The 134,148-nt window shown below is 51.8% G+C and overlaps 1 protein-coding gene across 1 annotated transcript; it reads left to right on the forward strand.

Annotated features, from left to right (window-relative positions):
* Window positions 1–24,052: 24,052 nt before the first annotated feature.
* On the forward strand, window positions 24,053–118,967 carry CALN1 (calneuron 1; the record flags this gene model as incomplete). The annotated part of the gene is made up of 5 exons (XM_083875519.1): window positions 24,053–24,170; window positions 62,667–62,810; window positions 77,237–77,349; window positions 112,181–112,334; window positions 118,840–118,967. The coding sequence occupies 5 exons, from the start codon at window positions 24,053–24,055 to the stop codon at window positions 118,965–118,967; spliced, it is 657 nt and encodes a 218-aa protein (XP_083731645.1).
* Between the last annotated feature and the right edge of the window lie 15,181 nt (window positions 118,968–134,148).

Consider the following 134,148-nt stretch of genomic DNA (forward strand, 5'->3'; position numbering starts at 1 on the left):
ATTTCTGCCCAGTTCCCCTTCCCTTGTCCTTCAGGAGCAGTTGACAGCCGTGCACTCGGTGTTATTCACTGCTCACCACTGATTAATGGGCTGCTAATGGCATTACTTATTTCATTATCCAATCTGCAAGATCAGTCATTATCTAGGGAAAAGGAAAGTCCATTTCTTACTGGCATTAAGTGGTTGGCTGGCAGGGTAAAGTGCAGGGTTCACATTTAGGAAGAGGAGCAAGAAGAAAATTTCTTTTCAGGAAGAAAATTTCCACTGAAAATCACCTCCAGGTTTGTATTACCCAAAGAATGGAGCTCAGATATCAGAGGGTATTGCAAATCACAGAGATAAAAGAGGTATCCCAAAGCATAAGGACTGTATCAAGAAGGTGTCCTCAGAGGGCTGGGATAACAGTGCTGGTAGTAATAATAATAATAATAATAGTAATAATAATAATTATTAATTAATAATAATACACCTTGGAGGTCTGGGTCAGAGCTCAGGTGCTTGAGGTGTTGTGCAATTGCAGGCAAAGAAATTATTGCTTCCAATTCTCCTTCCACAGAAAGGGAGAGCGAGGCCAGCTGGCGAGTGACAGATGGGCAGGGGACAGCAGGGAGGGGACAGCAGGGAGGGGACAGCAGGGAGGGGACAGGCAGGACCGGAGCCGGTGTCAGGAAGGAGAACGACGGGCATGAATGGGGCACCTGGGGGCACCGGAGCCAGCAAAGAGCAAGGAATAGAGTCTGTCAGATCATAGTGAGAGCCTGGCTGGAGGGTCAGAGATTTATGGAATATCCCGAGTGGCGAGGAACCTCAAGGATGGTGGGAGTCCAACTCCTGGCCCTGCACAGGACAGTCCCTAAACCACACCACGTACCCACGAGCGTTGTTCAAGCCCTCATTGCCTGCCGGGTGATGTCCCAAAAGGAATGGCCCCAGCCACGAGGGCCCGTTCTGGCCGCAGAGGGGACTCCAGCCCTGGGCTGGGAGTGGCCGCAGAGCCCCTGGGGACACGGCACAGAGGGGACGGGTGTTGTAATTCTCTAGGGAAATGGTTTCTCCCTCCTGACCCCCTGGAGTCCCTGACCACTTAGAGTGACCCTTACTTCCTTCTCTGACCCCACTGGCCGTGGTCCAGCTATCTCTCCTCTGAGCTGGGGGGCTATAAATTGTCTCCCCTTCCTTTGCTCACTCTCTTTCCCCCCTGGAAACTCGGAAGAATAAACACTTGGGATGAAGGTCCCGGAGAAAGGGCCTCTTCTGAGATATCTCACCTCGTCCTTGATATAATTCTCTCCAAATCCTCCTAATAACTGAGCTAGTTAAAAGCCCCCAGGAGGAGGGCAGGAGAGGGAATATACCAGACGGTCAGGCTTGGAGGCTTTGTGTGTCACACCTGGAGAGGTGACACTCGCTGAGGGGACACCCTGTGGTGCCCTGCAGGGACACTTGGCAATGAGAGGTGCAGGGGTGGCCGCGGTGCCTCCTCTTGTCCCGGCACATCCCCTGGCACAGAGCTGGGGCCGCTGCAGGGACCCGAGCAAGGTGCTCCAGGCTGCCATGGCTGGCAGTGGCCTCCTGGCCAGGGACCTCACGAAAACCCGTGTGGAGCTTTTCCAGCATCTGCCCAGCGCTTCTGTCATGGTTTGAAAGCAAAATGAGTGAGAGGCTCCAAGTCAGAAATATAATTTATTAAGAAAAAAGGTAAAAAGGTAAAAATAAAATCAAATGAATGCGATAACACAAAGGATCACTGACAGAGTCAGAATACAACCTGAGCAGGGTGGTGGGAGCAGTCCAGGTGAGGGGCTCTTCCTGAAGCAGTGATCCCACAGAAAGGTCTGGGAGCTCTGCTCCTCTGGGAATCCAGTGGCTCAGGGCTGCTTGTCCTGTCCCAAATCCCAGATTCTCTCCAGGTGGGAATGCTTGGCTCCTCCCCCTGGGCGGAGCATCTCCCAATGGGATGAGGAGTGTGAAGTGGGTCCTTGATGGCCCATTACACAGAGAGAGCTCCTGGAGGGAGTTCCCTGTGAGTCCTGGGCAAGGCATTGATGGGCCATGAGCAGAAGACAGCCCAACACTGGAGTACTGCCCCACTTGGTTTCAACAGTTCATGAAGATGGTGATAGAATAAATACTTTGTGCACATCCCACACTACAACCCAGGACAGCTTCTAAGGAATGCCTGTGGAAGCTGCGGGTCTGAGCTCCCCCAGCCCCAGCCCTGGCCCTTCCCTGTGCCCGGTGCCAGCCCGGCCCTGCCAACACACGGCTGGTGCCCCGGGAGGAGCGGGGCCGTGTCCCAGAGCGCACATTCCCAGGCATCGCGCATTCCCCGCTTTTATTGGGGAACTGAACATCCGTTCCAGATGCGGCCGCTCGGTGCCGCCTCGCTGTCCCGCTCCCCGGCATGAATTACTGAGAGCCGGGATTTAAATAAATGATGGAGCCCGGCCGTGCGTGCGCGCGCTGAAGTTTGTGTCGCTCCTCGCCCGCAGAGTCGCGCTCCGGGCTCGCCCGGCCCCATGATGAGCTCGCCCAGCGCCCGGGCCCCGCAGAGCCGCCTGCCCGATGGGGCTGATCCAGGAGCCGGCACAGGGGCAGCCCAAGCGTGAAGGCGCCCGCGGGGATGGGTCTCCCGGCGAGAAGGAGGAGCCGCCGCAGCGGAGCCGGCAACCAGAGTTCCCCTCCTGGCAAGTGCTTTTCTCCTCTCCGATCCTTCCCGAGGGCGAGGGAGGGAGGGAGGGACGCTGCTGCTCCCCAGGGTGGGCGTGGGGACACCGCGTGGGGACACGGCTGTGCGGGGAATGGGGAGGGACCCCGCTCCAAAGGCTGGGGCGCTGCTGAACGCACACAAACCCTCCGCATCCCCCGAGAGGCCAAAGGGACTCTGCGCTGCAGCCAAAGGTGGCTCCAAACCCCTCCTTTCCTGCTGCCTCGTGCCTGGGAAGTCCGAGTGGAGTTTTGGAAGCCTGGTAGCCTTGGAAATTGATTTTTTTTTTTTTTTTTTTAAATATTACTTTTCTTTCTTCACCATTTTGAAAAATGGCTTGACTCACAGTTGCATGAGGCTGTGGGGACTCACAGCAGACCATCTGTTTCAGCTGTTAACAGTCATTAATTCTTTCGTATTTTTTGCTACTTTCGAGACACTTTTGGGAAAAAAAATATGTTCTGGATGGCATTGAAGGAGTTCAAAGTCACTAACATATTTTTCTCAGCGAAACAATGTGCCATGAATGCAGTTGTTCTAAAAAAAATATGTTTTTATTGGCTTTCTAAATGGAGAATTTGTCTCCTGTGGCCATGCAGGAGGACACGGTGTTTATCTCCTTTTCACCATGTATTTGGCTCATACCTGCACTGCAATCCATGGACTGAGCAGGGTTTTTCTGGGCTGAATCAATTGCAGAAAGGCTTTCATTTAAAAAAATACAGTGAGATTTTTTTTTTTCTTAAGGCACGGCATTTATGGGCCTCAGCACTCAGTGATTAACTCAGCCAGATTGTGTCCAGTCCTGCTCAGGCCCTGGAAAATGCCTCTCTCCTGGGACAGGTGCTCCCAGCTGATGGTTCAGGGTGGTAGATGGAGAGCTGAGACATCTGGCCAGTAAAAAATGGAATAAACCCATCCTATTGTCACTGTCCCCTGTGGCCTGGGCACACGGACCCTCCTGCCTCCTGTTCCCTGAGCCAGCTCCTCCCCAGGGGCTGTTCCTAAGGCCCTGGCCAGGGAGTCCAGCTCTGCTGTGCTTCAGCCCAGGTGTGCTCCCCGCCTGCTCCATCAGAGCCTCCAGCCAGGGCTTGGGATGCCTTTCTGGGCTTCACCCTGGAGCCCCCCTGGAGCTTTCCCTGTGCTTCACAGAAAGTTTTAGATGCAACAACAACAAAAATCCATCCTTGAGTTTAGGAGTGCCAGGACAAGGGGAATGGGTTTAACAGCCAGAGGGCAGGGATGGATGGGATATTGGGCAGGAATTGTTCCTTGGGAGGGTGGGCAGGCCCTGGCACAGGGTGCCCAGAGCAGCTGTGGCTGCCCCTGGATCCCTGGCAGTGCCCAAGGCCAGGCTGGACACTGGGGCTTGGAGCAGCCTGGGACAGTGAAAGGTGTCCCTGCCCATGGAGGGGTGGCATTGAATGGGATTTAAGGTCCTTCCTACCCAGCCTATTCCAGGATTCTCTGATTCCATGATTTAAGGCAATGGAAAGAGGGGGAACATGAGGTTGGGAGGTGGCTGCAGCTCCTCCAGGGCAGCCCTTTGTGCCACCATCAGCCCCTGGGGTGGGGATGGCAGAGCACAGAGCTCTGGGCTCAGGCTTGAGCAGCTTTGGTCCTGTGTCTGTGTCAGGAGGTAAAACACAGCCAGGGCTGCTGCTGGGGCTGCTGCTGGGGAATGCAGAGCAGAAGGGCCCTGCCCTGCCGGTGACACCTGGGAGGGGACAGCCAGGAGCCCTGGAGCACTTCCAGCCCTCCATTAGGACTGCAGCTCTCAGCAGAATTACAAACGTGGCCTGGAAAGGCTCCCTGGAACTGCCCAAGGAGCCCTGCCCGGGGCTGGCTGGGGGAGCAGGTCCTGGCACTGCCTCTGGGGCCGTGCTGAGGCTGAGCCCCGTGTGCAGCACCGAGAGACACACGGGGACATGGGTGGCACAGGATGGCAAAACCCAAATACTTCCATGGGGCAAAGCAGAGTCTGCAGAGTCTGAGCTCAGCTCAGGTCCAGATGATCCCGCATTCCAGGGATGGACTGGAGCCACCTCCTGATTTTTCCAGGACATCCCCGGGTCTCTGCTCTCCTTCCTGAGCAGGGGCTGTGCCCTGAGTGCTGGAGGACAGCCAGGCCATGCTTGCCAGCAGAAGGTGCAGGAATTCACATCTGGAGCCTTGGAGACGTTTGGGGCCAGTGTGGTTTTCATTTGAGGCCTTTCCGTTCTCCATTGACTTAATTAAATTAAAAAAAAAAAAAAAAAAAAAAAAAAAAAAAAAAAAAAAAAAAGAAGCAGGCAGGATTGGGCGCTTTTTTTTTCTGATCAGATGCCTGGCTCAGAGTGCTACAGAGCCAATTTTCATTTTGAAATTTCCTTTCATTTTAAAGCTCCCCACAAGAATTTGCTGCAAACCGAAATGAGGAGGTGTCAGACTTCACAAACCAGCCCAACCCCAAACCTATTCATTAACTCAAAAAGCATCTTCTGTTTTGTCAATTTTCTGGGGAAAAAACCAAATTTCTTCTTTTTCAAATAAAAACATTGCTTTTTAAAAATAAGTAACTGAATTAAGCAGAAATACTCATGATTTGCTGCAGTGGAGAGAAATGGGGGTTGGCTCTTGGCTGAGGGCTGCTCTCCCCCTTTGCCCTTCCTGCTCCCAGCCTGTGCCATGGGACAGAGAATTTCTGGGCCATGGATGGAGATTTGCAGGTTTTATAAGGATGACTTGAGGTCCTGGGGCCAACATTTGTTAGTTTTCCTTGCATCCATTCATCTCCTCCTCCCTCCAGGAGCTCAGAGCTTGGTGTACCCTGAGAGACCTCACAGGGCACAGCCTGAATATCCCTGCCTGCTCCAGCTCACTGAGGAAAGGAGATCTCTCCTCAGCAGGAAATTTGCCCATTAACACCCCAGACACCAAAGTCTCAATGGAGCTCTTCCCTCAGAACCAGCTCAGATGCCTCTCCCTGATGGGAAGTCTAAAAATAAGCATATTCTCCACAAACAGCTTAAAGATGTTGAAAATGAAAAGCAACAAAGGCTGGAGAATGGATGAGTCACTAAATTACAGGGCTATCTTTCGAAGAGCAAAACAAAACACACAGTCCCCCAGCCCTGGCTGCTGAGATTCATTGTGGGTTTGGGGCTGGGCTGGGGCTCTTTGCCCTGTGCAGGCACTTGGCTGAGTCCTGTGGGCTCTGAAGGGTGAAACCTTATCCAGTTCTGCTCCACTGTGCCAGAGCTGCTCTGAGTAACGAGAGGAAAGGCAGCCTGGCCAGCAGCACGAGCAGGAGGTGCTGTTCTCTCCCACATGGGCGTTGCTGGGAGGTTTTTGGGATAACCCTCCTCACACGAGCTCCCAGGATGAGGAGCCTTCCTGCAAGGGGTGTAAGTGAAAATTCCTGTCCCCAGAATGTTCCCTGGCTCCAAGGAAGCCACAAGTGTTTGGAGTCTCAGTTGGGGAAAGATCTCTCTGGGTGTCACTGCATGTCTGTACCTTTGGCTGGGTGAGATAACACAATTAAAGGAACTCTTGGTTTGGGATTTTTCCCCTCCCTCAAGGTCTCTTTTCAATGAGCTCTACCAGGGTGGACTCTGTTGCAAGCTGCAGCTTTTTTAGCATTTGCAGATGAGCTTGAATCAAAATGCTGGCATTTGAGGCAGGAGGAAAGGGGCTGGCCTGGTGCCAAACCTGTGCCTACATCTGATGTTTGCAGCCAGCCCCAGGCTCTGGGAGAGGCTGGAATGAGCCCTTGGATCCCAGCAGATGGTGGGGCTGGAGGTGCTGATGTGCCAGCCCTGCTGCTGGGCTGTGGGGTGTCCTCCTGCAGGGTGCCTCTTTCTGCCCAGGATGAATCCCAGGCTGGGAAGGGGCCTCCAAGGGATGCAGCACCACCCGTGCCATGAGAACACTTTCCACTATGCCAGGCTGCTCCAAGCCCCATCCAGCCTGGCCTTGGGCACTGCCAGGGCTCAGACAGCCACAGCTGCTCTGTGTCAGGGCCTCATCACGCTCACATGGACCCCAGCACCCTCATCCATCCTTTTTGTGGCTGCAGGAGGGGACAAAGGGTGGCAGCCTGGCCTGTGTCCCCAGCCCACTGTGGCACCGCTGGCTCGCCCCCGGCCCAAAGAACACTTTGCTCCATAAATCCATAGCCTGAGCTGGCAGCTCCAATAAAAGCTGTGCCCAAGGATCATCAATCCTGGAGCAGAGCTTGCCCAGCAGTGATTTAATCTCAATATTCCCTTCTGAAATGTGCTAATTAAACTCCAGGAGAAAGCATCGAGTACAGAAGCGAGGTGGAGGAAAAGGAAAAATAAAAGTTTCTCCTGGAATAATTAAGCACCATTAAGACATGAAAATCCAGGCTAGGGAGCAATTGTACTCCTTCCACCAAGTGTTCCATCAGAAATAAAGGGGTGGAATGAAGCAATACCGAAAATGTGGGCTGTGAGTTGGAAAACCTCTCCCACTCGTGGGAACCATCAGGCTGGGAAAGGCTCCTGAGCCCTCCCCGGGGAGGGGGACAGTGGGTGTTGCCCAGGACATTCCAAAGTGGAGTGGGCAGAGCCCCCTCCCAGCACTGTGGGGAAGGAAGGATTGCAGACCTCCCCCCTCCAAGGGCCTGCCCGATTTTCTGGAGTTTTCATTCCAGAGGGTCATCCCTAACAGAGCAAAGCTCTTTAATCCCATCAAGGACTTTCTTCTCTGAGGGGCCTCCAAGTTTGGCCCTCCAGGCTTCACATTTGGCTAAGAGGGATCTTTTGGAGCCATGCAGCTCTCCTGGAGCTGTATCTTGGCTCCCCTGCCTCCCCTTGGACACCCAAGTGATGCTGCTGGATCCACAATGCTCTCAGCCCACTCTGGGCTCCAGATCCCGAACACAGACTCTGTCCTGCCCCGGTGGCTTTGCTGGGCAGGTCCCCAGGAGCTGGCTGGGCCCCAGGGAAGGAGCCTGCCTGCAGGGGAATTACAGCCAGTGCTGTGTAATTCTCCATGGGGAATTACAGCCAGTGCTGGTGGCTGGTTGTTGGAGTGACAGCCCCACCAGCGTCCCCAGGCAGGGCTGACAGGAGCCTGCCCTGCTGCCATCATTCACCTTGTCACATCAGGATTTGATTGTCTCTGGCTGTATCATTTCCAGGAGTGTATTCCAAACATCATCCCGGGGCTGATTCCCGAGGAAGCCCCATCCTTCTGGAGAGCTCCATCCCAGCTCACCCCCTCAGCCCCAGGAGATGCTGCCCAGGACACCTGAAAACCAGAGGGTTTGGAGTGATCAGCTCTGTACTTTAACTAAGAAAAAAGGGAGAAGAGCCATGGGCTGCTCTTATTCATGTGGACACAATCTGGAGATATTTTGGATCTATTTAGGGATTAATGAGGACTTGGTCTTTTCGCAATTTTTAATAATAAATATATTGGCCTAATGGATTTTCCAGCTACTGTTTTCAGCCATGAAGGTTGGAACCTCTTTGGTTAATGTTTTCCAGAGCTGAAGGAAAGGAAATTAGCTAAAGGCAGGGAACAACTTGCCAAATGAGGAGGTTTGCCCCCATTTACTCACATAGGCAGCCCAGACAGAGATGAGGGAGCTGCAGGTGAAAGTTTTCTCATGAATCAAGGGAAAAAAACCAGGAATTAAAAGTAAAAGGATGAGGAGATTCATCTGCATCTCATTCTGATGGAACAACATTTTGTGCCATCACTCAGCTCGCACTGCAGGTGCTGAGGACCTTGCTCCTGGAGCAGGGATTATCTTCTCACTGAACACAGGAATGCCAATAACTTCATAAAAATGGTAAAACTGTGGGACGTAGCCCACCCCTGATGGTTTATAAGGGACTTGGAGCATGGCTAAATTCCTGAGTCTCTGTGCAGGCAATGTCCAGGCAGTGGGAGAGGGGCAGTGGGATGCAGAAATCTCCCCCTGGGGCAGGACAGCTGAGCTGGTGGAGCAGAAAGAATTGAATGTCAGTGGGGTTTATATGGGGTTTATCTGCACACAGAGCAGAGAGAGCCAAAATCCCTCTGCCCCCAGGTCCTGAGCTGCAGATCATGTTCCCTCTGATCCCAGGAAAATCCCGGCGTGGGGAACACAGTGACCCACAACGCTGAAGGGAAGGAGACAGGAAGGATTTTACATCAGAAAAGTACAAGGGAGACAAGATGTGAATTAAACACCTTTGAGCCCTAAAATCGACACTCTGCGGACTTTGTTTGATGCACACACGGCTGTGGGAGTGTTGCTGGAGATGACAGGTGTCTCTCCAGGCTGTTTTCCAGATCCTATTGAGGCAGTTGAGCTGTGTTGGGCTCCCGTCAGAGCCTCTCCTGCAGTCAGCTGCTGTCACCAGCACAACATCTCTGCTTGCTTTCAGCCCAAATTGGTTTCAGTCAAACTTCCCCTGCTGGAAGCGTCCTGGCCCAGCTGTCCCCGAGGGGTCAGGGGCTGTGCTGGTGCCAGGCACTGATCCAAGGACTGTGTGCCTTAGGAGCATTCCAACAGGGAGCTGGGGAGCCAAGCAAGCTCCACCGAGTGCTGCTTCCAGCTGAAGGTGACTGCAGCAGGGAAAGGGGGAGATTTGGCTGGGAGAAGGGCACTCCTGCAGGCACTTCCTCCTTCCCTGTGCAGAAATCCAGGGTTCCTGGATCAGGGGTGTGGATCTCCCTGCTCTTCCCTTCTGCCTCCAGCACCTGCTGGGGAGGCTGGGGGCCCTGGCTGCAGGGACAGGCACAGTTTGTGCACACAGAGTGCAGGACACACCTGCAGATGTGGATTCCTCTCCTCCATCACTGCCGGCCAAAAAGTCCAAGCCCATTCTGGCCAATATCAGCAATGGTGTGGCCCAGCAGGACCAGGACAGTGAGGGCAGTGATTGTCCCCTGTGCTGGCACTGCTGGGGCACCTCCAATCCTGGGAGCACTTTTGGGCCTCTCACAAGGCAGACCCTGAGGGGCTGGAGTGTGTCCAGGGAAGGGAACAGAGCTGGGAAGGGGCTGGAACCCCAGGAGAGGCTGAGGGAGCTGGGAAAGGGGCTCAGCCTGGAGAAAAGGAGGCTCAGGGGGGACCTTGTGGCTCTGCACAACTCCCTGACAGGAGGGGACAGCCGGGGGGTTGGGCTCTGCTCCCAGGGAACAGGGACAGGAGGAGAGGGAACGGCCTCAGGCTGGGCCAGGGGAGGCTCAGGGTGGGTTTTGGGGAAATTTCTCCCTGGAAAGGGCGGTCAGGAACTGGAAGGAGCTGCCCAAGGAGGTGGTGGAGTCCCCGTCCCTGGAGGGATGGACATGGCACTTGGGGACAGGGGTCACTGGTGGGCTTGGCAGTGCCGGGCAATGGCTGGACTTCATCCTGGAGGTCTTTTCCAACCATCGATTCTGCGCTTCTAAAAATGGATCTGGCAGCTTAACCCCTCTCCCTGCCAAGAGGAGACCTGGAGACACAACTTGCCGAGGGGCTCGGCCCCCCCGGAGCGGCTCCCTCCCGGCGCTGGATTTCTGGGGGCTGTGCCCTTCCCGGGGCCCGGGGCGGCGGGGCCGGAGCCGCTCCCTGCTGGGCTGGCGGATGGGGAGGAGGGGGCGGAGGGGAGGCCCGGCGAGGAAGGGGTTAGCGGGGGCCGCGGCGGGGCTGCCGGCGGAGGGTGGTCCCTGGCCGGGCCGGGGGAGCGGCGCGGCGCGGCGGGGCTCGGGCTGCGCTCGGGGCTGCGCTCGGGGGGCCATGGGGCTCTGAGCCGGGGCTGCCGCGCCGCGCCGCTCTCCTCCTGCTCCTCCAGCATCGCCCTGCAGTCCGCTTCTCCGCTTGTTTCATTTGATTTCATCCCTTTGCTTGGGTTTTTTTTTCTATTATTTTTTCTCTCTCTCCTCGCCATCCCCACCGCCCAGATGTCTCTGTGCCTCCTCCCTCCATCCTCCTTTGAATAACTCGTCTGGGAGCGATCTGGAGGGGCTGGGGGGGGGACGGTGGAGCCGAGCAAACCTGTGGCGGAGGAGCCGGCTGGTGGAGAGGTGAGTGAGGAGGTGGGGAAGGACGGGGAGCTCGGGCTGGGACGGAGGCAGCGCCCTCCCCTCCCCTCCCCTCCCGCCTCGGAGGCACCGCAGCTCCACAGGGAACCTGTTGGGGCTCCAGCAGGCTCAGACGGGCCGGGGGGAGCCGCGGGTGGCCGTGGGGATGCGCGGGGGGCTCGCTCAGGATGCTCACCCCCTCCCCTGGGGATGCTCACCCCGTCCCCTGGGGATGCTCACCCCGTCCCCTGGGGATGCTCACCCCGTCCCCTCGGGATGCTCACCCCGTCCCCTCGGGATGCTCATCCCTCCCCTGGTACCCAGCCCCGCGGCCCCAGGCCGGCCGGCGCTGTGCGGCTCTGGGAGCTCAAACGGGTGTTTGTGGAGTTGCCATGGAGCGGCACGACAGCACTTTGGGCTGCCCAGAAAACCTTTTTTTATTCGTTTCCTGGCCCCCTGCTCGCCCGTGGCGGGTGATGTAATGAGAGCCCGGTGTCTATGCGGTGTGCCGGACACGGGTGGAGATCCCAGATCCCATCCGCCATCTGTTTGAATGGATGGCTCCTAATGAATCTGTCAAACCCAACAAACGCGCTTGACGGAGGAATTCGGCCCCGAACACCTCCCGAAGCCGCTGTCGGCCACCAAAACGCTCCCGAGCGGAGAGAGCGATGCCCGTCCCCCGCTGCCCGTCCGAGCCGTGCTGAGCCCAGCCCCGGCTGGTGTCGGCTCATTCAATCATCACCTTCAACACCTGGTTTGCAGCGCTGGCTTTCCCCTGGAGCAGCCCCAGGCTGCGGTGGGGAGGGCTGAGCTGCCGGCTCCTGCCTGAGCGGTTACTCAGCAGCTCCTCAGACCTTTCCCACCCACCAAGTTTTGCTGTTTTCCTTGGAGCGGCTGCCTCCCCCTTTAGCGCCGTGCTCCGCGGGCTCCTGCCAGCCGGGTCCCCTCCCGGTGCCTTGGGGAGTGCCGGAGTCCTCGGGATACGGATGGGCAGCGCCGGGAGATGAGAGCGGGACGGGCTCTGGGTACCGCTGTGTGATCCCGGCTGGCTCCGAGGGCTCGCTGGACTACAGGAGGAGCTCCCCGCAGCCTGGGAAATGGATTTCCCCCGTTGTGGAGCCGTAGAATAGCCGCACAAGGCCGGCGCTGGCTCAGGACTGGAGCGCCCAGGGTGCTGGCATCACGTAGGCAGCTGCCACCGAAATGACACACTTGATTGAAGGCCAAAAGAACCCAATACGTAACTGCTGTGATTAAGCTCCATATGATGCCTCAGAGCAAGTAAAAACCCCTCCTTCATCTCATCTTGCTTGTAACGAGACAGCCGTTGCAGGGCTCTCATTTGGGTCATGTTGTGGCTTTTGGGGGATTTTGGGGGGGTCGTTTTGGGTCGGTTTTTTTTTGCTTCTGGCTGTACACACCCATGACGTGCAGCAATCCGCACCCCCGCGATGCCCCCTGAGAGCCTGGGGCTGTAGGTGTGCTGCTAGCTGGGAATACAAAGCCGAGCAGGTAAGAGCTCCCGATGCCATTTCTCTAGCAGGGAATTTTCCAGCTGCCTTCCCGCGGGTCTCTGCATGCTCCCTGCCCTCCGGAATGCATGTGTGGGACTCCGTTCCCGGGAAAGCTCCATCCTTTCAGTGCGGGGAGTGTCGGTGGATGCTCAGCTGTTCGCTCAGAGGATGCGCTGGACCTGTAGGCAAATCCTCTCTGCACTGCACCTGTGGATAAAGGCTCTGCCCGGAGGGGGCTGCACGGCTCGGGACAGAAGTGAGGGGCTGCAGCCGGGTCCTGCTCGGGGGGAAGCTCCCAGGGGGTGCCAGGGCTCTCTCGCCAGGGGGAGGGTTTGTCTTTGTCCTGCAGGAGCTGCCTTCTGCTCCTCGATTCCTCGGGAGTGTGCAGAGCTCGCCTGGTTCTCTCGGCCTTCCCTTAAGTTCTCGGTGGGGCAGGGGCTTGGTCCTGGCAACAGAGGGATTTCAGCAGGTAACAAAAGCACTTGGCAAGCAGCTCTCTGCCTTTGAGCCCCAGGGCAGAACTTGGCTTGGGAAAAGAAAAAACCTAAACCAAAACAGAGCAAAAGGCACGAAGGGTAATTTAACCCAAATCTCTTTCCTTGCCTGCCTCAGCCGTGTGGGGAGCAGGGCTGAGCCTCCTTGTTCCCCACTCCCCCTCCCTGGCTTCATTTCCACACAGGTTCTGTCCAATGGCCATGGGCTGGAGGGTTCTGCTGATGCAGGTCTGTAACTGGAGATGGATTTAGGAACAGCATTTTGGTGCTGCTTGTCCGGGCTTTCCTGTTCCAGCCCAGGTGCATTTCCATGGCTGGTCCTGTGCAGCTCCCTCTGCCCCCAGGAACGCTGCTGCCCCTGGAAGTTCAAAGCAATGCAACTTTCTTGTAGTATTTCTCTTGAAATGTCCTAATTTCTAAGCAAAATCATGGCTTGACCCATGCAATGATGGTGCTGTGCATGTTCTCTCTTCCAGAGTTGTGGTAAACTGAGCAAAATGCACATTGAGAAACTTCTTGGACTAGAAATACCCTCCACCATAATTTTAGATTTATGCTCGTAGAGCTTTTATTGATTTGGCATGAAATATGGCAGGCAATCTATGAGGAGATGCAAATTCAAACAGGCAGAGCCTTTTCAGAAAATTCTGGGAGTGTCAGAAGGGTCTGAGAGCATTCATTGTAGCCGGGTGCCTTCCTGAGGTGAACTGAGAGGGTTTTTTAACGTTGTGTAAAAAGACCAAGTCAGTTTTATTCATTCCTACAGTCCCCAGCTAATGATGTACTGGGAATTGATCATATGGAGGAGCTTTGCAAGGCTGGGGAAGCATTCATTGTGTTTTTAACCTGTGAATGTGGTTAGTGTTAAAAGTGTGAGGCAGAAAGTCAAGTAAATCTGCGTATTATGCAATAGTTCTTGGGCTATCATGAAAAGAGGGCAACAGAACCAAACTGGTTTATAGGTCTGCTTTTAATTAACTGTAGCCTCCTTTGATAAAAGCACTAACATGTGAAAATGGTTCTCAGAATAAAGACATTAAGCAGTGGTAATAAAAGCCACAGTCTGAATTTAGTCTGTTGAACGTGGAGTCCATGGGCAGGACCTGGAAAACGTAAAGAAATTCAGTGTGTCGTTCTAAAAGTGCCCTCTCATTCCTTGGACTTAACACCAGCTTGTGGAGGCTTGCTGGGCATCCTTGCATTTGCATTTTTACAGCAGGAGAATAGCAAACCTGAAATATCTGCACTGAATTCTGTCCTTAGGTCTGTCCCTCAAACATCTGCACTGCTGCCCTCGGGTCTGTCCCTCAAACATCTGCACTTCTGCCCTCAGCTCTGCCCTGGCTGGGGCTTCCAGGCCCCTTTTTGGACCTGGGCCTTTCCTGGACCTCCCTTTCCCAGGTATTATCCAGCCATTTCACCTGGCTGGAGGGGTTGGATCCATGTTGTTCCATGCCTGAGCCATTCCCTGCTGTGCTGGCACCTCTGCAGGTTTGGTGGCTGTCCCTGGGCTGGGGACAGTGCACAGTGGGATGACAGGGCACCCACTGGGTTCACCTCTGAACCCCAGCAGTGAGTGATGCCTGGGGGAGCTCGGTGGAGGTGCTGCTTTGGGGCTCTCTGGTCCATCCCTTTTCCTCACCTCCTGTATTTCCATGCCTTTGCCTGAAGTTCTTCCCTGCAGCAGGGGTTTGGATACTCAGGAATGCAGGAAGGTTAAAATGAGGCTGCTTTGCCCTTGAACAGGGCCCGGGCAGTGGGGTTGGCTTGTGGTCACTGGGTGTCCTGGTGTGGCTGGCACAGGTGACAGCACGTGCAGACACACAGGTGACAGCAGGGAGAACGTCTGTGTGCATCTCATTTCCTTGGGATCTCTTTCTCCTGGTTGCTGGAATGTTAAACCAGAACGTGAGCCAGCCCGAGGAGCTGGGATTTGTTCCGTGGCGGGAAGGGCTCTGCTGATGTCCTGCACAAATCCTGTTTGGCTCCATCCCCTCCCAGCCTCGATTCCTGGGCTTTGTGCTCTATTCCTGCCCAGCCTGGTCCCACAGGGCTCAGAGGCTCCCGGAGTTTGGAGTTCAGGGAACTGCAGGTGCTGCTGGCTCCAGGGACACTGTGACCCCCAGGGAGGTGTCCCATGGGCAGCGCTGGAATTCCTGCACAAGTTTGTGCTGCTAATTAGCCAATGACCCCCAGGGTTTGAGGACGTGTCTAAAGGCTCCCAAGGATGTCACAGTAAAGTGTTCCTTGGGGTCTATTTATTCATTCAGCCTCTGAGACTCTGCTCTGACCCCTTTTAAAAGCAGCATTTGAGGAGAAATGGCCTCTCTCCTTTTCCCCTGAATATCCCTGACCTCTCCAGGGCAGCCATTTCTCCAGGAGAGCTCTCAGCACATCAACCCTTATGCAAATGAGATTCCAAGGAGAGTCAACCCTGACATCATGACATCAACACTGCCAGGTATTAAAGTTGGGAAGAGCCAGCCCGAGAGCAAATCCCAGAAAAAACGAGAAAATGAAGTCTCCATAACTGTTTCCAATTATCCCATGCCACTGGTTCTCCTGGTGTTTCAGGAAGAAACATGGAAATCTCTCAGGGTCGAGCTTGTTTACAGAGTGCTTGTGGGTTTAAGGCCCAGCCACCATCAGATTCCTCTTGTACGTTCCCTTCAAATAAAGGCTGAAATAAAAATAAGGACGCTGTAATTTGTGCCACCCTGAGAGCTCAACACTGCTCCAGCAGGAAATGATCACTGGGCTTCCTGGAACAGCTCCACTGAAATCTTGCAAGGAGCAGGAGCTTGCAGGGAAAGCAGCACACTGACCCTGCTCTCCCGATAGGATCTGCTGTCTGGGGAATTAAGGATGATGAGGTGCTCCAGCATGGGGCCAGGGAGTGCTCCAGAGCTTTGCAGCCTCACAGCTCGGGGCTTTGGCCCTTGGGAAAGGCCCATTCCCAGTGACTGCTGTGTGTGGGGTCACTGAGATCCTGATGCCACAGGCAGGGGGTGATGTTCAGCAGCTGCTCCGAGGGGATGGAGGGACGGATGGATGGATGGACACACAGACCAGCTCGGGCAGCAGTGCTGCAGGTCCTGTGTGTCCAAGGCAGCTGCCATCCCTGGTTTGTGCAGAGTGGAGCCATTGGCACAAACTCCCTGTACCTTTTGTCACCACAGCCCATTCCTGGGTTAGTGACACGCAGCCTGGTGGCCCTGGGCACCTCTGGTCTCCCTTTGGGTGTGTTCATCTCTCCCAGCAGCCTGGGATCCTCTGTGGATCCCCTTGAGTCTGAATTGTGTCTGAGGACACTTTTCCAAGGAAGCTGCTGGCCCTGGGCGCTTGCAGGGGAAGTGCTGGGAGTGGATCTTGGTTAGAATCTTACACCACAATCCACCCCAGTTTATATAAAATTACTCCAGTGTTGGGGTTGCCCTTGTCTCTAATTCCCTTCTGCTCAGTTCTGTGTTGGTGGCTCCAGTCCTCCCAGCTCCCAGGAAATTTTCTGTAGGAATCATCAGCCATTGCTTTAAGAAATAACCCTCACCAGATGTCCCAAACCCTCCTTTAAAGACGAGGTCTGTCAGAAGTCAGATTTATTGGGAGCAATTAATTGTCCTGCTAAGAGCCCTCAATGTTTTGGCATTTCATTAATAAGACGTAATCAACCACCAGGCTATTTGGAGTGTGTTACTCTGTCAAATCCGCTGTTAATTGTCATTATTTGATAGATTTCATGTTTATAATTACTGGTGTGTGACGCAGGGTGTGCTGTGAATAATCCATTGTGTATTGTTTTGTGAACCAGGGTGCTGGGGGTGCCAGGAATCGCTGCTGCTTGTGTCTCCAGGGCTGATTTATGCCTGGCCAGGGGAGGGAACTGGACAGGAGGGAATGAACAGAAGCTCAGAAAAGTCCCCTGCAGCCAGGCTCAATGAGCAAACACTCAGCAGCTGTGAGTGGAGGAGAAAAGGGTTCAGCAGAGCAGGGAAATAACTGTGTTAGGGCCGGGTTATGGGGAGTGGGAGTGCACCAGTGACATTTCCTCCCTGCTTTGATGTGCTCCTCAGCTCAAAGCTCTGGGATATTTTTTTCTTGCTGTCAACAAGGACCTCGTTCCCATCTTTTAGTTCTGAGTGATATCATGTTGTACTCAGGAAAAAAAAAATAATGAGCTGAGTATTCCAGAGAAGGAGAATTAGGATCTTCTTGTGTGTGAGCAGCCAGGACAGTGGGGTGGGGTCAGTGTGAGGGGCTGGGCAGGGCTGGGTGATGCTCCAAAGCCTCTCTGGCACCCCTGACCTGCTGTGGGTGCTCAGCTGAACCTACTCCCTGCTGCCTTTGTCCATCCCGACTGCTGGAGATGATTTCTAGGAAGGGGGCCAGGAGGAGCCCCCTCTCTATGCTGGCAGGGATCCCTGCTGGGCACGGAGTGGTCCTGGCTCCCCTTGCAGCACAAACAGGATGGTCTGGGCTGGAAAAATGAGGTGCAGGTGGGCTGGAAGTGCTGCAGGACCTGGCAGCTCCAGCATCCTCCCCCAGGGCTGCTCCTCTTGGGTTTTAAGGTCCAGGAAGAGTTCAGAGCCTCCAACGTGGGAAACAATCCATCAACAGCCCCGAGTTTTCACCCTTTAACTCCACCAGAGCCTTCCAGTGAGGCAGCAGGGCTGGGGACAGGCTGGACGTGTCCCTCCTGGTCACACAGGCTGTGTCACATGCCTGGCCAGGCAGGACATGTCCCTCCTGGGATGTTTGTTCCAGAAGTTGATCACCTTTGCCATAAAACTCGGCCTCAATTCCCATTGTGCAGGTTCCTCCAGCTCCCCTTCTGCCTGGAGATTTGAGAACTTTTTGTAGCCTGTGTGGGTTTCCTCTCCTAAATCCTTGTCACCTGAAAAAGGCTTTTTTTAGGACCCCCTGTGTGATGGATACCGTGGTTGTCCCTGGTGTCCTGTAGAGATGCTCGGCCCACAGGAGGGAATGGGAGGCTGGACCTCCCCAGGGATAAAACTAATTCTTCCATGTTTCCAGGTGAATTATTAGAGGGGAGAAGAGATTAAAGATTTTTGTTGTGTTGCTGGCTTTTTTTTTTTTTTTTCTTTTTTTCTTTTTTTCTTCATTACATCAACTCAGAGGCTTTCCAAACCTGGAAGATAGAAAATTTTTACTAATCTTGGTTAAACACAACTGAGGGCAGCAGCAGTGACAGAAAGTGGAAGAGGGCAGCAAAAATCTGGGATTTCTGTCTGCAGACGGTGAGGATGAGTTTGGGAGCTGAGAGGAGCTTGGGTGGGAGGAAATAGTGGTGAGTCAGCGGTGCTGGTTCTTTAATCGGGCACTTTAAGCCTGTTTGGAGTGGAAAGGGTCTTTATCCCCTTGAGAGTGCTGCTCTTGCCCTGGGGACAGACACGGAGTTATCAGGTCCTTGCAGTCCTCTCCTCCCGGCGCTTCGAGCTGGGGATCAGCCCCAGCCACGGTTCAAAAATAACAAACCACAACTCTGATTTCTCTGTCCCCCTGTGTTCTCACATGCAGCTCCCAGACAGAAATGTTGGATTTTATACCTGACCCGGCACCCTCAGCTCTCCCTTCCTGCTGGAATTCAAAGCAGCAGCAGTTGTTTAGAGATGTGGTGTCTTTTCAAGTGCCCTTCCTCTGCTTTTTCATTTCGAATTTACTGCAGAAGGTGGGAAAAAAACCCAGCACAAAACCTTCTGAAGCTCCAAGTGCTTTGTAGTTCTTGAACGTGGAAGTTTGTGGCTCCTGAGGTGCTGTGCATTACATGAGGTTGTCACTCAGATCTTTTTTTCTGCCTTGCAGAGGATTTTTCTTCTCCCCAGTTACATCTTTGAATGTTGAGAATGATCTGTTTGTAAAGGCTTTTTTACCCAGTGATCACCATGAGGAGCTTTATTGTTGGTATCCCAGCCCAGTGTGTGCCAGATCTGCATTTCCTGCCTGAAGAAGAGAAACATTTTCTTAGGCTGATGCCAATAAATGACCAGATAGAGCCCAAATGCCATGGAGGTGGTCTGAGGGCACGTGGGGCTGTGGCGGGTCAGCACTGGGAAAGGTCCCTGGAGGCCAATTTGGATTTTACCTGGATCCCCACCAGCAGATGTTCAGTGACTCTCACGTGTGTGGGTTTCAATCTTGTGTTTGCAATCCATAAATCCTTGTGAAAGGTGGAATTTGTCTGGATGGATTAATTTGCCGGGTCTAAGTTCTGATAACCACCCAGGAAAGTGAGAGCCCTCCTGTGTCCAAGGAAAGCTCTCAGAGGGAGCTTTAGGGCTCACTGCACTCTCAGCCCAGTCTGGCTCTCCAAACCTGCCCAGAGTGCTCAGTGCCCTGTGCAGGCTCAGCAGGAGCCTCTGCTCTCTTTTCTTTATAAATATCCCAAATGTGCTTCCTGGGGGTTTGGGGCTCTGAGATCAATAAACATTGGGATCAGTAGTCAGCAAACACAGATTTTCTCCAGGACTGGCCTCCCTGGGAGGATCTATTTTAGGGCCTTCTTTTAAAAGAACCAGATTTCGTTTTTCCCCATCCCAAGGCCACTTCTCCTGGTCTGTAGTGCAGAATGAGCCTGAGCCTGCTCTCAGTCCTGGCTCTCTTCACAGCCCTGAGCTGAGCCTGATTAAACCAGACCTGGGCACTTCATATCTGCAGCTTCAACCTTCCCACCTTGCCCAGCTCTGCATCCCCCGAGCTCCACCTGAGCCAAGAGGAGCCCTTGGAGCCCTGCAGGCTCTGCCACAGCTCGGGCTCAGATTGCGCTCCAGGTGCCAAGTTTGTGCACAAAGTAAATTAAAAATGAAAAAATCTTTAAAGCTATTGTTAGCAGCAGGCAATGCAGGTGACAAGGGACAAAGTGACTCTTCCCAGCACAAGGATTTTGTCTTCCCTGAACTGTGCTGGCTTCAGAGCAGCCATAGGGATTTAGTCCAGCTCAGCCTTTCCCATGCCAGAGGTTAAGCCAGGCCTAACCACGACCTTCAGCTGTCACAGGAGAGGGGGAAGCATGGACAGCACCATGGAAAAGGACCAGAAATAGCAGTGGAGCCTCTTTGGGAAGCTGGTGGTGTCCCCTGGCTGGTGCCTCATGGAGGATCAGATCACCCAGGTGACAGCAAGGCTCTGCTGTCCCCTTTGGATCCAGCTGGAGATCACACAGCCTCCCTCTGGGGACAATGGCAGTGGCTCAGCCCTGGGGAAAACAGGATCATTTCCTTCAAAGTCCTGGCTCTTCTTTGCTTTAGATCTTCAAATATTGCTGTGCCCAGGGAGAAGCATCTTTACACCATCACTTCATTTGATGAATTTTTAAAGGATTTAAAAGTGACCTCAGGGACTTCCCAGCTCCTGTTCCAGTTTCCCGACCATCTGGCTGCTTCCTGGATTTTCAACATATTCCTGTGTTCCTTTCAGCCCTGAGAAGGGACTAAGGGAACAAAGCCTGTGCTGGGGCTCCAATCCTGTGTCCTTGGCCATCCATGGAGGTGTGCTTTCCATTCTTCCAGCTCAGACTCCCTCAGCCCGGTCTGTAGCGGGGCTGGGAATTTCCATTTTATCCTCATCCCACTTTTTCTCATTTCTGCCTGCTCTGTTTGACACCACAGGGCTCAACATCCAGCTTGGGATCCTGCCAGGGTGCACCCCTGGGATCCCCAGAATTCCAGCACACACAGGATTCTGGCTGGGTGGGACACCCAGGCAGTGCCAACGATGTGATGTGTTCCACCCCTCAGGCTGGAAAACCAGGATGGGTTCTCCAGGGATGGATTCCTGGGCATCCTTTGGGCTGCACATGGGAGAGAGGGGAACAAGGAACCTCTTGTGAAGTGGTGACAAGCCAGGGAGATCCAGAATCAGCAGAAATTGATCCCAGTTCCATCTCAGAGATGGATCCTGGAGCTGAATTTTGGGCTGAATGGCGTGTGGGGTTTCATGGGCTCTGAAAGCCATTTTGGGAAGAGCAGCACAGGGGCTGGTGAGGAATGGGAACCACAGACATGAGCAGTGTGGAGATGGCTTTTTTTAATCCTGATGGAATATTGCTTATGAAAATCTTTTATATTCCACCAGTGTGGCTGTGCTGGGGGCAGGAGCGAGGCTGGCACAGGGACTGGGGGCTGCCAGGGGACCATGGGGACATGTCCACACACTTGCTGGGGGGTTCTTTGAGGACCTTCTGGTTCAATGTCAGTGTTTTCATGGTATTTTCATGATATTATTCAAGGAGATCACTGCTCCCAAATCCTCACACTGAGTTTGGTTTGCAAGTTGCCCGGTGGAAAACGTGTCTGTGGTGGGAAGCAAAGCCCCCAGCCCAGCTCCTTGCCCAGGGAAGCTCTGGGGAAGGGGCAGGAGCCCCAGTGCCACCCCGAGGAGGGGCCACAGTGCTCAGATGGAACAATTGAAGGAGTAAAACCCTGCCAGTGCAGCTACAGGTGTCCCAGGGATGGAGCCAGCAGCAGCACCCCAGTCATGGTTTGAGCTCCCCAGGGTCTCCCTGGGCACAGGGAGCAGCAGCCACAGGGAAGCTGCAGGATTCTGACATGGACATTTGGGCTGCATTCAAAGTGAGCCTGTGCCAGAAGCCCAGAATGGTTTGGGTGGGAAGGACCCATCCAGTGCCACCCCTGCCAGGGGTAGGGACACCTCCCAGTGTCCCAGGCTGCTCCAATCTGGTCCTGAACACGTCCAGGGATGGCAATTCCAGCCTGGACCAGTCTGGCTTTGCCAGGACAGCCCTTTTATCCCAGACAGGCATTGAGCACCTGCATATTCCCATGAAGCTTTTATGGATTCCAGCCTCAAGGGCTTTCCCACCCCGGTGCTTTGGAGCTCTCCCACTGCCTGCCCCTCTTGGGCCCCTCTTTGCTGTTTTCTCCCCCTTTCAGGCTTGGGTTTGGCTGCAGGTTCCTGTCTGAGGGTGCTGAGTGTTCCTGAGGCACAGCTACACCTCCCTGGGGGCCTGTGCTGCTGGGCCCCTTTGGAGCATCCCTTGTTAGAGCTGAGAGGTGCTGGATTCCAGGGGCTCTGCAGGGTTTCTGCTGAATGATATTACAGCTTTAAAAAACCTAATATATCTGGGCAGCAGAATTTAATCCAGGATTTCTCACTCCAGGGTATCATGGCTCTCTTCCAGCACGAAAACACACCACAGGATCCAGGTAGGAGCTGATTTTCAGCTCTTCAGCCCTCAGGGGAGAGGCATTGTCATTTTTTTAATGGTTGTAGAAGCCAAGGCTGTGAAAATGATTTCAGGAATGCTTTAAATCCATTCGCTGCTATCCATTCCATCTGTGGGTGAGCTCAGGGAGTGCAGGGCTGGAGTTCCCTTCATTCAGGGGCTGGGGCAGGGGGTGCCAGACCCCAGCCCTGTGGACTCACCAAACACTGAGTCTGCAGGGGGAGGCTTAAACCCCTTTCAAGTGATTTGAAAAATCAGTGTAATTGCTTTTAGTGATTCTTGGGGTTGTCCAAGAGTTGGACTTGTTGACCCTTGTGGGTCCTTTCCAGCTCTGAGGGGGGGGCGGTGATTATCCAGAGAAAACAGGAACTGGTCGCTGCCTGAATGGTTTGTGGTGGGCCTGGGAACAAATGAAGGTGGTGCAAAGGGCTGGAAATGTCTCTCCATGGGTACCAGAGCTGGCATTGCCTCTGAGTGTCCCTCGGCCAGGTAAAATTCCCATTTTAGTGCTGAGCAGGTGTCAGAGGGAGCAACGTCTCAGAGTGAAACTCATGAATTGGCAAGGGCTGGGAAATTACAGATGTGCTTAATGAAACAGAACCCCTTGTTTATGTTTCTGATGTGCTGCTGGAGCAAACTGGCTCCCAAATAAAAAATACTTAAAGTTACGATTAGGATTTATTTACATAATTACTGCCAGAGAAATTCCTGGAACGTGCTGAGCAGAGCAAGAGGAACCTCCTGGCTCTCCCTCTGTGCTCGCCCATGTCTCCAGGTTGGTTTGCTCCTGGGGGGGTCTGTCAAAGCTGTTCCCAGCCCAGGGAGGCAGGAAGGCTTTTGTTCCCCAATGACTCCATCTATATTGTCTATATGTTTGCTTTATTTGAGAACACATGGCTGAGGCAGAGCCAGCTCATCCTGGAGATTGTGCTCTTGGCTGGAGCAGCATTCCAGAGATGGCACCTCTGTCCTGGGGCAAGGAACCTGCCAGCACTGAGGTGCCCTTGGGCCCTGCTCCCTGAGGTGGGGGTGCCTGCCCTGTGCACTGAGAGCAGTGGTGGCTTTCAGAGGCACTCCCTGGCCACCTCCAGCCCTGGGGAGCCCCTGGCCAGTTCTGGGTGGCTCTGGGGACTCTGCTGATTTATTTCTGCTGGAAATGTGCAGCCCAAAGCACAATAGGCCTGGGACAGGCTTGTGCTGATTGAATCCAGCCCTGGGCATGACAAATCTTCCTCTTAATATTTCAATTGACTTTGGCAAACTCGCCTCCTCCTCATGTCTCCTAAATCACAGGGTGAGTGCTGCTGACAGCAATTCCCACTCCTGGCTGGGCAGTGCCTGCCCTTCCCTGGGATTGGGACCTGTGGGGCTTGCAAGCACCTCCCCGCTCCGGCCTCCCATGGAGAAGGACTTTTCCTCATCTGTCAGATTTGGGAAATGAGAATTTCCTTTATGGAGCCCTGCTCGAACGTGGATGTTCTCCTGTCAGTGGAGTCTGGAGCTGGGGCCCTGCAGTGGCAAACACCTCTCTCAGGGTGGTTGGCTGAACCCCCTGAGGGGGCTCTGTGCTCCTGGTGGGGTCTCAGGGATGTCCAGACCCTTCCATGCCTTTGGGAGTTGTGCTGCTGGACAGCACTTGGAGCTGCCCCTGGATCCCTGGCAGTGTCCAAGGCCAGACTGGATGGGGCTTGGAGCACCCTGGGATTGTGGAAGGTGTCCCTGCCCATGCAGGGTGGTTCAGGATGGGCTTTGAGGTCCTCTCCAACTCAAACACTCTACAATGCTATAACTTTTTGTCTGCAGGTCAGTGCAGACCTCTGTGCTCTCTGTAATTATTACCAAGGCTGAAATCTGCAGTCTGAGTGTTGGGAAATCTTGTTTTCCTAAGGCTTCACTGCTCTGGCTCCCCTCCCTCCTCTCCAGCACCCAGAGGCAGCAGGTGCTTTGCTGTTTGTTCCTTCAGCTCCTGCCTCGGGCACTGGGTCCGAGCTCAGCCCACCCCTCTCACACCCAACTGCAGGTCCAGCCTGGTCCAGCCGCTTCTCCAGGCCAGGTTTTGCTCCATTCCCATGGAACAAAGGCAGATAACCACAATGACCCTCTCTTTTCCCGTTCTGGTGGCAGGGAGAAGATGCCATTCCACCATGTGACAGCTGGCTTGTTGTACAAGGGCAATTACCTGAACCGCTCGCTCTCGGCCGGCAGCGACAGCGAGCAGCTGGCCAACATCTCTGTGGAGGAGCTGGATGGTGAGTGCTGCCCGGGGCTGTGGGGCTGGGGAGGGCTCCTCTGCACCCCTTCCCTGCTGTCCCATGCGTGGAAGGCAGGTGGGAAGTGGGATGGCTCAGCAGAGCAGGGACACAGAGAACGTCCCTGACCAAAGTTGTGTTGGGAGCTGTGGAGTGATTTCAGTCACAGTTTTTGTCCTTCTGCAGCTTTTTGAAACATTAAGCCTGCATTTTATGGGCAAAATGAAAAATTTAGGCTCATGCTGTCCCAAAGATGTCTTTAGCCTTCCCTGGGACCCTGCAGAGCTGAGTCTGTTCTTCCCACCAAGTCTCATTTGCTTTGAGGCCTTCCCAAAGGGAGGTTCCTCTCCATGTCTCAAGGTAAGAAGATGCATGGATGTCGCTTGTGGCTTAAGAAGATGGGAAGAGCTTTAAAATTCCATTTTCCAGATCAGTGGTAGGGAGCACAGAGCAGCCTTACTCTGGCACAGGCCATCAGGAAGGTTTTCCACGTGTGCTGCCTGGAGGATCCCATCATTTTTCCCCTGGAAGCTGTTGTAGTTAATCCCCTCTGCCCTGGCCCAGGATGTGTGGCCAGGTACTCCCCATCTGGTTTGGGGGGGAAGGTCTCTTTTGCAGAGGATTTGTGGCTCACCAGGGTAATTTCTGAGTTATAGATAACAATTAGAGTTAATGTTGTTGACAGCTGGTCTTTGAGTATTGTGGAATGAATTGGAGCTCTTGGTTTGCTCTTCAGTAGACACTTGGTACAAGCCATGGTCAGAATCAGGGGCCTTGATGGAGAACTTTTTGAGGGAAGGATCAAGGGAAGGGTGCAAGGTGGAACTGGAGGCATTTTGGAGAAACAGGAGGCCAACATTTCTGCCCACCCTGCCCCTCTTCTGTGTGCTTTGGTAAATCAGACCTTCATTTCCCAGCCTTTCCAGCTCAGAGCCTTTGGATTTGGGTTTGTCAGCTTTACATGAATTTAGCTCAGGTACCGACAGTGTTTTCCTCTTCCCAGTGAAGGTGTGAGGATACAGCTCATGCAAGGGACAACCAGAGAAACCACTCCAGTGCAGCTTAGCTCAGACCCAGGAACGCCAGGACTGCCAAGGTCACATTCTGGGCTCTTCTGGAGTTTGGCTTGAGGGTTTGAGTTCAGCTGAACTGAGCTGGCTCAGCTTCTCCTCACCCCAAAGATGCCAACAGTATGGGCAGGCCTAGCCCTGCCTTGTCCCTGTGCAGGGTCAGGGGCTGTGGGCACACACCAGGGGGAGGAGGTCCTGCAGCTCACTCCAAGCACAAACAAGGATTTGCTGTTATTCCTGTCCTGATTAAAGCACGGCTGCTGTAATTGCCTGTGAGATTCACAGAGGCACATCAGGAGCTGCTTCAAGGGCCGTGCAGGGCACGGGGGATGCTCATCCCTCTTTGCTCCCCTGCCTTCCCTGGCATGGAAACGGGCTGTGCTGGGTGAGGAAAGGGAATGGGGCTGTGCTGGGTGAGGGAATGGGGCTGTGCTGGGTGAAGAAAAGGAATCCAGCCTCAATTCCTCCCTTCCCCTGCTGTCCCCGATCCCTGTGCGGATCTGGAGCGCTCGGGCACCGCTCTGCCCCGGGAGAACCTGGAGCTCCAGAACCGCGGATCGTCGCCGTTAATTAACGACAAATACGGGAAATTAAGTGTGGAGGGGCTGCCTTTGGAGAAGGAGCAGCCAAGTGCTGCTAATTGGAGTGGCACTGAGGTGGCCGTGCCGGGCAGTGGGAGAGCAGGAGGATTCGTGTCCTCTCACGAAGAGCCCCCGGCAGTTCGGACACAGCTCTTCACCTCGTCATCCATTTATTCCCTGCCTGTTGGGCACAGGCTCGTGTTCCAATTAAGATCTGTTCTTTTCCTGGCAGCCTTTGCTCTACACCCCTCCTGGTGAGGGCTTTGTCGCTTTGCCGTGAGGAGTCCCCAGCTCTGGGACAGCCCACGGGAGCTCCAGCTCAGGTTATCTTCCTCCACCTGCAAACACAGGAGTGGCACCAAATCCATGCATGTCTGAAAAGCCAAAGCAGCAGAAGAAGCTGGAGATGCTTTTCCATGTGCCAGCAGCGTTCAGCCTCTGGAATTTATATTTAAAATGAAGTCAGCAGTCTCCATCTCCCTGTGTTTTGTCTCTAATACCAGATCAGTGCTTGACTGTGCTGGTAATTGGGGAAGGTTCACTGCCCAAACCCCAAACAGAATTAGTCTTTCTGCCTTTAAGCATAAACTGTCTGAGGATGAGTAACAAAATGTTCTTCCTTGAGAAGTTAATGTCAGGCTATTGGAGCTCTGTGGATGGATCAAGCTGTGAGAGCTCAATGCCAATAACAGATTTGCATTTCATCTTCCAGGCTGGGGAAGAGATGCCAAAATTCTCCTTGGTTTCTTTTTCAATGAGATTTCGGTCCTGAGGGAGTTCCAGCCTATTGAGAAATTCCAGTCACACAGATTAAATTATGATAGGTTTGGAGCTGGAGGAGTCACTGGGAATTTTCTATAATGTTCCTCTGCACTCAAGGCTCCAACAAGTGCCTGATCTGTTGGGTTCTTTCCAGCAGATTTCCTTTTTTTCTGTGTCTGGCACTGCGTGTGTCAGCACTGTTCACTTGGGAGGGGTTTCTGGGATGCTGCAGGCCTGACCCTGCTCCCAGATCATCCTACAGGGAATACCCAGGAGTTCTCCCTGTTTCAGCTGCAGGTGGGGGCTGGAGGAGAACAGGGAGATCAGGAGATGGAAAAGAGCTCTGACTTCAACTAATATAAGGGGGAAGGAGCCCAGGGCTTGGGGTGAACACTCAAAGTGCTTCTCTGCCTCTTCTCTGAGAGGTTATTTTCCAAGTGAATATTCAGAATCAGAGAATTCCAGAATGGTTTGAGTTGGAAGGGAATTTAAAGCCCATCCAGCCCCACCCCTGCCATGGCAGGGACACTTTCCCCTGTCCCAGGCTGCTCCAAGCCCCAGTGTCCAACCTGGCCTTGGACACTCACAGGGATCCAGGGGCAGCCACAGCTGCTCTGGGCACCCTGTGCCAGGGCCTGCCCACCCTCCCAGGGAACAATTCCTGCCCAATATCCCATCCAGCCCTGCCCTCTGGCAGTGGGAAGCCATTCCCTGTGTCCTGTCCCTCCATCCCTTGTCCCCAGTCCCTCTCCAGCTCTCCTCGAGCCCCTTTAGGCCCTGGAGGAGGCTCTGAGGTTTCCCTGGAGACTTCTCCAAGTGAACAATCCCAAATTTCTCAGCCTCTCTCCATAGGGGAGGTGCTCCAGTCCCTTTATCAACCTCACAGTCTCCTCCAGCCTTGCTCCAACAATTCCATGTCCTCCCATGTTGGGACACCAGACCCGTGTCCAGTTTCCCAGGTGAGGCCTCAGGAGAGCACAGGAAGTTTTTCCTTGTAAAAGTTTCCTGCCTTGCAGCAGCCATCTGTCATCCCTAACTCCAGTCTGGTTTTTTCCATGCTGCTGGCAGCAGGGGGAGGCTGGGAGAGGAGAGGTCACTCTGCTGATGGGTGTCTATTCCCAGCAGCAGCGTTTGCTATTTGTGGGGCTGGAGTAGTGTGAGGGTGTTTGGGAGCTGTCACAAAGGGAATTAACTTGCCCAGAGCTAAATCAGGAGATCCTTAACTTTGTAACTCCGGGGAAATAGCAGAGCTGGAAGTGGCAGCTCATCCATAACCTGGCTCTGAGGGACTGGAAGCATGGAAAAGCTTCAGGTGGATGTTACTGCCATGTGCTTGGAGGTTTCTATGCATGAAATGATAAATTCAGGCTGGGAGGGGCTGTTTTACATAGATTTTCTGGCTCTTGTTGGTTGACATAAAATCATGCCACAGTTTGTGCAGACTCTGAGCTTTCCATGTCCCTTTCAAGGCAGCTCCTGTCCTCACGTTCTGAACCACCAGGAGTATTTTTAATAAAAAAAATGCTAGATGGAAATAATCATGTCAAGCTTGAGTCATCCACCTCCACAGGCACTATCTAAAGGGTATTGTCAGGAGGGAAAAACATTTCCAGAGTGGGAATGTGACAAATCTCACCTGAAGGGAGATGCATGATAAGCAGGCTTGGGGGAGATGCAAGTGGGGCCTTGCAGAGAAACCCAAATGTGAACCACAGCAGCAGCATTTGTCCAGGCAGACATCCCAATAAATCCTTATCTGAGCCAGGTGCCTTTGGAATCAGCAGGAGGAAATGTTTCTGCAGGGCAGTGTTGGCATCTGGTGTCTCACCCATGGAGCTCCTGCCTCAGGTGGGGCTGGGGTGTCTGTGGGGCTTTTCCAGACTGAGAGAGATTTTGGGCTCCTTGCAGCTCCTAAGGTGGAGCTCCAGGGTGGCAATGCCAGGGTTTTGAACAGGAGGTGTGAGCAGAGCAGCCCAGGAAAAGAGGCTGCAGGAGCTTGGGATGCAGGGGAGTACAGGACAGGAATGTGGGGGCTTCCCTCACCAGGAGGCTTTCCCATCGTTATGGATTATAAACCACAGCAGATGCCTGATTCCTGCTTCTTCTTCCCAGCCCCTCCCTTCTGTCATCAGCTCTCACCTGGCTCTCTTTCCTGGGTGTAGAAGACATCCCTGAGTAGCTCCAGAGTCCACTGAAAGCAGCTCCTGAGGGAATTTAAGGCTCCTGGTAAAGTGCTGCTCCACATGGAGCTGGGATTAGCAACTGTCTCCTACTGGCCAGTAATGCAGGCAGGGCCAAGGGGCTCCAGGGCTGAGGGCAGGGTGGCACTCGTGGGGCTGGGGACACTCTGGGCTCACACACTGTGGTGTGTGGCCCAACATCACAAACACAGCTGTGCCATCCTAAAGCTGCCTCTGAAAATCAGCCCAGGTCAGTCAGGGCTGTTCACCCTCTTCTGCACATCTGGTGACAAGCCTCGGGTGTTGGGGATCCTGGGAAGGGGCCATGTCCTGCAGGGCTCTGTTCCCAGGCTCCTTTAGGGGCTGTCATTTAGCAAAAACCCTCTGAGCCAGGAGGTTGTGGCCGGTCCAGAGCTGCTTCTCTGTGCTGTTATCAGGAAGGCTTGGTAAGATTCCCTGGCTGCAGAGTCAGAGCTGTGTGCCACAGCTCCTGTCTCTCTCCAGAGGCTGAGTTTTCCCTGGCACTTCAATCCTGCCCTGGGCATGGCACAGAAGGGAAAGGACAGGGAGAGAGTCCCTCCAGCCTCCCCAGCTGGGGACTGGTTATCTTCAGTGATCCAGGTGGGATCCAGGGAACAGGAGCAGGAATGTGCTCCAGGAGGGAGACCCAGGGGAGACAGGCATTAGTCAGTGGGCTGAGTCATGGAGCAGCAACAGGCTAAGCCAGGGAGAGGGAAAAACACCTGGAGGGAAAGGAAAGGAAAGGAAAGGAAAGGAAAGGAAAGGAAAGGAAAGGAAAGGAAAGGAAAGGAAAGGAAAGGAAAGGAAAGGAAAGGAAAGGAAAGGAAAGGAAAGGAAAGGAAAGGAAAGGAAAGGAAAGGAAAGGAAAGGAAAGGAAAGGAAAGGAAAGGAAAAATTCTCCTGGGGTAGGAGATGCTCTGGACATGGATCCCTTCACAGCTCCTCAAGTTCACACTCAGTGCAAGCCCTGCAAGCATTAATACACTGGCTGGGACTGTATAAAGCTCATTTGCTGTTTCTCAGAGCTCTTTTCCAAGGGAGGTTCATCCCCAGTGGCCACAGCTGGAAATGGAATTATTCCTGTCTGCTATTGAGCTGTGATGGGGTTTCATGTCCCTGAATATCAAACTGTGCCAGCACCATGCTCAGGCTGCTGGGGACAGGAGCAGCTCTGTCTCTCCCTTCTGCAGAGCTCCTTCTGCCAATTTTCCAGCTACAGCTTAGAATTCCAGTGTGGATTTCCTTGGGACTGCCAGGTATGGAGCCGCCTCCCTAAAGAAATTATAAAACCTGGTGCAGTGTTGATGTTCTGAGGATCACAGAATCCGAGGAGGGTTTGGGGTTTGAAGGGACCTCAAAGCCATCCAGTGCCACCCCTGCCACGGGCAGGGACACTTTCCACTGTCCCAGGCTGCTCCAAGTCCCAATGTCCAACCTGGCCTTGGGCACTGCCAGGGATCCAGGGGCAGCCACAGCTGCTCTGGGCACCCTGTGCCAGGGCCTGCCCAATGAGCTCTGCAGGAATTCCTGAGTTGCAGGTTCCCATTTGCTCCAGACAGTTCCTGGATGGGACAGGGTGGGTCCCTGACCCTGCAGCTCTGACGCCTGAGGCCTGAGGAGGCTGCAGGGATCCCCCAAGGCAGAGGTTTGCGGGTGTCATTCCCTGTGCTCTGTCCCATCAGGAGTCTCCATGTGCTGCATTCCTGGGAGCACTGGCTGAGTCCTGCCCAGCACAGCTCCGTTCTCCTGAGCTCCCTCTGGGAATCCTTCCCTGTGGCAGCAGGGTCCTGTGTGCCACACATCCAGTATCACCAACCTTCCCCCCTCAGACTCCAGGAAAGCTTTTTCCCTGGAATCAGCATCACTTCCCTGCCCAGACAGGCAGTGCAGTGTGTGGGCACCCAGAGGATGGGAGCGCAGGGAGGTCTGCAGAGGAATTCCAGGTTCCGAGGGTTTGAGCTGTGAGATTCTCCAGCACTGGAGCTCCTCGGCAGGAAGGTGGCAGAAAGCTTTGGATGGGGGGAAACTCCAGAACAGGAAGTGTTTCAATTCTCCTTTACACCCCAAACCCTGCACAAGGAGCCTGGATTTTGGCAGGTTGATTTTCCAGGGGGACAAACCCAGCCTTGGGAAGGGCTCCAGGGGCTCTGCTCCCTCTGTCCCACACCCCCTCCCAAGGGAGAATGTGTCACCTGGACTGCCCCACCCCCAAAATCCAGGAACAGGCAGCAGCAGCATCTCCAAGGAAAGAGTCCTTGCAGCAAGAGAGTACAAATAAAATGGGATTGGCTGCCAACAAATTAAAATGACAGGGACACCATCTGGACAACAATTAAAGGGATGGTTTGAGCTCCAGCTATGCTGACACAGTTTGGGAACGGGCTGGTGAGACAGGGCGTTACTGGGGGGGATATTCAGATATCCTTGGGCAGGGCTGAAGGATTCCTGGACTATTGTAGTGGAGATGGAGCCTGTTTGAGCTGGAAAAAGATGGATTTTGAGATGGAAAAAGATGTGGAGAGGGATCCAAACCATGCCTTGGTGCAGCTCCTTTCAGATCTGCTGTGGGTGTCTCTCTCACCAGAGGTGCTGCTGAGGCTTTGGTGCTCCCTGGCATTCCATGGATCCTGCCAGGGTGATTCTTCTGTGGCTAGGAATTCATTGCCTGTGTCCCCTCCAGCCACAGGAATGGAGAAAATCCACATCAGGAGCTAAACCTTCTATAAAAAGCATTTAAATCTGTCTGTGACACGTTTATCCAATTTTTAATAGGGATTTTTAATTTTTGATGCAAGCTCCTAGGCTGGATCATTAATTTTACAAGCTTCAATCCCTGGTGTTAAACCCGGGTTTAGCAAGTCCCTGCTATTCCATGAAGCATTCCTGGATGCACCCAGGGGTCCCATCATCACCTGCTGCCTCACTGCTCTGCTGAGCTGCTCCCCAGGCAGTGGCACTCCCTGGGACAGGGTTTCTGCAGCCCAAAGCTGTGACATTCCCTGGACATTCCCTGCAGGCTGATTGCCTCCATGTGCCCCATTTTCCAGGATGGGAAGAGCTGTGGATTCAGAGAGGTGTTGGTGTGTTGTGCACACCCAGCCAGGTCCCAAAGCTCCCAGGGATCCTTTGGGATGGGGCCAGTCTGTCCACAGCATCTTTCCTTGGCAATGGGAGGCATCAATTCCTGCCTGAGGCTTTTGGGGCTGGGCAGGGCTGGCAGTGCTGCAGGAACAGACTTTGTACATCCCTCCAACCCCATAAAGGGCCACGATGGTGCCTCTCCATTGGATCAGGTGGGAATTGTCCATCCAGCTCCTTCCTCAGCCACAGGAGTGAGGCCCTGAAGAAACCTCAGTGCTGCAGAAGCCACAGCAGCTCTGGGGATTCAAACAGTTGGTCCCCAGCTGAAAATCCCTCTGAAAAGCCATTTCTTCCCATTTAAATGCACAGGCAGAGGCAAAAACCTGGCCTTTTCCCTGGATTTAAGCTGCCTTAGGCATCCCTCGGTGGCATTGAGGGATTTTTTATTTCAGTTCCTCTCTCAGTGCTGGGCTCAGGAGCTCAGGGAGGGCTGGGAGAAGGGCTGGCCAAGCTGCCTGGAGGAGCTGGGACAGCTCTGGGGAATCCCAGCAGGGCAGCCCTGGATGCAGAGCCCAGGAGCAGGATGGACACAAGGGGCCTGTGGGGCTGCCAGGGCTCTGCTCACTCAGACAGGCTCTCAGGGTTGGCCTTTGCAGATCCATCCTTTAATTGCCCTGATTCAGAGTCTTGCAGGGTCTGGAGATGATCCTGGTGCTCTGCCTGCTGGGCTGGTGGGGCAGTGCAGTGCCAGGTGTCCCTGGGGGCTGTGGGGACAGGGATTTCAGCCAGGAGGGATGTTCCCTTCAGCACATCAGCTGTAATCAAGGCCCAGCCCAGCAGAATCGATGCCTTGGCTCCTCAGAGCAGCCGCCTCTCCAAGGCACCAACACCTGCAAAACCCCACTGAATCTATACAGGGGAACACTCAGAAATAGGTTTGCCCCTAAATGAGGTTTAGGGGTTAGGTGTACCCTGGAGAAGCAGAAGGACAGATCGCTGTTCCTTGTCCTTCACTGGGATGGTTTGGCTGTTGCTGATTCCTCTGTGCCTCAGTTCCTGGGCAGCAGAGAGATTTGGGGAGGGGGAGAAGCCACCACAGCCTTGGGAGCTGCCAGAGTCTCCTCTGTGTCTCTGCTCCCCTTGAGCAGTTGCTTTGCCTGGACTGCCCAGTGCCATGTCCCTGTGGTCCCTGCTGGTGACACGGGGGTGGCACAGCACTGCTGCAGCAGTGGCAGGGACAGAAACCAGAAGACTGAGGGGGTCTCACCTGGCGCCTTTGAAGGGCCTTTTTCAGATGTCACTCGAGCAGAGCCTTTGGAATGATCACTAGATGCCAAGGTCGGTGCTCCTGGTTTGGGGTGGGGACACTTCCCATGGCACTGTCAGGATCCCAGTCCTGCTGCTCCAGGGAACATCCATCACCCACAGGACTCTGCTGAGGGACACTGTGTTCCTGTCCCCATGTCCCTGTGTGCCAGAAAGTGCCTTTCCTGTCCTGAGGCCAAGGCCAGGGCCCTGGCACAGCGAGCAGGGTGTGAGGCCAGCAGAGGGATGTCAGCAGTACCGGGAATTAAACCTGGTTGTCCTCTCTCTCTGGCTGGAATTCTCTGTTTGCCAGTTCCCCTTGCCCAGACGTGGCTCCAGAGACATCACAGCCTCAGCTCAGATGAGAACGAGGTGCCAAGGGTTCATTAAATGGACTGTGCAAAGATGCTCCCTCAGGACCTGCACTGCATGTTCCCAAAATGCCAGAGCTGGGGGAAAGCAGGAGAGGAGGAGCAGGGGGGGCTGTGCCCCAAGGGGAAGGGGCAGGATGGGTGGGAGGCAGCAGAGGGCAGAGGGTTTGGAGCTGGGGAGGAGCTGAGAGGAGCAGCTGCCTCCAGTCTTGGACTTGCTGTTGCTGGAGCCAAAGGCCAGAGCCATGTGCAGCCGTGTCTAGCTGTCCCTGGAGCCTGCAGGGACAGCCAGGTGGCTCCGGGGGACCTGGGCATGGAGCAGGAGCCTAGTGGGAGGTGCTGCTCTTCCAGCTCTGGCTTTGGTGACATCAAAGCAGATCTGTAGGAGCCCGTGAAAGTCCACCCTTGGACACCCATCATAGGGTGCCCCTCTGCCAGGGACCGTGGTGCTCCCAGGCCCTGGGGCAGTGCAAGGACGCCCAGGCAGGGCTGTGAGGGACAGGGATGCCCCAGGAACAGCAGAGAGGAACAGGAGAGCTCAGCCCCCTTTGCTTCCTGATCTGACCCTGGATGCCAGGAGTGTCCAGGGACACAGGGAGTGCCCAGGAGCACAGTGAGTGTCCAGGGGCACAGGGAATGTCTGTAAGCACAGTGAGTGTCCAGGGACACAGGGAATGTCTGGGAGCACAGTGAGTGTCCAGGGGCACAGGGAATGTCCAGGGGCACAGGGAATGTCTGGGAGCACAGTGGGTGTCCAGGGGCACAGGGAATGTCCAGGGGCACAGGGAATGTCTGGGAGCACAGTGGGTGTCCAGGGGCACAGGGAATGTCCAGGGGCACAGGGAATGTCCAGGGGCACAGGGAATGTCTGTAAGCACAGTGAGTGTCCAGGGACACAGGGAATGTCTGGGAGCACAGGGAATGTCTGTAAGCACAGTGAGTGTCCAGGGACACAGGGAATGTCTGGGAGCACAGTGGGTGTCCAGGGACACAGGGAATGTCTGGGAGCACAGGGAATGTCTGGGAGCACAGTGGGTGTCCAGGGGCACAGGGAATGTCTGGGAGCACAGTGGGTGTCCAGGGGCACAGGGAATGTCTGGGAGCACAGTGAGTGTCCAGGGGCACAGGGAATGTCTGTGAGCACAGTGGGTGTCCAGGGACACAGGGAATGTCTGGGAGCACAGGGAATGTCTGGGAGCACAGGGAATGTCCAGGGACACAGGGAATATCCAAGGGCACAGGGAATGTCTGGGAGCACCAGGAGAGCAGCAGAGCTCCTGGGGCCAGGCAGGAGCTGCAGTTTTGGAATGCTCTGGGAGCCCTTGGTGCCAGCACAGCCACTGCAGGGTGAGAGCACTGCAGCTCCCAGGGCTGGTGCCAGCCTGGCTCAGGTTGTTCACTCCTCAAATGAGATGAAGTAAAGCTGAGCCATGGTTTTGGCAGGCTGAGCTCAGCCCAAGGTGATGCTGGGCAGAGAGGGCTTGGCCAGGGGCTCTCTGGGCCCTGCATCAGGTGGGGTTTGGGGCATGAGCCGAGCCAGGACCTCTCTGTCTGCCCTGGTCCTCTGTTCACCCTCACTCCAAAGGCTCCTGTGGCCTGGTCCCAGCTGAGAGGGACAAAAGGGAGGGACAGTGGCAGTGCTGGGACAACAGCAGGACCCACATAAGCATCACATGAAGCAACACTCTGAACGACAGGACAGGAGATCATGGAGCTCAGTGCCCAGGTATGCAGAGTCCTGGCACCATTTCACCAGGGGAAAGCAGCTGGGATCAAATCTGGCTGGAATTGGGATAGGTTGGACAAGCAGGGAGCTGCTCAGTCCCAGCCTGGAGCTGAGGGGTCACAGGCAACACGAGCCGAGTAGGAGCAAGGAAAAGAACTCCCAGAAGCTTTGACATTTGGAATTTTCAGTCTTTAGTAGTGCAGAACAGCATCAAGGCTTTCTGAAAATGTCTCCTTTATTTTGATAACAATTCGGGGGGAAGGGGGAAAGCAACAAAAGAAAGCAAACACCCAAGCTTTGGTAGTGAATTATATTTGTGCCTCGTGGTCCTGAATGCACATCATTAAGATGTCATTTAGGAAAAGTCCCTCTAAATAAGCCATTAGAACACAAGCCTATTAGAAACATCTGGGATGAGGCAGTATTTTGTATTTTAGGATTATTCTTTTGGGCAATTTCTTTTTAATTTCCGAGGAAACACAAATCCCATTACTTTCCTTTCAACGAAATCTAATCCAGGGCGTGAGATTGTGTGAACAGCTCTGGGTGGGGAGGGGCCAATTGGAATTGCTGCTACTTCCCGGAGCTACAAAAGACTTGGAGCAGTTTTGTGCTCTCGATTCCTCACGTTTGCCCATAAGGAGGTAGTTTGTGCCTTTGAAATGGGAGCAGTGTTTGCCGGCGTGTCACTCAGTGGAGCTCGTCACTGCCTTGTAAAATTGATTCCAGTGCTGCTGGAGAGAAAATGAGAAAATAGAGAGAGTTGGATGTTCTGTCCTGCTTTGCTCCTGGGGGAAGTGGAAGTGAGATGGGCTGAGGTTCCCTCTCTAAAGCACAGGAGTAACAAGGTCCCTGATGGTACAAATGTCTTCCTCAGGGGCTGCAGGGAGGGTTAACAGCCCTGGGACAGGCACTGCCTCCCAGTGCAGCTCTGCAAATAGGGGATTGTTCAGTTTATTGGAGTTTAAAAATAAATGGATGCCCCTACTTTTTTCTATTTTTTTTTTTAATCTGAGCCAAATCAGCACATTTGAATTTTTGCATTTTTGAATCGGAAGCTATGGAAGAAAAAAGAACTCTCATCCGTTCCAAAACAAAGTGTTTCATTTTGAGTCTGAGCTTTTTCACTCAGTTCTGCCCTGAAGGTGTGGCAAACGTGCAGATTTTGGCTGGCCAGGTCCCAGCATCCACAGAAAGATCAAATCCAAACTTTTCCTTCCAGCCCGGCCCTGGGGTGGGGGCAGCTGCTGGGAGCTGATGAGGTGTCTCGGAGAGGCTGGGTCTGCTTTGGGGAAAGCTCTGCAGGAGACACATTGCCTCGGGATGGTTCTTTAGCAGCCAGGCCAAGGGCACAGGAGCAGAGGCAGGATTTGGGCAGGGATGTGCAGGGATCCCTCCTGTCCTGGCAGAGGAGCCCCAGGAGTGGGGTCACCCCTGAGCTCCCCCTGTGCCCTCAGTGCTTTCATTGCTCCCCTGAGGAGCTCCCAGGAGCCAAGGCCGGGCCCTGGCACAGCCCAGGAATGGCCATTCCAGCCCAGCAGTAAAAATATCCCTGGTTTGGGTTGGCTGGGATGCAGGAGGGACACTTCCCACCCCATTCTGGGAAGGGGTTTAGGGAGCTGATGGCTCCTTCAGGGTTCAGTCCAGCAGCCTTCCAGGCTCGTTTCTGCACAGCTTTCCTTTGCTGGATTCCCCATCCTCCCTTTTGTCTGGCTCTCACTTTTCACAAGAAAAGGCTGGAATGTATGAGCTGAGGAAATGGCAGCAAAGCAAATCCGGAGTCTGGTTAAATCCTGGGCTCTGGAGGGGGAGTCTGGCTTCTCCTCAGGTTCCCTGCTGTCCTGCACTGGCTCTGGCATTTCCAATCTGCTTTTTTTTTCCTCCTTGGATAAGCAGATGTGCTTTGATTTCTGCAGCTCCCATCAATGAGAGTAAGGCTGAGGTGTTCCCTTCAGGCCTGGCAGAAGGAGATGGGATCAGACAGCAGCTCACACTTCAGGAGCTGTTGCTCAGCAGCTCTTGAGCATTTGGAGAGGAGTTTTTAGGTGATTGAAGGGTTCAGTTTATTTCCCCTGTAAGAGCAGCAGGCCAGGGCTCTTGGCTGGGTGTCACCTGGTGCCACCTGAGCCCGAGGGACACCTGGTGTGCATTGCTGTGGGGTTTGCTGTGGGCTTTGCTGCGGGGTTTGCTGTGGGGAAGGGCTGACTCCTGGACTCTGGGGATGTCTCTGCTGAGGTTTATCCGCAATAACAGAGACCTGGAGCTGCTGCTTTCAGGTGTTTAGTGTGTTTATGTCACCTTCTGACCCACAACTTGGGGCTGGGATTGCAGTGTGGAGGCCTGGCAGATAACAGCTCTCCTGATGACGTGTGGAGAGCTCCTGTTTTCCCATCCCAGCAATGTTTGAAGCCAAACATGGCACATCCCTGGAGTTCCTCTGCATGGAGAGGCTGCCCATGGAATGTTTCTCAGGAGGAGCAGGGCTGGTGTCTTTGCTCAGCCAATGGAAGAGCTGACCTTGGGGAGGGACTCGGTGTCTCCCAAGGAAAACATGCTGATTTCACAAATGTGAAATTCTGATCCCAGTGATGGAGGCAGGAAAATTCCCATGGATAGAGCTGGGCTGTCAGTGAAGGAATCAGATAACTGGTGATGTCCTTAGAGTCTATTTCTCATTCTAATAGAAACCTTTTAGGGATCAGCTCCTAGAGAAAGCCTCACCCTCCTGAGTTTCAGTTCCTGAGTGCTGGAAGATTGGATGTCACATCCCATCCTGGGGGGTTTCTGGGATGCAGCAGCCCATGGGCACAGCTCATTCCACCACCCTTCATCTGCTGCCTGGGAAGGAAGTCTCAGCTCTGAGGGGGCACAGAGCCAGTCCCACCCCAGTTTGTGTGCACTGGAGTGAGCCTGGCTGGGAGGGAGGGCTGGCCCCAGGCTGGGCTGGATGTTTGGGCTGGGAATCGCTGCTGGAACAGAGAGAGGCTCTTTTGAACCTCGCTCCTTTGGGTAATTACCAGTATGGTAATTTATGTGCTTCATTAATAATCAACTGTCTGCATTCCCTTACCTCTCCCAGCTCCTGCTCCTGAGGCCTCCAAGGCTTTGATGGGATGAGAGCAGCACAAATTAAGAAAATGGGCTGAAAAGGGACGCTCTGAGACAGAGGGCCACAGACCCATCTGGTTTAGCTCTAAAACAGATCAGACAAAGGGGTTTGGTGCTGCTTGGGCATTTCCTTCCCATGCTTTTGAGGAGGCACCTCCTCCACCTCCATCAGCCCCAGCTCTGCTTTGGCTGGTGGCTGTTCAGGAGCAGCTGGGATAATCCTTATCCCCAGGGAGGGGACAAACCCTCCTGTGGCACTGGCCAGAGCTCCTCACCCAGAGAGCTCCTTGAGACTTCCCTGACTGCTGCTGGCCATGGGCACAGCTGGGCATCTCAAAGGATGGCTTTGGGAACAACCAGTGCCTGAGCAGCCTCTTCACAGCAGCTACTGAGGAGCCTGGGCTCCAGCTGGAGTTTGGAGTTCCGTGGGATAGCCCTGGATAACTCTGGACAGCTGTGAGAAGCATTCTGGATGTCAGCTCAGGGATGTGTGTAGGAATCTTCAAGCCATAAATACTTGGTGAGGGTTGCAGTGACTTTTTTAATTTGAGTGGGGAGAGCAGAATGTGGCAGCCAGAAAAACCCATGATACAAAAATAGTAATGGCCCTTTTGGGAAGAGGAAATGATATTCCACTAAAAACAGCAACCCCAATTAAAGGGGAGCATTTAAAGCAGGGAATTGCTAATTATCTGGATATGGATGAGGCAGACATGGCAAACAGATTTATTGGGGAACTTTTAGCTCTGTACATATGTCCACGATGATTTATTTTCTTGCCACGAGCTCGGAATTGTCTGGGCCATGTAAATATTGTGGTTGATGGCTGTAAAGATTTCCAATGGATCAGGCTGGAAAGAGTCATTTGGTCAACCACAGTTACCAGAGCTGAGGAGTTTCATTAATGGGGATTTGGGGGCATGGCCAGGCCAATCCTCACCCTTCTTTTAATTAACCTTTGTTTTAATTAACCTTTGTTTTAAATAACCCCTGGCACGTGAAGGGAACCTCTGCCAACCCGTCCTTGGGCGTGGTGACCTCGTGTGACTCTGGTGGAACAAAATGCTTTTCCAAGCAGGTTTGTGTTTGTTAGAATGGTGCAAGAGGGGCACCATATTAAATTTTAATAAGAAAATATTAATTTTCCAGCTGGAATGTGGGAAGTGGCTCCTGCCTCATGTGGAAGGTGAGGGGGATGTCTCTGTGCTCACCCTGCATGGGGTGGGCACAGACCGTGGTGTCCTCCCCTGCTGTCTCCTCACCAAACGTGGATTTCCAACACTTCTCCACACCTTCACATCTCTTCTGTTTTGACATTAATAAGAATAGCAAAGAGTTCAGAGAAAGTAGTTTTGGCATCTACTGTATTTAATTTGCTCCAACTTTCATGTGGAGTTTAATTTAGACTGATGAGAGAGGCAGTTTTATGAGTATAAAACTCTATTAATTACAGATCCTGTCTTAATTATAAATGGCTCTGTTTTAAAGGAAGTTTTACAACCAAAATTAAGACTTGGAGGAGTTCAATCAATACAAACATCAATTAGACCTAACTTTGTACTCCAATTAATTTGTAAAGCTTCCCAATGAAGTGTAGAAAGTGTGGCACTAGGTGCTCCTGGCTCTGCCCTCCCCAGGCACCAGGAGCTCCCTGTGATTCCCCTTCCCCAGGGGCTGGATCTGCCCAAAGAAACCAGCAGAGTTAATGGTTAAAATGGCCCGGCCTGGCTCAAAGGGGAACCAGATTGTTCACTTGGCTGTGGCCCAGCAAAGTCTGGGATTCCCAGGTAGAAAACTGTCCCAGCAGGTCCTGGCTGTCCTGAGGAGCTCTGGGACACCCCAGAGGTGTGTGTGTCACTCGTCACAGAGATCACACAATTCCAGGATGGTTTGGGCTGGGAGGACTTTAAAACTCATCCACTCCACCCCTGCCATGGCAGGGACACCTTCCACTGTCCCAGGTGCTCCAAGCCCCGATGTCCAACCTGGCCTTGGACATTCCAGAGATCCAGAGGCAGCCACAGCTTCCCAGTAACACTCCCCCAGGTGTGGATGCCAAGGGCAAGGGCTTGGGAAGAGTTCAGCCTTCAGTGCAGGATTTAGGAAGGGCCAGAACTCCCTGTGGGCTTCGGGCTGGTCCCAGTTCCCTTCTCCTCTCACTGCTCCTCAGGGCAGGGACTCTCTGCCCATCCTGCCACTCCCAGTGCGAGCCCAGCCCAGGAAAACTCAGGAAAACCCACAGGAAACTGTAACCTGACCGTGCAGGAGGCCCTGGAGGAAGGGGGAAAGGGATGGAGGGAGGTGTCAGCCCAGCTTTTATTTCAGTTTTTGGTGGAACTGGGGGTTTTAGTGACGCCAGGCTCAGGGCTCTGGAGCTGTTTGAAGTTGGGAAAAGGGCAGGAAAACCAAGCCAGACCCTGCTCCGAATTCCCAGCAGATGTTTGATGTTGGAAACCCTTTCAAGCAGAGCAAATTCTCCTGAGATATTTTTAGGTGAGAGGAGCAGCAAAATCTTACCCCAGAGCAAGATGCTGACAAAGGGGCTGCCCTGGTTGGTGTTGGGAGACCTCTGGGCTCAGGGGCTGCCAGGAATCAGGGATTGGGGCCTTTCCAAAGGGATACAGCTAACAGGAATCAGGGAATGAGGCCTTTCCAAAGGAACACAACTAGCAGGAATCAGGGAATGAGGGATTTTCAGAGGGATAAAACTAACAGGGATCAGGAATGAGGAATTTCCAAGGGGATACAACTGCCAGGAATCAGGTAATGAGGGATTTCCAAAAGCATTACCTGCCAGGAATCAGGGAATGAGGCCTTTCCAAAGGGATACAATTGACAGGAATCAGGGAATGAGGCCTCTCCAAAAGGAAAGAACTGACAGGAATCAGGGAATGAGGGCTTTCTGAAGGGAGAGAACTGCCCTAGCCCTGCAGCTGGGCCTGTGTGCAGCAAGTTCTGTGATTAAGTGTGAATGTTGCTGCAGCTTTTCCATGAGAACAGGGAGAGTGAGAGGAGAAGGAGGCTGATCCTGCCAGTTACAGCTTCTCTCCGTGTTTCTGAGATGGGGCCATTCAGGGAATGGCCAGTCTAGCCCTCACCAGCTCACCTGAGAGCTGGGGGTGCCCGAGGGGGTGGCACTGGAGGTGCCCAAGCTGCTCCTTCCACATCCAGGGAGCGTGGTGGGAATAATTCCTGCTGGAGATGGCCGGGCTGGAGGCTCCTGACTTGGGCTAAGGGGCCGGTTTGGGACTCCCGATGATCCCCACATCCCTGAGCCTTTGCTGGCCATGGAGGGGAGGTCAGAGCCCTTCCCACCCCCCTGGGATCCATGAGCACCAGAGCAGGGGGTGCTGGCAGGATGAGGTCACTGATGTTGGCTCCTATGGAATGGAGATTCTGGCCTGTCCCACTAAAGCTGTCCCTTCTCAGGGCTGGGCATGAGGATGTGACCCAGCTTCTGGCCTGTGGGACCTGCTCATGGTGAGCTGGGGGAGCTCCTGTTTCCATGGGGAGCTCTGCCAACAGTGAAGTCTGCAGTGTAGGATTTCTAGCTTGGATGTTTCAGGGATTGGTCTGGGGGCCTGGAGGTTTCTTTATTTTCTCCTCCTGCCAATGGCTCAGCAGCAGAGAGGTTCTTGTGCGGGTGGCAGCTCAGTGTTTCTGGTGGCCAGAGGGCCCAGCAGAGGCTGGAAGGGCCACGTTGGAGGGACAGGTGACAAGAATTTGTGACAGCTCAACAAAGGCTTCCAGGCTGAGCAGAGCCCAGGATGCAGTGAATCCAGGCTCCAGAGTGGGAGAAGGGTGTGGAGAAGGAGAACATGGAGCAGTTGTTGGCTGTCTGCTCCAAAGCAGAGCTGCAAATGTCAGATGGAGCTGGAGGAGGTGTTGGGGAGAGGAGAAAGTGGAGCAGCACTGCTGGCGTGGGTAATCCATGGGATTCTTCCTGTGGGATAAACAGAAGTAAATGTGATCCTGTAATGGAATGGGAATATTTGTGGAGGTCTTGGGACAGTTTGGAGAAGGGCCCTTGAGGGAGGATCAGATCCACCCTGACCTGGAGGATCAGATCCACCCTGATCTGGTGTTGCCCTTCCCAGGACCCAGAACTGCTCTGGAGCTGCAGACCTGCATCAGGTCAGGCTGAGCATTCCAGGTCTCCTCACTGCCCTTCCTTGGGAATGGATGAACCAAGCTGGACTTCCCAGTGCCCAAGGGCAGGTTTGGATGGGATATTGGGAAGGAATTGTTCCCTGGGAGTGTGGGCAGGCCCTGGCACAGGGTGCCCAGAGCAGCTGTGGCTGCCCCTGGATCCCTGGCAGTGCCCAAGGCCAGACTGGACACTGGGGCTTGGAGCAGCCTGAGACAGGGGAAGCTGTCCCTGCCCATGGGACAGCCCACTGGATGATCCCTGATTCCATGAACACTGTCCTAGTGAGCTTCATCCAGGCACAGGGAATGTGTGACCTTTGAGGGCACTCCCAGTCCCTTGCTGGGATCTGGGATGGAGTGGATGGGAAGGGATGGAGGAGGAAAAGCAGCTGATGTGCTGCAGCAATAAACTCCTGCTGGAATTCTTGTGCCTGTCCTGTGCAGGGCCAGGAACCAGACTAGGAGGATCTTTGTGGATTCCTTCCAGCTCAGGGTATTCCCTGTTTCCATGAAACTGGCAGAGTTTGGGATTTTTCCTCCTTTTGCTCTTCTGTGCTGTTGCTAAAATACCCTTGGAGAGAATATCAGATGGAGACGAGGAACAAGGAGCTGCTTTTGTCCTTCCCCCATATCCTGGATGGCCTGGAGAGGTCCTGGATGGCCTGGAAAGGTCCTGGAGTAGATTCTCCATGTCCAGGATCCTCTGATGTGCCTGTGCTGGGCTGCAGTCCCTCTCCATGGGCAGCTGGCACAGGGATACAGCCTGTGGAAGGAGCACAGCTGGGATTTCCCTGCTCCTTGTTATTCCTTGGCTACTGTGGAATCCCCTGGGGCTCTTGGCAACCTGCAGAACTCACAGCAGCTTTTCCTGAGTGCTCTGGAGGTGTTTTGGTGTCTCCAGGATAACAGGCAGGTTTTGTCCAGCACAGCGGGATCAGCTGCAGAGGGATGTGGGAGCCTCTGGAAGCAGAAACGGCTTCCCAGCTTGGGACAAACCAGCAGCAATTTGTGCTTTGAGGGAGAAGCTGCTTCCATGGAGAGGAGAGGGAAAGTACCAGAAACTTTGGGTTTTCCCCCTGAACTGACTTAGGAACTTTGCTCCCTTCTCACTGCTTCCTTAGGGAGACAATTCCCCCTCTCTCCTGAGATGTTTTCACAGCAAACTTCTGAATTCAGGTGTTTGGCCAAGATCAGGCCCTCAGGGGAGGGCAGTTGTGCACCCCTGGAGGAGCCCCAGCAGGCACCACTTCTGTGAGAAAGGGACTGGGGCTGGATTCTTTCCCTTCCTGCAGTCGCCTCCTTTGTGCTGGAAATCCCGACCAGAGCTGGGTTTCCTTGGAATTGAATTATGTATTTAATGGCCAAGCTGCCAAGAGCAGTCAGGTGGGTTTGTTTCTTGATTCTACTTCTTATCAATCTAAATCGATTCATATTTGCAAGAAATATTTCCAGAGTCAGTTTATCAACCAACTTCATCATTGCCTGGGGAAATTCAATGGGATTTCAAGCTGGGACCAGATCCACTTTGTATTCCAGGCAGTCCAGGAGGTTTAGGGTGCTGTGTCTGTGCTCATACTGTGCATGGATATTGTGGGGATATGTTGATATACTGAATATCTGTATTGAGGCTATACTGACCCTGCTGCTGGGACACTGCAGTGTGTCCCTGGCAGTGCCACAGCTCCCTGTCACACTGACTGCTCCCAGTGCCCCTGCCAGTGTCACACTCCCTGTCACACTGCTCCCAGTGTCCCTGGCAGTGCCACACTCCCTGTCACACTGACTGCTCCCAGTGCCTCTGGAATCAGGTGCTGCACACTCATCCCAAGATCATTTCCCCAGCATTTTTCGTGTGCCAGGAAGCAAAACCACCCTAAGCAATCCAGCTGGTGGGGAACCTGCTCTGCCTTGTAAATCTAAAGGCACTCAGCCTCTCTTCCCTGTGCCCTGGAGTGCAGAGCAATCCCCACATCATAAACAACAATCCCAGGCAATAACAGAATTATTCGTGGGATGCTTTGGAAATAGGGTTGGAAGTACTTAGAGAGATTGGATTGGAGCTGGAGCAGAGGAGAGGTGGAATTGATTTCCTTTTCTTCTTATCTGTTGGGAGATAAGGAACAGAGAGGTCCCAAAGCTCTGGGAGCTGTGGCTCTTGGCTTGGTGGAGGAGGGCTCCGTGCCTGCTCCAGGGCTGCTTCCCAGGATCCTGCTCCTGTCCAAGGCTGTGTGGTACTCCAGGAGGTTCACCTGGAGCTCTGGCTCACCTGTGACAGTCACACCTGTGAGCACTGGGATGTGTTTTTGGCCACCCCTGCCCAGGGCTGGGGCTGTGGGGTGGCTGCAGGGCAGCAGGAAGGGCATGGCCCAGCTCAGAGCTGCTCCCGCTCCTCTAAGTCCAGGGCTCCAAATCCAATGGCTCCAGGAGCAGGAAACGTCTCCTTGCCCTTCCTCTTGGCCACAGCAGCCACCAGGATGAGTGTGATCCATGTGCAGGCTGTGGGAGGCAGCCATGGATGCCAAAAATCCCCAAATGCAGCTGAGTTCTGATCCTCAGGTGCAGAGAACGGCCCTGGCCCTGCTCCCACTGCTGAGGGAGGGTGGGGACAGCCCAGCCAAACCCCCAGGCTGATCCTGGGCACACAGGGACAGGGCATGGTCCCCTCACAGAGCCTGCAGGGATGCAAGGAGATAAGGAGCCATCTCTACAGAGATAAGGAAGCATCTTTGGGCCATCTCTACTGAAATAGTGACTCAGGAGTTTTGCTGCTGTGTTTTTGTTTTTTTTTTTTCCTGAAGGTGTTTTTACATTTGTGAAAAAAAAATAGCCAGAATTGGTGGGTAGGCAGGACAAGAGCTGCACAGGGACAGGACAGAGAGGTGGCTTTGTGTCACCCCTTGTCCATCCAAAACAGCTTTCTGCAGAGCACCTGGAGGTGTTACCCAAGGGAAGCTTCCAGGAGTCAGAGCTTTGTGCTGGGCTGGAGAAGCAGATGTGGATGTGGGAGGCAAAAGCCCTTTCCAGAACTCTGGTAGGCTTGGAGAAAGGGAGGCATCAAATGGCTCAAAACCCTGGGCTGGAAGCAGAGAGCTTTTCTTTTCTCTCACCCTTTCCCACCACCCAAAGGCCACCACTTGAACTGTACCCAGCTGGAAGAAGTCCTTCCCATGATTTTATGTTGTTCTTCTTATCACTCTTGCTGCACCTTTTTTCTCCTACATTCTCATTTCTTATCCAGACCCTTGCATGAATAAGAGATGCCACATCCTTCCCTGACATGTCTCCCTGCTATAAATATCCCTCTGAGCAGAGAGAACATGGACTCGATGTGTTTAGATGTATCCTGGATCCTAAGTGACGTTTCTCCAATATTGTGTCTTTAATGGGAATTTGCTGATTAGGTGCAGAAAAGGCTCCAGGAGACGCCTGGGCTCAGTTTAATACAAAGAGTACTACGGTTGCTAAGAGACTGATACTTCAACTTTGGAAATCTTCATCCCCACTCGATAGATTATCTTGGCAAATTGGACTTTCTGAGTTGGCAGCGAATGGGAAAGAGTAACTTTTAAAAATAGAGATAATTTAGGTGACGTCAAAGGCATCTGGTGTCCTTTTCCAGCAACGTGAGACTGATCTATTTTGCTTTGTGTATAAATCACTCTGCATCTAGCGTGAGGCTCTGCTTACGCCTGCGCTCAGGGCTGATTTATTAATAACCCCTTTTCTGTTTGGGATATTCAGCCAGGTTTATTGTAATGGAAGGGGCTCTGTGTTTACAGCACACAGCACCTGTCCAGCCCATTTGGGAGCAGCTCAACCCTGTGCTTGGAGCAGAGCAGCATCTCCTTTACCCCCAGGCCTGGTAATTCCTCACAGGGACAGTCCCTGCCTCACCTTCCTGAAAATCGGCTCCTCATGCCCACAGGGACCCTGCCAGGCCCACCCAGCATGGCTCAAGTCTTCATTCTACCCTGTCAGGGGGCCTGATCCTCAGCCTGATCCCCACACCCTGCATGGGGCTGGATCCTCAGCCTGATCCCCACACCCTGCATGGGGCTGGATCCTCAGCCTGATCCCCACACCCTGCCAGGGGCTGGATCCTCAGCCTGATCCCCACACCCTGCCAGGGGCTGGATCCTCAGCCTGATCCCCACACCCTGCCAGGGGCTGGATCCTCAGTCTGATCCCCACGGGGGAGCAGAGAAAAGGAGAGGCGTGTCTGGGCTTCATGAGCCCTCAGCATCCCTGCTGCCTGGGGCTCTGCAGGAGCCTCAGACTGACAAGGGAGGCTCTGCCTACCAGCCAGGAACCAGGCCGGGATTGAGGCTGGGAATCAGGCAGGGATTTGGGAATCCAGTAGGTATGGGGGCTGAGAATCAGGCAGGGACTGGGGAATCAGGCAGGGATTGGGGAATCAGGCAGGGATAAGGCTGGGAATCAGGCAGAGACTCTTGTGATTGGAATCAGACAGGGACTCAGGCTGTGCATGAGATGCAATAGAGAAGGAACGAGGGAATAGGAGAAGGGGATGGAATGGGCAGCACGAGGCTGGTGTAAGAGGAAGGGAAAAAATGGAATGTCAGGAATGACTCAGAGCTGGGGTGTGGGAGGAGATGGTCCTCCTGGGGGAGTCCCTGGGGGATGAAGATCTCATTGCGTGGTGGGGCAGGAGAGGAAGGAACGATGGAACCCATGGAGAAAAGGCAGTCCAGGAGTACATCTGTTGGGAGGATGATCTGGAAGAGGCTCAAACACCTGCTGGAGGATTTTCCAGCCATCACCTATATCCTGGCAGCACCTTTCCCAGGAATTTCCTGTTGGCCAGCACCTGAAGTCACACAGATAAGTCGTGGCTGCCTCTGTCACCTCGGCACTCTGGGAATGACTGTCCCCACCTCAGGTGTGGCTCTGCCTCCCAGACAGAGATGGATGGCCCAGCATAAATTACCTCCTCCAAAGCAGAGCTTAAGGTGGACTTCTCCAGAGTTCAGGGCAGCACACTGGAATTTTAATGTCAGCTCTGAAATGCAGTTGCAGCCTCTCTGCTTGGTTGTGTGCTCAGGTTCTGAGATTTTCTGATATTTTTAGAAACATTCATTTGTTCCAAGAAGCAGCAGATACAGAAGTGGCCACTGAAATGTGACCATGGGATGTATTTTGGAGGTATCGAGTGAACAGGAGTGAGATGATGATAAAGGCAAGGGTTACACGGCTTTTTCCAGCTCAGACAATGCCCTGTAATTGTGTGTCAGGAGTCCTTCAGCTTTGATATCACACCAGTTAATTAAACCAGCCCTCTGAAGAGCCTGACTGTGCTGGCAGCTTTGCTGCCTCCTTCTCAAGCACAAAACAGCCTCCGAAGGCAGCACTGGTGTTCAGTGCATCCATCTGGATGGGAACAAACACTTGGGAAATGAGAGCTGTGAAGGAATCCATCTCTGGTTTTGCTGGGGTGAACAGGTTGGTTTCCACCCCAGTGCTGGAAGGAGGAGCAGGCTCCGTGCTGTGCTCTGAGAGTTCCCTGACACTCACTTTTGGTGGCCTTATCTCCATCTCAAAGTCTGTGATCTGTGACACACTGACATGGGAATCCTGATGCAGTTCCTGTTCCTCCTGAGCATCCCAGAACCCCAGGCTAAGCCAGGTGTGAAGGAACCACAGAGGGTGACTGATGTCACCTCCCTGCTGAGGCAGGGCCATCCCAGAGCACAGGGCACAGGATTGTGTCCAGAGGGCTCTGGAATATCCCCGCTGAGGAGACTCCAGCCCCTCCCTGGGCAGCCTGTTGAGGGCCGGGCACTGCCCAGGGCAGAAGTTGTGCCTCCTGTGCAGGGGGAATTGCTGGGCTCAGTCCCTGCCCGTGGCTCTGGTGCCACTGCTGGGCCCTGGAGCAGAGCCTGGGCCATGCTCTGCCCTCCCTGCACACAGGGACACCCAGGGCTGAGGGCCCCTCTCAGCTGGGGCTCCTCTCCAGGCTGAACAGCCCCAGCTCCCTCAGCCTTTTCTGGCCATAGAGATGCTCCAGTCCCTCCTCATCCTCACAGGCTGTGCTGGCCCTGCTCCAGGAGCTCCTGTCCCTGCTGTGCTGAGGATTCAGAGCTGAGCCTCCCCTGGGCCAGCCTGAGGCCGTTCCCTCTCCTCCTGTCCCTGTTCCCTGGGAGCAGAGCTCGACCCCCCCGGCTGTCCCCTCCTGTCAGGGAGTTGTGCAGAGCCACAGGGTCCCCCCTGAGCCTCCTTTTCTCCAGGCTCAGCCCCTTTCCAGCTCCCTCAGCCTCTCCTGGGGTTCAAGCCCTTTCCCAGCTCTGTTCCCTTTCCTGGACACGCTCCAGCCCCTCCAGGGCTCACTCATCCTGAGGGGCTCAGGACTGGACACAGCCCTGAAGGACCTCAGCAGGGCCAGCCCAGGAGACAAAAGGGAACAATCCCCGCCCTGGCCACACCATTTTTGATACAGCCCACGATGCTTTTGGCCACCTGGGCACCTGCTGGGGTCATCTTGAACCAGAGCCAGAAATGTTCAGGTTCCCCTTCTCTGATAATTTGGTGCACCCTGAGGGGCTCTGGGGGCTGCTCCCAGGATCTGGGAATGTAACCTGGGGAGGATTTAAAATCCATCTACTCCACAGTGGCTTCAGAGTGTGTTAAACCTTGGAGAAGCACCCCAAGGGGATTCTGCCAACTGCTGCCTCACCCAGATGGATCTGATCATCTGTAGGGAGTAAAATAACAAGGCTGGTTTTTGGTGTCCCAGTCCAAGCAGTCAGCACCAGCAGAGAGCCCAAATCTCATTTCTCTTCCTCATTCCAGCAATGTTTGTTTCCATTCCACCAGAGGAAGAGCTGCCAAGCTTCTTCTTTTGGGATAAGAAAAAAAAAAAAAAAAAAAAAAAAAAAAAAAAAAAAAAAAAAAAAAAAAAAAAAAGTGTTACTGAAAGGTAGGAAATGAAAAGAAATGAGTTCTTCAGCATTATTTAAAATGTCATTAAAGCTTGCAAGGAAAGCAATCCCTTTCAAGCTGGATTGTCTGTGCTTGCCTCCAACACATTTTTTCCAGTGGAATTCTCAAGGACTGCTTTCAGGTACACAGCAAACAGAGAGAGAACAGAGATTTATTCTCAGGAAGGCTTTATCCTTATGGGCCTTTGATGTGCAGAAACTGCAGTTTCATTCAAACAACCAAACAGGAGAGAAATGCAAATATTTCAATCACTCTCCTGGAACATTTGGAAGATTCAGTGTTTAGTACAACAAATTTTCCTGTTTTCTGTAAAAGATAAACAGAGGAAAAAGAAACCCAGGAAAGCTTCTCCTACACCTGCTATTAAGTATTTTAGAAGTAGAAACTCCCTCTGGATTTGCAGATTTGGGAGGGTCCTTGCAGGTCTCCCCATATCCCCAGGACCTGGCAGGTTCCACTGAGTCTCCTTCAGGAATGAAGTCCCCAAATGACGAGACTGAATTTGTTGCCATCAGTGAGCAGCTCCCAATTATCCCTTTACATTTCCAGAGGTGGATGTTTGAAACTGCCATTTCAGCTCCTCTCCCTGATTTCTTTGGTTGGAAATGGGGCTGGCAAGGCTTGGCTCAGGAAAACCGCAGGGCTGGGTGACCTTTAGCGATCACATCCCAGTGGAGAGGGCTCGTGGCTGCACATGAGACTTTGGGGGGTTCATCTGCAATAATTATGGCTAAAATCCCTTCCCTTTTCCTTCCAGTTGCAGCCACACCCCACCCCAGTAGAGCAGGGGCTGAGGGAGCCCCGCTGGGATTTGGGGCTGGATTTAGGACGGGGATTTGTGGCATTGTCACCCTGACCCTGCAGCAGCTCTCTGGCCTTGCCCAGCATTCCAGCCTGTTGTGGTTTGAAAGCAAAATGAGTGAGAGGCTCCAAGTCAGAGACACAATTTAATAAGAAGAAAGGTAAAGAGGTAAAAATGAAATAAAATAAATCCAATAACACAAAGGACCACTGACAGAGTCAGAATACAACCTGAGCAGGGTGGTGGGAGCAGTCCAGGTGAGGGGCTCTCCCTGAAGCAGTGATCCCACAGAAAGGTCTGGGAGCTCTGCTCCTCTGGGAATCCAGTGGCTCAGGGCTGCTTGTCCTGTCCCAAATCCCAGATTATATCCAGGTGGGAATGCTTGGCTTCTCCCCCTGGGCAGAGCATCTCCCAATGGGATGAGGAGTGTGAAGTGGGTCCTTGATGGCCCATTAAACAGAGAGAGCTCCTGGAGGGAGTTACCTGTGAGTCCTGGGCAAGGCATTGATGGGCCATGAGCAGAAGACAGCCCAACACTGGAGTACTGCCCCACTTGGTTTTAACAGTTCATGAAGATGGTGATAGAATACTCTGTGTAAAGCCTACACTACAACCCAGGACACAGCCCTGCCCAGGAGCACATTCCCAGCTGCTGGAGGAGGGTGCACTGGGCAGAGCTTCCCATGGGGAACGTGGTTGATGGTTGCACTTGATGGTCTTGAGACCTTTTCCAGCCTTATTAATTCTGGGATTCTCTGGGTGTGACAGCCTGGGCCACACCAGGTCAGCAGGACAGCAAATACAGAACAGAACCTGCCTGGAGAACAAATCCGCAGCAATTCCATCCCCCTCCTTGATGCAGTCCCCGCATCTCTCCTGGTGTTATGGATGGACTTTCAGCCAGAGTGAATGAGCACTCACAGTGCAGCTCCAGGGCAAAATTCAGATTTTTGGAGGGATTTGCAATGAGTTTGCTGCTCTCTGCACAGGGAAATCCTTGGGAATTGCTGACAAAGCTGCTGGAACCATGTCGGTTTTCCAGAAGGGATGAAGTGTTGCTGTGGGGCTTTTTGGGGCTCCCTGTCCCTTAAGGGAAACCCTCCAGTGACACTTTGGGAAAAGCTTTCCCAAATTGCTTCAGACTTTACCAAGCTGATTGGAATTCTTCCATGGAAACCTTTTCCAGCCCCCAAAGGCAGATTTGATTCCATTCCCTGTTGACAACGGCCCTTTCAGCCAGAAATAATGGAAGGGCTTAGTTTTGGGAATGCTGCAATATTTCCTTTGAAATTGATGATTTCAGTGTTTAAAATTTTAAATAATGGGGCCATGAAATACTGGGACTTCAGTGGGGTGAAGCCTTTTCTGGAAACCATTCCCAACAGGAATGATGGATGAGCTTTGGTTCTGTTCCACTGCAAAGCCACGGCAAGGAAATCAAACCAAGGAGTGGATTAGTTCCCAATTTTCCTCACCTTTCTTTTGGCCAGAATATTTGGAATTAACCCTTTTGCTGCATTGTGGTCTGATCCCAGCTGCCAGAATGCTGAGGAGAGGCAGCCAGGCTGCCCAAAAGTCCTTTTCCTTTTCCTTTTCCTTTTCCTTTTTCTTTTCCTTTTCCTTTTCCTTTTCCTTTTCCTTTTCCTTTTCCTTTTCCTTTTCCTTTTCCTTTCCCTTTCCCTTTCCCTTTCCCTTTCCCTTTCTTCTTCTTCTTCTTCTTCTTCTTCTTCTTCTTCTTCTTCTTCTTCTTCTTCTTCTTCTTCTTCTTCTTCTTCTTCTTCTTCTTCTTCTTCTTCTTCCTCCACTTCTTCTTCTTCTTCTTCCTCCACTTCTTCTTCTTCTTCTTCCTCTTCTTCTTCTTTCCCTTTCTTTTTTTCTTTTTTTTCTTCTTTTCCTTTTTTATTTTTCTTTCCCTGTCTTATTTTTCCTTCCTTTTTTGTTTTCATTTTTTTTCTTTCTCTTTTTTTCTTTTTTCTTCATTTCCTTTTTCTTCATATTATTTTTGGGGTTTTATTATTTTTTAATTATCTTTACCTTTTTCTCTTTCTCTTCTTTTTTCTTTTTATCTCTTTTCCCTCTTTCTTTTTCTTTCTCATTTTCTTCTCCTTTCTCTTCTTCTTTTTCTGAGCTTTCCTCACCTTTCTTTCAGCTGGATTGTTTGGAATTAACCCTTTTTGCTCCATCCCAGCTGCCAGGAGGCTGAGGATGAGGCAGCCAGACTGCCCAAAATCCAATGGAACATGGAATTGTGATTTCTCTCCCCAGCTCTGGGCAGTTCCCAGCCCATCCCTCTGCTGCAGTGGGGATTGCTCCCACACCCGTCTGCACTGGGAGAGCTCCCTTGGTGCCTTCTGCTCTTTATCTAATCCTGGGTTCGTTTGGGAATTTCCAGGGGTATTGAGGGGCCTTGGGGCTGCAGGTTCAGGTGCTGAGGACTGAGGTTACAGTCCCTCACCTGCTGGGCTGTTCTGGCTCCTCAGGGATTTGAGGATGTACAAAGATCCCTTGGAAAGTGAAAGTTCTGGGTGGAATTTGGAGATTGCAGAGATTGGCAGACGCAGAAGATGAGGAGGTGCCCAATTTAGGGAAATGGAAAACAATGGGAAAAACTATCCCAAAATAATGGCAAAAAATCTGAGCTTAATTCTGCATTCAAGTTTGGGGTTCTGTGCACAAAGTGCAGAGTTTGTGTCTGAGGCTTGGGGCAGGAGGGGAATTCTGGCACTGCCAAGTCCTTCCCAGAAAGTTTCCTTTGTAAGCAGAGCTGGAGCTGCCTCTTTCCTCCTCTGGAGCCCAGGCTGTGGCTGGAGCTCCCAGCAGTGAGGAGACAGGGAGGATGTGTGAAGTGGGATTTGTTTGCTGGGCTCCTGATCACCAGCTGTGCTCTCAGGGTAGCATTTCTGTGTTAGAACCACTCAGGCTTTTATGGAGAAAAGCTTTTCCCAGGATAGAGCAGAAAATGCACAGGAACGGGGAATTCTGGATGAAAAGCATGAAACCAGAAGCACACTGTGCCTTCCCAGGGGCAGTCACCCACCTTGGTGGGGATATTGGAGAAACAAGCAGTGGGAATGAATCCAAGGGATGCAGAGGGTGACTGCCCCTGGATCCCTGGCAGTGCCCAAGGCCAGGCTGGACAGGGCTTGGAGCAGCCTGGGGCAGTGGAAAGTGTGGCACTGGATGGGCTTTGAGGACCCTTCCAACCCAAACTATTCCAGGATTCTGCTGAGAGGAAAGGGATGAGAGGGATGCTGGAGGCGCTGTGCCTGTCCCACCTGGAGGGATTGAGAGAAGAAGAGAGAGTATTTCACTGTGGGCTCAACTCTTAAGTCCTGAGCAGACTCAGCAGGGTCCAAGGTCCTTCTGTGGTCCTGAGTAAAACCACAGTAAGGCCTTATTAACCTGAGCTTAATGGGAAGTTAAAGGCAGAGGGATTGGGAGAGCAATGGAAGGCCAGAGAAACCTGCTGCAGGCACTGCCTGTCCTGCTGGAGGGCGAGTTTGGGTTGGGGAGGAGGACTCCAACTCATCACCTTTGTCAGAGCCAGGTCTCAGGGTTTCCTTGTAACAAATTATCCCTGTAGGTTGTTCCAAGGACATTATTCCAAATGGCCCGGAAATACTGGGCAGGAAATTTCTAACAGAGAGAGCTCAAAGCCCAGTTTAAACTCTGGGAAGTCGAGGGAAGGAACTGCACATGAAGGGAGAGGTTCTGCTTCCTACTGGGCACAGACTGAGGGGTTCTGTTGGGACAGCTACAGAACTTGTTCCAGTAAATGGGGACAGGATGCAAATTCTATCCATCAAACCTGGAAGCAATCCCAGGTGGCTGCTGGGAGAGTGAGGGGGTGAAAGGGGATGTGCAGGGATATGAGGGATGTGAGAGATGTGAGGGATGTGAGGGATGTGAGGGATGTGCAGGGATGTGCAGGGATGTGAGGGATGAGCAGGGATGTGAGGGATGAGCAGGGATGTGCAGGGATGTGAGGGATGTGAGGGATGTGAGGGATGTGCAGGGATGTGCAGGGATGTGAGGGATGTGAGGGATGTGAGGGATGTGCAGGGATGTGCAGGGATGTGAGGGATGAGCAGGGATGTGAGGGATGAGCAGGGATGTGCAGGGATGTGAGGGATATGAGGGATGTGAGGGATGAGCAGGGATGTGCAGGGATGTGAGGGATGTGCAGGAATGTGAGGGATGTGCAGGGATATGAGGGATGAGCAGGGATGTGAGGGATATGAGGGATATGAGGGATGTGCAGGGATGTGAGGGATGTGCAGGGATGTGCAGGGATGTGAGGGATGTGAGGGATGTGAGGGATGTGCAGGGATGTGCAGGGATGTGAGGGATGAGCAGGGATGTGAGGGATGAGCAGGGATGTGCAGGGATGTGAGGGATGTGAGGGATGTGAGGGATGTGCAGGGATGTGCAGGGATGTGAGGGATGTGAGGGATGTGAGGGATGTGCAGGGATGTGCAGGGATGTGAGGGATGAGCAGGGATGTGAGGGATGAGCAGGGATGTGCAGGGATGTGAGGGATGTGAGGGATGTGAGGGATGAGCAGGGATGTGCAGGGATGTGCAGGGATGTGAGGGATGTGAGGGATGTGCAGGGATGTGCAGGGATTAGAGGAATGTGCGGGATGTCCAGGATGAGCAGGAGCTGGAGTTGGGCAGACTCAGGGAGACAATTTCTCTTCCCTGTGCTGCTCTGTGGAAGGAGGACAGAGGAGAAGGTTGTTTGCTGATAGAGAGAGCTGTGAAAGGGAGATGGAGCTTTCTTTGGAAAACACTGGAAATTTATTCCCTCCTCATTCAGCCTTTTAGCACCGGGTTCTGGAGTTGTAAACAAAAGTCATAGCATGAATCTGAAATTTATCTGCCTTGTAGTGCTGATCTCCTTTCAGTGTGGGCTGTTACTGCTTCTCCTTCTCCTTCTCCTTCTCCTTCTCCTTCTCCTTCTCCTTCTCCTTCTCCTTCTCCTTCTCCTTCTCCTTCTCCTTCTCCTTCTCCTTCTCCTTCTTCTTCTTCTTCTTCTTCTTCTTCTTCTTCTTCTTCTTCTTCTTCATCTTTTGTTTTTCTCCTTTTCTTTCCTTTTCTCTTTTCCCCTTTGTCCTGGGTTGACAGTGCTTCCTATCCCATATTATTGGGGGATTCCTTGGAGGTTCTCCCCTAATTCAACCCAAACCAGAACACCCTTTTTTCTTCATTTTTTTTTTCTTTTTATTATTTTTCTTCTTTCCATCTCATATTCTAAACTTTCCCTTTATTTCCCTTTTCCTTTTCCATCGAGGCTGGGTAACACCTTTCCCCCTGACTTTGCACATCCTGGGTAACAGAATTGCAGGAAGCCTCACAGAATTCCTGGCTCTGGCTGCCCACCTTGGGAGAGCAGAGCAGCGGAGCTCTGGGGCTGCTCCCAGGGCATTTCCATGGTCAAAAATCCATGGTAGGGAAGGCCAGGAGGAGCCTGTGCCGCGCTGTGGAATTCCCTGGATTTGTCTGGGTGTTTGGAGCCCCTCTCCTCTCTCACAGAGGTTTTGTGTTGGACAAGTCACAGGAAGGGTCTCTGTGGTGGAGCCTCAGCCAGTGTCCCTCAGGGTCACACAGTTTGTGCCAGGGGACCAAAAACCCACCTGGAATGGGCATGAGGTGCTGTCCCCACACCCATCCCTGCAGGGTGACAGGGATTTGCACTGGATGTGGCACAAAAAGCTGATTTTTATTCAGAGAGCTGAACTGGGCCATTGGCTTGGGAAGTCCCAACCTCCATCCTGGTGCTGCTGGTTATTCCAGGGCTGGGGGTGGGTGCCCAAAAAAACCCTCGGGAGTCTCCTGGTGGAGATCCACAGAGCCAGGGATGCAGCAGGAGGGGAGGGCAGGGATTAAGGAAGGGTTTCAGGCAGTGACTGACAGATGATGAAGATCAGAACATGTAAAAATTCATATGGAATCATCGGTAGGAACAGGAAATTATCTGTAAGAATTAACATGGAATTGTCTGTAGGAATGAACATGGAATCATCTTTAGGAATTACCATGGACTCACCTGTAAGAACAGGAAATTATCTGTAAGAATTTACATAGAATCATTTGTAAGAATTAACATTAAATCACTTGTAGGAATTAACATTAAATCATTTGTAGGAATTAACAAGAAATCAACTGTAGGGACATGAAATCACCTGTAGGAATTACCATGGAATCACCTGTAGGAATCACCATGAAATCCCTGTGTGTTTTATGACTGTTGCAGCATGCACTGAAATATTTGGTAAAGGATACCAAGACTGAACTATTTGGAATAAAAATGTTCCCAGCAGGCTGGATGAGCTCCCTGGAGGCTGAGGTTGCTGCTGCTGGAGGTGACTTGGTCACCAAAGCTGCCTGGGGCAGACAGAGCCCCATTCCCCAATGCTGCAGTCACTCTTCACCTCCAGAACCTCAGCCTGCCCTCGAGGATTTCCAATCCTTAAAAATCTTCTCTTTGAGGGCGGATCCGAGAGCAGCACCCCCTGTTCTGTCCTGCATTTCCGTGGGAACGGGGGTTCCCAAAGGTCACCTGGAAACCTTCAATGTGTTTGGGAGCAGAAGCACCGAAAATGTCTTTTCCACAAATAATTTTTTTTTTTTTTTTTTCCCCAAGGAAGGGAGAGACAAATAAAAATCTGCCAAATTCCGTGTCAAACAACCCCTCTGAGGACAGAGCAGTGATTTATTAAAAAACTATGGATATTGATCTAACACTAATATCCAACTATGACGGATAAAGACTCTCTAAAATTAGAAAGTGTATGTTTATTACGAGGCCGGGCAGCGTGCGGGATCACTCCCAAATACACAGGGCTTTTATGTCCAGGAGTATTGAATACCCAAAACACAAATGCACATTCATAACTCTGGTACGTCCCATTCCCCGCTTCGTATGGTAATTAGCCCAAAAAGCCATTAAGCATGGGGAGTTTGTTCTTTGAAATGGGTCAGTGGTCTTTTTTATGGGGTGGGGTCCCAAAATGATGAAGTAAGATGGATCTTCCTCTCTTTGACTTTTTAACCTTTGACAGCTGAATCCTGTTTTTCCAGGACTGTTTGATTTATGATTGTATTGGGTTCATGGGGTCTATTGATCATTCAGGATGCAAAAGCCTAGTTTGACAGCTTCCATGATTTATCAGTTCCTTCCATGAGTTATCAGTTCCTTCCATGATTTATCAGTTCCTTATGTTCTGGCTTCTGTTAACAAAAGGGAAGTTTTAGCTCCGTTACTTCAGCGATATTTATTTTAACTAAAGTCTTTAATTCTTCTAAATCAGTGCTTCACCAGGGCGCGGGGAGAGCTCCATCCGCGGGTTCTCGGATCCCAAGAACCAGGGGAAATATTTTGACACTTCCCATTGGAATACTCTGGGGTGGGGGGGGGGGGCGTTGCCATTAGATAAAAACGGGGTTATTTTGACACTGCGTTGCAATTTGCAGCAGGGAAAAAAAAAAAAAAAAAAAAAAAAAAAAAAAAAAAAAAAAAAAAAAAACCCACCCAGAAAAAAAACACCCAAGAGTGAGAATAGCAGATGGAGGGCTGGAAATTTCCATTTTTTTAAGCCGTAGTAGTTCCAAGCCTCACTCCCCGGTTCACTCAAGGACGAGCTGTTTGCAGCTTTCAGATGGTGCTGGGGGGCCCAAAGGTGCTCTGAAGGACCGCGATGGTTTGGGGCGGTGTTATCTTGGCTCTTATCGCTGAGGCTGGGCCGGGCTGGCTGCGGGGAAATCACACCTTTAGGGTGGGATTTACACCCCGAACCACCCCAGGGCGGCCAGGGGATGGGATGGAACGAATTCTCCAGGGAATCGTTGTTTCCTCCTTCCCCAGGAGACACAACAAAATCCTGATGGTTGCCCAGGGAAATCGCTGGAATAAACCTGAGCAGGGGAAGGTGGTCGCTGGAATAAACCCATTCCAGTGGGGCAGGAACAGGGAGAGGGTTGGGGAGGGAAGGGCTGGAGCAGGAGCAGCGGGAGGGGCGGATGAGGATGGATTTTGGGGAGTGAAGCACTTGCCGGGCTGAGGGTCAGGGCGGTGCTGTTCGTGCCCTTCAGAAAGGTAATGAAGAATCCTTTTCCCTGGTCCTCCCCTCCTTCTCTCTTCTCCATTGGACGTGTGCTCGGTAATCGGGGACCTGTAAAGTGCAGCTGTTCAATGGGAGGACAGAGGGAATGAATTAAAAGCAACCACATCTCCCCCCTTTCCCTACACAGCCCTGGAATGCTCAAATAACTCCGGGAAGGGAGTGCTGTGCTCGGGGCTCCTGTGGAACAGGAATCTTCACACCCAGGGAAAAACATCAGGATAAACTTTTGTGGGAAACCTTTTAGACCTGGCTCTGCTCCTTCTGCCTCAGCCCCTTCTGCCCCCAAACCCTGACTGATTGTTCCCTTCTCCTCGCTGGACTTTCACCCTTCCAGTTCTTTCCAGTCTTAGATCATTTGGGAATTGAAGTCGTGTTGTGGGCACTGCCTCTCTGAGGTCATTGACAAAGGTGTTAATCAGGATGATGGGGTGGCCAGGGTTGGATGGGGCTTGGAGCAGTCCAGGATAGTGGAACAAGAGGAGCCTTGGTCCCTTCCAACCCAAATCATTCCAGGACCCTGTGATCCCATGGGGAAAGATGAACCTCCTGTTCTATGGTTTTTCCTGGGACCTCTTCTTTGATCCTTTTTACCCTCTAATACAGTTCTGTGCCAGCTGCCCACATTGGGGAGTAAATGAAGACACCACTTAGGGAAAGATGAACAAATATTGGGATTTCTGACCCCCCTGGGAGGGGAAATCCATGTGCTTGGTTTTCCCTGCTGCCCTCCAGGCTGGGCAGGGGGAGAGGGCATCTCCTGGGGCAGCAGCACCTCAACACCCTCCTCCTTGTGACCCTTACAGACAGAACAGGGCTCTGCTTTTTTGGATCAGGGCAAAGTATCCCTGTGGAGATACTGGAATGGGAAAGATCCCAAAGCTTCTCCCAAGCCCCGGCAGTGTCTGTGGAGAGATTGACTCCATGGACCACATCCCCCCACAGCTCTGAGCCGGGAGCATCTGTTGCCATGGTGACTTGGTGGGGAAAGTCATCTGGGGAAAGTGCTGCTGTATTTTTAGCTTTGGGTAATGAAATGTAACAGCTGGAGAGGAAGGTGAGGGGCAGCCAGGGGCCAGAGGGCCCTGGGGCTGGGTTTGGGAGCAGGGCTGGGTTTGGGGAGGGTGCCCAGCATGGGCAGCACCTGCAGGAGCCTGGGAATAACCCCTGGGAAGAGAAGGGGATGAGGAGGAGCTGTTCTATGGCGAGATAAAGAGGAGGTCACACTGCTCCCTGTACAGTATGTTCAGCCTATAAATAGCTCACATCTACCTCTGCACAAGTGGTATTTATAGAGTGGGGAGGGGAAAAGGCTCCGTTTGGTGATGGGAGGGGATTTGGGAAGGATGAGCCAGGCTTGGTCAAAAGTTCAGGTCTTTGAGAGGAGCAGAGAGCCCCAAATGTGTGTGTGTGTGTGGGGGGGGGGGGTTCTGCTCTGCTCAAGGCTCAAAGGTTGAGTGCTGTTAATGCAGCTTTTGGGATGGGTGTGCCTGGAGAGGGCCCTCAGCTGTGTGGATATTCCACAGCAGAGCCCTGGACACGGGTCCTTTATCCCTGGCATTTACCCCTGGCATTTGGATCAGTCTCACAGGCATGTAAACTTCTCCAGATTCATGTTTTACTTCCTAAAATCCTCTCCCAGCTCCCTGCAATCAATCTTACTCTTCTGCCTTCAGCTGTCAGAAGTTTGTTTTTTTCCCATTAATTGATTTGGGTGTAATATTTACTGCACTGAGCTCTCAGGACCGCACATGAAAGGACATTTCCCTGCTGCTGGCAGAGTCTGATGGGATTCAGGGATTCATTCCTGCTCCAAAGGCTCCTGGAATTATGAGCCAAAGCTTTGAGCAGCCTCCCCACCTTTCCCTCCCAGCAGCCTGGGCTGGCAGGGACACAAAGGGAATTCAGCTTCAGGAAGTCACAGCTGATGGAAACCCGAGCCCAGAGCGTGGAGACGGGGCCCAATATTCTCTGGAATGAATGGGCCCTTCCCTCTCTGCATCCCTGGGCTCTTGGGCTGGATTAAAACTGATCCCATCTCTTGGAGAGAAACACAGCTGAGGGTTATCAGAACCGTTCCTTGGTGGGCTCTGAAGCTCCTGCCTTTCTCCCAGGAACATCCAAAGGTTTCCTGCAGCCCCTGACTCCTGGGGACAGGACAGGGGGTGACTCTGGCAGCCCATGGAGGACAGGGAATATTTTCCTTAAAGCCTGAACTACTCCAGGTAGGCCAGTTCCTGATGGAGAATGGAGAAGTTTTTAATTAGTTTGGGTTTCTTTTCCTATAAAACCTGCTCAGTTTTCCCTCCCGCTTTTTCAGTGAAATGATTTAAATGCAGGTGAAACTCCTCTGAGCAGTTGCAGGGGCCCCTGGGGTGTTCCCTACATCTCCATTCCTAGAGGGAGATGATGGAGCATCCCCTGATTCCCTCTCCAAGCATGAGGCAAAGACTGCTTCACCAAAACTGAGGAACTGGCACCCTTTTCCTCCCCTCACCTCCAGCCTTTCATGTAAAACAGCTCCCAGCTGCTGGAAGGTTAAAATTTCTCTGGCATTTGCAACAGGCACATCTGGAGAATTTGGGGCTGGGAGTTTGAGAGGTCTGTGAGCAGAGACCTTGAGGTTGCAGATTATGGAATCATGGAATTTCTGACTGGAAGGGACTCCCAGGCGTCATCAGTCCAGCCCCTGGCCCTGCACAGACACCCAACAATCCCACCCTGGGCTTCCCTGGGAGCTCCTGGAGCCTCAGGCCGTGCCCATTCCCTGGGGAGCCTGCTCATTGCCTAGCACTCTCTAGGGGAAGAACCTTTCCTAAAATCCAACCTAAAGCTGCCCTTGCCCATCTCCAGTCATTCCCTGGGTCCTGTCCCTGTCACACAGAGCAGAGATCAGAGCTGCCCCCCGGTGTCTCCCCTTTCACAAGTGGAGAGGGGCTGCCATGGGCTGGAGCAGTTAAAAGTTAAAAAACAAACCAAAGTCAAATATCAGGAGCTGAGCCAGGGTGAGGACGATTGATGGAAGTGATTCCTTATGTTCCATCAGTATTTTTATTGATCTGAGGCTGTTTAGTGCTGTAAAAACATTGTAAATTAGAGAAGAGCTGTGAGAAGGATCTAGAGACAGAAATCACCCAGGGTGACAGCAACAGGACGAGAGGAAACAGCCTCAAGTTGTGCCAGCAGAAGTTCAGGTTGGATGTTGGGAATTATTTCTTCACTGAAAGGGTGGCACAGGGTGGAGTCCCTGGAGGGGTTTACAGCCCTGGGGATGTGGCAGCTGGGGATATGGGTCAGTGGTGGCCTTGGCAGTGCTGGGTTAATTCTTGGACTCAGAGGGCTTTCCCAGCCTTCCTAGTGGTTGTGTCTGATCCTGGGATATCCCGTGTGCAATGGAACTGTGGGACTGCACGGAGGTTTATGGCTGTGCATTTACATATCCTGACCACCCTGCCCCAGCATGATCAAATATTCACAATTCATGTTGGAAAAGGCAACAGCTGCTGCTTCTGTGCTCAGCACCCATGGAGTCCTCCACCATAAAAGCTCCTCTGGCAAGTTTCTGGGGTGTCTGCATTGAAGACTATGGGCATGGGGAGTTATAAATCAAGTCCTTTATTGTATGGCTAAATCAGTGCCATGAAGACAGAGTTGTTACAGTCCAAGGCAGTGTGCAGAAAGCCTCTAACATGAAGTCTCTAAGTCCCAAGCAGAAGCAGCCACAGCAGCAGAGGCATCAGTAGTCTGTGTCCCGTGAGCTCTTATCAGTAGCAACAACAGCAGCATCGGTGGTTTTGTGAGTCCTCTGTGTGTGTGTATTTTTATTCTATTTTTAGCCAATTAGGTACTTACACGAATTTTCTTACAATACTGTTGGACTTATGCTAAGCCAAACTTGATGTACAAAGGAAACCACAAATTCTTACACAAATTCTATGTGTACAGATCTATCTGTTCTATCTGACAGGGCTACATTATTTGTGTTATGACTAGAGTTTAACTAACTTTGCAAAAGGCAATGTTACTGAACTATAAACTAGGCCTTAGGCTTCTCTTACTAACTAATACAGGCACTTAAAATCCTCTATCTATTTAAAACTAAACTTGCATTTCTACCCCACGTCTGTGTCGATTTACATATTTTAGATTTTCTGAAGGTTCTAATTCAATCTTCGCATTTCTGGGCACTCCTGGGCCTGCGTGGCTTTGGCCCAGGGGGACTCATACTCCAACACTCCTCCTTTCTGCCTTCCCTCCACAGAGATCCGTGAGGCTTTCCGGGTGCTGGACCGGGACGGGAATGGCTTCATCTCCAAGCAGGAGCTGGGCATGGCCATGCGCTCCCTGGGCTACATGCCCAGCGAGGTGGAGCTGGCCATCATCATGCAGCGCCTGGACATGGACGGTGAGTCTCCTGGGGGATCCACGAGGGCTTTCCCAGGGCTTGGAAGCCCTTGGATCCGGATCCAGCAATTCCTGGTCACCAAGGGAAGGGTGGAGAGGGAGCTGGGGAGCTTTGCTGTCCCCACACGAAAGGAAAAGGGAGGGTGAGATGTGAACCTGCTGTGGGTAATCCTGGGGATCAGGCCATCCATGGAAGGGGGATGGACCATCCCTTGTGGGATACAGCTGGGTGAAGACAGAACAGCTCTTCCAAAGTTCACAAATCCCAACAATCCCAGCCTGGGATCCCAGGAGTATCCCCAAGAGCTCCTGGAGCTGTGGCAGCCTCAGGCTGTGCCCATTCCCTGGGAAGCCTGGGCAGTGCCCAGCACCCTCTGGGGGAAGAACCTTTCCCTGATCTCCAGCCTGACCCTGCCCTGGCCCAGCTCCAGCCATTCCTGTTCCTGTCCCTGTCACACAGAGCAGAAGTGGGAGCTGTCCCTCAGGAGGGGCTGAGTGTCCCCTCACACAAGTGGAGAGGGGCTGTCCCAGCCTGGAGGGGGACATTCCACAGCTGAAAAACCAAATTCAGGCGTCAGAAGCTGAGCCAGGCTGAAGGTGATGGAAGCAATTCCTTTGATGCCATCACCATCATGGAATATCCTGCATTGGAAGGGACCCCCAGGATCATCCAGTCCAGCTCCTGGACCGGCCCATACACCCCAAAAATCCCACCCTGCAGAGATAATCTTTACCAGGCTCTCTGAACCTTTCCCTCTGCACTCCTGGGCAGCCCCTGGCCGGTGACACTTCCTGGGAGAGGAGCAGCATTCCCACCCAGTCCTGGCTGCTCCCCGCAGGCCGAGCTGCTGTGCTGGGAGCTCTTCTAATTGAGGTGTTGATTGCTCTGCAAGGAGAAGTTTGGAGGGGTGGAATCATTCCGAGCCAAGTCCTGCTGGGAGATCTCATCAAACAATTACTGAGGGAATAAAAGCAACAGAACCCCCATTAGTGGGGAGAGGGAAATGCAGGATCAGGATGCTGGAGCCAGGGGAGGAATTTCAGCCGCTGCAGAGCTCGCTCAGAGCTGAGCACAAGGAGCAATTCCCTTAAAATGTCCTTGGCAAGGCGGGAGGGGAGACCTGCCTGCTGCCAGGAGCGTGCAGGGAAGCTGGGTGCAGACACAGCCTTGTCCCGGGGTCGTGGCAGGGTGGAAACACCCAAATCCTGCCAGAGCAAGGTCTGGGGCTGGAGGGATCCAGGACAGCCAGGGAGATGCCAGAATCCTTGAGGAGACTGGGGAGCAGAGCCTGGGGAGATGGAACAGGGAAACTTTCCTGCCCCGCGGGGGGATCCCAATGTCCCTGGGAATAGGACAATTGTCGCAAGGCAGGGCTGTCACCCTGCTGAGGGTGTCCAGCAGGGAAAGGGCTGCAAAACCTGGCAGGGAGAGGAGATCCATCGTGGGAATGATCTCATTCCATAAAGAAAAGGGGAAAAAAAAGAATCTATCACTTTTAAAAGTGTTTTGTCCAAAAGTCGTTGTTTGCCCCTTGCCCTGCTGTGCTGGCCTTTCCTGGCAGAGAGGGACTTGGGCTCAGGTTTGGCAAAGCCAGGCTTGGTGTGCTGCCAGCTCCTGGGGTCTTTTCCCGAAATTCTGAGCTTTTTTGGAAAAAGAGTGCTGGGACTTGGCTCCTAGTTCTGATTCATCTCCAGTCCTTCCCTGACTCTGGCAGACTTTGGCACCATTCTGTGCAGACTGCTGGTGTGGAGGGACCTGAAGTGGGGAGTGGAGTTAAACCTGGAATGATGGAAGTGGTAAATTCCTGCTGAGGCTTTCCAGGGAGCTTGGAGTGCTTTCTGCAGCGAGGGGAGCTGATGCTCCTGTTCCACATCCCACCAGCTCCAAACTGGTTGTGCTGGTGCAGGGTTGGGGCTGGAGGGAGGCTGTGCCAGGGGAAGGTCTGGTGGGCCATGGATTTAAAAAAAGTCAGGAAAGGGAAATTCCTGAGGCACTGAGCAAAGAGGGGAATGTTCTGTGAACGATTTACCTTGCCTGCAAATTGAATTAGTGCTGTACAGCTTGAATTTATATTATTGTGGCTTCTTTCTCTCCAATGGATTCTGCACCTTTTCCTGGGATTTCTACTATGGAGTGAGAACCAGCAACAGCTCTTGCTTCCTCTCCCACTGGGAAAGGGCATCACTGAGGAGCAGGGCAGGAATGCTGGTGTGCCCAGTGCTCCCAGGAACAGCCTGACCACCTTCCCACAGATTCCTGGGGAGAGTTGCTGAGTTTTTCCAGGTTTTTGCTCAGCATTAGATGGGTTGGAAGCTGAGATGGATGGATGAAAGTCACACTCAGGAGGAGTCTCTCCAGTGGTCAGGAGAGATGGGGGGAGGTGAAATCCTCTGCACATCTCTGGCCCATGCCATGAGTTATGATGTGCTGGCAGGTGAAGCAGCCAGACATCCATTCCTTCCTTCCCATCAAAACTGCTGCCAGGGCCTGAAGATGAGGTAAGAAAATTGGCAGGGCTTGGGATTTAACCTGAGCCAGCGTGAGCAGCCCCAACATCCAGTTTTCATCAGCAAACTCCAGTGCGGCAGAGGGGCTGGCAAAACCAGCAGCTGGAGCTGGGCTGGTTTCCCTGTTCTCCGTAGGGATGGGGATGGAGGGAGCAGGACTGCCAGGCTGGATGGGGATCTCAGAGGAGCACCTGCAGTGTGCTGGGGCTGGGCATAAAGTGACCTGACAGCTGGTGTCACCTCCTGCCACCGGGCCAGGGAGGGACACAGGGGGTGACACAGGGAATGGCACAGAGGGTGACACAGGGAATGGCACAGGGACAGCTGCTCCCAGGGCCACCGTGTGGAGCTGCTCAGGGATACTCTCAGAGCTCCCATCAGAGCAGGAAGGAAGGGATGCTCCATGATTCATTCCTAATCCATCACTTTTGGCGTTAGGGAGAGAACACTGCTGGAAGTTGAGCAAAACCAGCCCTGGCACAGCTGGATCTGGGCCAGGAGCCCTTCACAGGTGTCACCTCTGCTGCCTCCATGGCTGCTGAGGGCTGCCTGCACAGGACATGTCACCAGCCTTCCTGCAGAGGGGACAGGCCAGCACAGGGACATGTCACCAGCCACCAGCCTGGCACTGCCAGGGTGCCCAGGAGTGCAGGAGTGGCTCTGCCCTCACCCCTCTGCATACCCTGACTTCCTGGGAATATCCCATTGCTGCCACTCTTCCCTGGGGGCAGGAGCACAGCAGGGCTGGAGATCCCCTGGATCCCTACAAATCCCTCCTCCAGCTGTCCTTCCAAAGCTTTGCTGAGAGCTTGGACGGCACTGCCAGGCCCGGGATGGAGCTGTTGGGGTGTCTGTGCAGGAGTTGGATTCCCTTATCCCTGTGGATCCCTCCCAACTCCAGGTATTCCATGATTCTGGGATTCTGCCAGGGGTGCTTCACCCAGGTGAAGAAATGCAGCTGCCACGGGGGAAATTGTATATTTGGCATAAAACTCCCTCAGTGATGGAGAAAAATGGGAATCTCCTTGGAATATTTCAAGGTCTCTAGAGAAATCCTAGTAAATCCTCAGAACCCTCCCTGTGTGAACTCCAGGAGAAGTTGTGGCACTGCTGGGATGGGAAGTGCCAGGACAGGACAGAAAGAAAAGAGATTTGCAAAAATGTTTCTCTTTAGGAAGGGAGGTGAGGGCTGGGGTTTCTCAGAGTCCCATTATCCCAAAGCTTGCTTTGGAAGTGTTTGGGACTGTTCCCACAGATGTTGTTGGTGGACCTGGGCACCCCTCTGGGGACTATGCTTCATAGAGAGCCAATATTTTGGTCTGGAAATACTCCCAGAGGTCAAATCTGACCTTTGTCCTGTGGATTTCCCTAATTTTCAGCCATAATTCTGCATTTCATGGACACAAACTGTGAGAGGGGCCCGTGCTTCTCTCTGCAATCTGGGGAATGACCTGGAATGTTCTGCCAGCACAGGGAAAGGGAAATATTTCATACATTTCTGTGCTGGTAAAGCAATTATTTGTAAATTCTTCCAATTGGCAGCAATGCTGATAAAAACGCTGGGAAATGGCACATGGGATGTGTGGCCTTATCTGGGATTCCTCCTCTTTAAGCAGGAGTTGCCATAAAAGAGATAAATGTGTGACTTAAGTGTCACAAATTGTTTCGTTGGGATTTTTATCTGAGGAATAAAATGAGCACTTGGTGCACTAATTAGAGGAGCAGCTGGAAAAATAACTCCAGGCTACCACAAGAGGGGGGAAAATCCACCCCTGAATGTCAAATTATTTATTGGGATGAGAATAGGGAGTATTTTGATAAAGTAGAAGTTGAGCTGGTGTCACCAGGGATGTGCCTGGTACCTCTGGGACATTCTGAGATGGTGGCATCCTTGGGAGAAATGCAAAATGGGGGAATCTCAACTTTAAATTCTGGAAGAGTCATGGAATCCTTAAGGTTGGAAAAGCTCTCTAAGACCATTGAGTCCAACCACCCCCACCACTGCCAAGGCCACCACTGCCCCATGTCCCCAAGTGCCACATCCACAGGGCTGTTAAACCTCTCCAGGAAGAGGGACTCCACTCCTGCCCTGGGCAGTGTCAATGCCTGACTTGGGAGGAATTTTCCAATATCCAACCTGAACTTTCCCTGATTGTTTCCCTGAACAACGTGAGGCTGCTCTGGATGTCCAAACCCAGGCAGAAGTGACACTTGGTGCTGTGGTTTGGTGGCCAATGTTGGACTGATGACCTTAGAGGTCTTTCCAACCTCAGTGATTCCAGGACTCTTCCAGAACTTCAAACTGAGATTCCCTCCCAGTTTTTCATTGCTGCTGAGGATGTCACCTCTCCAATTTTGCCACTAGAGGTGACACATCCCAGAATGTCCCAGATTCCCTCTGGAAAGGGAAGGAGTGCCAGTGCCAGGCCGTGTGGTGTCCCAGGTCACCATGTCCCTCCTGCCACCCCTCCAGGCCCATGTCCTGCTGTCCATGACTTCCCCAGGGACACTGGTTTGGTCTGCCTGCCCTGGCTCCTGGGGAGGGAAGGGACACCAGAGCTGGGCACAGGGATAGGAATGGTCAAAGGACACGGGCTGGGACACCCGGAGACAAAGCAAATCTCTCCTTCAAAAATTGACTGTTCAGCTTTCCCCTGGGGCAGGCAGAAGGCAAATTCCTTGTCCTTAGGCATGGACAAATCCCAGGATCCCAGGGTCATTAAGGCTGGACAAATCCCAGGATCATTAAGGTTGGAAAAGGCTTCCAAGGTCATCCTGTCCAACCTTTGATCAATGAAATGTTGGCTTCTGTTCACAAGCTCAGCCTGAGCTGCCCTGGTGGGACAATGGTGACATTCCCAAGGTGGAAACATTTTCTCTCCGTCTTTTGTCTCTCTCACTTTTCTTTCTTGGATTTTCCTGAGTTTTTTTATGGCTGTGGATGTTCCTTGTGTTTCAGCATGAAAAGAGCTGGATGAAGTATTTCATTTTATATCTCAATATAAAATGTGTATCAGTACAAAACATCCCAGGCTGCTGGAGGGGGATCAGGAACCATTTCTGGATTAAAATCAGAGTTCATAGGAGTCAGAGAATCCCAGGTCTAGATTGGAAATAATCTTAAAAATCATCTCACTCCATCCCCTGCCATGGGCAAGGACCTTCCAGTATCCCAGGCTGCTCCAAGCCCCATCCAGCCTGGCCTTGGACACTGCCAGGGATGGGGCAGATGGGTTTGGATGGATTTGGGGTTTGTCCTTTGATCTCAAAGTGATTTTTCAGTGTGAGAATTGATCCAGCCACATTCCAGCCTGGCTGTCCTTTAAAATTTGTTGCTGAGCTGGAAATTTTGGGCAGTGGGATGGATTTGATGAGACTTGTCTGGATTTATTTGGGCCACTCTCTCCATGTCTGCTCTCATTTGGACAATGAGGATTATCACATTTTATCCCATTCTGTGTTCTCACTGCAGAAATGAGGAGTAATTACAGTTGCTGCTGCAGCCTGACAGATCTGCAGCTCAGGAGCAGCAAGAGGTTCATCAAATTACACCAAATTATATCAAATTATACCACATAATATCCAACCCAGCCTTTGCTGAAGTGCAGCCCTGCTGAAGGGCAGCACAAAGGAAGCCCTGAGTTGCAGCCCCCCTCGGGAACCCACCCCTGCTGTGGGCTGGGGTGCACCTCATGCCCTGAGCTTTGCATTCTTGCTGAATTTTATTTCTTCCTGAAATGCAGCACCCCGGGATCGTTTTGGCTTCCCAGGGTGTGTGAGCTGCAGCCAGAGCTCTGCCCTTCCCAGGGCAGGGAGCAGAGCTGTTGGAAGTGCTGGGGAGTCTGGGGGTGATCCTGCTGCTCCTGATCCACAGCACCCAGGTCAGGGTTAGGGTTAGGGTCAGGGTTAGGTCAGGGTTAGGGTTAGATTTAGGGGTAACCATAGTCCCTGCTCACAGCTGGGGAGGGATCAGAGTCTGCACAGACCTGCAGGATGGCGTTGGGTGCCCAGAGAGAGGGGTTCATAGAGGGTTGGTGTCTCTGGGGACTTGGGCGACCAGGCTGGTGGCACATCTCCCTCAGCAGACCCTGCAGGGCCCTCCCCTGGGGACATCTGGTGACAGGGCTGGTCCCTGGGCCTCCTACAGCTCCCTGTGTTCAGTGGGGAGCTGGCAGGTGTCTGATGGGGATTGATTTCTTACTGCAGTCCCTGTTTTCTTTGGACTTTTCCTTCTTGTTTGAGTGCTTGTGCTGGTGCAGGGACAGATTCACTGTCCTCCTCAGTCCCTGTCAGTCTCCTGGTCAGACACTGGGAATTCACAGATTTATTTTGAATGGAAGCAACAACCAGCCCTGTGGAGCTGCTCCTTCCCCTGCAGGACAAGACAAGGTGTGACTTCCAGCTCCTCTGCTCCGTATGGGATGCACAACCTCCCCCTGCTTCACCCTCCTGGGCTCTGCTGGAGCCTTCCAGCCCCCATGGAAATCCTGTCCTCCAGGGACGTGTCTGTACAATCCATGGATCTTTTCTGCCTGGTTGTCATGGAACCAGAGCAGCCAGATCCTCACAACTGCGCTGAAAACTGCAGGAGTTGAGGGACTTAAGGGACTGAGGGGCTCCATGGAGATCTTTGATCCTTTCCTCAGATCCAGAGAAGCTTTTCATGGAATCCCAGAATGGTTTGGGTGGGAAGGGATCCTAAAGCTCCTCTCATTCCATGGGCAGGGACACCTTCCCCTGTCCCAGGCTGCTCCAAGCCCCAGTGTCCAGCCTGGCCTTGGGCACTGCCAGGGATCCAGGGGCAGCCACAGCTGCTCTGGGCACCCTGTGCCAGGGCCTGCCCACCCTCCCAGGGAACAATTCCTGCCCAATATCCCATCCAGCCCTGCCCTCTGGCAGTGGGAAGCCATTCCCTGTGTCCTGTCCCTCCATCCCTTGTCCCCAGTCCCTCTCCAGCTCTCCTGGAGCCCCTTTAGGCCCTGGCAGGAGCTCTGAGCTCTCCCTGGAGTTTCTCTTCTCCAGGTGAGCACCCCCAGCTCTCCCAGCCTGGCTCCAGCCCTGGGAGCAGCTCCGTGGTCTCTTCTGGATTCATCCCTACAGCTCCAGGTCCTTCCTGTGCTGGGGGGGGGCAGGGAGGACAGTTGTTTCTCTCCTCCAAGAAGTCACTGGAGCCATCTATAATTAAAGCTGTTTTCCAAGGCCAAAATTTTGTGCCAGACTTTCTCCGTCCTCTTTGTAGTTCTGGATTGAGGCTGTAATTAGGGAGAAATTCTCTGCCTCGTGCTGGGCAGGGGGTCAGGCTGCTGAGGAGGCTCTGACCTCCCAATCTTTGAAATCGAAAGCCTCATCTGGGAAATCTCCTGTGGCTGGAGCTGTTCCCTGCCAGGAGGCTCATCCTGTGCCTGGCCCAGACTGCGCCAGCCCAGCCCAGCCCGGGTGATCTGGGCACGGCAATGACACAGCCCGGCCGGGCACTGCAGGAGCTGCCAGAGAATAAAAATAAACAGCAGTTGTGTGCTCCGGGCCCTGAGCTGCAAACCTGGCTCATTAACTTTAAATATGTCACCTCGGTGCTCGCTGGAGGTCACGCTCGGCAGGAGCGGTGCGGATGCTGATCAGGCTCATACCGCACATCCTCATCCCCATCCTCATCCCCATCCCCATCCCCATCCCCATCCCCATCCCCATCTTCATCCCCATCCCCATCCCCATCCCCATCCCCATCCCCATCCCCATCTTCATCCCCATCCCCATCTTCATCCCCATCCTCATCCCCATCCTCATCCTCATCCCCATCCCCATCCCCATCCTCATCCCCATCCTCATCCCCATCCCCATCCTCATCCCCATCCCCATCCTCATCCCCATCCCCATCCCCATCCCCATCCCCATCCCCATCCTCATCCCCATCCCCATCCCCATCCCCATCCTCATCCTCATCCCCATCCCCATCCTCATCCCCATCCTCATCCCCATCCCCATCCTCATCCCCATCCCCATCCCCATCCCCATCCCCATCCCCATCCTCATCCCCATCCCCATCCCCATCCCCATCCCCATCCCCATCCCCATCCTCATCCCCATCCCCATCCTCATCCCCATCCCCATCCCCATCCCCATCCCCATCCCCATCCCCATCCCCATCCTCATCCCCATCCCCATCCCCATCCCCATCCCCATCCCCATCCCCATCCCCATCCCCATCCCATCCCCATCCTTATCCCCATCCCCATCCCCATCCCCATCCCATCCCCATCCTCATCCTCATCCCATCCCCATCCCCATCCCATCCCCATCCTCATCCTCATCCCATCCCCATCCCCATCCTCATCCCCATCCTCATCCCCATCCTCATCCCCATCCCCATCCTCATCCCCATCCCCATCCCCATCCCCATCCCCATCCCCATCCTCATCCCATCCCCATCCTCATCCCCATCCCCATCCTCATCCCCATCCCCATCCTCATCCCCATCCCCATCCCCATCCTCATCCTCATCCCGGCCCCGGGGCCGCACAGGGAACTGCCGAGAACCTCATTATCCTGACAATGGCCGGGGAAAAGGCTCATGTAGGGATCAATCAGGGCGCATTATCCAGCCAGTCTGATGCATAAGGCTCTGAAAACCCGGCTAGGTCCGTTCTGCCCGGGGGTAGAGGTGATGCAGTCCAAGAATGTTTCCCCCCCTCTCATTTTCCTTTTCCCCCCTTCTCATTTCCCTCTTCCCCCTCTCATTTCCCTTTCCCCCCTCTCATTTCTAGGAATGCTTTCCCCTCCTCATTTCCCTTTCCCCCCCTCATTTCCAGGAATATTTTTCTCCTCTCATTTTCCTCCCCCGCTCCCCCCAATTCCCTTTTCCCCAGTACAGAACCAGCAGGACAGCTGATGGCACCTGGAGCCTCTCGGTCCTGGGGATGTGGGATCAGAACCTGGAGGAGAATTGGTGTTGAAGGGGAGTAGCTTAGGAGAGTAAATCCCCTTTCCAAAGGGCTGGAGGCTCTTTCATCACCCCTGAGATGGTGTCCAACCCAAAGTCTGCTCTCTGGAGGGCAATGGTGCTTTTCTAGTCCCCTCCAGATATTCAGTCATTAATGATTTTCTTTTTTTCTATGTCCCTTCTCCTCTGCACAACTCCCTGACAGGAGGGGACAGCCGGGGGGGTCGGGTTCTGCTCCCAGGGAACAGGGACAGGAGGAGAGGGAACGGCCTCAGGCTGGGCCAGGAGAGGCTCAGGGTGGAGATTGGAAACATTTTTTCACTGAGCAAGTGTTCAAAAGCTGTGTGGATGTGGCTCTTGGGGACAGGGGTCAGTGGTGGCCTTGGCAGTGCTGGGGGAAGGTTGGACTCCATGATCCTGGATCCCAGCTCATTGATTCCATGGTTCTGTGATCCCGCAGGTTTGTTTAGGAGGCCCAATGGGCGTTTTGTAGAGGTGCAGACACCCCTTCCTTGAGTCAGTCAGGTCCAAAGCAAATCTCCCTGGGCTGCAAGGTCTGGGAAAACTCTTGGATTCCAGCTCCACACTGCTCCTTGCTGCTGCCCCATCACCTTTGGTGGACTTGGAATCAAAGAGCCACACAACAGTTTGGGGTGGAAAGGGACATTAAAGATGATCCAGTTCCAACCCTGCCATCCCCACACTTGGCACAAGTCCCAGGATGTGCTATGGGATCCCAGGATTCCCTGCTAGAGCTCTGGGGGCAGCCAAACTGAGCTCATACATGTCAAATGTTCATGCTGGGGCTCCTCAGGCTGCAATTATCTTATCCCCAAGGTCTCTGCACCACACAGACAAGCAGTGACAGGGAGCTTTGGCAAGTCTGTCTGTGGCACTGGAAAGGTTCCTGAAGAACCCAGAGATGTTGTTTGGTGCCTTCAGCATCCTCTTCCCACGATGGGACAACGAGCCAGGCTCCCACCACTGCCATTCCTTTTTATTGCCACAATTCCCTGGTTTCTGCCAGGACTGAGGGTCCTGCAGGGAACAAACCTCTGTGGGCACCTGGAAGCTCTTCTCACCCAGCTGAGGGCCTGGAGATGATGAGCTGATCTGATTTGGCTCTGCTGGGGTGGCCAGAGAGGTTCTGAGTCACTGCTTGACTCATGAGGCTCAGCCACAGCGTCGGTGCCCGCGAGTGACTCGGTGACATTAATGCCAGGATTAACACAGAGCTGTACGGGGGAGGAGAGTGTCAGGGCACTGCTGGGAGGGAATCAGGGAGTGCTTTAGGTGGGTTTAAACCAGTGCTTAAGCTCAGCTCTGGTGTTCTGCTAAAATCACCTACACAGGCAGTGACCCATCCCTTGGCTGATGAGGGAGCTCAGGCATGGGCTGGAATCCTGCCTGAAACCTCTCTGTCCTCACCCCCTTTGCCACCTGCCAGGCTGCCCTGTCCCATTAGCCCCTCACCACCATTCCCAAGGGTTCCCTGTCCCATCCCCTCACCCCCATTCCCAAGGGTTCCCTGTCCCATCCCCTCACCACCATTCCCAAGGGTTCCCTGTCCCATCCCCTCACCCCCATTCCCAAGGGTTCCCTGTCCCATCCCCTCACCCCCATTCCCAAGGGTTCCCTGTCCCATTAGCCCCTCACCCCCATTCCCAAGGGTTCCCTGTCCCATCCCCTCACCTCCATTCCCAAGGGTTCCCTGTCCCATCCCCTCACCCCCATTCCCAAGGGTTCCCTGTCCCATTAGCCCCTCACCCCCATTCCCAAGGGTTCCCTGTCCCATCCCCTCACCCCCATTCCCAAGGGTTCCCTGTCCCATCCCTGTGGGATGGCTCCTGGAGAGGAGCAAGGAAGGTGAGGGAGAACAGACAGCACACGAGCCTTTTCCTCCTTTCTCCCCACCCTTAAACCAACTCTGAGTTAATTTGTTGATAATCCACACACAGCTAGGAATCCCAACGACCCTGGGGAGAGCAGCACATCTGCAGCACAGGGATGGGAGGGTTGGAATTGATTCCAGGGCTCCATCCCGAGCAGATGCTCAGCAAGTGCATCCCCCAGCAGCTCCCAGCACTGATGGGGAGGAGCAGGAGGGTGAGGAGGGTGAGGAGGGTGGCTCTTGCCTGTGCCAAGCTCAAACTCCACACCACACTCCCAGGATGGGATGTGAGAACTGGGCTTTGGTGATGTCCTGGCTGTGCAGAGCAGCCCCTGCAGGCTTTGGTTCTGGTTTTTATGACATTTCTCTCGTGGCTGTCAAAAGGAATTTTCAGATAAAGCTGTGATTTCTCTCTGTTGATGAAATGATGCTGCAGTCTCCTGAGGTGCTGATGGCAGGGAAGGTTTGTTTTCTGCAGCTTCACATGAATGCTAAAGGGATATTTCTACCAGGAAAAAGTGGGGTCTAGTTGCCTCGCTAGTTAAGAGCTTTAATTGAAAAAGCAGTCAATAAGGGGATAATGCATTTTTCAATGGCATCTTTCTTTGGAGGTTGTGGGAAATGCTCTCATTAAGCTGATAATTAAAGCCTGTGAGGTTAGTGATGATCCCTGGCAGAGGCACAGGGAAGTCACGAGCGAGGGGCTGCCCGAAATCTTCTACAAAGTCAGAGCCCAGCAGTGCCAGCACCTTTCCTCTGGAACTGAGTCCTGCCTGTCCTCTCGGGGTGGAGTGACATTGGAGAGAGCCCGAACCGAGTAACTCCGTGCTCGGGGGTCACACAGTCCCAGGCCGAATGTATGCGGGGGCAGGTACCAGCATCTCCTTAAAATGCAAATTGTTTTCTTGCTAATCTGGCTAATTTGAAGAAATTAGCATCTCGATTTGCATCCCAGCGCGTGGATTCGCTGCCGTGTGTGCCATCGAGCGCTGTCACCTTGCGTTACCTTCCCGAGCGATGCAGCGGGCGGGACTGATCCCATAAACGTTAAAGAACGGCTCTCCAAGGGTTGGTGTGCTCACCCCTGTTATAAATGCAACGACAAAAATCAGATTAATAAAGAAACAATGTATTAGAAAAACAATCCCAATCACCGATAAAGAGAGAAACCACAAATAGGATTCGCAGCGCAGCGCTGGGTGGACAGGGGTCTGCACCCTAAGGTACAGATTTTCTCAAATCCACACGGAGCGGATCGTAGCCTGGGGTTTTATAGGGTTTTTCATGTCCCGAGGCAAAACAGGTGCATGGAATAGTCCGGCAAATAGTCCAAATAATTTTCGGATGGATTTCCCGGATTTGTCAAACTTCGCAGATTGTATTCTGGGAAGGTTCCTTTCACATGCGGATGGGGCTCGCCGGTCCATGATTATTCTGATGTGTAGTCCCCGTCGGAGAATTCCTCTTCGTTTGGGGAGTAATTTCTCTGTCTGGGTATGATGCCGATTCTTATCTGGGTTGGCCAGTGTCTTTGTTCATCCTGATGGCTCCTGTCCCGTTCTTTGTCTCGGGGCTGGGGAACGGCAGCAGCCTGGCTTGAAGGAAATTTTTCTGCAGACTATACCTTTTCACATTTTTATGTTAACACCAATCTAACATATATTTCTATATTCTTTTATCATGAATTTTTACCCCAATGTCACATTTATCCCACCCCTTACCTCAATAAGCTGTCCTAGAAATGAGCTCGGTCCTGCAGAGCCCCTGAGCTGGGAGCGGCTTTAGCAGCAGGACAGGCTCCAGGTGCGTTTTACAGGATCCCTGCAGGGTTCCCTTTCAGAGCCTCAACCCAGGATATTCCCTCACAGTGGCTGGAGTCCCGTGGTCTGGGACACTTCTCACACCTGGTAATTAACAACAGCAGCTCCAGGGAGGGCTGGATGCAGTCACTCCCAGCCGAATGGGAGTAAAACACAAGCCCAAGGCCTGCAGGTGCTGATTGTGATCCCACGCTGGCAGCAGGTCTGATTTATCCACCCCATCAGTTCAATAACATGGAGGAGGAGATGTCCGTGGCCTGATCAATGAAGGAGATTTTCCACAAGATTAGGTTAAGCATTCTCAGGAGATCTGGGCTTTGAGCTGCTCAGACAGACAGGGAATTTTAAGATCCTTCAGCAGGCACGAATATCCCACTTTTTTTTTTTTTTTTTTTTTTTTTTTTTTTTTTTTTTTTTTTTTTTTTTTGTGGAGGCAAAAGCAGCATTTGATACAAAACTCCCTCCTGTGCCTCGTTCAGAGCTGGAGCCACACTCAGCACTGCACCAGCTTGGCTCATTAGTGGCAGGAGCTGTCACCTGTCCCTGCTGGTGGCACTGAGGCTGTGCCTGCACTGCCTGCTCTGCATGCTGGGCACACACACGGATGCTGCTGGGAAGCTGGGCTGAAATGCCTGATCTGCCATAGCCTGGCCCTGCTGTGCCTCTGGATGTGCCATAGCCTGGCCCTGCTGTTCCTGCACTCCCTCCCTCTGGAGGCTGGGGCTGGCCCTGTAAAACTTGTGCAGAAGCTGAAGGGAGAGCCCTGGCCATGCTGCCGGCTCCTGTCCCCCTGGCAAAATGGCTTTTTGGGAAGTGCCTCTGGGTTCTCAGGGACCGGGGAACAACCTGTTCCCCTCAGTGCATGGCCTGATTCTGTCCCTGGGGGCAGCTGGGACACAGCAGGGGCTGTTTCCTGGCACAGCAAAGGATTTGGATCCATGGGCACTGGGAAGTTGCTGTGGAGGTTTCCCAGGGCACAGGGGTCTCTGATGTGCAGCAGGTTCAGAGGGGCATGTTGGGCTCTCAGGGGTAATCAATTGATAATAATGAGGGTGGGCAGGCCCTGGCACAGGGTGCCCAGAGAAGCTGTGGCTGTCCCTGGATCCCTGGAAATGTCCAAGGCCAGGCTGGACAGGACTTGGAGCAGACTGGGACAGGGGAAGGTGTCCCTGTTCACGTCAGGGTGTTGCACTATATGGCTTCTAAAAGCCCCTTCCAACCCAACCTTCTCTCTGATTTCTGAGTCTCTGATCTTTTTCCTCTCATTCCAGGGGATGGCCAGGTGGATTTTGATGAATTTATGACCATTCTGGGACCTAAACTGGTGTCATCGGAGGGCAGGGATGGTTTCCTGGGGAACACAATAGACAGCATATTCTGGCAGGTAAGTGAGCATTGCTTTAATTGCAACTTCAGCAATTAGCCAGCTGCCGAGCCAGCTCTCAGCAGCTTCCAGAGTGGATTTGTTGAGGAGCACAGTGTGATTCACTGAGTGGGAATGATTGTGGAAAGGGTGTTGAGGTCCATCATGCCGGGGGTTGTGGAAGAACATCCCGGGTTTGTCGAGGCAATTGTGTCCAGCCAAGCCGTGTGTTCCTGTGGATGGATGCAGCAGGGCACAGCAAAGCACCCCAAGGCTCATGCAACACCTTTGGGGGTCTGGATGTCACTTTTGGAAGAGAAAAGCATTTTTCTCCACAAATCTTTTGAGTTGGGAACCTTGAAACCATGTGGCTGCTCCCAGAAATGTGTCCCTGTTCAGTGTCCCTTGGCTGTGGCAGTTCTGCACAGAGGGAATGTGCTGGGCAGGGCAGCTCCCACTGGGATTTCTGCTGAATTCAGTGATGAGCTCAGGATAAACCTGTTTGTGCCAGAGAAAGTTTTGCCCCAGCTGCTGCCCTGGGGTGGTTTGGTCCTGCTGGTCCCAGGCATTGGAAGGAGACAGATCCAGCACTGGGAGCTGCTGTTTGCTTGCCCTGCAGTGAAACTTTAAACAGCCTTGGAGCTTCCAGGAAAAGCAGTCCAGGCTGTTATGGCAGGATCAAAAATCCCCCAAACCACAGAGCTGCACGTTTGCTGCCAATGGATCAAATGTGTGGCTTCCTGTGGGATTCCAGCTCCTTTCACTGACCATCCCACAACCTCTGCCTGCTAAGAAACTTTGCCTGTTCCCAAGTTTAATGAAGCAAAAGAGCCAAACCTGGAAATGAGAATTTCTGCCTTCTTTTACAGCCCTCCAGCCCTGTCCAGACTGAATTGGGTGGAGCTTTGGAAGAGTATTTTAAAAGGCTTTTAAAAACTTGTTCCTGGCTTCCTGGCATAGGACAGGAATAACCCTGAAAATTCTGCTCTGGGTTCCAGGATTTGGTTGTCAAAGCAGGAGTTTGGTGCTGGTGAAGCCCCCATGATTTGTGATGTACCTGAGGGGAGTAAATGGCACCAGGAGGGGAAGGACTGGGAGCCAGGGATGTTTTATTGCCTCTACTGCTCCTTGGGAGCCTCTTCCCAGCCTGGGAGGGAGAGGAGAGAGCCCCATCCCATCCCACTGAGCCATTGATGCCTTCCAGGATTCCAGCCCCTCAGGAGCTGCTCAAGAAAAAAAAATCCTGGTAGGAAAATCAAGTTTGTGAGCTGAGCTCTTGGATGGGGAGCAGAGAAGTCTGGAGCCTTCCTGAAAATTCCACTCACGGTTTAACCCACTGCATTTTGTGACCCTCCCAGCACTGCAAATGCCTGGAATGAACCAAGGAGGATTGTGCCAGGCCAGGATTGTGCCTGGATTTAGAGCAGCAGGATTCCCGGGATCAGCTTCCACAGGGACATGGCCCTGGTGCCTCCCTGGCTGTGGTGGGACAGGGAAAAGGGAGCAGAGGCTCAAGGTGAGAGCCCTGGGTGGGCAGGGACAGCCCCAGGGGCTCCTTCAGGCAGCAAAGCTCTGACTCAATTCCACAAATGCTCCATGGCCTTGGAAAACAGCAGTTATGGGCTTTACCACCTCTTTACTCAGCACTTGCCTGGATTTATGAGCCCTTGAAGAGCTCCAGTTGCTTTTTCTCTGTACTCTGTCAGAGTACAATGTCTTTACAGCTTTTTCCCAAAGAAAAAGCAAGGAAAAAATCATGGAAGCGTCATTCAGGGAACAAGCTCCCTTTACCCATTGCTCCCTGACTTTACCCAATCCATCTGCAGGGCCATCAGTCACCTCATTCCTGAGCATTTCTGCCTCTGCATCATCTCCAGTGGGATTCCTGATGGGAAACCAAGCGTTTCAGGGAATCAGGGCTTGGCCTTCAGGCTGTGGCTGTGCCCAGTGCTGGGGGGCAAGAATGGGACAAAAGGGACACCTGGCTGGGCAGTGCCACTATGAAACCTCACCCCAAAGCTTCTTAAATCAGCCCCATGGGAGAGAGAAATCATGTGGGGATCCAGAAAGTGCCTTCCCCTCTCCCATCCAAGCAGCTTCCCTCCAGCCTTCCCATGCTGGGATCTCTTTGCCAAGCTCATTTCTAAGGGCAAAGACCTCCAGGCTCCAGTGTTAAACACTTCCTTCGGGATGGAATGTAGAGGAACTCCAGTCCCTGGGGCTCAGCAGCAGGGCCAGAGGGAATAACAGCCCTGGATGACAGGTTTTTAATGAAATGAACCTCTCTGGGGTGGCTGAAAGGCTTTGAGGAGTCAGGACAAGTGGGACTGTTAAACAACAGGGCTGCATCTGCATCGGGTGCAGGAGAAATTCTGTGCCCACAGCACTGATGAAGTGATTTGGAAAAGTCAACACTTGGTACCATGAGCAGCTGAGAGCCAAAGCACTGCCGGATTCATTCCCCCCTTTTCCTTTTGCTCTGTGCACAGGGAGGCTGCTGGGAATTTCAGACGGGACATCTGGGGGCTTTGTCTGGCACGAGGGGACAGAGCTGGATCGTCCCCTCAGCCACGTTCATCCCACCAGAGATGACCCAGCACAAATCCCTGGGGCTCAGGAGCAGCCTGGGCATTTGGGGATAAACAAAGCTGCTGCAAAGGAGGAGGAGCAGAATTCCAGTGGGGACATACTGCTCAGAGCTCCCATTTCTCACTGTTGGGATGTCTCTGCAGGTCCTGCACAGGGACCAGCTCAGCAGCTGCTTGTGTTTCCTGGGTTTGGGGGAACCTTTTCCTTTCTCCAGGCTCCCACAGACTTTTGCTAGGGGGAGGGATATCCTGAGGTTTATGATCTCTGATAGGTGAGTAGGAATGGCCAAAAATCCAACATCAGCCCAATGCAAGGAGGGAGGGGTGTGCAGGGCCAGGCCAGGGACAGCAGAGACCCCTGAGGTCTGAGCTGCATCATCAGCACAGTCACCAAAGGACACCTTGTTCCCTGGAAAATGGAGCAGGGACTACATCCAGCATTTGGGGCTGGCTGGGGAGGGAAGGGAGCGAGAGGAAGGGGGATCAGCATTGGCTAGGAATACGGGAGAGCAGAGGGGGGTGCCTGGAGTGGGACACGGAGCTTTCCCTCCCATCCCAGGCACTGAGGTTTAGTGCTCTGCCCAGCCCTAATCCCGTGTGCAGGAGAGTCCCAGGAGACAGATCTGGGCTCTCCTGATCTGGTCAATCAATTAGTGCCTTAATAGAGGGAAATGAAGGGGAAAATGTGTGGGAATGGCAGTGGCACAGGGCAGGGCATGGAGAGGGAGTGAGGGAGCAGTGAATGAAGGAGCAGTGAATGAGGGGCTGTGTTGGGGCTGTCTCCAAAGATAATTTTGCCTGGAGAGGGATTTTTCTTTATGGAGTTCAGAGATAAACTTGCTGCAGTTGCTTCCTGTGTGTGAGTTTCTCCTCCTGTCCCTGCAGAGGAGTTAATCTGATGATGGCAAATGAGCCTTGCTGCAGAGGAATTGCTTGTGTTTGTGTCCAATATGATGTGGGAACAGATCCAGATGCCCCTCTGGAGCCAGCCCTTCTTCCCTCTTCTTCTCCTCCTCCTCCTGAGTCAGTGCAGCCCCTCTGGGCTGGTGCAGGATGTTGTAAAACCACAGGATGGGACATTTCACATCTTGCGGAAGATTTTTTTTTTTTTTTCTGTTGCTGAGGTGCTCTGCTGCAAAAATCTCGATTCCTGGATTTCAGGAGCTGCTGTGTCAGCTTTACAAAGAACCTTCTTAATTCAACTGCCAGGGAGAAAGAGAGGAGGGAGATTGGGAAGGAATTCTTTACTCAGAGGGTGGGCAGGCCCTGGCACAGGGTGCCCAGAGCAGCTGTGGCTGCCCCTGGATCCCTGGTAGTGCCCAAGGCCAGGTTGGACACTGGGGCTTGGAGCAGCCTGGGACAGGGGAAGGTGTCCCTGCCATAGCAGGGGTGAGATGAGATGGGCTTTAAGGCTCCTCCAAGCCAACCCATTCCATGTCTCTGTGATTCATAGATTCGGTGCCTGCCCTCTTGGTGGCTGCTCTGGGGTTCAAATCAGGAAATGCTGCTGAAAGTTTTGGTGGAGATTTGATGTATGGGGCCAAGGATAGAGAATTGAGGCTGGGCCATCGCACCAGGAACACCTCCCCAAATCCTCTTCCACCCAACAAATCATCCCACAGCATTACCTCTTTCTGGGCAGCACTTTTTGATTGTTGAACCTGAGATATCTTCAAGTGATTTCCACAGAAAAAAAAATCTGTCCATTTAAAACATCAACCATTTCTTGGGTTTTCCCTGCTGGAAAAGTAAAGGAGAGGTTGGAAACCTTGGCATCGATTATCCTGCAAAACCACTGCAGTGTGAGCTGGGAGCCAAGGCAGAGCCCTTTCCCGGGACACCCAGCTGTGATCATTGTGTTCACCAGTGCCCCTTGACTCCAGCATCCTGCCCATACCCTAATGTCAGGAATTAAAGATCTCCTGCCACAGCTGCTCCTGAAGTTTAGGTCATGGTTTCCTCATATCCATAGTTAAAAGGTGAGATTTTCCATGGAGGGATGCAGGTGGCTGCTGTGAAGTTCATCCCAAAAAACCTGGAACACTGCTCAGTGTCCTTTAGCTCATCCCAAATATCCTGGGACTCTCCCAGAGTGTCCTTTAGCTCATCCCAGATAACCTGAGACACTCCCAGAGTGTCCCTTGGAGCCATCAGAGGGAAACCACTTCCAGGGTACAATTCAAGGGATCTGCTTTGGGCATCAGCCTCAGGAAGGGGTAAATTGTGCCTCAGAAGTGCCATTTTTACTGCATTTGGTATAAAAAATTTGGAGGGAAGTGGCTCAGGTGGAGCTGTGTGCACTGGGGACAGCTAAATGTCACCTTGTGGGTCCCAGTAAGGCTTTCAAGGCCTTTTTGATTTAAGTTCCAGCTCTGTGGTGCTGTTATCAGTGGAAAGGGAACAGTTCTGCTGCCTCACTGAATCTCCCTTTGCTGCCAGGACATTCCCCTGTTGCTGTCTGTGGTTTGTGGCAGAGCTGAGCCCGTGCAGGGATGGATCCATCTCCAGACACTGCTCCCTGTCCCTAGGCCTGTGTCCAGATGTGCTGGCACAGCTGGTGCAGATGTGAGCACTGCAGGGGTTCATGCCTGGGCCGTGGTGGCACAGCTGTCCCCGTCACCCCCCTGGAGCCCCGTGCAGAGGATGAATCCACCACAGCAGTTCTGGGAGGCCTTGTGTTCATCTGCCTGTGAAGGGACCTTCTTTCCACCTCCACATTTTCCCTGTCACAAAATCCACCCTCCCAAATCTCCAGGGCTGAGTTTACAGCTCAGCACTTGAGACAGTGGAGATGCCAAAGTTTTGGAAGCAGCAAAGCAGGAGAAAAGCAGGATTTTCTTGCCCAGGTGTGGTTTTGAGCTTCAAGCAGCACATTTAGCCCTCAGAACTGCTCTGCAGCTTTGGTTTGGAGCCTGTTTAAAGCAAGCAGTTGAAATCCAGAGGGTTTCTGCCTGCTAGATTCAGGATCTGGCTGCCCTGGAAGGTGTGACAGGCCTTTGTGCACCCTCTGCAGCACTCAGGGACTTTCTTCAGCAGCTCTCATGGTCCAGAGGTTCTTCTTTCTGTGCCAGTTTATTTATAAACTCAGTCTGCAGCTCTAGGGCTTTTTTTGGGAGTTTATTTTCTCTTGCCTGGTGTGTGAAATAGGAATTGTGCTGTGGATTTCTCAGGGATTCACTTGGAAGTGTCAGGAGCAGCCTGTAGGAAAGGTGAATGTGTGGGAGCATCACGTGAGGGGTGCATGGCACTGGGCTGGGAGAGGCTTCCTGGCTTTTTGTGGACTCTTTCTGAGAGGAGCAGAATCCCCAGCACCCCTGAGGACCAGGATCCAACCCCAGTGCTGCTTTTCTTGGAAGTGGGATAATTTTTCCTTTGGAAAGGCCTCTGGGTGATAGATCACAGGTGATGAGTTTAAGGCAGGGGACTTCCAGGGGCAAATCCCAAATCCCCTCATTCTCAGTGTCAGGAAGGAGTTTCTGCCAGAGAGGATGATCCACTTGGCCTTAAATCCCAGTCAAGATCTCAGGATCATCCATCCATCCATGGATCCACGGATCCATCCATCCATCCATCCCTCCATCCATCCATCCATCCATCCATCCATCCATCCATCCATCCATCATCCCTCCATCCATCCATCCATCCATCCATCCATCCATCCATCATCCCTCCATCCATCCCTCCATCCATCCATCCATCCATCCATCCATCCATCATCCCTCCATCCATCCATCCATCCATCCATCCATCCATCCATCATCCCTCCATCCATCCATCCATCCATCCATCCATCCATCCATCATCCCTCCATCCATCCCTCCATCCATCCATCCATCCATCCATCCATCCATCCATCCATCATCCCTCCATCCATCCATCCATCCATCCATCCATCCATCATCCCTCCATCCATCCATCCATCCATCCATCCATCCATCATCCCTCCATCCATCCCTCCATCCATCCATCCATCCATCCATCCATCCATCCATCCATCATCCCTCCATCCATCCCTCCATCCATCCATCCATCCATCCATCCATCCATCCATCCATCCATCATCCCTCCATCCATCCATCCATCCATCCATCCATCCATCCATCCATCCTCTGCACAGAGGAAAGAACATGGAAGGAGCCCAAATCCTGCAGGACTCTGCCTTTGGATATCATTCTCTGGATACTTCCCATTCCTGTAACAAAATCATCTTTCCTTCCACTGCAGGAGTTTTATTGAGGGAAATCTTTATTGACGCAAAGGAATCTGATTTTCATGGAGATCAGAGTTTGGGAATCGTTTAAAACAGACTTGGCCTCTTCTATTTCTTCTTTTTTCTAAAGAATCCCCACTGTGAGAGAAATCTACACATTGTCCTGCCTCCAAACTCTGGCATTCAGTGGAGTAAAAATATTGAGGAAACTGAACTAAGGCTTGAAAAAGAAGGAAAACCAGGAAAATAGACACTCCATTGCTCATAAACAAGCAGAAACCCTGAGGTGTTGGCAACTGTTTGCAACAAAGAAATGTGTTAGGAAGAAAATGACCTTTTCTGTGAAAGAAAATCTAAGAAAATAAATTACCTGCTTGGGAAAACAAACAAACAAACAAAAAACCACACGAAAACCCCCCAAAACCACCAAAAACCCCACAAAAACAAAAAATCCCCACACAAAACAAAACAAAAAACCACAAACAAACAAACAAACAACAACAACAACAAAAAAAACATTTGGAAAAATGTAAATGAAGAAGCTGCAAAGATCCCAGTGCTGAGGGTGGGGGAAGGCTGAGGTTCCTTAGGGTGAGGGCGTGAGGGGAAGAAAGGCATGCAGGCCCTGACTGCCAGGGAACCCCTCCAGCTCAGCTCTAACTCGCATTTTCCCAGCGTGGATCCCAAATTTCCAGTGCAGTCTGCTGGAGGGGAATAGGGAGCACAGGGTGCCCAGAGCAGCTGTGGCTGCCCCTGGATCCCTGGCAGTGCCCAAGGCCAGGCTGGACACTGGGGCTTGGAGCAGCCTGGGATGGTGGAAAGTGTTGGGATTGGAATGGGATGGGTTTGAAGGTCCCTTCCAACCCAAACCCTTGTGGGACTCTGAAAGAACCCCCTGGGGGCTCCAGGCCCTGAGTGAGCCCTGGGTGTTTGTGATGCTCTCCCAGTGTCTCCTGAGCACAGCCCTGGAGCAGCTCCTGCCAGGGGCCTTGGCCTGGGCTTCTCCCCCTGCAGAGGCACCAAGAGCACTTTGAAACTGTCCCTGGAGAAGAGAGGAGTCTCCTCTGCCCTGCCATGCTCATCCAGCTGTCACCTGTGTGTGTCCCCAGCACAGGGCACAGCTGTCCCACCCCTGGTGGCCCTCACAGAGCTGCCCAGGCCCCAGCTGTCCTGAGCTGCTGCCGGGATGGGGACATTCCTGTGGCCACCAGGGTGGAGATGTGTCCTGGCCATCCCTGCTGAGGAGGTGGAGATGGCCTGGGTGTCCTGCAGGTTCAGCTCCATCCTGCCCTGTCCCCTGGGCCACTCTGCTGCTGGCAGGAGGTGGGACAGGGGCTGGGCCACCTCCCTCCCCTTCCTTTGCGATCCTGCCCTGATTTTTCCAGGCACCTGTGGCACCAGTGCTGCCAGTGGGGCTGTTGTGCTTCAATTTAGAAGGTTTTATTTGAGTGGTGTTGTTTTGTTTTTTTTTTTTTTTTTTTTTTTTTTTTTTTTTTTTCTTCAGTTTGGGTTTTTTGTCAGTGATTTCTGGGCTGTTGGGTGATGTGCAGGGACTGAGGGTGTTTGTGTGGTTTGACCATCTCACATCACTGCACCAGTGCCCCCTGAGCCAGGCACACCCTTCCCAGGTGCAATAAATTTCCCAGCAGATCTCTACTGCAGTTTTACCAAGTGAATGGAACAATGCTCATCTTCAAGAGAAATTCCTTGAGGATTTTTCTTTAAACAAATTTACCACTTCACTGAGAGCCCGTTTCTTTGTCTGGGTGTTTTCTGCACCATCATTTCTCTGTCAGAGGAGGTTTGGGTTTGTTTTTGTGCTGACAAAGACAGAAATCTGCGCTCTGAGGTGGCTGCAGCCTCCAGAGCTGGCAGTGCTGATGTGGTGTACAAAGATATTTGTTTTGTTATTTTTGCTGTTGAGTACACAACACTATCAAGTGGTCATTAGAATAAATGATTCTGTGATCCAATACGTTTACTCAGTTAAAAGAATGTAGACACAGCAACAGCCCAGAGCAACCTGAGGGAGCTGTGGAAGGATCCAGTATTTGTTTGAGCTCAGTGGGAAATATTCAGAATTGATTTTTACCATTTTTGAGTGTGAATAAACAGATCTGGCACCTAAGGGAAAGATCTCTGCTCACAATGAGCCACAATAATGCTGCAGTTCCCTCCAGAGATGGATTTTAGTGTCCAAATTTCCTCCTGTGAGCAGAGCCAACCCTGGGGATAACCCAGCAAGGTGGAGCTCATGGGACAGTTTGGAGCAGGGAGTGGGAGCTGCTGCCTCTCCTGGGGATGAGATGAGGAAATCATCCCCTGACAGTGATTTGCATGTTTTTCATCTCCTCCTGCCCCTGCTGGGGGCTGGTTCCGATGTTTCCCCCAGGGAAATAATAATAATAATGCCCAGGGGATCATTATCCAACACGTCCCTGTCACTCCAGCAGCTCCCCCTGTGCCCCTGCAGCTCCAGTGCCCTCAGACTGGGGGGCTGACAGGGCAATAGAGACAAATAAAACAAACTGGGGCATTTGAAAGCAGCAGAGGCTGAGCTGTAAGGGAGGCAGCCAGGCTAGGTGCAAGTGCCAGATTCCAGGGATTTCAGGGACTCTGATTCCATGTGAGGATAAATCCCTGAACCTCAGCTTCCAGCGCTTGTGTCCTTTGTATACGAGACAATTGAGGCAATATAAATATTTATTTTATGGCCAGCTGGTGTGTGGGTGCATGTTTTCACAACATTATCCAGGATTAAAGTGGCCAAGGGCAGGTTTGGATGAGATATTGGGCAGGAATTGTTCCCTGGGAGGGTGGGCAGGCCCTGGCACAGGGTGCCCAGAGCAGCTGTGGCTGCCCCTGGATCCCTGGCAGTGCCCAAGGCCAGGCTGGACATTGGGGCTTGGAGCAGCCTGGGACAGGGGAAGGTGACCCTGCCCATGGCAGGGGTGGCACTGGATGGGCTTTGAGGTCCCTCCCACCCAAACCATGCTGGGGTTCTGGATTTAGGTTAAATTTATCCATGCCCCAATGCTGCCTTCCTTTTGCTATGTCAGCCTCATCCTGGCATTTTTTGCTGTCACATTTTTAACACAGGCAGGCAGGAAAGCTCTGCTGAACTCATGCTCAAAACCCCCTGTGTGGATATTCCAAACACCCTCCAGCAAAGTGCACCTCTTTTTCCTGTTGTCATTCAAAAGTTCTTGAATTCAAGGGCATTTTCAGGGCAGAAGTGGAATTTATTATAATCACAGAATCAAATGAGGATGAAACCTCCCAGGAACTGCTGGTTCAGCTCAGGATAGGCATGGAAAATAACCCCTCTTGCCCAGGATTGTTGTTTTGTGAACTTTCAGAGAAGGAGAACAAAGCCCTGTGAGGATGGAGGGAGTGGAGAGAACCCTCCCCTCTGTCCTGCTGTCCTGGAGACCTTCAGCCCCTTCTGAGCTTTCCTGGGCTTCCTGTGGAGCACGGGGCTCAGTTCAGCCCTTGATCTGGGGAAAAACCCCAGCAGATCAGTGCTGCCAGAACAGAGCTGGGCAGGGAACAGGCAAACTAGTGTGGGACAGGGCTGAACCGGCCCAGAGCTCCTAAACTGCTCCAAAACGGCTCCAAACTCACTTTTGGGCTGGCAGGGGAGGTGTCCTGGTATCCTGAGACAAACCTTTGGGTGTGATCTCAGTTTGTTGAGAAGATTTAGACTGAGGTTTTAGGTTTGTGTTTAGGTTCACATCCTGATTCATGCTGGACCTGGCACGGGCAGGGAAATACCAGCATAAATGTTCCAAGATCAGGATTTTGGGGATGAAGGGAAGAGCTGAGCCTGGTCTGTGTGTGCTGTGCTCCTCTCTCCTGTGCTGAATTGGGGTTTTCATTTGGGCAGGTGTGTGACACCTCACAGAATATTTACACTGATGACTGGGAATAACCAACACATTTTTGTGAATCCAATTCCCTTCAAACTGCCCTCTGTTTTTACCCAAGTAGGACTTTGATCAAAGGCTTTGAAATTGCTGTTAGACCCAGAATTCCTGCCCTGTTTTTCCTGAATATGTGCCTGGTTTTCATCAATGTGTTTTAAAATGTATTTCACTCAGTAGTGACACAACACCCTCATTTATCTGGGGCTTGTTTCTCAGCAAACAAATCAAATGAGGTTTCTCTTGTATCATTTGGAACAGAAAACAGAGGACTGGGCCAAGGGAAAATGACTTTGAGGTGTTTGATGTGGGGTTTTGCATTTCTTTAGCTCAGAGCAGTTTGTCCTGAGTGACCAAGCCCCAGTGTCCAGCCTGGCCTTGGGCACTGCCAGGGATCCAGGGGCAGCCACAGCTGCTCTGGGCACCCTGTGCCAGGCCTGCCCACCCTCCCAGGGAGGAATTTTGTTCCTTTCCCACAGCCAGGGGCCAGCAGGCTCTGCCAGGGCAGGGCAGGGCAGGAGCAATGGGAGAAGGAGCAGAAGGAGAGGAATCCTCTCCTGTCCCCACCTGGAGGGCTCTGGAGCCAGCTGAGCGCTGATTGCTGAACAGGAATTAAATTAGGGCAGATAAACCCCAAACCCACCCAGCCATGCACACTCAGAGGAAACAGGCTGCTGCCGTTTGTGGTAATCAGCATGGAGTGGCTGATTAAAGGCCATTAAAATTCACCAGGAACGATTCTAATCCTCTCTCCACTTCCAGCCCGGCTCTTTTCCGGGTGTTGGATAATCAGGGCTGACTTTAGCTCTCAGCCTTGACACAGTGCCCCTGCCAGAGCACGGAGCTGCTGCCCCTGGCCCACAGCAGATGGGAAAACAAGACAAGAATAATTGGATTTATAGCAGACAAGGCCTGGAATCTGCAGGAGGAAACTGGAAGTGTTCTGTCACACTCCTGCATCCAGGGACACAGGAGAAATATGGATGATATTATAAATTTAATTGCAACAAGACTTGACAACTTCTGTGGTGGGGAGTTCATTGCATCTCAGACGTTTGTGGGGAATGTGGTAACTTTATTATATTTATTATGATAACTTTATAATATTTATTCTTGTTTTCTGAATGTGAAACTGGAAAAGCTCTGAACTTTCCTTGCCTGAGAGTGTTTTTTTCCACAACATCAGAAACACCCCAGTCCTTACTCACCAAGGTCATCACAGACCTTGTTAAGAGACCTTAAACCTGCCCAGGATAATTTACATTATCCCCGCCTGTCTCTGGCTGCTTTCAGAACCTCCCGGCCTGTGCCATTTGATAGACATCGAAATTGCTCCTGCAATTACAGCTGCAGTCAGTTCATTTGGCACCTGCACAATTAAACCCCGGCCCTGGAGCTTTTCCTGGCTCCGGGTCACACCTGGTGGGGCAGAACTGGCCTTGGTCCCTCCCTTTGCAGGCAGCAGTGTCTCCCCAGCAATGCCCCCCAGCTCTCAGCTGCCACCAAAGCCCCCCAGGGGCTTTAAATCTCCAGGTGGCCTTTTGTCACTTGCAGTCATTGTTTGTAGGGTGGCAGTGCTTTGGGGGGGCTGCAGTGTCCCCCCACCCTCTGTGTCCTTCCTGCCACAGCCAGGGCTCCTCTGGTCACACAGGGGATGGGGACACTCCTGTCCTGGCTGTCCCCTGTCCCCATCACAGCTCTTGACCCCAGGAGCCCCTCATGGTTGTCACTCCTGGTGACACTGGTGCTGATGATGGTTCTGGACCAGACACTGGTGCAGCTTCATCAGGTCAGGTCTCGGAGGCTTCCTTATCTTAATTCCTTCACTAAAAAGGAACTCCAGGGGTCATGGAATGGTTTGAGGAGGAATGGACCTTAAAGCCCACCTTGTTCCAGCCTCTTCCTCTATCCCGGGGTGCTCCCAGCCCTGTCCAGCCTGGCCTTGGACACTTCAGGGATCCAGAAGTAGCCCCAGCTTCACTGAGATATAGAGATTCCATGATTCTGTTATTCCATGATTCCCTGACTTTGAGAAACAGGACACAGCTCTGGAGAACCAGCAGCTCCTGCTGTGGGCACACTGGATTTGCAGAGAGCTCATTTCAAACAACCTGCCCCTCTCTTTAAACACAAACCCCAAGCAGGTGCAGCCACCATGTCCCAAATAATGAATTGTACAGAAAATGAGATCTAGGATTCCATTGAGAATGCTTTTCTGAGGCTGGGAATAAATGAAATCCCTGATTATGGAGACTTTGATCACTGGTGTTGCATCCGAAAAGCTGCAGAGGTCAAAGTCCCAGCTCACTGCAGGGATGGGAACATTTCTTGTTCTTAATTAGAGAATCTTTAAGGTCAGAAAAGACCTTTAAGACCATCAAGTCCAACCCAGAGCCAAAGTAAAGGGCAGGAAGGAGATACAGGACAGAGGAGAGAACATCAAACACAAATAGATCCATCTGTTTGAACCTACCACTGAAATGGGAATCTGAAGAGAGCCTGAATATTGGAGATGTGGAATGGGATTTCAGGAGCTCCTGAATTGCTGGATCATAACAATAAATGAAACATTGATTTAGACATGGATTGAAAACACTCCCCATTTGCACAGAATGAGGGAGGGTAGTGTCAGGATGCTTTTAGCCAGTTGTTTTTAGCCAGTTCTGCCAACCTGGAGAATCTTTTGGGCACAATAACGATTGCAGTGACTTTGAGGAGGCAGCAATATTCCCTCTCAGTGTGCAGGTCACCGTGGGTGGGGGATGATGAAGTCCTGTTCCCTTTTAGCATGAACAAGACATGTTCAAACTTTAAATACTTCAAATATCACTGACAATAAAAAGTCACATTCTTTCAACGTGATGAACCCAGTGATTCATAAGTCTCTGTTCTCTTTAGAGCAGGGGAAGGTACCTAAGATGGGAATATTTCCCAGAAAATTGGATTCTCAGTCTGTGGGGATGGGAGCAGGCCCTGCTCGAGGTGACAGGGCCACAGTTGTGCAGCCAGAGCACCTCAGGGGCACCTGGAAGGTGACAAAAGGCTGGATCAGGGAGTGAATCCCTCCACCAGCATTCCAGACACCTGGCACAGTACAGAATCCCAGGGGCAGCTCTGCCTGAGGAATGAACTCAGCTGTCAGAGCAGAGGGATCTGCTGATCTCCTCCTTCCCTGCTGGAATTGCTGAGCCTCAGCAACCGAGGGAGCAGGAGCCTTGGCTTTGGGAAGTTATTTCTACTCAGCTCAGGGGAGAAGTCAATCAGTTAATGGCTTTAATTAGCAATCTTTTCATGTCTTCCCCTCAGCACAGATTGGTCCACGCTGGGGTTTGCAGCCCCCATGGCACTGGGATTCAAAGCCTCCCTTGGATGTGCCACACATTGGACAGAAATCCCCCTTTTTTTCCAAGCAAAACAGGCTTGGGGCTCCATTTGAAGCAGCCTCTCCTGTCTGTGGCAGAGCCTGTACCTGGGCACATCCACTGCAAGTGCTCTGGTTTCTCCTGTTTCCCTCACTCCCTTTCTCCTCTGGCTCCTTGGGGAATAAATCCAAGTGCTGCATGTTCCATTTTTATGCAGGAAGCAGGAATTTCACATCCCCTCAGTCGCAGTGTGTGATGAGCTGTCAGGGGAGCAGGACTCCTGAAATCCCAGGAACTGATCTGATCACACAGGCAGAGCTTGCAGTTGCTTTTAGGATATGGTCGGATCAACAAGATAAAATTTTAATTAAATTACAGTGATTCCCAGGTTTAGTGGATGCTCCAGTTTTTGGTGCTCCTTGGAAACAAACCTCACAAGAGCTGAGCTTTGTGATGCTGAGGGATGTGGGGTTATTGCTGCCAACCCCCTGGGGCAGGAAGGATGGCAGGACATGGAATGGGAGGGATGGCCTTGGGATGGAGATGGCTCAGGAGTGAGGACATGCTCTGGGATGGCTCAGAACCTCCTGTCACAGCCTCTCTGGAGTGCCACCTGCCAGTGCCTCAAGAGGCCTCTGCTTGTCACCCTCAGGAACAGTGACCAGCTGAGTGTGATGGATGTGCCAAAGGGAAGGTTGCCTTATTTTACACCAGTTCCTCACGCCCCAGCATGGGAAGGTCAGGCAGGTTTAATCCCAGAGATCCCAGCAATGCAGCTGGAATTCTCTGGCACATAACCCACATCATCCCCACTGTGGCAGCATCACAAACAAACTTCTTCCTGCAGAGAAAGACATTTCCCAAAGTTCTGGACCTCTGGGTTTACTCAATCCCAGGAAAACCTGGAGTTTTTTCCCAGCTCCTCAGCCCTGCCTGATTTGCCAGCCTGCTGCTTTCCTTCCTTTGAGCTGTTGCTGCCCCAAATTGTCCCTGTGCTTATCACTTTTTCTTGCACCAAGAACTTTTAGCACAGACAGGGTGGACTTAATGCTCCCCATGTGCAGCTTCCTTCCCCATCTGCTGCTTCTGAAACATTCCAGAGTAAAATCTCCTCATAAAAATCACTCATGATAGGAGCAGAGAGCAACGGGGCACCTGCTCCATGTGCATTGTTCCAAGCTGCCTGTGGAGTGTGTAATGGGGAATTATTGCAAATATTCTGTGTGTTTACATTTCTTTTATTAATAATTTCATCCAGCAGAGCTTCAGAGGTTCCTTACACTGGGAACAGAGGTTGGATCTTGTTGAAAAGTGAGTTTGTCTCTGTCTAAAACCCTTCTGGCTGTGCATTCCAGCAGGGCTGGGAGCAGCAGGGGATGCTGAAAGCCATGGTTTGGGAGCCATCAGGAGGGATAATGTGCAGAGAAGCAGCTGCTGGGTGCTGCTGACTGCACACACCCATCCCGGGAGCTTCTGCTCTGGTGGTTCCTGGGCCAAAGCTCTGCCTGACCAGGGGCACAAAGCCAGCACTCTCCACCTCCCAGGAGAGCCATGGAATATCCTGAGCTGGAAGGGAGCACAGGGATTATCCAGCTCCTGGCCCTACACAGACACCCCAACAATTCCTCCCTGTCTAAACCCTCCTGGAGCTGTGGCAGCTTCAGGCTGTGCCCATTCCCTGGGGAGCCTGGGCAGTGCCCAGCACCCTCTGGGGAAGAACCTTTCCCTGAGATCCATCCTAAGAAGCCGGAGCATGGATTTGCCACCTTGCCTTGCTCCCAGTGGAGTACCCAGGGAGCATTTATTCCTTTTTCCAGTCTGTCATTTTACCAGGAAATGTTGGTTGCTGGGGGAAAAATGTTTTGTATTTTCAAATTTGATTTTGTGCCCCTCTCCTTTTGCCCCTGGGGGTGGCCATTATGCCTTGGATTCTGCCTAAAGCCAGGCTTTGGGGTCCATTGCATTGCTGGGATGTGTGTTCAACAATTCCAGATAACCCAGACAATGCAGACACCTGGATTTGTGTTTAATTCCTACCTGAGCCTTGGCCATGGCCTCCCACATGGGAAGACCTGCTCCATTCTCCCTGGAAAGCACTCAGCTGCTTTGTTTTGCTATTTGGGTGTTTTTTCCTACTGCTTGGCTGACATTTCCTCCATCTTTCCTTTGCTTTCATGTGTCTGTGGAGCTGGGGATGAAGTCAGGAGTTCTCAGAAGGATTGCCAGGCAGGGAAGCAGCCTCAGTAATAAAAGGCATAAAAACAATCCCCCTCCCAAACCCAATCCATTATTTCTTTGCTCACACACTGAAAATGCAAACTCAACTTATTAACTCAGCATTCACTCCTGATTCCATGATTTTATGTTTGCCTTTTATATCCGTAGTATCCATTTTCCACTTTCATAACACCCAACAAAAAAAATTTCCCTTCCCAATCCCGCCCTCTTTGTTCTCCTCTGTTTGCAGCCAGTCCGACTCAGCAGGAGCACATCTGGAGCTCAGCTGCAGCTGTGCTCCCAGCCTGCTCTGGGACTTTTGGGGAGTCTCAGCCCTCCCACGCTGCATTTGAGGCAGTAACTGGAGCTCGTGTGGAGCAGTTGAAGATAACGCTCTGCCAAAATGGAACTTTGATAAACAAGTTGGTTTTCCTTTTTGTTTCCAGTGGGAAATTGGATGTACAGTCCAAAGTATTAAAGTACACATTTGGGAAGTGGGATTGTCCTGGAATCTGGTGAACCTTGAGGCTTTGGGACCAAAGGGGGGGTTCAAGGCTTTGTATAAAATAACACAGTGTGACAAGGAGATGAGTTCACATCCATGAGCTGTGTTACCCATTCAAATGAGCCAAATTTCCATGGACAAGGAGACAGAAAACTCAGGTGGAGACAAAAAACTCAGGTGGTGTCAGGTTTTCCTGGTTGTTGCCACTGTAATTCCCACCAGCCTTTAAAATGCAGGAAAATGGCACAATTCCCCAAAATGTAAAAACCCACTTGGCCCAAAAACTCCTGGATTCAAGAGAAAGGTAAAATGCAGGTCATTAAATCATGGAATCATGAATTCATGGAATCATGAAATCACAGAGCTATGAAATCATGGAATTGTAGAATTATGGAATTATAGAAACATAGAACATTGGAATCACAGCCTCATGGAATCATGAAATCATGGAACCATGGAATCAGATAATAATGGAATAATGGAGTCATAGAATTATGGAATAATGAAATCATAGAATAATGGAATCATAGAATCAGGGAATAATTACACCATAGAATCATGGAATTGTGGAATCAGAGTATTATGAAATCATAGAATCATGGAATCCCAGAATCATGAAATCATGGAATCTTTGAATGGTTTGAGCTGGAAGGGACCTTTAAACTCCCCTTGTTCCAGCCCGTGCCCCACAGTGTGGAACAGCTACAAACTGAGAAGGGCTCCTTGAGAAGCAGCCTTTCCTTCTCCAGGGCCAGCATGGAGTTTCTGGAGTTTCTCCTTGATAATCCAGCAGGCAGGCTGAGATCCAAAAGCAGGTTTGGCACCCCAGGAGCAGCAGGTATCAGCCAAGACAGGCTGAGGGATCAGTGAGTCTGGTAGGGAACTGAGGCTGGAGCCATCCCAGTTCCTCCCAAAGCCAGCAGCAATCTGGAGCAGAGCTTTCTTTTCACAGTGGGATTTTATGGACACACATCCCTAGGCAGTGGTGCATGGAGAAGCTGGGAATCCTGACTCCTGGATCATAGTTAAAATTGCTTTCCTGCGCTGCAGCTGTTCCCACCTGGCTGCTGGACAGATTCCTTGGATACACTGGTACAGCAGCTTTTCCTGAACAGGTGAATCCCTATTGAGGTGGGAGGTGTTGAGTATTATTAACACCTACCTGAGTTAGACAGGAGAGGATAGAGGACACTGATGCTTTTCCAGCTTAAAAACCCTGGAGAAGTAAAATTCCAGCTGTAGGAGCGAGCACTGAGGGAAGGGAACCACTGCACTGGGAAAGGGAGCAGGACACCAGTGGGGCCATTTCCAGTGGGGTTCCAGTTTCACCCAGCTGCACCAGAATGGGGATGGTGCTCCTTTTCCTGCCATCCCAGGGGCTTTTCCTGCAGATTTGGTCTCCGGTGGGAGCTGTGAGCCAGTGGACAGCTGTCTCTAGGGTGAATGTGGCTGATTTCTCCATCTGGATAGTGGCCAGCCTGGTTCCATTCTCAGTGTTCCCCTCACTTTTGGGAGACAGGGACAGGCAGAAGGATGTGGAAAACACCTGGGATGCTCCAGGGGCTGTAGAAGAAAGATGCTGTTCTTGATGCTCATCCCTGGTGACCTCCTTCCATGGCAAAATAAACACGGAGTGACACTGAACCTGTTCCACACTGGGCATCCCTGGAGCTCGGAAAGGGCTGGCACCACTCGGGAATAAGATCCTGAAGTTATTTTCAGCAGATCCATGGGAATGTCAGCTCAGCCCTCAGCAGTCAAACAGCAAGTGGAACACTGGGAAAGACTAAGAAAGGAATTGGGAAAAAACCAGCTCATGGTGTGTGTTCTCTTCTTGGGTGTCATTGGTATCTGCTCCACCCTGTCGTGGAAGGGAGAGAAGTTAATGGGATGGGAGAAGTTAATGAGGAGGAAACCTTCCTGAATTCCAGGTGGTGCTTCCTCAAGAGGAAACTTTGGTGGCTAAAAAGAAGAAACTAATGTGGATAAAAAGAAGAAACTTAGGTGCAGAAAAAGATAACTGGGTTATCTTTCCTATGTCAGAATTTGGGAAGGTGATGACTGGAGCTGGGGAGGGTACAAATGAAAACAGGAGACACTCTCAGAGCGAGCCCAAGGAGAGGATTTCTCCTGCAAGGTGTGAAATTTCCTGACAGCACAAGTTGGATGTGCTGGAAGTTCACGGAACTTCCCAAAATAACTTGGCAAATTATTCACTCGAGGTCTCTCTTCTTGTCCTCTGCAGTGAAGGTGGGATTCTTCTGCTGACATCTACTCTGAACCTGCCCGTGCACGTGTCCACCCATGGGTTATTACATCCACCAGGAGGAAAACTTCTTCCCAAAGAAACAGATGGAATTTAGGGAATACTAAAAGAGAACATTATGCTCTTTTTCTTTTTCATGAGATAAGCAAATAGCAGCTGTGTTAGACCCTTACCTTGAACTTCAGCAGTCCAGACCCCACAGTTCCAACACCACCAGTGGAGAAAATGACCTCAGATGTTCTCTGAAAGCCAACACTGTATCTCCTTCATCTTCCAGTACTCAGTATTTCCTCTTCCAATATTCAATATTTCATTTTCCAATATTCAATATTTCCTCTTCCAATAGTCAATGTTTCCTCTTCCAGCATTCAATATTTCCTCTTCCAACATTCAATATTTCCTCTTCCAGCATTCAATAGTTCATCAGGAATTTGCTTCTCATCGACATCTAAAGCCCACCATTGTCCCAGAATGGCCCTGGAGTGATGGATTACACCATTAGCATCTAATTGTGGGATGAAAACTCCAATTGATCCTCCCAGAGGCAACAGAAAATTCAAATTTAGGCCATCACTTTTTATTTTTATTGCATAAATTACAGTCAGGACTAATGATGTCTGGGGATTCCTTCTGCCTTTCCTTTTGTTCTGTAATTAGCAAAGTCTGCATCTTCCTGGGAATTTATCCCATTCCACTGATCTGGAAGTTTCTGCCAAGGCTGAAGTTAGAAGCAGAAATGCAATATAAGGGTGGGAGGGACTTCCTGCCCTTTGGGCTTGTTGGGATTGCTGATGTGTCTCCTAAGGAACCTCAGCACCAGCCCTGGCACTGCTGCACAGGGACCACACAGAATCCCAGGATCACTGAGGCTGGAAAAGCCCTCCAAGATCATTGAACCCACCCTGTGCCCCTTCCCCACCCAGCCCAGAGCTCTGAGTGCCACATCCTTAGGCATATCTAGGAATGGGGACTCCAGACCTCCCTGGGCAGCCCCTGCCAAGGCCTGACCACCCTTTCCATGGGGAAATTCTTCCTGATGTCCACCTTGAGCCTCCCCTGGCCCAGCCTGAGGCTGTTCCCTCTCCTCCTGTCCTGTTACTCCTGCCGTTAGAGGGGCAACACGTCGTGACATGGGAGCAGACTTTCACAGAGGACAGCAGGCAGCAGCTTGGTGAAATATGGAAGGCTCTTTATTATTTGATTCTAATAGCTTATATACATTTTGTACAGAGGGCCAAGATTGGCCCAAAGAGGTTACAACCTCCTGACTCTATTGGTCAATATGACCATTAGTCAAGTTCTCTCTCAGAGAACAAGAATGCAAACATACAGATAAGTTCTAAGAATACAATATTGTTTACATGAAGCAGCGTGAGAAGCTGCTGCAAAGACTCAAACACTTGAAACCAAGAAATGCAGGGGTGACACTGTCCCTGTTCCCTGGGAGCAGAGCCCGACCCCCCGGCTGTCCCCTCCTGTCAGGGAGTTGTGCAGAGCCACAGGGTCCCCTCTGAGCCTCCTTTTCTCCAGGCTCAGCCCCTTTCCCAGCTCCCTCAGCTGCTTCTGGGGCTCCAGACCCTTCCCAGCTCTGTTCCCTTCCCTGGACATGCTCCAGCCCCTTGGGGTCTGCATTGTCCTGAGGGCCCAGGAGTGACCCCAGGCGGGTCTCAGCAGTGCCACCAGCAGTGCCCGCAGCCCTGGCTCACCCTCCCAGCCCCATTTTGCAGCTCCTCCTGTTCCCCATCTCTGTGAGGATGTTTCAGTCTGGGATCACAACCTCTGTGTCCTGTGCTGGGCCCAAATGGCAGAGTCTGAGGAAAACCTGCAAGAATTAAGAAACAAACAGCAGCATAAAGAGTTGGGCTGTTTTTAATTTAAAATGCAGCACCCAGAGAAAGGCCAGAGCTACCTGGATCGCTTCACCTGATGAATTATTTATGTCTAATGACAACAACGCTCTGACTCAGTGCTGGTATTTGAAGCAGGACTTCAGATCACCCAAGACTCACAAACCACACTGTCAAAAATTCCTTTCTTCCCCAAACCCATTTCTCACCTGTAGGAATATTTCAGATACGTTTTCACAAAGCTGCCTGACTTGTAATTAGCGAGTGCTCACACAACAAACCATTAAAGAGCAATTAGCTCAGGGAAATTTAGCGGAGCTGTTTGCAGGGCTGAGGAGAGGAGTGATAACATTTCCTTGATGGAGGCATGTCAAATTTACACAGCCAAATCCCGGGAATTTATCGACTCCTCAGGATTCCCTGTGATCCTGTTAATTTTAGGGACTTTTCATTAGCACCTCTAAAGAGCAGCTGACAGTAACACCTATTCCCAGGATGTCTTTACCCATCTTCTCCAGCATGTGTTGCTTTGGCTCTTTAAGCTCTGAGAGAAGCAGATTCCCCTTTGTTCTCCCTGATCCTGAGCACCTCATTTATATCCATTCCTTTATTAATTGACAGAATATATAAACTGAAGACTAAGTTTTATTCCTTCTCAGTGCATATAACATTGCCTTGTCAACTCTGATAACTTCTCTCTTCCCAAATAATTTGAAAATTATGCATGAATGCTGCAAACTGCTTCAAATTATATTCTGCAATGCCTTCCTTTTAATTACATCTGTTCTGATGGATATGGATGTGCACACACATACCCAGAGCAGTTCTGGGGGCTCAGGGACTCCCTTCCTTGCAGCTCTTTCCAGCTTTTCCCTTGGAGAATCAACAACAGCATCAAACTTCTCCAACCAGAGCACGCAGAGGGAAAGAAAGGGTTTAATACAGAAGGTGGCAGAGTCTGTTGTGAGCTTTTGTAAATATGAGTCAATTGACCACGATGCCAAAAAAGAAAAAACACAAATGGGATTTAAAAAGAAATCAAAACCAAAATAAAATCCTGAAGAATCCACGTTTCCCTTTACTGGGAAAAAATATCAGTGAGAAATGGATCTGTTTTGATGCCTAAGCTCCAAGCAGATATGACAGAGTCTGCTCACCTTATCTTTCTGATAAAATCCAGGTGCACTTGACACACTCAGGTAGAGAGCAGATATTTCAGCCTGGCTCCAGCACTGACAGCAAAATTAATTCACAGTAAATGGGCAGGTTACAGAGGGGCCACAGAGATGATGAAACACCAGGCTTGGAGCAACCCGGTGTAGTGAAGGTGTCCCTGCCCAGGGCAGGAGATGATTTTAAGGTCCCTTCCAACCCAAACCATTCTGGGATTCAGCAATTCTGAGTTACCAAAGAGCAGCAGCTCTTCATACATTTTAGACTGTTCCTTTCTTTTTGCTTTCCTCTACCCACTCTTGGTGAAATCAGCTGCTGTGAAATGATTCTTAGGGCAGCAAAGCACTAAATTTTGTCAGAAAATGACAAAGCAGGTGGGGGGAGGACACTCCGAGGGCAGCAAAGCACAACTTCCCCTCGGTGTGGCTGTGCCAAAGAGGACAGAAAAGGGGCAGAAAAGGAGCCACTCAAAACCCTCAGCAGATGTGGATTTCTCTCTCCTGAGAGATTTCAAAGCAGGATGAAGCGCTCCAGAAAAGTGTCAGAGATGACAGGAATTGATGAGCTGGAACAGCTGGCCAGGGAGCACAGATATCCTGCAGGGAAAGGCAGCTTGTTGTGAGCAGGGAAAACAGAAAACTTGACATGTGTCACCAAGGAAAAGGGAAAAGGACTTCATGGTGGTGGAGCCTGACCCCAGGCAAGGGAAGGAGCAAGACCTTTCCAAAGGGCTCTCCTGCAGCCAAGGACTGAGGGGGTGTCACCCCTGAGAGCTGGGGGGTCCATCAGGCCTGACCCCAAACCCAGGGGGTCACTGTGTAGGGCAGGAATGCAGCAAGATTTGCATTTGTTCAGACAAACGAGCAAAGTTCAAGATAAATCCTTGGCAATCTCAACCCCTCCCCTCACACAGCACAGTGGGTGTGATCCCAAACACCCAGGGATCACAATCGCAGCTGGGCTTGAGCAGACACTCTGCAAATGGAGCTCTGAAGATGTTCCCAGGTCAGGGCTGAGGGGAAGGCACAGGACAGCCTGGCTTTGCAGCCTGGTCCTTCCTCCACTGAGTGTTACAGGATTGATTTCAGCCTCTGTCCTCAGCCTTTTCCTCTGCAAAATCTGTAAATTTTTATTTTGCAAAAGAAGGAATTTCTCCAGCAGATGGGATGGGATGAAAATGCTGCTGTTGAGCCAAGGCTCTTAGGCAAATAACAAACATTAAGTAACATTTGCAAAGGAACTGCACTCGGGGACTGCTGAAACCAATACTGGACTCAAGGACTGAAAACATTAATATTCCTTTCAGGCAAAAGGCCACCCTAAAGCTGGTGCTGGTGCTGGTGTCCCTCACAACAGGTTCTTCTTCCAGGGATGGAATTGATCACACCAATAAATGCCATTTTTCCTGGTCCCTGCCAGAGTGAGTGTCTGCAGTCAGCTCGAGTCCAGCTGCAAGGTCCTTCCCTCTCACCATTAGCCCTCTAATTAATCAAATTTTAATGAACTCAGGGTTCAGACTTTTCATGAATCAGTGACATTTCCTATTAGAAAAATATCCCTGCTCAGGCTGTGGCGGGTTCATGTCCTTCTCCAAAGCTGGGGCAGAAGCTGAGGATTCCAGGGCTGTAATGATTTTATTGACACATTTAATAATTTGGTGAGAAAATTGGATTGGTACCTGCAGAGCAGAGGAGGCTTCAGCAAGGCTCCAGATGAGGTCCCTGGCCCAGTGGGATGACAAGAAATAGAGAATTATTAGAGGGGAATGGTCTGGTGTCAGGAGGAATCAGTGAGAGAGGAAGATTTCAGTGTGGCATAAAGCTCATTTTCCATATCCAGTCATGAGAAAACTTCATCTCACCTGGCTCCAGTCTTTTTTCAGGGAGTTACAGGAATTCTCCTGTGGTTTGTTCACAGGCACAGTGATTTTCACAAGGGGAAAGTGTCTTGCAGTGTGAGGATGGTCAGTTCAGGGGTGAGTAGTGTTGTCCTCACAAAGAGTGTCCGGAGGCAGGACATCCCTTCACGGTGGAGCAGAGTTGCTGCTGCTTTTCCAGCTGGTTTTTCCCCTCTTTTTATGGACTGCTACATTTTAGGCTGCTTATGGCATTCCAAATAAAAGGAGATGTCACCTTTGCTAGGTAGGAAACATCCCATTTTACTGAATCCCCTCATCCTGTCACAGAGAGCTTTGAACCCAAACAAACCATCCCAATATTTCTGCGGAGCTGTCAGCAGGGTGGGACAGGACTGTGATTCCTTGGGCTGGATCACTGAAATCATCAGGATTAGCAGCTCTTTTTGATTGGTGAGCCTTTCCCAGCACCAATAAATTTAGCTCTGTGTTGTGGCTTCAGGGAGGAAGGGAGCACTGAGGGGAGCAGCTTGGGATCAGGGCAGGGAGGACAAGGAGGTTTAGCAGAGGATGGCAGAGCCAGAGCTGTGTCACCAGAGTCAGGGGCTTTGTCCCCACACAGGTGGCAGGGCTGCATCCACTCCATTCCTGGCAGAGCTGTGCAGGTGGATTGAAGCTTGGCCGTGGGACTGGAGAGCCTGGTCCTCTGTGCTGGAGATGTGGGAAGAGCAGCCCCTCAGGGCCAGCTGCCAGAATTTGAGGTGTAAGGCTTGCTCTGGTCACTGCTGAATTCATCAATGGTTTGGGCTGGAAGGGACCTTAAAGCCCACCCAGTGCCATGGGCAGGGACACCTTCCCCTGTCCCAGGCTGCTCCAAGCCCCAGTGTCCAGCCTGGCCTTGGGCACTGCCAGGGATCCAGGGGCAGCCACAGCTGTGCCAGGGCCTGCCCACCCTCCCAGGGAACAATTCCTGCCCAATATCCCATTCATCCCTGTCCTCTGGCAGTGGGAAGCCATTCCCTTGTCCCGGCACTCCATCCCTTCTCCAAAGTATCTCTCCATCTTTTCTGTCAGATCCTTCAGGCACTGCAAGGCCACAGTGAGGTCACCCTGGGGCTTCTCTTTTCCAGGTGAGCAATCTCAGCTCTCCCAGCCTCTCCTCCCAGCAGAGCTGCTCCATTCCCAGTGTGTTGGGCTCTGTTTGGAAGCCCAGCCTTGATTTGCCCCCCAGGTGCTGTCCCTGGGCTCTCCAAGCCCCGCTGCAGCAAGGCACAGGATGGGGGAGCTGAGCTGCCATGTGACAATTTATTCAGTTTATTTTAGTGGGACAAGAACCCTTAAGTGTCACTGAGCTAAATATTTCTCTAATTCAGGCAGAACTGAAGTGCAATTAGCAGCCTGATGTCACAGGCCTGGGTCAGAGCTGTCTCCTGTGACGTGGCTGTTCCAAGGTGGGAGCTCAGGATGGAATGGGGCTGAACTCTCCTGCCTTGGTGACAGTCCTCAGCTGGCAGGGCAGGCTCAGGCTGGATCTCAGGGAAAAGTCCTTCCCCTAGAGGATGCTGGGCACTGCCCAGGCTCCCCAGGGAATGGTCCCAGCCCTGAGGCTGCCACAGCTTCAAGAGCTCCCAGGGATACCCAGGGTGGGATTGTTGGGGTGTCTGCGCAGGGCCAGGGGCTGAACTGGATGATCCTTGGGGGCCCCTTCCTGTCAGGATATTCTGTGATTCTACATTCAGCTCTGAGAGACTCATGGCCAGATCTGCCATAAAGGATACCCCAAGATAAAAGATAATCCAAGCCCTCTAATAAAAAAGAAAAGATAATCCAAAGGCATTTATTTGTTGTGATATAGCAAAATCTGATGATTTGGCAGTTCAGATAAGGCAGGGAATGAAAATTCACTGGAGCTGCTCCATCTGCTGTGTCCTCTGTTCTGAGGAGCCTGTTGAGTTCACCTGTCCCATGTGCCTGGTGTAGATGATGTGATGCAGAGGCTGGTGCTGGGAGGGTCCCACTGCATTCCCAGTGGGCTCCAAAGAAACATGTGGAGCTCCTAAATGTGTTCCCAATCTGCACCATCCCCGCTTGTCCCCAGGAGGAGTTTCCTAGGTGAGCTCTTCCCACATTTCACCTGCACTGTGCTGTGGGATCACCTGTGCTCAGGGCCCAGCTCTGCTCCTGCTCTCCCTGTGCTCATTTATCCCCGTGTGGAGATGCCAGTGCTCCCTCCTTGGTGCAGACTGAGTCAGGCATTAAAATCACTTGGCTGAAGTTTATTTTTCAGCACTGACAGCTGATCTGTATTTTCTGCTCTCTCTCTCTGTTATTGGTAGCAGCCAGGAGCTCACAAATGCCAAGTGAATTGCTGGAGGGGACTTCAGAAGTGATCACCTTGTTTGTAGCATGGCAAGGAAAAAAAATCATGGACTCCCAGCACTGGAGTAACTGAGCAGACACTCCAGGCAGTTTTGATGTCGTGGTTTTCAGCTGAATTAATCTTGCTTTCAAACAATGGTTGCTATGTGGAGAGCAAAAGGTGACATAAAAATAATTACAACATGCAAATATAAGGAAACGCAAATCCACATCCCAGCACAAGGTGATAGAGAGAAACAAATTCAAAATATTCAAATAGTTTCTGTCCTTCCTTCCTTCCCAGGTGCACCAGCACCAATTTTTCACATCCTCAGCTCTGGAATTACTGAACCGAGCTGCAGCAGGGGAGAGTTTTTGCACTGTGTTTCTGTCTCCAGCTGAATTTGAGATTCACTGACTTCCCTCAGGGCTCTTGACTTGTCAGGAGAGATCCATGACAGGCACAGGGGAGCTCCACTGTCACCTCTCAGCAAATGTGTGATGGTGGGAGCCAGGGGCTTTGGGGGGCTGATGGGATGGGCCTTAGCTGGTTTCTACAGCTTAGGGGGACTTGGAAAAAGAGCCCCAAATGTGGTGTTTGTGTGCTGGGGCTGGGGCACTGGGCAGGCCCCACTGGGACACACTGGTGGTGGCACTTCCATCTCCTCTCTCTCAGCTCCTGGGCCCCATTAGCAATGTCAAGAACGTCTGGCATTTCAAATTTGTTATTTCTTCTTTCTCCTTAGAAAGTGCCAGTTTGACAAATCATGACTTTTCCCAGCACAGATGAATTGCTCCTGCTTTAGGTGAATGTCTCACTGTAGAAAAAAATAGTCTTTTCAATATTTCATGTCTTGCAAATGAGAAAGTGCCAGTCCTGAGGTCCTGAGATATTCCAGCCCATGTGATGCCAGCTCAGATATGAAAGCTAAGAAAATGGGGAGGAAGGGGGAATTTGTTATTTACAATGTTTGCCTTTGGGGGGCAAACATTGCCTCCAGGGCCTGAAGTCCTTCCTGGGAAGTGGCTGAACATCCCTTGTTGATGGAAGTAGAAAATAAAAAAAAAAAAAATCGGGATTTTTCTCCTTTCCTTTTTGCTTTAGAGGGTGGTGGGGCCCTGGCACAGGGTGCACAGAGCAGCTGTGGCTGCCCCTGGATCCCTGGCAGTGCCCAAGGCCAGGTTGGACAGGGCTTGGAGCAGCCTGGGAGAGTGGAAAGTGTCCCATGGCAGGGATGAACTTTGAGGTCTCTCCCAACCCGACCCATTCTGGATTCTGTCTTGGCTCTGGCTGATGCTGCACAGCAGGATTAGAAGCCCTCTTTGCTGCCTCATTGTTATTATTTTTTGTTAACCACCATCAGCAGTGCCAAGGATGCCCAAGTCCCCCACAGCAGCTCTGTGTCTGCCTTGTAAAGCTTTTATTAATTATTGTGTCCTTTGTGCAGTTCAGGAACAGGTCTCACCTTCTAATCCACTTCTCCCGGCATTCTCAAAACATTTGTAGCTGTTAAGTAAAAAATTGTTTTCCTTTGGCTGAGGGCTTTCAGGAGCCAGCAGCAGCAGCAGCAGGGCCCATTCATTCACTCACTCGGGTTTCTGCTGCCTCATCCCATTCGGGAGCAGATTAAAGATTGTTTCTCCAGGCAGGGATCCGCAGCAGCCTGTGAAAAATGGGGAAAAGGCCCGAGGGTCGGGCTCAATCTGCTTGGTGAGACAGACAGGGGAGGTTATTTTTGCAAGGCCTTGGCTTGCCCTCACTGCACATCCCCCTGTGCTGTCAGGGCTGTCATGGCTGTGGGTGTGCAGCTGTGCCCGGGCACCTGGCACACAGCAGAGGTGCCCTCACACACACCTTGCTGCTGCCTGGAGCAGGAATTCCAGCAGTCTCAGACACAGCAGGGCCCTGATGGAGGAGTGTTTTGTGGGGCAAAGACGGAAGGATATTTTCCCCTTGGAATATTTGGAGTTTTAGCAGAGCCCTCACAGTGATCTGCCCCAAAACCCCCTTGTTGTGCTCTCACTGCCTGAGCCAAGGGGGAAGAGCCCAGGGTGAAATCCCTGCCTGCAGAGGGACAGCACAGCAGAGCAGTTTCACCTCAGCCCACTGCTGGATTTACCCCAGGACAGGAATCCTGAGGACTCCAGATCTGTGGGGGAGGCAGAAGATGGTCAGTGCCAAATGGGGATTCTCAGCTTTAGCCCTCATTAGATGTGAGGAATTTTCTTTCCCAGAGGCTCCCCCAGGCCTGGCATGGAAGGTCAGGAAGATGCAGCCCTCGTTAGGGATTCCTTTGATTAGGATCAGCCTGGGGGAGGCCTGGCAGCCCGAAACACAGAAATTGTTGGGGCCTGTTAATTTGTGCTGCAGCCTCAGAGCATTCTCCAATTAAAAAAAAAAAAAAACACAACAAACACTGAACCACCACTTCTCCGTGGTTAACTAAACTATTTCAAGTTAATTGAATGGGGCCAGGATTAATATTCCTGCTGTGTTTGCTGTGGAGGTGGTGCCTGTCAGGAGGCCTATTCCTCTTAGCCCAGTTTAAAACCATTAGATCCCAGCTGGGAAGTGGAGAGGCACAGCCAAAGACTCACTTCCCTGCTTAAATCATTGCCCCAGAATTAGTCTGGGTCTAGTAAAGGCTGGGACCAGCCCCACTAGGGGGTGAGACCAGCAGAGGGAATTACATCTCCGGGCGGGAATTACAACTCCAGGTTTGTTCTTGGATGAAACATGGTTTCTTTGCAGCCCAGCCCCAGCAGCATTTCCCATCCCCAGTGCCAAATGTGTCCTGTGGGTTCCTGGCAGACAGAGGCCACACCAGCCCCTGTCCCAGGAGTCAGGGAGCCAGCAGCTTTGAGGGATGCTCCAAATCCACCCCGAGCATGATGGAATATCCCCACTGGGAAGGGGCCCCCAAGGACCATCGAGTTCAACTCCTGGCCCTGCACAGGACAGCCCCAAAATCCCTCCAAGCCCTGGGAGCAAAGGAGGGTGTTTGGAGCCCAGCTCGGGGCAGTTTGTAACCCACAGACACCAGTGCCTCTGGCAGAGCTGGGGGAATAATCCCAGGGATGGGGATGGGAATGAGGATGGGGATGGGATGGGGTGGGGATGGGGATGGGATGGGGATGGGATGGGATGGGGTGGGGATGGGGATGGGGATGGGATGGGATGGGGATGGGATGGGGTGGGGATGGGGTGGGGATGGGGATGGGATGGGGATGGGGATGGGATGGGATGCAGAAACACCATGTAAGGAGGACAGGGCTTTCATTTCTGGGATCCAGCCCTGGACAGGATAGGACCGTGTCCAGTCCACATCATCTCCTGGCAGGAGGGGATAATCCACCACTGCTCCCCCTTGCAGGCTGGGAGGGGTTTGGAGAGGGGTGTGCCTGGAAATCTGGAAAATATTTCATATGTTTTCATTTTATATATATATATGTGTGTGTGTGTGTGTGTGTGTGTGTATACACATATTTTATACTTTACAACTTATTATTATCATATCCCATAGTCGTTTGGGTTGGAAGAAACCTTAAGACCATAAAGTTTTAAACACCTGCCATGGGCAGGGACACCTCCCACTGTCCCAGGCTGCTCCAAGCCCCAGTGTCCAGCCTGGCCTTGGGCACTGCCAGGGATCCAGGGGCAGCCACAGCTGCTCTGGGCACCCTGTGCCAGGGCCTGCCCACCCTCCCAGGGAACAATTCCTGCCCAATATCCCATCCATCCCTGCCCTCTGGTAGTGAAAGCCACTCCCTGTGTCCTGTCCCTCCATCCCTTGTCCAAAGTCCCTCTCCATCTTCCTTGTTGGTTTCTTCAAGTCCTGGAGGGCCACAGTGAGACCACCCCAAACCTTCTCTTCTCCAGGCTGAACAATCCCAATTTTCCCAGCCTTTCCTTACAGGAGAGGTGCTTCATCCCTCTAAGTATCAATAATAATAATAATAATAATAATGATGATAATAGTAATAATAATGTAGTGTAATAACAACAGTAACCATAATGACAATGACAAGAACAATAATAATGTATAATTAGACTATACATTTCTCCATGTAAATACATCTATACATGTGCACAAAGCCCAGCTGCTCTGCAGACTCCAGGTGGTTTTGGGGTCACATCCCCATTGTGGCAGCATGGGCAGAGCCCCTCTGCATCTGTCCTGGGATTATTCAAGGCGTGTAGAAGGTCTGAGGGCAAAACAAAGGCCTTGTTTGTTACTCAGAGATTGTCCAGGTGTGCCCCAAACAAGAGATATGGATATAGTGCTTTGGGCCATGGTTAGTGCTGGGATTGAGGTCAGGCCCATGGTTGGACTCAAGGATATTTTCCAGTCTAAATGATTCTCTGATTCTTTGAAGCTTTTGGGGTTGCAGAATTAATTTTCAGAACATGAGGAAAAAAAATCCTGTCCCACCTGGAGCCCTCAAGAGCCCCAGGTGACCTTTCCAGGTGGTTTATGTGGGGAACCTCGGTCTAAGTGCTCTCCCAGCTAAACCCTCCCTGCCAGGGCAGCCATCCCACCTCTCGTTGAGCCAAGTGGCTTTAAAAGACCCTGCAGGCCCCCAGAGAGGCCCTGCTCCCAGCACTGCAGGGTCCCCCTGGCCTCACCCCCCTGCAGGGCAGAGAGGAGCCTCCCACTGTTTTGTTTTAAAGCTGAGCTGGTGTGAAATGATCAGAAGTGGGTCTGATTAACTCCTGATTAACCCATTTAACCCCTTCAAAGCACAAGCCCTTCCCACTGGGCCATTCCTGCACAGAGCAGAGGAGCTCAGGCCAGGTTAGGACACAGAACTACCTGGGAATGGGGGTCTGCAGGCAAGGCAGACACAAATTTGGGAAATCTCAATTAGGGAGACTCAAGGAACTGAAGTAGGGATTCATTCTGTGTAGGAATTTAAAGTCAAGAAGAAAGCTACAGGCTGGATTGGATCAGGTCCACTTTCCTTTCCAGATATCTTATGGGACAACATCCTCCAGCTTCAGGGGTCCCTCAGGAGCTGCACTGCCCAGTTCCTGGTATTCTCCATAGCTCCCACTCACAGCAGTACCTGGAGCTTGAGCCTCAGCACAGTTTGTGTTTCACTGCTCACAGCGAATTATTCCAAGGCTCACAAGCAGCTCCATTGATTTCTCCTAATTATAAATCCTATAGAAAGTTTCCAGCTTGCCACAGTCCCCATTTTCCTCCCCGCAGAGTCAATAAAAGTTAAGAGTTGCTCCCTGGTTCCTGTCATTACCACAATAAAACCCGGAGTAATTGAAAAGTGAATCAGGGAAATTGCTGGGTTGGAGAGCAGTGATAATTGGAATTACTTGGGAGCCCAAGCAGAGCTTGTCCCTGCCTGCCCTGAGCTGGAGCCATCCTGGACACTGCCAGGGTGACACGGAGCTCAGGGAGGATGGGTGTCCTGCATGGAGTAGAGCAGGAGCAAGGACCTGCTACTGCCAAGAGACCAAAAATCACTGCATAAATTCACAGATTGACAGACTGTTCTGACTTGGAAGGGACCCCCAAAGATCGTTGAGCCTAACTCCTATGAGCCAACGAGGGTGATTTTGAGTCTCATCTGAGGTTGTTCCACTTCCTAAAAGATACAAATGACAACAAAACAATAAAAAAAGATAGTTTCTATCTCTATTAGCATAACATTTGAGATGCAGCAGCAGCTGAGCATTTGTCAAGAGAACAATTCCTTCCCTCCAGACAGATTTTATCTGGTACAGGAAGACCCCAAACCCCTCAAGTCATTACTGCTGGCACAATTTGAGGATGAGCTGATCCCCAGAGCTGTGTTTGTGCTCCAGCCTGGAGCAGAGGCAGCAGGACAGAAGACTCTGCAAAGGCTTTTTAGTGGCAGTGCTGGGAGAGAGGGAGAGCAGCAAAGACTGAGGGGCTGAGGGAGCTGGGGCTGTGCAGTGGGGAGAGGAGGCTGTGCAGAGACCTCCCAGCACCTCCCAGGCTCTGGAGGGGACACAGGGAAGGCACAGAGGAACCCTGCATCAGGAACTGGAGGGACAGGACACAGGGAATGGCTTCCCACTGCCAGAGGACAGGGATAGATGGGATATGGAGAAGGAAATGTTCCCTGGGAGGGTGGGCAGGCCCTGGCACAGGGTGCCCAGAGAAGCTGTGGCTGCCCCTGGATGCCTGGCAGTTCCCAAGGCCAGGCTGGACACTGGGGCTTGGAGCAGCCTGGGACAGGGGAAGGTGTCCCTGCCCATGGCAGGGGTGGCACTGGATGGGCTTTGAGGTCCTTCCAACCCAACCCATCCTGGGATTCTCATCACTCCTGAGCTGCCCAGCCTGAGGTTTTCTTCCCTGACCACTGCTCATTGCACAGATGCAAAATCATTCATCCTCCAAGGGCTTAATGAAGGAAGATAAGTGCACTTTGCCTAATGTGGGCCCTGCAATATTCCGATCTATCCCCGTGTGTGCAGGCAGATTTGCACACATCCATCTGGTTTTATCCAGCATACACAGAAGCATCAATTTCTCCAATCCCCTTTGCTTATTCCCCACACCGATCCCAACCCTGCTGCAGGAAATGCAGGGAAGTGCACAGCAGGGACCAGAGACAAAGTTCCTGGCTCTGTCCAGATGAAAAGCATTTCTGTGAGCAGCAGGACTGATGGGTTTGGTGTTTCTGCTGTCCTTGTTCCTCAGGGATTCAGCTAAAAATAGTGAGCGCCCCATTGTCACCGGTGGCTCCTTGGAGCCCAGTTCAAAGCTGGGCTGCAAATCCCCCTGGGATTTAATCACCGATTTCCAGCCTCCTTTGTTGTGCATGAACAAATCTCACCAGCCCTGCTCTGCTGTCTTTAATGTTGAAAAGGGAGCAGCTGTGCTCTTCACATCCCGTTCCATGACAAAAAGCATTTCTCCTGGCAACTGAAGGTGTGAAAATTTGGGATAATTCCTCTTGTTGCCTTGCGGCTGTGCTGGGGGTGTTGCTGGAGGTTTGCAGGGGGCACTGAAGCTGCCCAGGGTTCCCAGCCCTCCTGTGCTGTGCTGATTGCATGAGGGCAAATCCAAGGATTTCTCACCCAACACCCCATCCTGCATTCCTCTGGACTCTTCATCCTGGGAAACTCCACCTGAGATTGAGCCCCTTCCTGACTCCATCCATATGGCAAACCCATAATTCCATCCCAGTAGTCATTTCTACCTGCAGGAGCAGCTCCTCAGCGTGTGGTGACCCTACTCCACGCCATGAGGGCTGATGTTCAACCTCTGCTGAAATTCTCTTCCAGTTCCTGGCTCAGGGAATTCTCTGAGGTCAATACAAGTCTGGGGTTTGCTGTAGTTTGTCTGTTTGGTTTTTTGCCTTCTGTGAATCAGAATCCCAGAAAGGTTTGGGGTGGGAGGGACCTCAAAGCCCTTCCAGTGCCACCCCTGCCATGGGCAGGGACACCTTCCCCTGTCCCAGGCTGCTCCAAGCCCCAGTGTCCAACCTGGCCTTGGGCACTGCCAGGGATCCAGGGGCAGCCACAGCTGCTCTGGGCACCCTGTGCCAGGGCCTGCCCACCCTCCCAGGGAACAATTCCTGCCCAATATCCCATCAAACCTCTGGCAGTGGGAGCCATTCCCCTTTCCTGTCCTGCCTGATTTGTCCTGCTCTCCCCAGGCTGGGAAAAGAATGGGAATTTCCTGCTGCACCCCCACTCTCCAGGGGCAGAAGTGGGTGTGAGTTGGCATTGGCCTCCTTCCACTGGGGCATTGAACCAGAGGGGTTTGGCCTTCCTGGGTGTCCTGAGGGTGGCTGGGGGCTCAGATGGGGTGGAGGAGCCCTGGAGGGCCCTGGTTGTTGTGCACAAACCCTCAGTGTGAGGGGCTGGACAGAGGAGGAGCTTCTGCAGCTCTCAGAAAATTCATCAGGACTTGGAACATTTCTGTCCTTCCTCAATAAACTCAGAGAGACTCCTCTGCTCCCCTGGCACTGCCCAGCAGCCAGGGTGTGTCTCCTCTCTGCTGCACCATTAGCAGGGATTAATTAATAATTAATTGCACATGTCCAGCATTCTTCTGGGGCAAAATGTTCTCCTTCAGCAGGAATTGTGGGTTTAACACTTGGTTGGTGTAAGAACAGCATTTCCTGCTGGATCAACAACAGACATCATCTCAGAGGGAAGTGTCCTCTGCTTGTTCCTCCCACCCAGGCACAGCTGGGGGATTATGAAGGTGAAAAAGGAGGTTGTGGTTCATGGAAGGTATGAGAGCTACCAGGGCAATCCCTGAGGGTTTTCTCTCAGTTGAGATGGACTGGATTGCTGCCTCTCCAGCCTGGGAGGCCATCCCCGGCACAGGGCTGTCTTTCTCTGCTGCTCCACCAGTGCCAAGGGAGCTGGCAGGGGCAGCACCCATTTACAGCACTCACTGTTAGAGGGAAACCAACCCCAAAGAACAAAACCCACACTGGGGTGTTGAAATGAGGCTGATAAAACACGAACTGGGGACTGTGGCATTGCCCTCACGCCTGCTTTCCTCAGAGCCCCGTGCCCTGGGTGTAACTGGGCTGTCTCCCACAGTTTGACATGCAGAGGATAACGCTGGAGGAGCTGAAGCACATCCTGTACCACGCCTTCCGTGACCACCTCACCATGAAGGACATTGAGAACATCATCATCAACGAGGAGGAGAGCTTGAATGAGAACTCTGGCAACTGCCAAACGGAGTTTGAAGGTGAGAGAGAAAGTCCCTGGGTTTCTGTTCAGTTATCCTCTTCCTGTGTTTGTGAAACTCGCTCTGACCCGGGATAAGGGTGCATGGGGTTGGCAGGGAGTTACTCTTGGAGGGAGGAGCAAGGACACACAGAGAGCTCAAGAGCTGCCCTCAGACTTCCTCTATCCCTCAGCAAAGCTGATCCTTTTCCAGGCACAAGGATGAAGCACTGGGGGCTTTCCCCTCTCTCTGGTGGGATGCAGGCAGAGGTGCTGAGGTGAGGGTCTAAGCCAGGCTGAATTTCCCTACAGAAACACCCTTATCTCCCTCATCCCACTGGGGAAAGGCTTTACTGGCACTGGCAGGCTCTGACAAGCTGTGTTGGGCTCTTCCAAATCCCAAAAAGGCTCCCAGGGAGTAGCTGGGATGAGTTCTCTCCTCTGTCACACCAGCAGTGAGCACTGGTGGTGCATCCATGCCCTACTGCCCTGGGCACCTTTTGCTCAGAGCTGTCAGGACCTGCCTCAGCCAGCACAGCTCTGTCAACGCTTGATAGTGAGAAGTCAAAGGCTGAGCAGTGCTTGGAGGCAGCCAGAGAAGGGGAAACATTTCATTCCCTCAGCAGAGCCACAGGGGATCAGGAATTAGGATCAGACATTGGGATCTACAGTGGATTTTGTACTTGGATAGAGCTGACACTGGCATGGACAGTCCCCATTTTAAGCTACTTCAGAAGAAGCATTTTCATTTCCTTGGCCAGAGGAACTCATGCTGCTCCCAGGTATTGCTGCTTGGAACAGCTGAGCAGGTCTTTGTTACCCAGACTCTGGCTGCCCCTGGACCCCAGACAGTGTCCAAGGCCAGGCTGGACAGGGCTTGGAGCAGCCTGGGACAGTGGGAGGTGTCCCTGCCCATGGAATGAGATGGTTTTTAAGTTCCCTTCCAACCCAAACTGTTCTATGATTCCCTGAAATCATTTCAAGTGCAGAAGAGCCCAGGGAAGTGGATCAGAGAAGCTCAGAGTTTGTGCCCTGGTAGAGCCGCTGTGTTTCCCATCCAGCAATCCCACTTTATGGAGACCATTTGGGGGGAATTCTGATATTCTGTGGGGTCCAACAGCTCTGAAAGGGCACCAGGCAGAGACACAAAGCAGAGGATGAAGATACAGCTCAGTCCTTGGCCTGGCTGATGAATGGGATGCAGCAGCTCCATTCTCAGCCTCACCTCTGTTAAACACTGCAGAGAAGCTAGAGGAGCACAGCTGAATTTTAAAAAACCTGCAGGAGGGAGGCAGCAGCAGCACTCTCTGAATCAGGCCAAGGAGCAATTTTTGTGTTCCTCCTGGAGAGCAGCAGGGAGGAAGAGATGTTCCTTCCTTGCCTGGAGCTGTTGGTGCCCACTGACCTGCTCATCCCTGGGGACAGGAGCCAGCTGTCACTGCTACAGGGTTTTGGGAGCTTGGCTGAACCATCCCAGAAAAAAAAACCTGGGTCCCAAATGCTCAGCGTCTCATTTTGGAAGCTCCAGTTTCCAAAAGTGCAGCAGGAACAGCTTTTCTCGTGGGATGTTTTGGCATTGCTGGTGCCAGGCAGAACCTAGAAGCAAAACAGACCCTTTTTTAGATGTTGGGAACACACACAAATCCAGCAGGGAATAAAGATCAGCTGAACTGTCAACAACAGAGCAAAGTTTTGCTCCAGGTCCCAGTGGAAGGGGATAGTTGTGGTCTGTGACAGCTCTGACAGGAGCATTTCTGCCAGGACAGAACAGGTTGTGTCCCTGCAGCTCTCCAGGCTGGCCAGGAGTCACCCACCGGTGCCCTCAGAGTTCCCAGCTCTCCAACACCAGGATCCCTACAGGACTCAATAGCAGGAATTGCATGTCATGGATTGTGGCACTAAGGGACAGCTGGCAGCTGTCCTGGGGTGTCTCCCTGGGGGTCACTCCTAATTAGAGCCCTGAAGGAGATGCTTTGTGGGTGGAATTCATTGAATTAATTTACGTGCTAGCTTGGGATGAGATGAATTGCACCCTAAAAGAACTTCCTTTCTTACTTCAATTCCTCAAATAGCAATTCAAATATTTCTTTCAATTCCCATCTATATTTAATGTCTCATCCACCCCACTGAAGGGCCTTTAATCCTGGGGAGGAATGAAGCCAAGATGAGCCCCAGTGGTTCTCACTGAGATTTGGGGATCTCCTAAGGGAGCAGACACAGCAGAGACTTCCAGGAGCACCTTGGTGAAAGGGGGATCTCCACTCACTGTCACCTCTGGGAGTGTTCTTGGATCCCAGACCAGCCCCAAACCCTTCTCCTCCTGTGGGCAGAGACATTCCCCTTCTCTACACTGGACATTCCTCTTCTTCACACCTGGACATTCCTTTTCTCCACACTGACATTCCTGTTTTCCACACTGGACATTCCCCCTCTCCACACCTGGGTCAGCTGGCTCAGGTGCTGCAGAGTATTGTACAGGTAATGCCACCATCAGTACAAATCCATGAAATGTCAGTCATACAGTTATGTGATAATAAGCTCTTTATGACCATGAAATATTCTTCAGTATCAATGTGGATGACAGACCTTGCACCTCTCACCACACAGTTTACCCCAAATTAGTCAGGGCCAAGTCCAGGGTTTCCTCAGCTCCCTCTGGACATTGATGTCATTTGTAGGATGTCACGTCCAGGGGAAGGACACACCCAGGGCAGAGGCACAGTTCTGTCAGCTTTATCTCTGTTTTTATCAGTGCTCAGGGCAGGACAGTGAATGCTGAGTGATTTCATGGGACACAGGGAAAGGACAATCTGCAGTAACACTGTGCTCCCAAGACTTACAGCCCAGCTGCCTTTTCCTGGCAATTCCCTTGATCAACACTCGGGACACAGAGCTGGTGGCACAGCAGTGTCAGTGGTTACAGGGCTGGTGCTGCCTGCCAGGGTGGTCCCACTCTCACCATGACCCCCAAATCCATGGGATGCAGCCAGCAGCTCCTCCCTGCCCCCCTGTCCTGTTCAGCTCAGCTTGGGAATGACAAACTGACCTGTTAAACCAAAAATAACTCCAGGCAGCCAGAGCAAGCCACCATCACTCACCTGTGGCAGGGCTGGGCCAGGGCCGCTATAAATACACTGCTGCTTTCCTTGTGAGGAGCTGTTTCTCTGCAGGAGAGAAGGTTCCCCGTGCTGGGAGCACATCCCAAACCCACTGTGGGCATCATGACCTGGAAACAGCCTGGCCTCATTAACCCCAGGTCCTGCTGGAGGAGTTCTGGGGCAGTGCTCTGTGCCAGTGAGGGAGTTCTCCTCACCAGCCTGTCCTGGGAGTGTGGAGAAGATGAAGAATGACCCAGCCTTGATTTGCCCTTGCCTTGTGAGGTCTGATGGATGTTGGAAACACCTGGGTCGCTCTTCCCCCTAAGAAAGGTTGAGGGTTTCTCCAGAGGAGCCTCAGGCTCTGCCCATGTCCAATGAACCAGCTCCACATCCAACCCCTGGCATGACCCATGGGTGGCAAAAGCTCCCACTGGCACCCAAAAGTTGGCATCCAGCCCTGGGACAATGTCAGCTATGGGAATCAGCAGGAAAAGTAGATTCTGTGCTCAAAGGTTATGGATTCAGAGAGAGGAGAGAACTGAGGGCAAACCCTCCCCAGTAAGCAGGGTTGTTAAATGGAACTTCATGTTCAGGAGGGCAGCACTTAGGGAAGAATTCCGGGAATCAGGACATCAGGAATTCCAGCTCCTCTGTCTCCCTGTGGAGAGGGAGCAGGGCAGTGCTGATCCCATCTCCTTGCTGGAGTAATTCCCAATCAACAGCAAGAGGGTTTGGCTGGGCCTTCAGCCCTTCCACAGGGGGGTAATTTGGATGTTTGGTGTCCCTTCAGTGGGTAAAGAACAGTAAATGGGACTTTTCTGCATCCTGCTGCCTTCAGGCTCTGTTTTATAACAGAACCCTCAAGGAGTTGTTCAATTCAGGAACATTTCTGTAAAAACACAGAGCATGTTTTACTCTTTTCCTTTGAAAAGGTGAGTTTGTTATCCCAATAAACCCTTGCCCAGCCTTGGGCTGCTGTTCCCATAACCAGCCCCACCTGACAGCAGTGCTGGTGGTGTCAGTGGTTTCTCTACTGCCTGGGAGTGCTTTCAAAATACAGAAATAATAGAAAAATATATTAAAAAAATAACTACAGCTGGGCAGGAACAAGGTTTTCAAACATGCACAAAGCCAGGGAGCCACAGCATTGATCCTGTGTGGTTTATAAAAGCCAGAGAAGGAATCCAGGAGCAGAGCAGTGCAAGCAGAGAGTGAGGAATTTGGTAGAGCTGCTGGTAGGGGGGATTTTATTCCTTGCCCAGAACACAGATTCCCTGCCCAGGGCAGGATGGCTCCAGCCCTCCCTAAGGAGGGTTCTTTGCCTCTAGCACTGAGCTGGGGCCCCTGGGAGCTGGGATTGGGGCACAGGCACTGCTGAATACCAGCCAGAGGAGGTGACGGGGGAGCAAACTGGGATTCCAAACCCAGCATCCAGGGCTCTCTGTGTGATGAGGTTCAAGACTGGATCAGAACAAGGTGTTTTTCCATGTATTCTAAAAATACTCCCCTTTCCAGCTTTCCAAACATGGGCACCTGAAGCCTATCCTTGGATGCATTTCAGGTTTGTTTTCAGGTTGTTGTCACCCATCTGAAAGTCTCCCATCATCACAAGATCACCCATGAGAAAAAGCTGACAGGGACATCCCTTCCCAGGGCAAACCAAGCCCAAAGAGCAAACCAAGGCCCAGAGCAGCCAGGCAGGGCTGCCCATCCTGTGTGGGATGATTTCCTGCCATTCCCTGATGACCTGGACAGGCCACTTGGATGAGGGTCAGGAAGGCCAAGTGCCAGGTTCTGCACAGGTTCCATGGGGCACAACAGCCCCATGGAATGCTCCAAGCTGGGATAGAGGAGCTGGACAGCTGGAAAAGGCCCTGGGGGCCTTGGACATGAGCCCAGGTGTGCCCAGGTGACAAAAAAGGCCAATGACATCTGGGCTGTGCCAGGACCAGGACAGGGCCTGTCCCCTGTGCTGGCACTGCTGAGGTCACACCTCCAATCCTGGGGTCACTCCTGGACCCTTGGGACAATGAGGGGCTGGAGCGTGTCCAGGGAAGGGAACAGAGCTGAGAAGGGGCTGCAGCCCCAGGAGCAGCTGAGGGAGCTGGGAAAGGGGCTGAGCCTGGAGAAAAGGAGGCTCAGGGGGGACCTTGTGTCTCTGCACAACTCCCTGACAGGAGGGGACAGCCGGGGGGGTCGGGCTCTGCTCCCAGGGAACAGGGACAGGAGGAGAGGGAACAGCCTCAGGCTGGACCAGGGGAGGTTTAGATTAGAAAATAGGAAAAAATTCTTCAGTGAAAGGGTTGTCCAACAATGGTGGAATCTCTGTCCCTGGAAGTGTCCAAAATGTGTGGATGTTGCACTTAGGACATGGTTTGTGGTGACTGTGGGGTGATAATTGGGCTGTTCCAGCCATAACCACCATACGCTTGCCTGGGGGAACCTTCAAGGCCTTTGCAAACAAATCTCCGCAGTGCCCCAACACCACACATGGTTCTGACATTCAGATGTGGGGAGGCCAAGGCAGAGGCATGAACTGACTTAATAAAGTCCCAGCGTGAATTCTCACTGACGAGCTTAGCAAAAAGTAAAATTAAATAAAATAAGTGCTAAAAATCCTAACTCTATCTGCCTTTTAATTGCTGCTCTCACGTCTTTTGACAGTTATTCTGCAAGCATTCACTTGGAAAAGTTCTTAATAAATCTGATTTGGCTTAAGCACAGAAAACCTAAAACAGTTTGGAAAAGTGACTCATGTGCCATGGATACTCCTGGGAATTGTCTCAGTGGGAGCCTGAGTGCCATGAGGGAGCACTTCTTGATTTTCCACTCATTCTTGGTTGACCTGGATGAGTCGGAGGGATTCACACAAGGTCGATAATTGCTACTAGAGAACTTCAGAGACAACTTAGTTCAAACTGAGAGTGGAAGTTTAGGTTAGAGAGTGGGAAGAAAATGTTCCCTGTGAGGGTGGGCAGGCCCTGGCACAGGGTGCCCAGAGCAGCTGTGGCTGCCCCTGGATCCCTGGCAGTGCCCAAGGCCAGGCTGGACAGGGCTTGGAGCAGCCTGGGACAATGGAAGGTGTCCCTGCCCATGGGACAAAGATGAGCTTTGGGGTCACTTCCAACCCAACCCAACCCATTTTGTGATTCCAACTTCACAAAGAGCTTAAAAGAAATACACAGCTAACCCCAAATATCCCTGTGAGCATTTAAAGTGATGAAAAGCCCTGATGAGGGAGAGGAGTTCCTGAAGGGTTAGGAAGGACTGGGATGAGCTGGTTTGGAAGTCCTGGAAGGTTGAGTGGGTTGTTTGGGAATCTCCCAGCAGGGAGAGGTGACAGTGAGGGTTCTAGTAAGAGCCCAGGAGCATTCCTGAGCTGCTGCAGGGGGTCACACAACTCTGTTTGACACTGCCTTGTCCCTGCAGTGCACGCCCAGAAGCAGAATCGCCAGACGTGCGTGCGCAAGAGCCTGATCTGCGCCTTCGCCATGGCCTTCATCATCAGCGTGATGCTGATCGCGGCCAACCAGATCCTGCGCAGCGGCATGGAGTAGGGCGGGACGGCCCGGAGAGGTCCTGGCAGCGCGACGGCCGCCATGCATGCGCACCCCGGGAGAGCTCCCGCCCCGATCCCACGGCACCGACACGCGGGCACAGCCGGCGCCTGCAGCAGGAGCCTGAGCCAGCAGCGTGTCCTGTGAACCAACCACATCCTTTTGGCAGGGACATCAAAGGGCTGTTCTAATGCTTTAAAGGTTTTGTTTCCTAATGCAATAATCCCATATCCAGGAGTCCCGAATTATTGCTTCGAAACAGCAATGGCGACGCGGAGGAGACGTGGATCCGGCGCTCTGCGGTCCGGAGGGGGCCCGGCCTTGTGACTTGTCCTTATCCCAGGGCCCACTGACTATCCCACGGAGCTCCCGCCTGGCCCACATTCCCAGGAAGTTGATGGTAGCATTGCCACAAGCCAGTTCTGTTCCTTTTGTTCCACATGTTCCAGCTTCACTTTCCTTTTCCCTTATGACCATGCCATGGAGTTTACGGCATTAGAGGGGAGCTAGAGCATCCTTGTACAGTATTTTCTGAGGAAAAAAAGGGGAGAATTCGCCAGCACCATAAAAAAAATGTCTATTTTTTGCCTCATCAACTCCACTTTTGACATGAGACTGTGGGATAGCAGGAGTCTGTTGGCCATTTTTTTGTGACTGTGAATCAGGGCTTGAGGAGCACCACCCCTTGTTTTCCCACCTGGGCATTGCTGAACTTGTGCAAAGTCTTCCAAGGGACTCTGCCACCACCAGCGCCAGCTAAACCCCCCTCTCCTTGGGCCTCTCTGAATATTCAACATTTCCTCTCCAGCAGTTTTACCCTTCTTCTTTATCGGTCTTCAAGAATTGTTTTTCCCAGGTGAAAATCCTGAGGGAAGCTCCTCCCAAGCTTTCCTCTCCTCTCCTTGCCTGCACAATTTTAATTTATTCCATTTCGTGTGGCCTGGTTATGATCTGAAGTGAAACCTCCATGGCATACACCATCCTGTGGGGGAGGTTTTATTTTCACCCACGTGTTAAAGTGTGGATTTGATCAGCCAACTTCTCCATTCCCTCCCAGGATCCATCCCATGGGCAGGTTCCAGAGGGGGCCATCGGAAAAGCCGAGCCCAGCAGGAGAAGAAGGAACCAAACCTGAGCCCACCCCCATGTGTTTGAAGTGTATCAGACTTCCAGATCCAGGGAGCGTTGGGTGGTTTTCCTGGAACACATTTTCAGGAGCAGCAAGGAGAAGATGGAATGATGCAGAGCAGGGACACCACACGGGAAGTGCAAGGAGCCAGGATTACTTGGGAAGGTGTTTTTCCTTTGAAACTTGACACAAATCCATGCATTTCCCTTTGGATGGACTGTGCCCCTGGGTGCCACACCAGGACAGAGGTGATCTCCTGCTCTGCTGGGAGGGGTATCCCAGCTGGTGATCATGGAGTGCTCCAAGGGAGTTCATGGAGACACTCAGGTGTTGGAGTGGGGTGGCTGTGCTGGGAGAGCTCCAGGCACACCCAGGAACGCTGAGATGTTGCTCCTGGAAGTGGAGATAACTGTTCCCTGTGCCACAGGATGGCTCTCCTAGGGGTGCACAGCCCCAGCCTCCCTCATCCCACCCTGCAGCCTTTGACTTACACTGGATCCACCCCCAACACTCATTCCAGCTCTTTCTTTTCTACCAGTCTGACTGACAACATTTACCTGTATTTTTAGCAGCCTAATTTAAAAATCTGCTGGTCATTGTCCTGTCTCCCACCACCCCTTTAAACTCAAGTCACTTTTAGGTGTCTCAGTCTCCCACGTTAACCTTTTCCTGCCATTTTCCTGGTGTCCCCTCCAACCCAAAGACAACACCTTTTCCACAGCAGCTGAGTTGTTTTTTTCTGCCTTTCCCCAAAACACAACTCCTGCATTTCTGTTCTGCTGTGACCCATAGAGGTGAACTGCAGAATGTTCCATTAAAAATGATTCTGTCTCCCAGAAGATGGAGAGATTTCAATTTGCTACAGGGCAGTAGCTGAATATCTGTGGGATATTCTCAGTGCTGGGGAGCTCAGACACATTTTCTGTGCTGGGCATTGTAGATATCAAGATTGGAGATCATTTTAAGGAAACTCATCCCCATTTTTAGGTGTCAGGAGTCTGTGGAAAGGTGGCAGCTGTGGGAAAAGAGTCTAAATGTTCCTTGCCACCAAGGAATACTCATTTTGTCCCTGGGATTGTGCTGGAGTGAGCGTGGGCAGATGCAGGGGGAGGGGAGGGATGGGGAGAGCACAGGGCAGAGTGGTGCCTCCACTGAGCCCAAACCCACAACCCCAAGCCCACAACCCCAAACCCCAAACCAGGCATTTCTCCACAATTCCTCACCCATGGGCCACAAACCCCCAGCAGATCCCAGGCCCAGCAGCACCTCATGGACAACAATTGTCTGTGTTCCTGGAAGCTTTCTAGAAGGCTCCAGAATTCCCTCCTGCATGCTCCATAAACCCCTGTAAATACAGCCATTCTCCAGCCCAACCCTTCCCCTTGCAGCTCCATTTGTAAAACCAAACCTATAATGAATATATTGGTAAAAGCCATAGCCTGGTGTCAGTAGAGTTCATTGCACAACTCCCCACTGATTTTACTGGGTACAGGATTTTGGGGGCTTTGGGGTGTGATTTTTTCTGTAGGGAACCTCACTTTTCCATTATGAATCAGGGTCATGTCTTGCCAGAGGTCTCCTTTCCCTTCCTAGAGTAGCCTTCCTCCATCTCCAGGTGTTGTAAAAAGATCCTTTCTTTAATCAGTGACTCCTGGCAATGCAGGGTGGATCAGGCCAAGCTATTCCATCCTTTCCTTCCTCACAAACTTCTCATCCAGCAGCATTGGATGTCTCCTACCTCCCTCCTTGGTTCCATTTATGTAACATCCATTTATCTCTCTTTTTTTTTTTTTTTTTTTTTTTTTTTTTTTTTTTTTTTTTTCTACACAAGAGGGGAAAAATAGGGCTTTTTGCTGCTTTTACAGACAGGAGGTAAAAATAGAGCAGTAAAATTCTGATTGGAACCTGATGGCAAAAGCTGAGGGGGGAGAAAGCAGAAGAATCAAAGACATAAAAATAAAAACCCCACATCCCATACTTTAAGGGAAAAAAAAAACCCTATTTAAGTGCTAATTAACATACTTTAAAAAATACCCAGACTGCAGCAGAGCTGTCAGAAAAAGCTCTAAACTTCTGCTCTTGCCAGTTCCAGGAGGATTGAAGTGTCTTTTCAGCCCTGCAGTTCTGGAGGAACAGGAGATTGCCATGGCAACCCTGGCTGTTCGTGACATGGGTGCCACTGTGGCAGAGCACACATGATCCCAGACTTCCAGGGATGGGCAAACAGCTCCCAGCACTGGGACAGGGGCTTTTCATGGATTAGGAAATTATCGGGAATTTGTGAGTAACTCTGTTGGCTTGGCCACAAAAAATTGTGTGCAATTAAGGGGATTGATGTGCAGGGAAGTCTTCAAGAGGGACATGATTATTTCAGCCCAAGAGAGGCTTTGTTTTAATTCAGGAGGGAGTGAAATCCCCTCAGCCTGAGCACTGCCTGTCCTGGGCTTGCTGAAGACACTTTGGGAAGGTTCTCCATGTGGGGATTGGGCTCTGCTGGGGAGGATTTGGGTTCCTGCTTCTGCAAGACTGCACCCCTGATCACCACTGACCTTGGCTTCCACCACTGGCTTTAGCAGTGCTCCTGATTCCCTGCTTCTGGAAAAACCAGCAAAAAGAACAGCAGCCTCTCCAATGCTGAAATAATTAGGAAGCCGTGGGGAAGTGAATTCCACCAAAAGCTGCAGAAGGAACAGTGCTCACTTGTCAGAGCCAGAGCCATTCCTTCAGGGCAGCCATGAGGAAACCACAGCTGGGGAGTGTCCAGGCAGGACAGTGCAGTGGCTTTTCCTGTGCACATCCAGGAGCTGGACCTGAGGTCCTTGGTGTCCCTTCCCACTCAGGATATTCCATGATGGTGGTGCTGGTGGCCCTGGAGAACCAGATCCTGCTCACAACCAGTGTCACCTGGGAGGTGTGTCACCACGGGAGCCTGGCCCCTCCACGAGTGCTCCACTGAGGAGGAGTTTCTGATCAGAAGCAACATCAACATAACCGAAAGATTTAAAGTAGGAAGTCTTGGCTTTGTTAGGACTGTGGGCCTCATGCTGTGAGAGGTGATAGGGAATTAGAGTTCGCAGAATAATTCTCCTTCCTGCTTGATGGGCACCCCCATACCCCCAGTCACTGTCAGCACCTGGGACACTGATCACAGACCCCAGGTCCAGGATGAGCAGGAAGGTGGGAGGGAGGAGGACCCCCAGCTCCTGTCCCTGCTCCCTGGTGAGCCAGAGCTGAATATCTGGGTGTAATCCAGTTCATTTGAGAGATTCCATCCTGGTTATCCAGAGGTTTCACCTGTTGGACAAGTGCACTGGAAGGGCTGGATGTTGGTCGCTTTAATTCCAGCAGCTTGGATACCATTCTTTGTTAGCTGGGCCCAGCAAAGAGGGGTTTTAAATCCAGACTTTAATTCCAACTAGGGTAGGAAGGAAGGAATGCCAGCCAAGGTAGAAAACACTCCCAAGGCTGCCCTCTGTCTAGATGGCTGAAATCTGTTTGGATGCGCTGAGTACCCACTGGTCATTCTTCCATTGGAGCATAGGAATACTTTGTCCCAAAAGCCCACTCTGCATCATCCTCTTGCCTGTTGCAGAAGAGTGAAACATCTCCTGGGAGGGGCTCCATTCTTGGCAAGGGCCCAGGGATGAGGAGAGGACTCAGATTTTCCCATGGAAAACTGGTCTCCTGCACGTGCTGGGAGCTGCCAGGGCTGTCACCTCCCCGAGGTGACAGGAGCACAGCCCCCACCAGCCCTGGAGCAGCAAGGGGAGAAGCAGTGGGAGGAATTACATTAAAATCTCTAAGAATGAAGTCCCTTATTTTACCCACCCCTGTAATCCATGATTTAGTTCCTGCTTTATGGATGAGCATTTGAAAGAAGAAAAACCAACTCTTTCTAAAATGAGAATCTGATGAAGTGTCTTTTTTTCTTGGCTCTGAATCACGCTTCCATTCCACTGATGAAGATGTACAGAACTTGCTGGGTTTCAATCTATTATTTTACCCTCCTGTGCTCTGACAGTGCAATTACATTTCCCTGGCATCACTTAAAACCTGTTCCTTTCACAGGAATTTAATGCAGAAAAAGAAAAGTTTCACAATGGTTCCATCTCTTTCTGTTGGTGGTGGTTTATAAGGATGGGGTCTGTACTTCTCCAGTTCAAGAAGGACATTTTAGGCAGCTGTAGGAAATGCAGAGACTTCACCAAGAGCAAGGTGGGCAGAAAATCTTAATTAGAAGTGTGCTCCACTTACATGTTTCCAGTGGCAAAAGCCTGGAAAACTGCTGTAATTTGGCAACTTCACTTTGAAATAATTGCAGCCCCAGAAGAAGGAGAAAGGAGAAAAAAGAAATCCCCTGGACCTAGAGCTCAGTACTTGACAATTTGATGATGAAAGTACCACAAGGTTTTGTTTTTTTTTATTATTATTTTCTCTCAAGAGAGACCAAAATACTTTGTAGCCTTGAAAACTATTGCTAAATGAAATGACCATTTTCCACCCAATTATTTCCCCAGCTGTTCCTGGCCTGTCTTTGCCAGCATCCCAAACCAGCAGCTGGATTTGCCCCACTTTAGGTGAGATTCATGTTCCAGCTTTCCTTTCCCAGCTGGTCCTGTGTCTCCATCCGCCAGCCAGGAGACCTGGGGAAGCTCTGGGGTGGCTCCAGGAGCCCCCATCTGGTGTCACCAGCACTTGGGCACGTCCTGTCCCTCCTGGGGGCAATTCCAAAGGGTGCAGGTGGTGTTGCTGACATCAATCCCCAAATTCCTGCCCCTATTCCCACAGGAAGCAGCAGCCCAAGGATGGGGCCACATTCCTGAGTAGCCAAAGCTCTTCCAGCTCTTGTTCATATTTATCTGGGCTGGGAGAGAAAGGGAGAGCAGGTTACTCGTGGGCCCCAGGGTCAATCAGAAATAACTCATTAGAGTTAATTGGCTGCAAGTGCAGTAAGCCCAGGACCCAGCCTGTTGCCATTTAATCCATAGGAGGATCTGAGGAATCAATCCTGACTCATCTCTAGGAAGTTCTCCACTAATCCCTGTGTCTCCCTTTTGTCACCATCTCATGTTTTCCAGGCATTTACTGTTCATTTGTAAACTCACTGGGTTTTTTTGGCTCGTTAATGAAAGACATGGCTTTTTAATTAAAGACGAAAATTCACAAAGTCAGCAGCATAATAGTAAAAAAAGAAAAAAAATCAAATAAAAAAACCTTTGTACAAAATACTGTAAATATTAATATAAATTAACTGGGCATGCAACTGAAATAAATCCTATGTTATTGCAAGTAATCTGAGTGTATAAAGGAGTGTATAAAGGAAAACTGAATGCCATATGTATCAGCTGTTCCCTCTAACCAAACTCTACTGTAAATACATAATCTGTATAAAAATATTTTAATTTTACCATTATTTATGCAATAGAAATAAAGGTTTTTTTCTTTTGATGAAGCTTTTTTTTCCTCTTTTGAAGCACTGATATTTATTTATGCCCAAGTACAAGAGCAAAAGCAAGATTTGCATAAAATATTAGGACAGAGACCCTTTATTCCTTCTGAGAGATACATGAACATTTGGGGGAGGTTATTTTGCTTTGAAAATAGATTTACATATTTAAAAGCCTGTTACTACAGAAGGAGCTCCTGGCTGGAGAAATGGGATCAGCAATTCCAGATGCACAGGAAGCCAAAGGGAGGGATTGAAGTTCTTCTCTGGAAGGCAAAGCCGCAGCTGGTCAGATCTCAGAAAGAAAGGTCAGCACTTGCTTTAAAAGCCCTTTTTTATCCCTCCCAGAGAGCCAGAGGCTGATCCCTGAGCTCAGGGGACACCACAATACCTGGCACTGGTGCCTGAATTCACTTTAGGGAAGAGTTGATCTTGGCAAATCAGCTTCCCCCAGGTGGGGCCAAGCCACAGCAGCAGGACAAGGCTGGACAGGGCTTGGAGCAACCTGGGATAGGGGAAGGTGTCCCTCCCCATGGAATGAGATGGGCCTGAAGGTCCTTCCAGCCCAAGCCACTCTGGGATCCTGTGACAGGCTGGGTCTGAGTAATTCCATGCAATCACTGCAGTCCAGGCAGGGATTGCCACTGGACAGGAAGTGGTGCAGGAAATCCATGTTTATCAAATCTGTAAAGTGTGAAAAAAGGCACTGCACACTCTCATTGACCTCCCATGTTGTTGTGGTTTGAAACTACACTGCAACCCAGGACACATGTCATTGGTGAGTGTTCCTATGAATGGCTCAGGAATGAGTCTGGATTTATTACAGGAAAGAATCAAATGTGCTCCAGGAATTCCTGTATATTTATCATGGGAAGAACGAGCAATTGAAGGAATTCTGGGCTGGAAGGAGAAACCTGCACCCCACACTGAGAGCTGTTCTCATGCAGGTCAGTGTGTTCAGGGCCCTCAGTCGAAAGCCAGGCTTGTACCTTGACTTTCAGCCACCAGAGCTGTCCAGAAATTGAAATTTGCTGCTCCTACAGATCCTCTGCCCACCAGCCTTGGAGAGGTCAGCACAGCTCAGTGTGACACCACCAGGAGATCACCCTGACTGCAGGAGAAAAGCAACATTCAAAAAGAAAAAAGCACCCCACAACTGGCCTGAGAGCAAACTGCTTTATCCCTCCAGAACCAGTCCACAAATGCAACCATTGTCCCAGCTCCACCATAGCCTGTTTATCTCTCTTGTCATTTTAATACTCTCCATTAATGGAGATTTGAATGGTTAATTTAATACTCCATTAATGGAGAAATGCAGATGGAAACGCCAACCAAAAGCGACATCCTTCAGCTGTGCACCATCAGGGTTTTTGGGGGCTGCTGCTGCTGTGGGACCAGGCACCAGCACTGGGCAGGAGTGATGGTGCAGGTCTAATCCAGCTCCCAGGGAGTCCATGGAAACATTCCCAGACTTTGTGGGATTTGGATTAGGTCATCACACAGAACAGCACTTCACACCCTGGCTCCTTGCTTTGTTTAAATGGAGTCTGGCCAGGGCCTGGAATTTAATTACTGAAATACAAGTCCTGAAGAAAAGAAATAAAGCTTTCCTTACCCTGAGTGAAATCCAGGCACAGCCTCTCTGGCCATGGCTGGGCTCCCCAGGCTCAGACCTGCAGCAGTGTCCTGGTTTGACCCCACACTTTCCCCAGACAGGTCCAGACTGACCCAGAGACCCCCCCAGCCCTGGGCTGATCCCAGCATGGGCAGCAGGAAAGGGATTGGAATTGGGATTCTGTCCCTGTGCTCAGGTGAGACCCACCTGCAGAGCTGCCCCAGCCCTGGGCCCAGCACAGGCAGCACCTGGAGCTGCTGGAGGAGTCCAGAGGAGGCTCCAGGATGAGCAGAGGGATGGAGCAGCTCTGCTGGGAGGAAAGGCTGGGAGAGCTGGGAATGTTCAGCCTGGAGAGGAGAAGCTTTGGGGTCACCTAACTGTGACCTTGCAGGGCCTGAAGGAGCTGACAGGAAACATGGAGAGAGACTTTAGACAAAGGGATGGAGTGTCAGGACACAGGGAATGGGATCAAACTGACAGATGATGGGTTTAGGTTGGATATTGGGAAGGAATTCTTCCCTGTGAGGGTGGGCAGGCCCTGGCACAGGGTGCCCAGAGCAGCTGTGGCTGCCCCTGGATCCCTGGCAGTGCCCAAGGCCAGGCTGGACATTGGGGCTTGGAGCAGCCTGGGACAGTGGAAGGTGTCCCTGTCATGGCAGGGGTGGAATGGGATGAGATTTAAGGTCCCTTCCACCCCAAACCCTTCTGGGTGACCCTGCAGGCTGCCTTTGTGTCTATGAACTCACCCGCTCCATTCTCATTCTTTCCTCATTAACATCTCTAGGAAGTGTTTGCTAATGCAAATCCAGAGGCAGTAATTTATTTGGGCCGAGCCAGTTAATCCTGGCAAGGCTCTCCCTTGTAAGTATAGACCAATATCATCTTGTTTTAATTGCTTCTTTCAGTGTTCCTCAACAAATCAAAAACATTTTAATTAAAAAATTCACCAAGAATATCTTCCAGATCTTTTCCCATTTGTTCTTCTTCCTACCAAAATTATCAGGACAATTGTGAAGTTCTAAAGAAAGTAATTACAGCAGATGTTGATCTCTGCTGTAGCACCAGGCTTACTGAATGCTGCACATCAGTCTCTCACTTCTACTTTTTTGCAGCTTTGTGAAGCAGAAATTTCCATCCTTGGTCTTCCCTCAGAAACGAGGCTGTCTGTGCAGGAGCTGGGATGATTTCATTCCAGCTTTCAGCCAGCTCCTAAGGCTCAGGGAAATTTGGAGGGGATAAGGGGAAAGAAAAGAGGAGATACAAATAAGGAACTGCCTAGGACACAGGAATTTGGGCACAAAACAGTAAGGGAAGGCTGAAAGATGTTTTATTTTACTCTAATAACATTCCTAGGCAGAAAGGCCCTGCTCCACCATCACCTCCCCAAAAGGGAAGATGATAAATCCACTGGAAGTGGCAGTATCAGGCTGAGGATGCCAAGTGCCATGCCTGGCACACTGCAATAAATCTCTTTTAACCCTAATTACTGCCTAAATTTTCCCTGGCCCATAATGACCTGCTTTGGAATAAGCTGTCAGCAATAACTGCCCAGGCAATGACAGACAGCTGAGATGATCACAGGAGTGTTGCTGCAGACAGGAATTAAGTGCAAGTGTCAGCAGATGGCCCACACCCTGTAGCAGGACGCTGGTGGTCTAGGAAAGCAAATTTTCAGCATCCTCAGACTGCTCAGGGCCTCAGAAGAAACAGTTTTTTATTGAAGGAACAGTGTCCTGTTGGATTATGCCTTTTTCTGACCTAGAGATGGGGCAACTGAGAGGTGTTTTAAAAACTTCTATTCCATTTTCAGCCTCATGTAAAGGGTGAGACAGTACAGATGTTATAATTCACACCATCACAATCAGAAGCCAAACTATTTCCTAATTCCAATCCATTATAAGCGTTTCTTGGCCTAGCAGCTTTTGCCACAAAATGCTGTTGATGTCTTAAAGCCAATCATCTAAAATTACTTCTCATGGGTCCTACTACAGCGCACGTCTCATAGTTCTATTTCTTCAAAGTATCTAGTCTTATTTGCAAGGCCATCATTTGAAACTACAAATCCATTTCCCACAGTGTCTCCCCACCCATAGGCCAAGAAAAATATCATCCCTTTGTTGGAGGCAAAATGCCTCTAGATCCGAGCTAAAATTATAAACACAGAGGAAAAAAACTCTGGGAGTTTTCTGGGAGATAAAGTGGTGCAAAAGCTCCAGTTCTTCTTTCTCCCTATGATGAGTTTCACAAAAAATTCAGGTCTCTGTCTCCAGCCCATCAGTTCTCAGCCTCTGCTGTGCTGAAGTTGTTGAGCCGGGCCTGCCAGGGAGCTACCTCTGCACTGGAGACTTTGACCAAATCCCCAGCAGGTGCAGGAATGAGCCCCACATGGTTGGTTTTGAGACATAAAAGACTGTAGAATCCCAGAGTAGTCTGCATTGGAAAGGACCTTAAAGCCCATCCAGTGCCACCCCTGCCATGGGCAGGGACACCTCCCACTGTCCCAGGCTGCTCCAAGCCCCAGTGTCCAGCCTGGCCTTGGGCACTGCCAGGGATCCAGGGGCAGCCACAGCTGCTCTGGGCACCCTGTGCCAGGGTCTCCCCTCCCTCACAGGGGAAAATTCCTTCCCAGTCTCCCATCCATCCCTGCCCTCTGGCAGTGAGAAGCCATTCCCTGTGTCCTGCCACCACTGTGGGGACAGCAGCAGCTGATCTCTGCAGTGCTGAATTTCACATACACAAACTGTGGGGCAACAGCACAAATACTGCAAACACCAGCACTGGGGTACTGCAAACACCAGCACTGGGGTACTGCAAACACCCAGAACTGGGGTACTGCAAACACCCAGAACTGAGGGTACTGCAAACACCAGCACTGGGGTACTGCAAACACCCAGAACTGAGGGTACTGCAAACATCCAGAACTGGGGTACTGCAAACACCAGCACTGGGGTACTGCAAACACCCAGAACTGAGGGTACTGCAAACATCCAGAACTGGGGTACTGCAAACACCAGCACTGGGGTACTGCAAACACCCAGAACTGGGGTACTGCAAACACCAGCACTGGGGTACTGCAAACACCCAGAACTGGGGTACTGCAAACACCCAGAACTGAGGGTACTGCAAACACCAGCACTGGGGTACTGCAAACACCAGCACTGGGGTACTGCAAACACCCAGAACTGGGGTACTGCAAACACCCAGAACTGAGGGTACTGCAAACACCAGCACTGAGGGTACTGCAAACACCCAGAACTGGGGTATTGCAAACACCAGCACTGGGGTACTGCAAACACCAGCACTGGGGTACTGCAAACACCCAGAACTGAGGGTACTGCAAACACCAGCACTGGGGTACTGCAAACACCAGCACTGGGGTACTGCAAACACCCAGAACTGAGGGTACTGCAAACACCAGCACTGGGGTACTGCAAACACCCAGAACTGGGGTACTGCAAACACCAGCACTGGGGTACTGCAAACACCCAGAACTGGGGTACTGCAAACACCAGCACTGGGGTACTGCAAACACCCAGAACTGAGGGTACTGCAAACACCAGCACTGGGGTATTGCAAACACTCAGAACTGGGGTACTGCAAACACCAGCACTGAGGGTACTGCAAACACCAGCACTGGGGTCTCTCTACAGTTGGGGTCACCCCCCTGTAGTGAGGGGGGACATGGACAAGGCTCCACTGATGTCTCCACTCCTGGTACTGCTCCAGGGACTGAGCAGAGATTCCAGAGGCACGTCAGCCCCAAGGAGAACAGAAGCCACCAAGCCACCTCCAGATCCAACCAGTTCCAGCTCACAGAGTATTTTACAGCAAAGCACCAGAACCTCCTTGAAGTGAAAGATGTCACCTGGTGGGGCTGAGAGCCCCCAGCTTGGTACGAGCAGTGCTGGTGTAAGAAGGGTAATCATTGCATGTGAGGCAAGAAAAATCTCAAGTGATTGCTGTTTGCAGAGGCTGATTAAATAGAAATTAAACTCATCTGCATGTTCAGTGAGAAATGTGAACAGAATAGCAAGAGCATCCTTCCCACTGGCCTTTGGGGAGCTCAGCCCTGGCCTGGCATGTTCCACATGAAGCTGTGGAGCTTCCAGGCTGGCACCAGCAGCTTTGGCATCTGCAGATGGTTGAAATTAAATTTCGAGAGAGATGGTTTCAGATAAAGAATGAACGAGGAATTCATCAGCCTCAAGTTCCTCGTGGGGAGGACACAGTTCCCTGTTTGCCACATTCCAGTTCCTGCTGCTCCTCTTCACTGCACTCAGCTTCTCCAGGTACTTCTCCAGCTTGGGATGGAAAAGAACAGAACAGAACAGAACAGAACAGAACAGTTCTGTTAATTTCAGCTGAAATGTTCTGCAATGATCATGATCAGTCCAGCTCTGACCACTTAAGGGCTGACCAAAAGTTAAAGCAGGTTTTCAAGCGCAGTTCCCAAACCCCTCCTAAACATTGACCACGTCTGAGAAGATCAGGTGCTCAGCCTGTCCCAGTGCCTGTGTTTTGGTGCAGAAATGTTTCCTCAAGTTTCTGCCAATGCCCTGAGCCCTCCACAAGCCCTCCATGAAGTTCTCAGACAGACTATGAGTGATGAATTCTTCCAACACCCCAGCTCTCATTAAGAAGAGATTTCCTCATCTTCTCTCCCCCTGTACGAGGGGACAGACCCTCATTTCTAAATGTGAATTATCATCCAGAGCCCCCTGGCACCATGTCCCTGTCACCGTCTGTGCCTGGGGAGCAGCAGGGACCTCCCTGGTGCAGGAGGGATGGGACCAGCTCAGAGCATCCTGCACGTGGGAGGTGTATGGAAAACCTGTGTGTTTCTCCTGCCTCTCTTGGATGGGTCTGCTGACCTTGGGATGAAGCCAAGCCTTGCCCTGGGAAGGGACAACTGGTTTGCTGAAATTCAATGGTCAGGAATAGCAGTCATACCCCTCAAGGTACTTCATTATCAGGATGCCAGGACACAGCATTATCACAGAGCCCAGGATGCAGCATTTTTTCTCACCATTTCTAGGGGAGCCTTTTTGAGCACAAGCAGGAGCCTGGGAGTGCTGTGAACAGACGGCTGCAGGAAGATGCGTGAAGAACCCAGTGACCAAAGCCCTGGGATCTGAGGGAGAGGGGATGTTGTTTCCTACCACATTGTGTGAGCTCCCACTGTGCTGTGCCAATTTTAGTGTCTTCTCTCACTTTGAACCAGAGAGAACCTAAAAGCCTGAAAAATACTGAAAATGGGGATTGCTTCTTCTGGCGAGAGAAATCTCCAAGTACCAGGAACAGGCTCCAGATTAGGACCTGTCAACACAGACCTGCCAAAATTAAATCTATTTGAAAGTGCATAACCCATACGTTAATCCCAAAGATCTACAACATTCTGCTTGGAATATTTATTATTTCTTATACTCCATTTCAGAGAGGATTTTTAAAATCAATTAACTCCTGTCCTTTTCACATGGAGAGCAATCGCAGCATTCATTCCCTCTTGGAGAAATTAACCTTGCAAGCATTTTAAAATATTGTCCCCTATAAGGAGGAAAACCAAGCATCAGTTCAGAGGGCAGAAGGGAAGAAATGACAGGGTCAAGACTGGGATAAAACTGAAAAAATGCCGAGGACATGGATTTGCTTGTGCTGGTCTCAGTAATGGGCTCAGAGAAAGATGTGATACATCAGGCAGGGCTGCTATAAAGTATTGGCAGTTCTTGAGTTCAGTGCTGCCACAATAAACTGCTTAAACCATTCAGGATATGTCAGGCAGGAAGCTGGAGTTCAGTTCATTATTGCAATTATTGCAGCATTTTCAAACGAGTCAGAGTCAATGTCCATGAATAAAGACTCCTTTATGGAGAAGATGGAGAAGATAAAACCATCTCAGGTTATCAAAGAATGAGAAGGAACCTCCAGTGAAACATCATCTCCTTTAACAGCCTTGCTGTACTCCAGCACCTCTGAGAAGAGCAGCAGCAAAGGCAAAAGGGAAACTGAGGCACCTCCCCAAAACGCCCCTCAGGGATCAGCCCTTGGGGATTCTCTCCTAAGAACTCCTGGTTGCCATCCAGGTGATTTCTCTGGAGAATATGATGCCCAGCAGGAGCTCACCTGTGGGATGGCACTGGGAGGGTGTGAGGCTGCTGAGCCCCAGGGGTCACTGTCCACTCCCACAGTGTGACACAGGCTGCTGGGGCAGTGACAGGGCACACCTGGACCTCCAAAGGGAGAGGTGGGAAAGGCCCAGGAGCACAAAGCCTGTGCTCCTGTGACATCCCAGACAAAGGGCTCGGGCGCTGGGAAGGGCAGGGGAACTCAGCAGGTCAATGTCTGGCTGTGCAGGCAGTGCTGAGGTTTGGGCCTCCAGCACCAGGGATCGACCCTTGAGCAGCTGGATCTGTTGGGAGCTGATGGCATCCACCTGACCTCATACCATGGGCAAAACCAGGGCATGTGTGGGGCCCAGGAGGGACAGGGAGATCCCTGCCTTGCAGCCTCTGACAGGAGCTCCAGGGGCCCCTCTCAGTGTCCCCCTGGCACAGCAGCTGCTGAACACCGTGATGGCTGCAGAGATCATTTTCCCTCTGCATTCCCAGGCCATGCCAGGCATTCCAGAGTGGCTGTGGAAGCTCTGGCTGGGCAGGACTGAGCAAGAGGCACCTTAGGTGTGTGTCCATGTGTCCACACAGGAGACTCTGAGTGTTCTCCAAGGAATCAGTGAAGATTCTGCTCATCCCAAGCCTTCTGCAGGGCCTTGGCACTGCACACCTGGGCACACTGAGCACTCAGGGACATTGCTCTGCTGTCACCTGGAGTTTGGCACTGCACACCTGGACACACTGGGCACTCAGGTGATATCAACTATTGAGTTGTGAGGTGATATCAGCTATTGAGTTGTGAGGTAATAATACATCTAACTGTTGTATTCCTACCTTGGATCCAGGATCCAGCGGGGTGTGAAGCCACATTGTGTCTCTCAAAC

The sequence above is a fragment of the Zosterops lateralis genome (assembly GCF_965231275.1).
Source record: "Zosterops lateralis genome assembly, chromosome: 19".
In the NCBI taxonomy this organism is placed as follows: Eukaryota; Metazoa; Chordata; class Aves; order Passeriformes; family Zosteropidae; genus Zosterops; species Zosterops lateralis.